The sequence below is a fragment of the Fundulus heteroclitus genome, chromosome 19 (assembly GCF_011125445.2).
Source record: "Fundulus heteroclitus isolate FHET01 chromosome 19, MU-UCD_Fhet_4.1, whole genome shotgun sequence".
NCBI lineage: Eukaryota > Metazoa > Chordata > Actinopteri > Cyprinodontiformes > Fundulidae > Fundulus > Fundulus heteroclitus.
In genome coordinates, this window is record NC_046379.1 from 30,593,333 (window position 1) to 30,737,511 (window position 144,179).

General features: G+C 41.8%; 5 protein-coding genes and 1 long non-coding RNA gene across 12 annotated transcripts in view; 3 read left to right on the forward strand and 3 right to left on the reverse strand.

Annotated features, from left to right (window-relative positions):
- Positions 1–329: 329 nt before the first annotated feature.
- Positions 330–1,810, reverse strand: LOC118566969. The gene is made up of 4 exons (XR_004933403.1): positions 1,569–1,810; positions 984–1,076; positions 691–777; positions 330–460 (listed from the first exon to the last, which is right to left on the reverse strand). It is a non-coding gene; the product is annotated as an uncharacterized LOC118566969 (long non-coding RNA).
- Positions 1,811–5,869: 4,059 nt separating this feature from the next.
- Positions 5,870–23,653, forward strand: tbpl2 (TATA box binding protein like 2). The gene is made up of 8 exons (XM_021311462.2): positions 5,870–6,010; positions 8,565–8,748; positions 16,378–16,600; positions 18,823–18,910; positions 18,996–19,087; positions 19,894–20,061; positions 21,693–21,787; positions 23,041–23,653. The coding sequence occupies exons 1-8, from the start codon at positions 5,957–5,959 to the stop codon at positions 23,115–23,117; spliced, it is 981 nt and encodes a 326-aa protein (XP_021167137.2). The 5' UTR covers positions 5,870–5,956; the 3' UTR covers positions 23,118–23,653.
- A 1,334-nt stretch (positions 23,654–24,987) lies between these two features.
- atg14 (autophagy related 14) lies at positions 24,988–36,614 on the forward strand. The gene is made up of 11 exons (XM_012854089.3): positions 24,988–25,484; positions 26,930–26,992; positions 27,144–27,186; positions 28,125–28,206; positions 28,283–28,520; positions 30,625–30,854; positions 31,614–31,731; positions 31,819–31,909; positions 33,942–34,027; positions 34,284–34,458; positions 36,141–36,614. Exons 1-11 carry the CDS (start codon positions 25,207–25,209, stop codon positions 36,261–36,263), a joined length of 1,527 nt encoding a protein of 508 aa, XP_012709543.1. The 5' UTR covers positions 24,988–25,206; the 3' UTR covers positions 36,264–36,614.
- A 4,206-nt stretch (positions 36,615–40,820) lies between these two features.
- On the forward strand, positions 40,821–75,009 carry LOC105918902 (hyaluronan mediated motility receptor). Its single transcript, XM_036151000.1, has 33 exons — positions 40,821–41,225; positions 44,190–44,273; positions 44,441–44,524; positions 45,239–45,301; positions 49,786–49,887; positions 51,647–51,718; positions 54,393–54,449; positions 55,944–56,006; positions 56,095–56,157; positions 56,544–56,606; positions 56,697–56,759; positions 56,834–56,896; positions 56,959–57,024; positions 57,103–57,165; positions 61,990–62,052; positions 63,519–63,572; positions 63,830–63,892; positions 64,011–64,073; positions 64,212–64,274; positions 64,348–64,410; positions 64,486–64,548; positions 69,696–69,749; positions 70,046–70,108; positions 70,720–70,782; positions 70,882–70,944; positions 71,420–71,482; positions 71,838–71,900; positions 71,975–72,037; positions 72,404–72,457; positions 73,236–73,319; positions 73,410–73,472; positions 73,578–73,706; positions 73,805–75,009. Exons 1-33 carry the CDS (start codon positions 40,844–40,846, stop codon positions 74,083–74,085), a joined length of 2,763 nt encoding a protein of 920 aa, XP_036006893.1. The 5' UTR covers positions 40,821–40,843; the 3' UTR covers positions 74,086–75,009.
- A 3,820-nt stretch (positions 75,010–78,829) lies between these two features.
- Positions 78,830–131,279, reverse strand: mapkbp1 (mitogen-activated protein kinase binding protein 1). 5 transcript variants are annotated; one of them, XM_036151176.1, is made up of 32 exons: positions 130,837–131,279; positions 118,026–118,117; positions 107,966–108,028; positions 107,190–107,247; positions 106,918–107,088; positions 106,694–106,831; positions 106,423–106,605; positions 104,661–104,678; positions 103,946–104,106; positions 101,757–101,946; positions 99,425–99,559; positions 99,134–99,342; positions 98,956–99,047; positions 97,111–97,236; positions 95,644–95,714; positions 95,072–95,193; positions 94,244–94,319; positions 94,064–94,175; positions 93,836–93,899; positions 92,479–92,607; positions 91,970–92,070; positions 91,205–91,242; positions 89,970–90,110; positions 89,759–89,878; positions 88,018–88,142; positions 87,038–87,165; positions 86,750–86,923; positions 86,303–86,384; positions 83,664–84,055; positions 82,874–83,578; positions 80,868–80,953; positions 78,830–79,858 (listed from the first exon to the last, which is right to left on the reverse strand). In XM_036151176.1, the coding sequence occupies exons 1-32, from the start codon at positions 130,951–130,953 to the stop codon at positions 79,619–79,621; spliced, it is 4,659 nt and encodes a 1,552-aa protein (XP_036007069.1). In that variant the 5' UTR covers positions 130,954–131,279; the 3' UTR covers positions 78,830–79,618. The 5 variants fall into 5 exon arrangements, 4 of the variants coding, with proteins under 4 accessions (XP_036007069.1, XP_036007068.1, XP_036007070.1 ...); XM_036151175.1 differs by having other exon boundaries at positions 89,759–89,881; XM_036151177.1 differs by having other exon boundaries at positions 89,759–89,875; positions 130,837–131,278.
- A 5,319-nt stretch (positions 131,280–136,598) lies between these two features.
- mgaa (MAX dimerization protein MGA a) overlaps positions 136,599–144,179 on the reverse strand; it is an 80,973-nt gene continuing 73,392 nt past the window's right edge. For all 3 annotated transcript variants that reach the window (XM_036150779.1, XM_036150777.1, XM_036150778.1), the window contains 3 exons: positions 141,896–142,025; positions 139,513–139,875; positions 136,599–138,085 (listed from right to left, as the gene is read on the reverse strand). In XM_036150779.1, the coding sequence (XP_036006672.1) occupies positions 137,463–138,085; positions 139,513–139,875; positions 141,896–142,025 (1,116 nt within the window). In that variant the 3' untranslated portion in view covers positions 136,599–137,462. The remainder of the gene's footprint in view (positions 138,086–139,512; positions 139,876–141,895; positions 142,026–144,179) is intronic.

Here is a 144,179-nt window from a genome sequence, read left to right on the forward strand (position 1 = left end):
AGACTCCAAGGTCATCTGTGTGGCATCCCATCCAGCCCAGCAGCACCACCAGGGACTCCTGCTCAGTCAAAATTGTGTGTATATATATATATATATATATATATATATATATATATATATATATATATAGTGTGTTCTTTAGTAATATTTATTTTATATCTTCTGTAAATAGTTAAAATGTTTTTGATAGTTTATTGTAAATACTTGTTTCCCTAAAAATAAATTGATGTTATCACTGAGAAGTTGTTCTAAGTTTACTTAAATTGTAAAGAAGTGATGAAACAGATGATGTAAAAGGTTAAAAGACTTTAAGAACACACAGACAACAATAACTTTTATAAACAATTTAATAATTTAATTTAACAATAACAGCAACACAGAACCTGAGGATAAACCATGGCCAGTTGGCAGCAGTTTGCTTCCCACTGACCCCCTGCCCTGTCCCTGGATCTTTGCATTCCTAAAGTAGAGGAAAACAATTTGTGTCAACAGATGCAATTTTCTGTAGTGTTTCTTTGAAGCTAGAAAAAAGGAGTGTTATATATATATATATATATATATATATATATATATATATATATATATATATATATATATATATGTGTGTGTGTGTGTGTGTGTGTGTGTGTGTGTGTGTGTGTGTGTGTGTGTGTGTGTGTATTTCATTACATTAGCCAAACCTGAACATACTTTGTATTTTTTTTCCAAGTTGTCCCACTTTTTTTGGCCTGTTGTGGCTCAACTTCACCCTCCAGACCCGTTTTTTGCAGGATTGTTCTAAACAAGAGAAACGAGAAGAGATAAACACACAAGGATCCCTACTATCACAACTATAAGATTAAAAAAAAAGTAACATCTGGGCATCATTTGATGTGATCAAACGATTATATTTGTACGTTGGTGTTTGAACAGGACTTCTTTGAACTTGTGTGACTTTTACATATAAATGCAACATGTATATGGAATTATGCCTCAACTCTTACCTCCATCCGACTGTGGCAGTATTTTTGGCCCCGGTAAAGAGGTGGTCATTTTGCCCACGGAGTTTATCAACTCCTCTGTATGCTCCCTGCTCCCTAGAACAAAATGACATGTAAAGCATATTTCTGTTATGTCAACAGGAAAAATGACTGTTCTGTATAATTATGCCAGTACTGTTCTTCAAGTGAATTATACTTTAAACCTTATTATACTGTACTGTAAATTAACTATACGTTATTGAGTATTCAAACAAAACGTTTGCAGTATTGACAGCCCAGCACAGCTGGACTGATGTTATTTCTTCAGCTGCATTAAGCTTTGACAGTTCTAATCACTTATAATAAACTGTATGAGAATAAATTGATCGGATTTGTGAGGGACATGGCTATCAGCACAGTTACAATAAGATGTAGGTTAAAATAAAAAATTGTGACATTTTTATTCAGTCTTTTAATGTTACTAAAAGTCTCGTATCAACAGATTAGCTCTAAGCTTTAGCTATAGCTGGTCCTACAAATTCCGGTGGCTTCGTTACCGTCATGTATTTTAATAATGTTCAGTTAAAAAAATAAAAACAAACTACTTACATAGCTGTACTCAGCACTACTGCCAGCGCTGCTGCTGCTTTCCATTAGTCTTGATGAAAATCCGCCTTCTTTCTTCTTCTTAAACTACTAAAAAAAAAAAGCGAGCAAAGCACCTTGGGAAATCTTATGGCAGGCAAGGCCAGTAAGGATGGTCGCGGTGCATCCTCAGAATTCGGGGAAAAGGAGGACGCATTTGAAGGCTGCATTTTAAGCGTCCTCAGAATTTTTGCCAAATGGGACAGCCTCCGCGCATCGTTGTGACGTCACCGGCCTTAAAATGCGTCCTTCGAAGGACGCAGCCGCCGAATTGAGACACAGCTACAGATTGACAAACTGCTAGTGTACCCAGTAAATGGTCCCTGGCCCAATATAGGAAACAGCCACCTGAAACTTGCTGTCAGGACTCCTGCAGTAAAAAAAAAAAAAAAAATCAGAAAGAATTACAAATTCCCTAGAAGAGACGGTATCCTTAATCACACTGACGAAATCGTGTTTTTTATTTTTATTTATTTTTAATTTAATTTTTTTTTCTGCACTGCCTTATGCACCAATCTGAGCAGACACTCGCCCCAGCAGCTGGACCTAGAGCTGTCACCATGTAACTCTCCCCATCTGACATCCTCCACTGTTGATCAGAATAGAAGTACAGAAAGAGACTGCATCTGGGCAGGGAAAATTAGCATCATTTTACTGTATTTTACTCTTGTTTGTGATGCTTAACTGGTTGAGTGCTAACAGGTCATTGAGCATTAATGCTACAAATTTGTTTTGGGTTGTAATTTTCTTAGCTGCAACAACTTTACATAGCGTTTAAACACTGATGGTGCGGCAACGCAAGCTGGCTCCATTTCATCTGTTTTCCAAGCCTCTCATCTCACTAAAGTGCATAAAACACGTCCGCAAAGTCCTTAAAAGCATTATAAATCATGCCTGTTACATCTGCTAAAAGCTAAAACCTCTGCTACAGCTTTTCTTTGTTAGCTGACGTGACATTATCGCGCCTGCCGTTTAGACAGCCGTCTCGTGAGAGTCATTAATTAAACATTCCTCTGTAACATGACTCCCTTCAAAACGCATCCACAGAGAGCTACTCAATACAATATTAACAAACAATTGTCCAAAGGGTTATTGATCTCATATTAGGCAAACTATCACTAAAACATTTCATCAAAACAATGTTCTGTTTTCCCTTTTGCTTTGCATTGTGAATAAGTTGTCTGAAGACAAATCAATTGATGCCTTTAATTAGTTTAAAGCTAAACGGACCTTTATCCAAGTTCCTCAAAATAATGAGGTTCTTAAACATACATACATAACCATCCTTGACTGTGATATCACTGCATCATTTTATTGGTTCCAGGTTTATTATCTTTTTCCTTTTTCATAGTTTATCAGTTTAGCTTATTCTTTTTTATTTTTACATACATTTAGCTGAAGCTTATTAGCTTAGTTAAAGAGTTTTTTGACTAAAATAACTGGAGGTTAAAGTGTTTTGTTACTAAAGCTTTGCAGTTTAAAACACATTTGTTTAGGATTGCCTTTGACTGTTCTACTGAAACATCATCAGTTCAACTTTGTAGTCCAACTGTTTTTAATATTTGCTTTTAGTTTCTATTTTCCCATTTCAATATTTTATTCCAACTTGCTTTTATTCTGTTTTATTTTCCTATATTTTAATCATGTAAAGCACTTTGCATTGCATTGTCTTTGTTCTGAAATGTGTTATACAAATAAATTTTCCTTGCCTTGCCTAGTTTGAAAAGAAGTTGTGTTTATTTTCCATATGTGTGCAATTATTTGCTATTTAAGAACACCAATGTGCAAATTTATTCAATTTCTTCGATAATACCACCCCTCATCAGACAGGTACTCATCAAACAATAGCTGACAGAAACTGGTGTCTTTTGGCTGTCATATTGGGGCAATGGTGGCACAGAGGTTAGGGAGTTTGTCCTGCAATTGGAAGGTTGCCAGTTCAATCCCCTGCTCTGACTGTCCCTGTTGTTGTGTCCTTTGACCACATTACATGCTGGCACTGGTGTATGGCAGCCTCGCCTCTGTCAGTCTACCCCAGGGCAGCTGTAGCTACTAACATAGCTCACCACCGTCAGGGTGTGAATGGGTGAATAACTGAACTGTGGTGTGAAGCGCTTTGGAGGTCATCAAGACTAGTTAAAGCGCTGCACAAGCCATTTACTATTTCCTAATGATCAGGTGGTGCCCCAATTCTGTAATTTTGATTAAAATTGACTAACTTTGTTAATAGTTTCCATTGGTGCTTTACTCTTTTGAACCTGCACAATGTTTTTAGGCAGAACTAAACATTGTTATTCTGCGTCCAACTACAGAAATTTGAACGGTGAAACCAAAACAAAGCAGAGTATGAGAACTCCCATCCATCACTAAAATCTACTATTTGGGAACATTAAAGTTTCTCACTCAGCTGCAGAAATAAAGTTAAACTGAACCAAATCTTTATGTTGGTGAGTTTCAACAGCAATAGCGTTAAGCGCTAACTCTACACAGAACTTCGGTACTAAACTAAAAGTATGTCAAGTTCAATGTAAACGTTGTTGTTGTGCTATTATTACGTACTGTTTAAGTTATTTAATGTTTAATAAATAACTCTCGTTCTGTTAGGTATTGTCCGGTGAATATCAGCCCAAACAGCTGATATTAGGACAATAGTTGAAGGGAATGATTCGAGCACTGGTGTTCCTTTAACAGCAAACTCTGCACACACATAAAATAAAGGAGTGACAACTTCTCTTAAAGTTCAAGAATGTATTAACAGAAATAAAATGAACATCCAGAGAACATCACTATATAATGCTGTTTATCTGAATTAACACTATATTTCAATCAACAAATCCCCTCTACTAGGCTAGAGAAACTAAAACTACTATGCAAAATGAAGATAAATAGAAGCTAAGCAACTATGTACACACGAAAGAAACCAAAAGACATAAATGGTTCAGTGAATCCTGGTTTATTGCAGATCTAAGTTAAAGAACCAATGTTAATCTTAAGGACGTGGAATGAGATCAAATTAGCTTGACTAATTTAGAACAACAATTTATGTGTTTCAACATTAAGTCAACCATTCTAAACTTTACCAGTTTATTTCTCTGCCAAATCTCTCCCGTTGTCTCTGGTTTGTAGAGACAACGGGCATCTGGTTGCAGTGATTCACTCACTCCAAGGTAAAGCTGGTTGACTCAGCAGGGAGCAGGCAGCTACCTCAGAAGTGGAAAACAGCCGCCGTTTGGGAAGCCAGGTCTGGCTGGTGAGTTGTACACATCTCCGGAGAGGGGGCTTGCTTGGCCTGTGAAGGGAGGTCACAGCATGGGCTCTCTGTAAGATGATGGCTTGGCTCCCACGTCAGCTTCTCCTGCACAACTTAGACAGACCACCACTGATTTTATTACGATGTTAGTTTCACAGAAAGCAGACTTTACTCAGCTTGGTCGACCGTGCATGAGGCTCAGAGGCTCACAAGCAACACCTCAGTCTGGTTTTTCCTCGTGGCTTGATTGCACAACACATTTACTAGACAAAAAATCAGGTAAAGTCCAAACCCACTTGCCTATAATGCATTCAAGCAAATACCATGGGATCGTTTATAGCAGCAGACATGAGACCTCACGGTGCACTCTGTGTCCAGAGGAGTCTATCCACTGGAATAAAACCAGCGCTGCTTTTATGGTGCACTTAAGTACAATTTATACTCTGGATTGTCTATAAATCTAAACGACTCCAAGAGGATTCAAACATTTTTACTGTCAAATGTCAGCAGCTGGAAGGATGGGTGGGTGGAAATGTTGTGATTTGCCAGAGTGGTGAAGGTTTGGATGACTGGGACATCAATCACTTGTCAATATCAGTCAGTGCTTGTTCTGATCCCGTACTTAGCAGTTTCCAGTTCGATCCCTGCAGACTGTCACTATGACCCTTAGTCCAAGGTTTATGCCCACTGCTCTCCTAAAGGATGGTTAAATGCAGAAGAATTTTTTTGGTGGAATGCACAATGACAGTGACTAAAAAACAAAGATTTGTTTTTCTTCTTAAGTGGTTCCATCTGTTTTTACCACTTCAGTCAATATATTACAATACAATCAATGCAAAGTAGGCTGTTGCTGAAAAAACTCCCTACACCCTGGTGTAAATAATTGAAACCAGACGATGAACATCAGACAAGTTCACAGTGAAAGCCAGAGGCTGTTTGTTGATTTGTCAGCTAGGTGACTGTGAGTGACTGACAGGAAAGTGGAGCTGAGTGACAGCAGCAGCTTCTGCAGTGAAAAGGTTCTGAGTGTGTGATTAGTCTCAGCTGTGCAGCTCTCTGGGTGCAAAAGCAGTCCTGACATCCTGATCAGCTCAAATGGTGGATGATCATGGATGACTTGGCACTGGAACGTTATTTTGACGATTCTATTGCAAATGTGAGTATAAACTATGACATCTGGACTTTAATGTGCTGGGTTTCTTCCCTTCTGTGCCAGTCCTGGACCTGAATTGAGAAGGAAACCTAACTGGTTTCACAAGTCAAACTTCCTTTTGTGATCTAGTGAACCATTAGCATAATGTTGTGATGTCATTTACCTTGTTGAAACTGTGGGGAAACCGCTGTCTTCAGGGAAAAACATCCTCCGCAGATGTTTAACATCTTAGCACTCTTTTACGTGCATGTTTTTTTTTTTTTTTTTTTTTTTTTCTCCCCCCAGTGTCCTGTCTAGCAATGTGGCAATAAGAATTGATGTCTTAATGCCAAATAGAGCTCGACAGATTTTGCTTTCACAAGTGGAGCAATCAGCTTTCACCCTGGTGCTCCGCTTGATTTGTGCATGTAAATAGCTTTATTGTGATTCCTGCAGGGAGAATTTCAAATTATGTGGACACTACAACGGGAAAGTAGGAGAGTAAAGGAAGAACAAGAAGAGGAAAAAAAGAGGTGAAAGAAAGAAAAGATAAAAGGGAAAGAATGATAAAACATCTTCTGTCTGCTCCGTCACCTGGAAAGAGAGATGCAAAAAGAACAGCACAACCAACCGACCTAGTGTAACAGATACATTAGGGTAACACCTTGATACCATTGCTAAATCATGTGTATTATTATTTAAGCTTACCTGAGAAAAGAAAGTGAAAAAAAAAATTACGGGCTTTCTGTATATAAGTGAACACTTAGAACCTGGGACCCAGCACCTGTGGGTGTTTTTGTGAGTGCACTTGTGTATGTGAAATTTATCCAGAAGGAAATTGCTGAATAGTGGTTGTGGAGAACCAAAGACCCGCCTTCCCCGAGCACCGAGGCAGGCGCCAGGGGACGTCAGGGGACCTATAACCCCGGACTCCCAAAGGGGCCCCCAAATGTTCTGTTGGGTACCGGCACATGAAGGGGTGATAGGAAATGAAAAAGCAGACAAGCTAGCTAAAAAGGCTTTAGTAAAGCAGAAAGTAGTTGAGATTACATTTGGGAAAGGGGAAGGGAAATCAATAATTAAAAAGAAAGAAACAGAAATGTGGCAAAAAATATGGGATGAAGATGAGAAAGGAAGAAGATTATATAGGATTCAAAAATCTGTAATAATTAAAAATTATGGAGAAAGAAGCAGAAGGGAAGAGATCATTTTTACTAGATTAAGAACTGGACACACATATCTGAATGAGTTTTTATATATATTAGGGAAGAGAAATGATGATATATGTGAGGGTTGTGGAGCAAAAGAAAATGTGGATCATGTTCTGATGAAATGCATTAAATATGCAACGGAAAGAGAGAGGATGAGGAAAGTAATTATGGAAAATGGGAGAGAATGGAGTATTAAAGGAATATTAGGGCGAGATGGAGATATAGAGGAAAATATGGTAATTAATAAAGCATTGTTTTTATTTTTACATAACACAAAATTAAAAAATAGAATATAGTAGGTTGAGCCACAGAGTTACACACTCATGTACAGTAGGTGGCGGTATGCACCTATAAGTTGTTTGCAATCCGCCAACAAAAGGAAAGAAGAAGAAGAAGAAGAAGGGGCCCCCAAATGTTTTAAAAGCACATGCAGAGGGGACCTTAAAGTTATCTTATTTTGCAGAGGCATCTCGCACTGAAAACATGAGAAATAAACCTTAGATTTAAGTACATTGGTTCAGTTAGGAGAAATGCTCACTTTAAGAGACAAAGTAATCGGAGGCAAGATTGCTGTCAATTGTGCCCTGTTACTCTTTATAATACAGAGTACAGAGAGATGAGTCTTTGGCCACTTCTCTACACATTCTTTGTATGTTGCTGGAAGTCTCCTCCTGTGCTCTCTTTAGCTCAGCCCACAGCTTTTCTACAGGATTTAGGTCTGCAACTGGGGGCCATGGAAGGTTGGAGTCTTTTATTATTTATTTGTTTGGGGGGGGGGGGGGTGTCTAGTGAACCATTTCTGCTTCGGATCTTTTCACATTGTAATACTGTCAGTTTAGTGGTATTGGAATCAGTTTTTTAAAAGGCTCATGATGCCATGCAGTCTAACAAGGTTCCTTGTGTTAAGGACTGTAATAAACAAATTTGCACTGAAATTTGATTTTACTTTAGTAATCCAATTAAAAAAGTGAAACTTTTACAGTCATCACAGTGATATGTCAAACCTTTCTCTTATTTTTTTATATTTGAGGCATATAGCTAATGAAACCCCCATTGGCATACTGTTCAAGCCAGACTTTTTCTTTCCACTCAACTTTCCATTAATAATCTTTCATACAGCATGTGGAGAGCTGGCTTCCTCTGCAAACAGTTGTTGCTTATGAGGGTCTCAGTGATGGTCTGCTAGACAACTTCCAATCAGTCGTTTTCCACATGATTGTGTAGGTCAAAGCAGGAGATTTTTATTTTATTTCTGATGCAATTAAATCATATGAAATGCTTTTTTTTTATCATTAAACTGTTTTTTTTTTTTTTTTTTTAGTACATCCCTAACTGTAACTTGTCTTTTGTGCTATATTTTTCTGCAGGAGTCCAGTTATATTGGGGAAGAAGAACTTGGTCTCCAGAGCCCCCAAAAACAGCCCCATGCTTCAAGCTCTAAAGCACAGAATTCCTCACAACTATCTAATGGAACAAGTGGCAAGCTGGGTGATGATCTGGACCTCAGCTTCCTGCCTGATGACCTCAACAATCAAAGCTCCAGCAGTACAGGTGGTACAGATGTAGGATTTTCTTTGCATCTTTTTTCTGAAAACCTGTCTTCTGCTGATTTCAAAACATACAATAACATAACATTTAAAAACATTTGGAAATTAAATGCATATATAAAACAGATGATATAAAGCTCTAAACTTGGACTAAAGGTCAGACTGAAGAGATGCTGCTAAAAGCATCTAAACTCTGAGCAGTCGTCAGGTCTTCAGAGAGGTTGTATCACAGCTGAGGTACGCGTAAACACACACTTTGGTCTTTCCTTAATGGTAAAGTTGCCGGTTTTTCCGATGGTTTCCCCAAGTCCCTTTTTGAATAATTGTCCATGCGCAAGACCATCTTACCTGCTCTTCTGCTCCTCAGGGGAATCGCATGGAAAAATCTCCCAAATCCACTCTGGTCTTTTTGTTTCTACTGAGGCCTTCCTCTTCTTGTCATAAACTTGAACGCAGTTTGCTTCTTGTGACTCTCACCCATGTTCAAAGTATATGGTGTGAGCAGCGGAGCTAAAATGAACGGCTAACACTGAAGATAACTGCTAAGCTAACCGGATACGTACACTCTAGAAGTGTGCATGCGCAGCCAGCCAGCAAGCAGAAACTAACAAGGAACGAGCGCACACACTGGTGTTGCATGATCGTGTCTGAATGATTGGCATGTGGGACAACCAATAGATAAGGTGATGCTACCGGAACGTGATTGGACAGAGGTGGGTGAGGGCAGGACAAAAACTCTGACAAATCCCTGCTCTTCAGTGGGAAGGGCAATGATTGGTCAGAGTTTTTACAGGCCTGCAGCTCTCACCGAGATCAAAAATGTTAACCTCCTTTTTCTGAATACATAATGTATTGATTACTTTCAGGGTGGAAGGACCTTTTCACCCAGTATAACAAAAGGTGTTTCTGAACAGGATTACCAACCATTAGCCTCGTGAGACCATCCTGATCTCGCGAGATTTCAAGGTTTCACTCGCAGATCAGTCTGGCTACTCTCCGTTAAAGAAAATTTGGAGCCGTTCACCAAACGAACGTCCAATCAGCGTTGGCTTTGAGGCGGGTTGAGGTGTGACGCAACCAGAAGCGCGACAGTTCAGTCTAAAGAACATGGCGGCTTCAGCCGATGAAACTAGCGTTAGCGTGGCTATCGAGCAAGTTTTATCGGCATTACAGAGTATTTCTCTGCTGAGCTAACGAGCCTTTACCTGCAGCAGCAAGAGTAGCTTGGCTTGTGGTTGTGCATGTTGACGAGTACGTCATATGCTTCGTTGATCTGATTGGTTATTTTGGCCCGTCTATCACCAACATAGGCCAATCAGCTAACCAGTATTTTCGCCCCTTCCCAAAATTACTTCAACGGAAGGTTTCCAGATGGATATGCGAAGCAAATCTATCTGGCGGCGTCAGGTTAACCAACCATAGCTTTAAGGTACAAACAAAAGAATGTTTGTAGAAGACCTGAGTGGTGTGGAGGGGCTGAGCAATAGAATACAGTCTAAGTATGGTGGCCATGGATAACTAAAAGCTTTAAATATAAGTAAGAGGACCTTCCAATCAGACAGGTAACCAGTGCAGAGACTTTAACCAGAGCTTATTTTCTGGTCCGCGGCATAGTAGCAGATGAATTCTGAAGCAGCTGGAATCGAGCAAAAGTTCTACATGAAGACCTGAGAGCAGAACCTAACAATAACCTAGCCTACAAGTTATAAAAGCATGACAATACTTCATAGCAATGTTCTTCAGATTATATAATGTTTTTGTATATTTTTAATGTGTTTTGTGAAACTTAAATTTAAATCATAAAATGCCACTGAGGTTTTGAAATGATCTGAAAGATTTATCATCAGTGTTTGTCTTTGAGGGGCTGCTCCAATTACTAAAACTTCAGTTTTGTGTTGATTTGCCAAAAGGAAATTCTCTGTTATCCATGACTGAATACCAACAACGCTGTAAAAAGCTTATTTGGTCTGGGGTCATCAGGAAACAAGGCAATACTGACCTGTGTGCTATCAGTGTAGCCATCATCATCAGTGCCATGTCTCCTAATGATGGTGGTGGAAAAAATTCTACTTTTTCATGATATCCTGATTACATGACCAGCACCTGTGTCTCTACTTAACACACCTGAGTCAAATAAGGTCATTAGCAGGACTCTGAAGCGCTTGATTGCATATTGAGGAGGTAATAAACTCATTTGATTCAGGTCTGTTGGACCAGAAACGCATCTAAAAGTTCTAGGACACCAGACCTCGAGGGTTGGAATTGCACGTTTCTGCAACAACAACAAAAATCGTGACACTGTCGCCACCTTGTGGTCAAATAAATGGGGAGCCAAGTTGTTAAACGTAGGATACTTTTAACTTATCATTTAACTTATGAAATTATCCGGTTTAATTTTCTACAAAAAGATTTTTAAGAGTTTGTGGGATTCCATTCCTGATGAGGTGGGACTTGGGAATCCCTGAACTGCCCATAAAATGATCAGATTTTCATAAGTTTGATATGAATATCTGGTTCTGCAACGTTGGAAACCTATTGGCAAACACAATATTTTCCACATTCTTTGCAGATTTAGACCAAAAGATGCATCCGGATAAACCGAAAATGTTTCTTACAAAGATCAAAAAGAGTGGGCCCAAACCTGAGCCTTGTGGAATACCGTTTAGGTCATTATATTCTGATGAACAGTATTTTTGACAAATAATTTTACATTATTGAGATGATTTGAGCCACTTAAGAGCAGTTCTACAAAGTCCCATCGTATGTATTAATATGGTTTAGTCCACATGATTAAGAACTGCACTAATCTGTGAATGTTTAAAATCTTTAGGAGTTCAGTTTCTGTGCTATGATTAGGTCTAAAACTAGATGGGTTCTTTTCTAGAATGAATCTAAATGAGTTGTTTAAGAACAAGCTTTCCTAAAAGTTTTTGAGAAATAATGGGGTATGTGAGGTTTCATGGCAATTAGCCAGGCTTACAGCTACTGTGAAATATTGTCTCTACAGCCCATATGTAGAACTATACGCTGCACGTTTTAATCATTATGTACATGGAGACGTCCCAGTGTGAGGAACGATACACATCTAACATGGTTCTGGCTCTGTGTGAGAAATCATCCACCCAGCTGTTGTTAGGATACCAACACAAACCAATGTATGTCTTCCTGCCAATATCTTGAGATTTGAACCACACAGCCCTGTCTTAGAAACTTCCAGAGTTTATCAGCTGCTTTACAACAGAAAATGATACTTGGATTGGTTTAAACCAAATGGCGGGTATGTACTGTATACCTCCTGAAAGACCTGCTCTGGCACTTTGTGATCTGATTTTTCTCTGCTCTAATTAAACAGTTGTTTAGATGTGACCTGTGACCAAAACAACTGCAAAAAGACTGTAACGTGAAGCTAAAGAAAGTCTTGGTGGATGTTTTAGGTCTACAGAGTGGGATGCACTCTCTGTGTGACTATTTAAACTTCTGTATGGAAAACACCATCTACAGCAGAACAGTGGGATGTTTACCCAATAAAACAACCTTGGATTACCAGTGACCTGATGGAGAATTCAAAAACAAAGTAAGGATTGGAGACAGCAGGGAAGAGTACAGGAAGAAGCTGCAGAGCAAGCTCCAACAGAACAATGTCCTGATTGGATTAGCTTCTTCGCCCAGCAGGTGAAGAAGGCCACATACCGACTCTTCTTGCTCAGGAAACTGAAACGGACTGGCCTTTCCACTGAGCTGTTTAAAAAGCTTCTAAGGAGCTACAATAGAAAGTATTGCATGCCTCAGCATAATTATGTGGTATGGGAGCTGCCCAGTGGTGGTGAGGAAAGCACAGGGGAATGTGGGATGCCGTCAGCAAGATCTCAACATAGTTTATGCAGCACAAGTTACATGAAATGGGCTACATAGTTGCAGCCCAGTTGTACATTTGTTGAAATGTTGAAGCTAATATTGTAAATGCTGTCGGTGTCAGTTACAGTGCTAGTTCCAGTGCAGATGCTTCCTGCTGCTGACCAACTTTATAAAGCAGATTTCATTTTCCAACAGGACTTGGCACCTGCACCCAGTGCCAAAGCTACCAGTACCTGCTTTAAGGACCATGGTATCCTTGTTTTTAATTGGCCCCCAAACTCACCTCACCTTAACCCAATACAAAATCAATGGGGTATTGTGAAGAGGAAGATGCAATACGCCAGATCTAACAATGCAAAACAGCTGAAGGCCACTATCAGAGCCACCTGGGCTCTCATAACACCTGAGCAGACTGATTGACTCCATGCCACGCTGCATTGCTGCAGTAACCCAGGAAAAAGGAGCTCTGTCTAAGTATTGTAATAGTAATATCATCTTTATTGTCATTGAAACATACATTGAAATGAAATTTGTTCTCTGCTTTTAACCCATCACCCCTTGGGGAGCTGTGGGCTGCCATGTGTGGCGCCCGGGGAGCAATCTGGGGTTAAGGGTCTTGCCCAGGGACCCAGAGTGCAGGCGCTGGGGATCAAACCGGGTACTTGCATCCTTCTTTGAGTGCAAGCACGCTGCTCTAACCACTTGGCCAACACTCCCCATACACCGAGACATAGCTTGGTAGGCAATTTGAGGGTTAAGTGCCTTGCCCAGGGGCACATTGACATGTGGCAAGGGGAGGCTGGAATCAAACCCACAACCTTCTGATTGCCAGACGACTACTCAACCCATCAAGCAACAGTCGCCCATTGATTGCTGTACATGCTCATACTTTTTAGTTGGCCAACATTTCTGGAAATCCTTTTTTTGTGTTGGTCTTGAGCAACATTCTAATTTTCTGAGCTACTGAATTTGGGGTTTTCATTAGTTTTCAGTTATAATCATGAAAATCAAAAGAAATGTGTGTAATGAATTAATGTACATTCATTACATTCAATTCCTTTTGCACCTGCAGTGTTCAGGGTCTAAGATTCCAAAAAATCCAATATCAGTCTCTTTGCGAACAATATGAATTACTGTGTTATAATTAATCACACAACGCTCCCTCAATGATGCACTCATGCTCAAAGTAAATATTGTGCACTGTGCAGTAATCTTAAGACTTTATTTACAGAACTGTGCAATCAGACATAACCCGAGATATTAGAGTGTGCAAATGGTTCTAACCAGCAGTGTTTGACAGACCACAAACTTCATAGGAGAGGGCATTAGGCCATACAGATTTTGGAAAGATGCTGGTTTTGAGTTTATTTTTTTTATTTAATGTTTCTGAAGCTCTGCATAGACAGGCGACCTGTCCACAGTGTACCCTGCCTCTCGCCCATTCACAGCTGGATGGAAGTGGGTCAAACAGTCCATTGCCCGGGTGGGTGGGATCAGAGGAGATGCTTTTGGCCATATGCTGGACTCGTGCTGCATAAACCATGTCCAGATCATGAGAGCCTGTGATGCTTTAAACACTGACAAGCAGTATCTACTTTGTGTAGTGCTTATGAAATTTGCATTAATGTAGCAAGAAATGCTGCTTTTCTCTTTAGAGCAGACGAAATGCGCCCCAACGCTCAAGCGTCAAAAATAGGAGCGTACAGTTTGCGTAGGACCAATGACGTCAGACCAATTGAACCAATAGTGTTCCTACCAAAGTTAATATCAAACTTACGTCCTTGATTATAATCATCAAAATTAAAAGATAAACACTTGAAATATATCAGTGTAATATACAGGTTTCACTTTTTTATGAAATTACGGAAAAAATTCTACTTTTTCATGATATCCTGATTACATGACCAGCACCTGTGTCTCTACTTAACACACCTGAGTCAAATAAGGTCATTAGCAGGACTCTAAAGCGCTTGATTGCATATTGAGGAGGTAATAAACTCATTTGATTCAGGTATGTTGGACCAGAAACGCATCTAAAAGTTCTAGGACACCAGACCTCGAGGGTTGGAATTGCACGTTTCTGCAACAACAACAAAAATCGTGACACTGTCGCCACCTTGTGGTCAAATAAATGGGGAGCCAAGTTGTTAAACGTAGGATACTTTGTCATTTAACTTATGAAATTATCCGGTTTAATTTTCTACAAAAAGATTTTTAAGAGTTTGTGGGATTTCATTCCTGATGAGGTGGAACTTGGGAATCCCTGAACTGCCCATAAAATGATCAGATTTTCATAAGTTTCATGACTATCTGGTTCTGCAATGTTGGAAACCTATTGGCAAACACAATATTTTCCACATTCTTTGCAGATTTAGACCAAAAGATGCATCCGGATAAACCGAAAATGTTTCTTTTCTGAAACGTTTTTGGAAAAAGATCTTTGGTCTGTTTTACGTTTTATGGTAGAAGATAACTTTTTATCATGCGACACCTTTATCAGAAAATACACATTAAAATTTACTGCAACTCCTGCTGTCATTTTACTGATTAAAGGCATATTCAAAGCTTTTTAAAAAGGCCCATCTTTGACGAATCCCTAGAACTTTTTTATAGCCAGAAATTGAATAATAAATTCATAAGAAATATTCTGACCCAAATAATCCTGCCATCAACCCTGAAAAAAGCATTTGCTTAAAGAGTACATCTTTAAATAAAGTCATACCCAAATATTTATTTTCTACTCAAAAAGTAAATTAACACAGGAATTGGTGTTAAATTTATTTTGCAAAAGTCATTCCAAGAGTACATTTCATTCCTGATTTTTTTTTTTTTCTTTTTTTTCTTTTTTTATTTACTTTTTGAGTCCAACTCTCTTGAATCGTGGGCCTGGGTCGGAAGGAAAACACAATATGAATAAATATTTTATTTAAAGCAGCACGGTTTAGGTTTTGACCCTTGTATCAGCTTAATTTGAGACATTAAATTATTTCAGGTCAATATACAGTACTTGGCATGAGAGAAAAAAACATCTTAGTCTGACCCATGTTTGTGCAGCACCCAACTGTCCTGTGTGATACATAGGCTTTTCCTGGTGCGTAGGTGTTCAGGAAGCCCAGATTGTTTTCACAGCAGCCTTCGGGTCATTTACGTTTATGTTGGGTCTGGTTTCTCTCATCTTCTTCTTGACAATACTCTGTAGATGCTCCAAGGCTCGGGTCAGGCCAGTTTGCTGGCAAAGAAGCACTGTTACCACCATGGTGATTGAACCAGGTTTTGGTATCTCTGTGGCCAGGTACTACTCTTTGGGGGAGGGGGGGCTTGTGGTTAGAGCATTGGGCTTGTGACCTGAAAGTTTTGGGTTCAACTCCCACAGACTGCCAGAGTAGCAGTCTGTGGGACTGCCACCCTACTCTGGGGGGGCGGGGGGGGCGGTCCCACCCCCCAATGCAATGCTCTAACCTTGTCGTTAGAGCATTGCGTTTGTGACCTGGAAGTTTTGGGTTCAACTCCCACAGACTGCTATTCTGGGTACCTGAGCAAGACCCTTAACCCCAGATTGCTCCCCAGGTGCCGCACAGTTGCAGCCCACTGCTCCCCAAGGGGATTGGTTAAGATGCAGAGAACAAATTTCATTGGAATGTATGTTGCTATGACAATAATTATTATTATTACTGCTACTACCAACCCCTGCTGGAAAATGAAATTGCCATCTTTGAATGAGCTAGCCAGTTGTTTCTCTTACTAAAGTTTTTTTATATTTTTTTTTTTTGTTTTCCAGCTGCAGCAGCCACGAATCAGAACGCAGCACCTGACGCTTTGGATGACAGTGGCATATGTCTGGATAACAGCTTGCCAGATTCAGGTGCAACGGAACTTCGGCAGGGTACAGTCGATTTGGGGCAGGAGAGCAGAGCTTCCCCATTCTGTCCGATGACCCCAATGACCCCCATGACTCCAATGACCCCTGTGACAGAGAAATCAGGAATCATCCCGCAGTTGCAGTAAGTTTAGAAATGCTGCTGGAAAAAAAAATGTCTCTTTGATGCTAATAATTGAAGTTCACATTTTCAGGCATTTTTGACCCAGGAAGGAATCTCTCATGTTGGTGCAGCAGGGACACATGGGAAATGAAAGATAAGGAAAGGGGAAAAGAGGTTAAAGTTGGGAACACATCAGCAGATGCACGCATGAAGGAGATACTCCTGGAATCCTTGACTGTTGTATTTCATATTGTGTAATATTAACTAAAGCAGGACGGGTCATCTAAAATCGCAAGGTTTTCCTAAAAAAAAAAATTAGAATATTAAGGAGCAAATTGCATCAGTTTTCTAACACCTCAGTCATCCAACATCAGTGTCTGACCTCACAAATGCTGCTATGGGAAAATGGTCAAGTATTCCCATGAATATGAAGCTGTTCAAAGGGGAGATGGTCTCTATGACTGCAGAACATTTAATGTAGTCTGTCCAGGTGCTGCATAGATATCATACTCATATTTTTTAAGCCGTCAGTTTTCTCTGTTTTCTATGTGGAGCTGTTAAAATGGCTTACTGCTCTCATGAATCAGCCATTTTTGTTTCATGAGCAATTTCTGTAGGTAAAGCAGAAGGATGCTGAAGCTACAAGTGGATACGCGGATGGCTCCATCTGAAAACTTTTAATTATAGCTCCTAGCTCCTCTTTCTTGACCTTTAATGGGGTCAACAGTAAGAACACTATCGTGGGGAGGAAAGGAGCTTCAGACTGCTGTGCCAATTTCGGACAGTTTTTAACTCTTATACAGGTCCTAGTCATATAATTAGAATATTATGAAAAAGTTTGTTTTTCAGTAATTCAGTTCAAAAAGTGAATCTTGTATCTTCCATCAATTCATTACACACAAACTGATATTTTTCAAGTATTTGTTTCTTTTCTTTTGATGATTATAAACAATTATTCAAAACCTCAAATTCAGTATCAATGAAGGTCTTTGGAGATGGCCAAAGACCTCTTATCCACATGGATGACCATCAAGTCATTTAATATGTGAAAAAGTGCTACTTACAAGTGCACACTCTCTTCTCTCGGGACAGTTTTAATTTCTGTGAGGTGGGCTGTGCTGATGCATCACCCAAAGGATCATGGGATACCTTGCAGCTCCTTGGCTCAATCCGAATACCCTTAATAATAGCTCCTAGTTCCTGTTCCTTGAACTCTTGACGTGAGAAGGAAAGGAGGTTTGGACTGCTGTGCTGTATTCGGACAGCCTTTAACTCTGACGCCATTATGTGACAAAAACCCATATGGATGATTCTAGTCATATCCGGGCCGACAGCCTTCTGAAAATTAACTACAGTGTGTGCGCTCTTTTCTCTTCAGACATTTTCGTTGATTTCCATGAGGGGGGTATTCTAATATGTCATGTCATGCAATAGATTGTGGGATACCTTAAGGGTTGCGCCTGTAAGGGACGTTGCAGGCTTCTTAGGCAAAACTAGCTCCGGGAAGGAGCATTCAGGCTAATTTTCCTACCTCCTTCCTTACTGACTGCTCTATTCGGACACCACTTATCATGGTGGCCGCTGATGCACTTCTGCTTTGGCTACAGAGCCCCTAAATACATTTTGGGATGCAGCCATTGTGTGCTCGTTACACTGTCCCATAGACATAGAGCATTCGAGTGGAATGCTCTATGTCCTGGAGGGGGTGGGGTGTGAAGTGCTTTCTTTAGATTTAAAGGGACAGCACCAAAACAAGTTGCTCTCTGATGTACCTCAGAACGAGGATAAAAAGGGGGAACGTGGGGGTAAATTAAAGATGAATTCAGACCAATGCATAGCAGTTAATTTTCTATAGACCACAACTGAAGGATTTAATGTAAAAAAAAAAAAGAACTAAAAGCATGGTATATTCCCTTTTTAAAGCTACGAAGGGAAGAACATCCTGTTAAGCACTACAGATTAAGAATGGGATTCAATTCATGTTCTTGTACTGTATGGGTAAAGACAGACGAGTCATCTCCCTAGTGTGAACTTGTGTAGCATTTTTCTAGTCATCGTGAACGCCCAGAGTGCTTCAGATGAGCCACATTCACCCAGTCACACTAATGAAAATCATTCAAAATGCATTGACATTTTTTGGTTTCTTTAAAGACAAAATGTTGGATGGTTCAAGTAAGATTTATACCTTTTTGAATTATTTTCTCTTTGCAAGGCACTGTGTTGAATCTTTGTTCTTTGAACAGAAATATAGTCTCCACAATAAATCTGGGCTGTCCCCTGGATCTAAAGTTCATTGCCCTGCAAGCTAGAAATGCAGAGTACAATCCAAAGGTACACAATTCTGATATTCAACTATTCCCTTTTTCGTTTTCAGCTGCTGTGTACTCATGTAGTTTTTTTTCACCCACCTTATCAGCGCTTTGCAGCTGTAATCATGAGGATCCGTGAGCCTCGAACAACAGCGCTGATCTTCAGCTCAGGGAAAATGGTCTGCACAGGAGCTAAGAGGTCAGTTGGTCTGTTCATCTGGATTAGCCTGGACTCACTGGTGATGACATTTTAGCTTATGACTGGATCTAAGTCATTTAACTTTTTCATGTTTCATTTTGATTGTACATTGCAAGAGAATTTGAAGAGGTTCTTAAAAATATGTAATGAATTATTAAAACTGTAAATGTTGCATTCAAGGTTTTCAAGACATCAGAAGCCCTTTGGTGTACTACATTTTTAATTGGCTGAAAACATGTAAAAGCATTTGGACTCCCAACAACATGTAGAAGAAATGGAAAATGTGCAGCAATGAGAAGTTGGATAAACATGCAAATAATAAAATGATGCTGGATAGTTAACAGTGGGAGCTGAAGCCACAGACAGTAGATTTCTTCTGTTACTGTTTACAGGTTTCATGATGGATATGGTTAGAATATTATGGTTTTCTTTAATTTAGAAGAAATTTGTTTCACGAATGATTGGGGTGTAGGTGTTTGAATTTTGGATTTTCTCCACACATGGTGTGAATATAAAAAAGTTCTTCTTCCCTTCTGTCCAATTTCCCTTCCTTATGTTCAATTTCTCTTCCTTTTTTGCATCAATATTTTTATCAGGTGTAAGAGTGCATTAAAACAGCAATCAGTACTACTTGTACAGCATAACTCACAACACAACTAAGATAAAGATGAAAGAATATTAGCACGGAAGAAGTACTGTGTATCCTGATGAATAAGGCCTACAGTCCACCTCCTATAGCATTTGTATGTATAAAAGGGCTGTTTTAGGCCTTGGTCTGTTCTAACTTTGTATTTGGGTGCCGGCAGTGAGGAGCAGTCCCGCCTAGCAGCACGGAAATACGCCCGAGTGGTGCAGAAACTCGGCTTCCCTGCTCGCTTTCTCGACTTTAAGATTCAGAATATGGTGGCCAGCTGTGACGTCTGCTTCCCCATCAGGCTGGAAGGACTGGTTCTCACTCACCAACAGTTCAGCAGGTACAAAAAGCAGCTTTCTGTCTCAAACACCAGCCTTTAACATTTTTAGCCATACAAAACTGACCCGCTGATTTCGCTGTATCGATCTAATCAGCAGACTGGTTGCTATTAAAGACAAGCAGATGAAGCTGAAATTGTCTCCTTGCATGTTCAGCTGTTTTAGTCCAGTGTTCTGGGTCATCAAGCACTTTGAGGTAAAGGTTCAGTTGTTGAGGACCTCAAAGTGAGTCCAGAAAGAAGCTGGACTGTCTTTTCTTTAGGTGCGCACTACAGTACATCTACACACATGGTGAAGAAGTGTTTGGGACTTCAGCCTTGTGACAAGAATAACGGTGAGGAAGTCAATAAAAAAAAGACAGTCCAGTCCTGAAACTGTAGCTCTGAAACTAAAATCCTGCCATGCAGTTTAATCAGCAAAAGCAGGCTGTAGCTTGGTTCAACCACTGATAAGAAATCATGTCTTCACAGAACCACAGTCTGAGTCTGCGCGTTTTGCCCATTCTGCTGGAAACCCTGCACTGTGGCTGATTTAAAATTATTCTGCAAGCCCAGTGGGTCAAAATTCCTCCAGTGATGATTAAAACTCACTGCAAGTTATCAAAAAGACTTGCCAACAACCAGGAGGCCATAACCTTCACATGGGGCAAGAATGGATTGGTCACTTTTTCTCTTAATAAAAGGATTTGAAAATGGCTGTATTTGCCTGCGTTATCTTTGCTGTGTGACCCCCCCCCCCCCCCCCCCCCCCCCCCCACCCCGAAAAGTAAAACAGAAGAAATTTGTAAAGGAACTAATGCAGAGAAATGCTTTACCACACACCAAATAAACTTATTTCCAAGACCACGTCATTGATGAAACCTAAATCCTGGAAAATACTGGTGAGAGGACCCAGGACACTGAATAAGACAGTCAATGATTGGTCTTTGTTAAATATTAGAGGACTCGGTGCCATCCTATTGGCCAAAGGAGGACAGATAGGATGACCAACAGTGGTGCATGTAACAGTGTTTTTATTAAAAACAGAATTTTGTCCTTGCTGAATAAATGAATTGTTGCATTTTCCTAAAATTATGTTGTCCTCCCGATTTGCTCATTAGCTAACCTGAAAGCGTGTCGCTGTTGATCTTCCATTGGTCTTACTCTAATAGACTGTTTTGGCCTGTTCTCGGCCTCCCCTGGTTCTTTTATCTGATAATGTAGTGTGTGCATTATAGACTTCTGTAGTAATAAAGACTCTTCAAACCGTAACTATATTTTACCATATTTACTCTAAAAGGCAGAGGAATTTTTACAGACAGAAACTATGTTCTCATAACGCCATGCAGACGGTCCCTGAGAACTTTGTTAGTCACCTTTTTTTTTTGGTATTTAAGGTTAGTCACCTTAAATAGCAATCATGTGTCCACCCCTTCAGGGCGTTCCCAGTATGATATGAGCATTGCGTTTATCCCGTTTGTAGAGAAGATCGGTAATGTAGTACCCATCTCACCAATAAGTCATTCTGTCCAGTCTGAATATGTCAGACACTTTGTCTTCAGAGTCAGTTTATATGTAATTTCCATGACAACCAACTTTGCAGTTCAGTCTTTGTAATCTCATGATCTCTTACACTGTGGTTGTTCTCTTCACAGCTATGAGCCGGAGTTATTCCCAGGACTCATCTACCGGATGGTGAAACCCCGTATCGTCCTGCTCATCTTTGTATCTGGGAAGGTGGTTCTGACAGGTAATGAAATCCTGATAAATGAATGTCCTGAGACATGATCAGAAACGTTGCTTTGTGGATGAATCAGTTCAAAGAACATGTTCATAGGTGGAGCCAAGCTCATTTTAACCTAAAAATGGCCTGATTATTACCCCTGACGAGAGCTGGGGGACTATTTTTACTATCTTGTGGGGACCCAGTATTGCTAACCCATTCTTCTCCCCTCACTTTAAACTGCATTATAATGCCTTTGTGTTTGCTTTAAATGTAACAATGTGAACTGAAGCCTCAAGCCATAACCATCAAAACTAATAGATTAAGCTGAGGTGTTTTGCACGCCAGTTTTATTGATTCTGGATATGAGATGCAGCCGAGATGAGCTGAGGTAGCTCCAGCTTAATGCTTAACTGCACAGGCTAGAAGCTGAAATAGCCGCACAGATGTCTTACATTTCCAAGAGTCTGTCTGCTCCTGAATCAAAATCAGTGTTTTATTAAAGCGCAAATACCCTGCTGTGTTTTTTAAACCTGATCATGGTTGCCAAAATTATGACTCTGGGATTTATTTAGATTTTTATGGCTGTAGAGTTGTTTAAGTGCTTCTACCCTTCTTTCCAAGACAGTAACTGGCAGATGGTGAAGGCTGGAGTTAAGTATTACTTTTGTTTTGGACTGCTCAATAATAGTTTAAAGGACAAAACAAAATCTCAAGCTAAATCCCATCTTTGTTGATGAGATGGTAACAGGAGGGATTAAAATTGGTCACAATTACAAACGTCTCAGATACAATTTCAGTTATTTTGCTTCCTGAAAATCAAAAACAATGACATATTTGACTTACGGTATTAAAGTATAGCATAGCTGTATGGGCATAGGAAACATGAGAATAAAGCTGACATATTTGATATGTTGGTGACTAATGCATGAATTTAAAATACATTTTAAAACCCAACTTTAGACAAAATGTGACAAAAGAATAACAAACAGTTCATGTTCACTTTAGAATGGTTAACTGGTGAATTTGAACCTGGCAGAGCTGAAATTTCAAACTAGATCTTAAGGATGAACTGCCTGACAACACAAATGAGCAATAATGATTATTCTGTCTTCCTTCTAAATATTTTTGATCACAATCAACATGTTCTGGAATTTCCATCAGCAGGACTGTGAAGTCCTGAGAGACTTTTCATGTACCAACAACCTGTCTTTATTTGGATCTGACTTTGCCATTAGAACCGTTCTATTTATTTCTATTTTCATCTTGTTGGCTTTCAGGAGCTAAGGACCGTGCAGAGATCTACGAAGCATTTGAGAACATTTATCCCATCCTGAAAGGCTTCCGAAAGCAGTGACGGCACTTTTTTGTTCTTGTGTAAATAGGATGGATGTATTTAAAGGTGTGTGTGTGTGTGTGTGTGTGTGTGTGTGTGTGTGTGTGTGTGTGTGTGTGTGTGTGTGTGTGTGTGTGTGTGTGTGTGTATGTTGATTTCAGTGTCGCACCATCATTTCACTTCACCAGAAGGAAATTTGTTTTAGAGTTAGCTGATCTTTCCTGAAGGAGAATAAATAATTTTCTAAGTCTCAGCTTAAGTCGTTTGTTCATGCCTGCAGTTGGAAAAATACTACTAGTAGTAGTTGAGTTTGATTTCAGCTTCCCCTGCCATCTGTCAAAGGGTCCTTGGGTCTTGTTTTAGTCGATGGCTACATTGAGTGCAGCTGCTTATTTGTATATTGAAGTATGTTTGCACCCGTGTGTGAATGGATGGGTGATTGTTGTAAAAAGCATCCTGGTAAGGCCACAGGAGAGCCATTACTGTTCAGTCTATTTACCATGAAACAGTGGTTCTCATTTTTGTAATATCAGATCACTGCAATAAAGAACGTAACGCCATACCGACATGTTTTTTTTTTTTAATACTGCAGTACAAAAGGATGTTTGTGAGTTTGCTGCAATACAAACCAAGAAAAGGACATTCTCTATCAGCTGGCTCTGCATGATTGGTTGAAGGGTGCAGTCCATACTGACTGGATATGTCCAAGTTTCAAAGTGGAAAGGTTAACAGCAAGACACCTTGACTTTGATTCCTTGTGTGTTGGCAACCAATGTTAACAGAACTGCAATTGCAGGAATAATCCCATTTTACTACTGGTGCTTAAAACCCATTTGTTAAAGTTAAATACTTTATCAGCTTATCTTTGCAGGAATCAATCTGCAATACAGTCCATTGACCATACAAATAAACCTCTTTACTCCAACGTCCACTAATTTACCTGAAGTTTCACCCAGAGTCGCCTGCCACAGCAACACCTCCAGGATGTTGATAAAATATAGCCATTGTAAAAAGTAAAAGCTGGACCCTCTACAGTTTGCTTACCGGACAAACGGGTCGGCAGATTGACTGCTCCAATTTGGGTATATACTTCATCGTGGACCACCCAGGGACATATGCCAGGATCCTGTTTGGAGCCTTCACCTCGACCATCAACCCACACACCCTCCACCATAAACTCACCCATCTCAGTGCCAGCCTTCACCTGACAGTGGATCACCAGCTTACTGACGGACGCCAGCGTCAGGTGCAGCTCTGGAGCATTGAAAGTGGAATCCGACGGGGATGTGGCTCCCCACTGTTGTTTACTTTGGTTACAGAGGTCAAATTAAGTAAGAATAGTAGCCTAGCTGTTTTATTATTCTGTTTTATTTTCCTATATTTTAATCATGTAAAGCACTTTGCATTGTCTCTGTACTGAATTGTGCTATATAAATACATTTGCCTTGCCTTGCCTAGCTGGATTTGACATTTAGAAAGCAGATAATTAGTTAATTAGCTGATGATGACTTTTAAATCAATGGGTAAAATATTGCAAACCAATACAGACAGTTTCTCTAGATTAATTTATCCAGCTTTCTCCTTACCTTTATCAAACAAAACTACTGTCAATAGTTAAAATTTTAACTTTATTTACTTTATTAAACAGGATATAAGTAGGTCATATGAGGATGGAGGACGCATTCCATAGAACTTCTTTGAACACCAGTTTACTCCACACATCACAGCAAAAATAACAGCTCTATATTGATCCATAGTATGGAGGACTGACTCTGCTCACTGCAAAAAGACCTCCAACCACCACCACAGTTGAAAGAGCTCATTTTAAATCAACCCAAGACCTGTTGTCTTCCCACTCCCACCAGTAGGTGGCAGAAGCGGGCCAGCTTGTTGTTTAAGAGCGTCCCACAAAGCAGACGACGAAGAAGAAAAGCAAAACAAAAACATTTGCTGCGTGGCCCCACGGTTACTTCGGGACCCACGAAGGCTGTTTGTGAACATGTGACGTGGGTGACGGTGGAAAGGCAGAACGTCAAAGGGAACTCCGGGGAGAAATCCGAGCTCCGTAGCCGTGACACTGTAGTTTAGCCTCGCTTAGCGGTCCCCGTCCATGACTTGCCCGGCTGGTCTTCCGCTGCTCGGCCCCGGCCGGGCTGCTTCATCCTCTCTGTCGCCCGCTGCGGCTAAGCCTCCTCTTCCTCGCCAGCAGCTCTGCTCGGCCGCCTCCACGCCGGGCTGTGTGATGGTGGAGTCTGTGGACGAAGCGGAGGGTCTGTACGTGGCGGTGGAGCGCTGCCCTCTGTGCACCACGTCCCGCCGCAGGCTCACCTGTGCCCGCTGCGTCCAGGCCGGAGACTTCGTGTTCTTCGACGGGAGGAACAGCGAAAGGTGAGGCTCCCTGTGAGGACTGCTTGTCTTTTTCTGTCCAGAAGAAGCCCACGGTGGCAGGGCCGACCCGGGACATTTGGGGGCCCTAAGCAGAATGTTTTTGGGGGGCCCCCACTTAGCCACACCTTTTTATTTTTAAAGAACTTTAAATAAACCAAGGTCCAATTTACCATAAATGGTGAAATATACCCAAAATCAAATGCAGAATAGATGAAGTGGCCACAAGTAGTGATGATGTACTACTATTTAAATTTAAGATTCATCGATTCCTTCCAGTTGCCACCTGCTCCCTGTTGTTTTGGCTGCTAGAGCTAGAGCATGAAAATGTTCACAAGCTACTGGTTCTAAAACTGAGTTCTGCTGTGTGCCATTGTGGTACAATAGAAACCAATACAGCTGTTAGTTTCTTCCGTTTTTGTGCTGATGAGATGCTACATCCACATCGTCTGTGCTTGCTCCGTTCCATTCACATCTGACCGACGGAGCAACTACGTCATGTTGACGAGAGCGGTTCCACATCCTGCGTCACCTCTCCGGACGGCGCTGTCGACGGACCGCCGTTACGGAACAGCTCCGGTTTTCTGCTCCGTTCCCGTCCGTCGGGCTCTGGCCGAGTCATGTTCCACGACTGTAGCGGCCAGGAAAAAGAACGGCAACAAACTCCTGTTTGTTAAATGGCGGTTAAATAGAGGTCGTTAACCACAAATTAAATACATTTTCTTTAATATTCACAATAAAATTAAGTTTAATTTCAATATCAGAAGCAAACTACTCTTTTTCCACCAAATAAGGAATCTCCTCCAAATAAATTAGCTTTCTGTTTGCAATGACGACGGTTGCACATGCTCTGGACAGAATAACGGCAGATGTAGCAGCCGCTGCTCTCCACAGACTCACGGAGACGGTCTGGAACGCAGCCCGGAGGATGTGGAGCTACGGGGTAAGGCGACAGTCAGTCGTTCCTTTCCACAAGGAAGAGTCGACCATAGAAGCTCACACGTACATGTGTTACACTGAGTATGAAGTCATTTATGCAGCCTGTATGCAAATTTTAAACAAAAGCTTCTGAGTGGTTATATTACAGTTTGCATTAAATACGCAAAACACGACCCGTATAACTCGAGCGCCCCTCTGGGCGAATGCAGGCCACACGTTTCAGTTTTTATTTGTTAAAAAAAACAGAAAAACACGCTTCCGATTTCTTGCACCTTAAAGTTGTGGTCTACTTTCTGTTGGTCTGTGACGTAAAATCCACTTCAGTGGTTTTTACGAAAAATGTTGGCGTGTGAATACTGCTGCCATGTTCCCTCTGTGTGGGAGCGAAACAGCACAGCCCTCCGTGACGTTTTGGTGACCTCCAGAGGTCCTGACCTTTCCAGGGGGTCGTACGCTGGACAGTTTTGTTTAAACGGGAGTTGCCATGGTGATTGTGCTTGTCTCCGTAGATACTCTGAGAAGTTGGGGAGGCTAAAGAAGCTCAAAGAGGAGAAGGAAAAACTGCAGGAGAGGTAAGACCGACTGGAGCCAGGGCTCAATGTGTCTTCTGCTCTTTGTCACTTTGAAGCTTTAATAATGAATTTAAAAAAATTTAACTTCTGAGAGGAAACTTTTTCCACGTTGTGACAGAGAGATGAAATATGGTGTTATCTGTTCTCACAGAGTCCTACATGCGATGGGCAGGAGGCTGCAGGCTGATGAGATGGTGAGGCCACATCCGTTGCTCTAACATGTTTAGTGGAACTGAGGCGGTGTGTGTGTGTGTGTGTGTGTGTGTGTGTGTGTGTGTGTGTGTGTGTGTGTGTGTGTGTGTGTGTGTGTGTGTGTGTGTGTGTGTGTGTGTGTGTTTTTTCGCACAGAAGAAGCTGAACTTTTATGTACTGCTTATGTATGTAGCGATGCATCAACCAGGCTTTTCCAGGCTGGTGTAGATATTCGGCTTTTTTAACAGGTCTGACCTGTTTCTTTCCCCCCAATGGCTGTAACACATGAAAGAGGAAAATGTGCATCAGTTTATTTTCTGGTTTTAAACCCAACAGAAAGCCAGGAAAACAGAAGACGATCCAGCGTTACGAGTCGAAGCATGCGTCCCTTCTAGAGTCGCACTGTGACCTGATCACAGTATTCACCGGCGTGTCAGTGTGTGCTATATCACACCTGGAAATGATTGCTGGGGGGGCCATACTTTGATGTTTTGTTTTTTTTGTTTTAAGCGTCTGGGTATCATGACGTTGATGTTGACGTCTATGCAGCATCCCTTGATACCCAGACCTGAGGAATGCGGTATATTTATGGAAGCTGATATAAACTATGCTTTTCAGCCTTAGTATTGCAATTATATGTTGTCCTGAAATCATGCTGCTCTGCTCCCTAAATCCATTTCTCTGACTTTAATTAAACTAAATGAATCCCACGTTATAGTTTGTGGTGCCGATTAGATGCTTTTATAGAGGGGAAATTCTTACATTTAATAAAAATAAATAATAGGAATAATATCAGCAGATTTTTAATGTGTCAGTAATTAAAAATCAGCATATTCCACACTGTCAGAAGCTGAGTGGAACGTTTCTACTTCAAGATTAATGATTTGATCAAAGGTAGCAGAAGTGACCCAGATCTCAAGTTCTCCTTTTTTCCTCTCAGAAATGGAAAATCATGCTGTTTAAGGTGAAGATTGAGCAGCTGAAGGAGGCCGTTGCCTGGGGCAACAAGGAGGTGAAGAGCGGTGAGTATCCTTAGTCATGGTCTGAGGATTGTGATTTGGTCAACTGTACCTCCCTGAGCCACTCCCTGGGTTGCAGATCGGGAGCTCCTCCTCCGCTCTCAGGAGGAGGCGCAGCGGCTGCAGCGCCGTGCAGGACGGCACCAGGAGAAAAGGGACAAAATTGAGCGGCACAACCGGCGTCTGGGGGAGCTGTTGGAGAAGCGCAGCCGGGAGCACCAGAGCAAACTGGGTCAGCTGGCGGCTCTGAGACGAGAGCACATCGTGGAGCTCACCACGCACATTTTCCCCATGCAAGAGGAGAAGCAAGGCAGCAGGTCAGCAAGATCAGCAGCAACAGGCAGCAGCTCACATGTTCACCAGCGGATGCTTCTCACTGTCACTCACTGTGGGGGGGGGGGGGGGTCCTTTATTCTCTGTTTTCCTTCAGGGTTCCTACATTAAATATAGGCAAAGACCTTTATTTCCTGACTCTTTTCTCTATCTCATTGTCTAAATGTTCTATCCATCTGTCCATCCATCCATTCCCCACCATTCATCCTTCCTTATGTCATTTCTTCCTTTCTTGCTTCAGTCTGTCATTCTATTTATTCTTTCTTTCATCCATTCTTCCTTCCCTTCTCCAGTCCTTGGTTCCTTCCTCGGATCCTTTCTTCAACCCTTTGTTCATTTTTGCTCATACATGATTTCAGTGGCGGCTGGTGCTAAAAAAACTGAGGGGGGCGCACACAAACAAACAAATGAAAAACAAACAAAACAAATCTTAAAAATAGCACTATTTGAACATGAATTTTGCCCTCCTTTCCTTCTGCCCAGCAAATTTCTCAATTATATTCTTGTTAAATTCAGTCATCTCTGTGACTAGTCTTTTCTCCATTGACAACATGGCCAATGCATTCAGCCTGTCCTGAGTCATTGAGTTTCTCAGAAAAGTCTTGATTCTTTTCAGAGTTGAAAAGCACCTTTCAGCTTCTGCTGTGGTCATGGGTGTGGTGATGAGGATCTTCAAGAGCGGGACAGTTTCTGAAAATACTTCTAGATTGTTTTCCTGATTTTAATAACATTTGCTGCCATTTTTTAAGACTGTGTTATGAAATGTGTTACAGCATTTTTGTGGGACAAGATTATACAAAATTCAGTAACCAAATGTTTTATTCCCCATTACCCATAAACTTCAGTACAACTTAAATAATAAAATATCTTGCTGACAAACATTATATCAACATACCTACACAGCATAGACACAACTAAAGGTATTTCTAACTACAAAGCACATCTTCCTAATATATTAAATAACATTACTATAAACCAGTGTAACAGTGATTTTCCACAACAACTCACCTCTGCAGCAATCCTTTCATGGTCTTCTACACTGAGTATCCAACACTTCTTCACTGGCTGACTACTACCTACACTGCTTTGTCCAACCATGGAGTGGAGAGATCACTTGCCTGCTGCTGAATTTGTAAATTAAGACGATCCGGTCCAAGCTCCTTTATCCTGTTTTTTTCTTCAAGTGAACGCTTTGTAAAAGCATTTTTTTGTAAAGACAAAAGAGAAGTTTCTCTCATTTTGAAACTACTCCACTTTGCAAACTTAAACTTGAATCAACCTATTGAACTGCAGCTGCGCTAATGAGTCGAATCGGGGATTGTCCAATCACACAATGTTTTTAAAAAAATGAGCCAGTACTGACACTCTACCAGTAATGACACAACAGAATGGGTGTGTCCGGGACGGAGAGCTATGCGCCCTGTGGAAAACCCTAGATAACCAATTAAAAGTCAGCCTCAGATCACGTGCTTGCCCAAGTTCCTGCGCCTACATTCACTCCCATTAGACCGGCGCCCTGCACATAGGAAAGGAGGAAGTGTGCACAATGTGAGCAATTAAATAGAATTATGTATTTACTATTTTAGTACATTCTAACATGTCTATTGGACACACAGTATGAATAAATACATTTCTAAGTACTTTACAGTTCAGAAATCATTTATTATCTAAACGATTTAAAGGGGGCAGCGCCCGAGCGCCCCCTACTGGCCAGCCGCCACTGCACTCACCTCCGTCGTTCTCTCTGTGCGGTCACTATCCATACCTTCCTCACTGTTCCTCCATGTCCCACATATAAAACCTTTCTGTCTTTCATGTTCCTGACGTACAGAGCTGAGTAAACTACATGTTGCTCTGGGTTGAGATGTTTTCTCCTCACTGGTTTGCAGGTTGGTTTTTGCTTTGGATGAGGCAGATCTGTCTAAGGTGCAGCAGCTAGAACTATATCTAGCAGATAACTCACCAAGGCCAAATACAGCAGACGTCATAAGCAGTGGGGGACAAAATGTGGTTCTACGTATTTCCACAGGATATAACGGGTCATCCAGCCTGTCCCCACATCAACTGCTTTCCTTGTTTGTCTCCCAGAGACCCGGCTGATGTGGCAGCAGACTGCGACCCCGCTCTGACCTCCAGCACGGTGACGGAGCTGGCGGAGGCCCGGAGAACCACCTACCTGTCCGGGCGCTGGATCTGGGACGACCAGAACGGAGAGACCAGCATCAGCATCACGGGGGCGCCGGTTGCTTTGCCCAGCAACGGAGACTGCTCCGCCTACTACAGCTGGGTGGAGGAGAAGAGCACCAGCCCAGGCCCAGGTAAGGAGGAAGTCAGCCGCGCTGGCCTGGCACCAGGATGGGCCCAAAGCGGACCTGTTGCTACGTGTCGCATATGGAGCCCCTACATTAAAAAGCGCCGTTGGAAACGAGCCATTAGAGTACCGCTGAAAAGTTCATTAAAAATTAGGCTTGTTATGTAGATTCATTCCCCACAGAGGATTTATTGCCCTTCAGGTACATGGTTATAAGATAAAACTGACAAAAAGCCAAACTTTGTTTCTCAGACCATTAGAATATTACGTCAGATTAATGAAAAATGATTTCCTTACACACAAATTTGATCTTATGGGCTTGATCATGAGGAAAACTGCTGACCGTGCAGCTGTCCAGCAGACAGTCGCTGGAGGTTAAGCCACAAAGTGTCGTTGCCAAACGCGCCGGCTGTTCACAAAGCTGGCTTCAAGCGTCTTACTGGAAAACTGAGTGGATGGAAAAGATGCACCTGACTCTGTTCAGATTTGTGTACTTATTATTGAATTTCCAGTAGGTTTACATTTAGACTAAGTCATGTTAACATTGCTCTCCGGCTAAATGAATTCTAGCTGAAATAAATTCTGCTCTCAGCTTCATCCATTCTGAATCAGTCACCTAAAGAAAGATGGAGAGCCGTCTCCCAGTCCCTTCAAGTGGTTTTTAAACTCCTGCCATTTGACTCCTCTGAGGACCCACAGAATGTTTGGGTTAAACCTCCTGACTTGGTTCTGGATTAAAGCGAGCCCTTCCTGTGTGTCGCTGCAGAGCTGGACCACATTAACCCAGCTCACACCATCAGTGCTGCGCTGTGCTACGCCACCCAGCTCGTCACCATCCTCTCCCACATCCTGGACGTCAACCTGCCCAAGAAGCTCTGCAACAGGTAGGACTTCTCCTGGCCGCTCCGGCACATTAAGTCCAGTCCGATGGCTCGGAGCGTGAACTGATGATGTGTCTGTGCTTTCTTCAGCGAGTTCTGCGGCGAGAATCTCAACCGGCATCGCTTCACCAGATCTCTAAACAAGCTCAACACCAACACCCTCCACCTCTGCTTCTCACAGGTCAGACCCGATACTCTGGGAGCAGTACTGGAGAATCCAAAGAGTAAACAGCTCTGACCTGAGGGCTTCCTCCCACTATAAACAAAGGACAGGCCTTTAAAGGCCAGAAATGTGCTGATCTGTACGGATCAGAGCTGTTGTGATTCGTCGCCCTGATCCATGTCTGCCATCATAGCAATCTGTCAACATCAGTCGTTTAGTCGAAACACAATTTGTCTGGTTTAATCTTTTTTATGTTTAGCCCAGAGCTGGAAATAGGAAAAGGTTTGCCAAAAAAACGCCTCACCTGCTAGTTATTGCAGTCCTCTGATGCAGAGTTAATATAATTAGACATTTTTGTACAGTTTATCTAGCCTCGTGAGACCATCCTGATCTCGCGAGCTTTCAAGGTTTCACTCGCAGATCAGTCTGGCTACTCTCCGTTAAAGAAAATTTGGAGCCGTTCACCAAACGAACGTCCAATCAGCGTTGGCTTTGAGGCGGGTGGAGGTGTGACGCAACGGGAAGCGTGACAGTTCAGTCTAAAGAACATGGCGGCTTCAGCCGATGAAACTAGCGTTAGCGTGGCTATCAAGCAAGTTTTATCGGAATTACAGAGTATTTCTTTGCTGAGCTAACGAGCCTTTACCTGCAGCAGCAAGAGTAGCTTGGCTTGTGGTTGTGTTTTCGTCGTCGCTCGTAACAGAGCGACGACGAATCTGATTGGTTCATTTGGCCCGTCTATCACCAACATAGGCCAATCAGCTAACCAGTATTTTCGCCCCTTCCCAAAATTACTTCAACGGAAGGTTTCCAGATGGATATGCGGAGCAAATCTATCTGGCGGCGTCAGGTTACAGTTTATCAGGTTTTTAGGAAAATATTGTAACACTGAGCCTCACTGAGAGCAGAATGTCTGTTTGTCCTCTCACTGTCCTAAATATAGCGAGTACTCATGAAAGTCACATATGAATAAAGCAAGGCATAAAAAGTGTTTTAGAAAACGGTTTTACAATGAGAAGAGTTTTCAGCCTGGTGGCTCCCCTGTCTGAATGTATCCCTGTTACCTGAAGATGGCCGCCCTCTGTTTAATGTTGTCTTAACCTGAATTGTAAAGAAACAAAATTAAGTTAGACACAAGTCCAAATTATTAGAATCAATGAAACTTTAACAGTATTAAAAAAGTTAAAAGTGCATTCTTACCATGATGAGCGAGGATGCTGGCTGTGAGAAACATTTTCTGCTCAGACCATGATGATGATCAGTTAAGAGAAGAGTAAGGAGTATATGAGTTTTGATTATATCATGCAACCGTAGATAATGATGATATGAAAATGATTGAAGCTGAAAAATACGTAAATAATAAGTTACTCTCTGGATTATTGGGTTTTGACTGAAGGATGTGATAGAAACAGATTCTTCGATTCTGTGTGTCTGAGCCGAAGTTATTTTCTGTTCATTTCCACTTCAGTTTTATTTAATTTATTCGCAGTAATGCTGGATGTGGCTCGACATAAGCCCCTTTCCACCCAGAGTAGAGTAGAGTAGGGTGGGTGGGGGTGCTGTTAAGCATTACTGTGTGACGTTAGACTTTAAAGAAATCTGAGAGAAACGATAAAGAATAAGAAAATAAATCTATAAATACAAATAAAACCAAAAATACAAATGTTATAATAATAAAATCAAGACATTCTTGCATAAACAATAACGAAAGTCGTGATTTTGTTTATTACTGTTTTATAATATGCATTTATAGACAATTCCCATTGGGAACAGTGAAGTATATTTGAATTTTAAATATGCCTCTATGACTTTAAAAGCTACTTATTTGATGCTGTTGATGTGAGAAGATGTTTAAGATTAACTGAGCTCCTACAGCATCTGGAAAAGTGTAGAATTTGAGAAAAAAATCTCTTGCCAGACTGGTAATGGCTGAAGAGTTGACAGAGAAATGTTAGTTTGACTCTGGAAGTGTGTAGGAAGTAAGGGAGGTGGGGAGCCATGGTGGTTTTCTACTGCGGATTATAACCCCTGACATTTCCTTTGCATTCAGCATGTCGACAGTGAAAAGCTTCACCCTCATCACACTCTCAGGAACATCATGTTTCTGGTTGCCCCTGACAACGACAACCTGGGCAGGTGAGTTGACTGATGTGGGGCACAAACGTCCTGGCTTTAAAGGTTCTCTGGCTGGTCTTTATCAGGCTTGTGTCGATAGCAGAGCATGTTGTCCTTTTCCTGCTCCATGGACGGTGGGGAGAGCTGAAAGCTAAAAGGCCTTCTTCTTCTTCTAGCCTCACTGTGTAAACAGGTTTACGTGTGTAGGACTGGCCAATCAGAGAACTGCTGACAGTATGACCATACTTCATGGTGAGGTTCTATGTGTTTGGTGCAGGACCGGTCCGTTTGAAGTGACCTCTGACCTGGAGGAGTCCATGGAGTTTGTTGAACCAGAAGCATCAGGACCGACTGAGGAGAGTGGAGATGAAGCGGTGACGGATGAGGAGACGGACCTGGGAACGGACTGGGAGACAGTGCCCAGTCCCCGGTTCTGTGACATCCCCTCTCAGGTTAGGACCCTCTGTTTGAACCCAGAGACGTTCTGTCTGACCTATCGGACAGAACCAGTGCTGAACCAGTGCTGTGGAGGGCTGGGTTTTCCAGGCAGGTCTATATGTGATAATGAAGTGTAAACAAAGTTTTGTGGCATACTGCTAACAGCAGACATTGCACCTGAACAGAAGGTGACCCACCACCCCGACAACTGAAACTTGGTTGTTTCTGTCATTATTTTTACTCTGTCTGGATTCCTTGGATACAGAAAAATTCTCTTTTTGCCCCAGAAATCTCAGGAATCAACACGTTTTTATGAATCTGTTTCACCACAGTCCTAGGAAATAGAAATTGAGTTAAATATCAACCCAGGGGGAGTGGGTGGCTAAGTGGTTCGAGCCAGGCCTGTCCATACTGGACAGTTTCCAGGTTCTAATCCCACATACTGCCACTCTGGGTCCCTGAGCAAGACCCTTGGAACCAGAAGGCTCCCTGGGCGCATCCCACTGCTCCCTAAGGGATAGCCTAAATGCAGAATCTCACATCTAAAACCATACTTCGACCAAGACGGACGAAAACAGCTTGGGGGAAGAACACTGCCCAACATAGAGCAGGCGACAAAAATATATTCTTTTTCTGGGGTTTTTGTTTAAAGTAGGCTGACAGGAAATGGGGTTTGAGAGAGGAGGACATGCGGTAAAAGACCTGAGGCAGGAACTGATCCCGGGTCAGTTTTAGGAGCATGGCCTAAATGTGTCTTTTTTTATTTTATTGATAAAGCTTAATTTCTTTAGGTGCCAGAAATCCTTAGTTTGAACACTCATGTTAAAGTAGACTATGAAGATGCATTAATGACTCCATTTATTTATTTACTAAGAATTCAGTTCTTATTTATTTTTAATACATATTTATTATGTTCCATGTATTGTTTAAAAATAAACAACTTGTTTTTTGTTATTAAATGCAGACATTTCAAAATAACACATTCAGAGCCATAATAATACCATGTCCCAGCATAAAAGGGGATATTTTTGCCTTAGGTTATTAGACCGTCAGAATCTAATACTGGGCCTTGTCTACACGGAGCTATCACAAAGCAAGATGGCGACAATTGATGAGCCAGCAGACCGACCTGCAGTAAAGTGACCGCTTGGGTTTACCAGATCTACAGGGTTAGAGTTACTTTATCGCTTTTTTTTTTTTTTTTTTGCTCCTCCACTGGGCGTTGCTGACTCACTGTGTTCAGATGAACGTAAACGCTTCATTTTGTAAAATGAAAAATTACAAAAAATGCCCAGGATCAAATAAAAATAATTCATTAAAAAAGGAATGTTCTGGCGTAGAGGAGGGGATCAGCTGATGCCCTAAATGAGCCGGTCTGCTGACCCAAACCTACCCCACTGACACTTGACAAAATATCATTATTATTATTAGTTATAATAATGATGAGCTATTATTATCGGGTTTTTAAAGGTTTGTTGCATGAAAAACTTTGGTGCCAGTGTCTCCATCTCTCTCTACCCTGACACCGCTAAATAAAATGTAGTGCTGTAGGTTACAGTTTTGAAATCACCTTCCATCTTTGCACCTCTAGAGATTAAAAGGATTGCCACTTTTTTATTTTTTAGCAAAAAAGTTTAAGCTTTGTCATATTTGATGGATGTCAGATAAACCCTTTCTCTTCTTTCTCCTGCTGCAGTCCATGGATCTTTCCCAGAGTGCTCTGCAGGTTTCCCAGCCGTCAGGGAACCCTGGAGGGATGATCTCATCTGCCGCTGCCTCGGTCACTTCCTGGTTTCGAGCTTACACTGGCCAGCGTTGATCCAACACCGCCATGTGAGAATCTGGACCGGGGTCAGATCAGACCGGAGTTCCGACATCAGCAAAAACAGACTTTGGATTGTTTTTATCAATAAGGCTTTTTTTTTTTGTCTACTGTTGTATTATAATCAGAATGAAAGATCTCGCTTAATATATGAGACTGATCAGTTGCTCAGCAGCTTTAAATAGAGCGTTTTGATGACAGGAGCTGTTCACCAACATGTTGAAATGCTTCAGTTCTTGTTATTGATGCTATGAGCAGGTGTCTATGATGGTTATCCTGGTTCATTTGGATCATGTCACAATCTGTTCTTGGCTTCAATAAAATAAAATGTTTTGTTTTTCTTCTGGACTGGTATGGTTATGTGTTAGTGTTACATGTAATACACCCTTCGCTCTGGTGTTTGGAACAAAGCTTGATGTTTTAAGTCTCCCCGCTGCTTGCCAGAAAAGATAGAGCTGCTTAAAGAGCGCTGTGAGGACCAGATCGGAAATGACGGGTTTCCAGCTGGATCAGCCCTGACCAGCACTCAGGTGGTTGGAAACTCAGAAATCTAATCTGGTCAGTGACTGCCCTGTGCTAAGTTTCACCACATTGTCTTTAAAACGGCACTTTTCAGTGTTGATTTTGGTAATAAGTGAAAAAGATTCCAAGTTAGTGAGATTTTAATGAGAATTGCTTGTGTGCATGAATATCAGAAAGATTACCCAACTGCGGATGCTACTATTGAAGCCAGGCTTTTCTGTTGACTGTTGCGGTTTTTGAATCGGCATATGATGTCCTGCTGGGAGATGACCTGCCATTCCTTGCCTTGTTCACCAAAACTCAGAGACGTATTCCTGTGCTGTCATCATGGGTGGGTGTACCAGGGTGGCAGCTCCCACCCTAAACGAAAGCCTTGCCACCCCAGCTGGCAGCTCTGAATTCAAGCTACATCTAACAGCATACCGCACATAAGTGTGAACCTCTTTTGTCCCACAACATTGAACACAGCACGAGGTAACCTAACACGGGCTTGAGACTGAAGTCAAGCAAGACTCCACTTTGCCAGCCACCATCAGGCCAGCCTTCGCTGGGTTCCTGTAGTTCATGCATACCCCATGAAATACGGTAGCATTGCTGGCTTGGACCTTTCAAAATGAAAGGAATCAGTTATCATTCTTACCCCTCTGTTCTAGAAAAACAAAGATAGATAATATCAAAAAAATAAAGGGAACACTTAACACAATGTAAGTTGCTCAGACTTCTGTGAAATCAAACTGTCCCCTTATGAAGCAACACTGATTGAATCAATTTCACCTGCTGTTGTGTAAATGGAACAGACCCCCCCCCCCCCCCCCCCCCCCCCCATAGAAGAGACAGGTTCTTCAGGTGGTGACATCAATGCCAGCTGTGGCAAGTGTCCAGAGCATGGAGCACTACCAGGAGACAGGCCAGTACATCAAGGAGGAGCACTGCCAGAAACCTGCAGAATGACCTCCAGCAGGCCACAAATGTGCATGTGTCTGCTCAAACGATCAGAAACAGACTCCATGAGGACGTCCACAGGTGGAGTTATGCTTACAGCCCAACACCGTGCAGGACGTTTGGCATTTGCCAGAAAACACCAAGATTGGTAAATTCACCACTGGCGCTGTGTGCTCTTCACAGATGAAAGCAGGTTCACACTGAGCACATGTGACAGAGTCTGGAGACGCTGTGGAGAACGTTCTGCTGCCTGCAGCATCCTCAGGCATGACCACTTTAGCAGTGGGTCAGTGATGGTGTGAGGAGGCAGCCCTCCATGTGCTCGCCAGAGGTAGTCTGACTGCCATTAGGTACAGAGATGAGATCCTCAGACCCATTGTGAGACCATATGCTGGTTTATGCAGTTTTAGTTTTAAAAATACTTAATCTGAGTTCTGTAATTTACAGTGCATTCAGTATCCAACATTAAAAGTAAGCTTGCGTATAAGTACTGTCATTATAAAAGAAAAAGCATAATGTCAAAAAATATTAAAATCAATTAGAAGAGACCTAGAATTGTGCAATAATTGCCATGGCTGTTAGCATGACCATCACCAATAATAAAGATAACAAGAGGGAGATTTTTTTTTTCCCCTGAGCAGACAGAACTGGAGAGAAGAGAGCGTCAGGAAATATGCAGGAATCCAACTCTAACTTTTCCAAAGTTTAGACAGATGCAACTTTTGATTTGGACTGTAACCTAATACTTTACTGTTCCCAGTTCCCTGCTCCAGTCATGCTGCAGGTGGCAGCTGTCACGATCCATGGGCTGTTTTTTGTTAGTCACTTATATTTAGAAGATTCTTTTTGTTCTTTCCTATGTTCTGATCAGCGTGTCTTGATTTGTCAGTCTTAAGCTTTTGGTTCGGTAACATTGTTCTGGGTCCTGTTTGATCCCTGTCATTTTCTCTCAGCTTTACAGTTCAGGTCTTCACCCCGCTGTGTGACTCAATTAAAATTGTGAGAGGGTGTGCACACACACACACACACATTCTTGTTTAAAATATAAAGTGAGGACTGTGCCTTGACTTTTTCTTTTTCAAGCCTTTCTATGACCTAACCCAAACCTAACTGATACCTTAGTCCTGAACTTAACCCCTAGCACAGAAAAAAAGTGGTAAAATGAACAAAAAGTGTTCTCACTCAGCAGCAAGTACAAGAACAGACACAAACACACACACACACACACACAGTCATATATATATATATATATATATATATATATATATAGATATATATGTGTGTGTGTGTGTGTGTGTGTGTGTATGAAATTGCTTTAGTATTTGGTTTGACAAAAGAATAACCTTAAAATTGCCCTGCTATAGAATGGCGACCTGTCCAGGGTGTACCCCTCCTCTCGCCCATTGACAGCTGGAGATAGACACCAGCACCCCTCACGACCCCACAAGGGTTAGAGAATGGATGGATGGATAACCTTAAAACCTGTTCATATAAAATATTTTAAACTAGCAACAAAAATATAAACAACTTAGAATTTCAAACATTTGTAAAGTGTATTTACCTTGAGTTTAAAGTACTAAAGTGATGAAACAAAAAGTCATTGTTGACTGGAGAGGCACCCTCAGCCCAGCTTTGACTGGTTAGATGGATTTTCAGCAGTATTGTTTTTGCTCCATTTACTTCCATGACACATAGATTTCATTCATCATACTTCCTTATCCTTTACTAGCATTCAACTAACATTTTGTACTTTGCAGAATGTTCACATCCGTTGCACATTTTTCTACTTTGTCACATTATAGCTTTAAACTTCAAGACAGACACAAATTGATGCATAATTATGAAAGGGATTAGACAAGTTGTCCTTTTTAACAAATAAAAATCTAGAAATGAGGCCGTGTATTTATAATAACCCCTTGTTCGCTGTAAACCCCCCTAGTTTGCTTTTTACTCCTGTAGATGTGCACAGCATAAGAGACTTACAATCAATTATGGCCCAAATGAAGCTTTGTGCAGCGTGTTTAGAACAAATGTTCAGTACTCAAAGCTTTTCAATGGAGTCCTCTTTGGTGGCACCTGGTGGCCAAAAGAATAAAGAACCATTTGAGTCTACTATTGTAGATGCACAATACATATAGCTGTTTATTTGTCTCAGAGAAACAGATTCTCCCACCTGAACTGTGAAACTGCAGCTCCTCCAGAGTTACCATGGTCCTCCTCCTGGCTGGCTCACTGATTGATGCTCTCCTCGCCCGACCTGTCAGTCTAGGTGGACCTCTATGTCTTGGTAGGTCTGCAGGTGCTCCATCCTCTCTCCAGGTTCAGATTATGGATTGAACAGAGCTCTGGGAGATGTTCAAAGGTTGGGAGATTGTTTTAGAACCTAACCTGGCAACGGGTTGTACTGCATTTTCTAGTGGTATCTGAATAAACTACTTTGCGTATAATCTATAACATAAGATTGTAACAAAATACACAGAAGTTTGTGGCTATAATGTGAAAATGTGGAGAAGGTTTAACGAGCTGAGATGTTTGCAGGGCACCGCAGAAGATGACTGGAGCTCCTAATGTGACAGGGAAGATGCAAGAAACTGCCAGAGTTATTGCTCCATGTTACATTTAATAAAGACTCCATCTAAAAGTTTAAACCTTTACACACAGTGTCTTATTGTGAAGAAGATGGTGCGGTGTCAAAAGTGTTTGCCATGGCAGATGAAACTAGATCTAATTAGATCTAAACCTCTAAAGTGGAAACACATCAGTCAAAGAGCAGAAGAAGCAGCGGGTATAATGTCAGATACACAGCTCATCTTGTTAGTGGTTGTTAGTATGCATCTCAATAGTGGGCATATTCTGGAGAAAGTTCAAGACTGTTATTCTGCCAGTCTGCTAGTTTTTCTAACTGTTACATTTTGAATAATTCTGGTTTAGACAACTTCCACTTTGAGCAATATGGTTACAGTTTAGTCTTAATATGCTGTTTTGCCAATTGCATGTGTGCTCAAAGCAGAGGAATTAGGAGGAACCCCCCTCTCTCCTCTGTGGAATGTTCTTCTGCAGGATTATTGTGTTAAAGCTGCTGGACTGGCTTAGCTACAGCTTTTGGCTTCAAAATGAGGTCTGTTGCTGTTTTCCTTCTGATGCTCTGCTGCTCCATCAGGAACAGTCGATCAGAGTTCTCTGTTCCTGCAGATGATCGCACCAGGACTGAAGCACACGCCCTTAGGGACCTTGGTGTCCTCTGGGAGGAGGTGCAGGGCTTGAAGGACCTGGTCCTTAGTCTAAAGGGGGAGGAAGTGGAGCGACGACAAGAACTTCGAAGTGTGGAGAGCCGGCTGAGGGACGGGGAGATGGTAGCAGAGCAGCAGAAGCAGAGCCTGGTTGAGGTGCAGGTGGCAGTGGGGCGCCAGATAGACAACCTGAGGAGGACTCTGCTGACAGAGCAGGCCTCTGTCCTGAGGAGCAAGATGGAGGAGCTGGAAGTCCAGTCCAAAGGTCAGGATTCACAGCTTCGGTTTTCATTAACTGTATCATGTTACTGGCTACAGGAAGATGAAGGTTGTGGTCATCAACCAATCTGAAAATATTCAATTTTGTATATTTGGAAAGATAAAAGCGGGGAGCTCCGATTCATATCCAGCTCTATATGTCTTTTCAGTGATGATTTATTCTAATAAAGACATATTCTTAAAAGGCAGACTTTGTAATTGTGTATAGATGTTTTTGGAGATTTAGGTCTGAGTCCGCCACTACACCCAGATTTCAGGCCTGATCAGTGGTTCCTAGCTGAAGCGACTGAAGCTGTGTGCTAACTTTTGATCTCTCTTCTATTTGTCCAAAGATTATTACTTCAGTTTTGTTTCATTCAACTGTATAAAATATTGTGACATCCAGGCATTGATTTCTTCTAGGCATTTACTCAGTGCTTGAATGGGTTCATAGTCACCTGGTGACATGGTGATGTGGATTTGTGTGTCGTCTGCATAGTTATGGTAACTTGTGTTGCTGTTTTTAATAATCTGAGCAAGAGAGAGCATGTAGATATTGAATAAGAGGGGACCCAGGATGGACCCTTGGGGAACCCCACATGTGATTTTTGTCATCTGGGATGTAAAGTTACCTACTGACACAGAAAAGTCCCTGTCCTTTAAGTAGGATTTAAACCAGTTTTCCAGGTGTTCTAACAGAATGGAGTGATCAACAGCATCAAATGCTGTTCTAAGGTCCAATAGTATCAGCACTGTGGTTCTTCTACAATCAGTATATGGATGTCATTAAAAACCTTGATAAGGGCGGTCTCTGTACTGTGGTGAGCACAGAAGCCAGACTGGAATACGTCAAAGCGGCTGGTCGTTGTTAAGAAGGTGTTTAATTGCTGAAACAGTTTTTTTTTTCAATCTTACTGATAAAGGGGAGGTTTGAGATGGGCCTATAGTTCTGGAGTAGAAGTTTGTCTAAGTTGTTCTTTTTCAGCAGTGGTTTGATAATTGCTGTTTTTAGGGACTGAGGGAAAACACCTGACAGAAGGGACGTGTTTATTATCTGAGTCAACTCAGACGTTATGACAGGTAAAACTTTTTTAAAGAAAGCTGTGGGTAGAACATTGAGGCAGTAGGAGGAGGCACTTAGTTGGTGAATGATTTCCTCTAATATTTTGTAGTTTATTTGGCTGAATTGGGACATTTTGTCAAAATCAGTTATAGTTGAAGACAACCCTGGTACTGAACCTGGTTCTCTGTTGGAGTTACCGGGGCGTCCACTTTTTTTTCCTGTTGACATCTAAAGTGAGTCCTCTTGTATATGTGATGAACTGTCTTTCTGGGTCATATTTCTGGCTATTTTTATCATGGCTTCTTCAGGCTTGCCATCTGTTTTTGCACTTCCAAAGTTGATGTTTACTGTTATCAGGTACAGTATTACTAGACAAAATCCAATACCTTCCACCTTCCATATTCTCTACATTCTTAATTGAGTGTATAAATTTATTTAAAAAAAAAAAATTTTCGACCAAAGTGTCACTGCACAGGTGAATATACTGTACTTTACAGAAATATTCATACTATTCATATATACTATTCATTATATAGCAAAATTACAGAAACATATCTGAATGGTATGTAATACACCAACTGCCTTCCCAAATCACCTAATCAGTAAAGTAAATCCATCTGTTTGTAATTCAGTCTGAGACTAACTGAAGCTGTCTGTTTCTGGCCTCAGAGGTCCTTTAGAGCAGTGGTCTTCAGCCCTGGTCCTCAGAGCCCACTATCCTGCACATTTTACGTGTCTCTGCACCAGCAGACCTAAATCAAATGAATGCATGACCTCTTAAACAGCCCTGTATTTAGGTCAGGTGTGTGGAGGCAGGGAATCTCCTAAAACATGCCAGATAGTGGGCCCTGAGGACCAGGGCTGAAGACCACTGCGCTTCTTCAGTGGAAACAGAAAAGCTGGTCAGGGTTGATGAGAGGATGGATGGAACTAGGTCCATGGAAGAAAACCTGTTAATGGCTGGAGAAGAGCTGGGACTGGGGTGGAGGTTCACCTTCAAACAGGACAACTACCTTAAACATACAGCCAGGGATACTATAGGTTGGTTTAGATCAATGCTTTCTCATGTTAGAATGGCTTCATCAAAGTCCAGACCAAAATCCAACTAAGAATCTGTTGTGCGACTTGAAAACCGATGTTAACAGAGACTCTCCATCTAATCTGACTGACCTTGAGCAAAGAAGAATGAGCTAAAATATCAGGCTGTAGTCGTTCAAAGCAGGTGGAGACCAACACTGAAGGACCTGCAGCTGGAAGTTGAGGGGAAAATGTGGTTTTCCACAGTGAATAGAGATGCACCGATCCAGTTTTTTTCCAATTCAGTCTGATACCACTACCTGGGATGAGCGTTTCAGCCAATGCTACTATTGAATGAATGAACTCCCCTCGCAACTTATGCATTGCAGATGCTACATGTTGCAGTCGGACTGTTGGTGTATCGAGCTTAACATTTTGCCAAATAGCAAACTTGGCCCGGTCTGACGCTTCCTCCATGTTGTCCTGTGTTTGCTCATCAGTAGCTGCTGTGTGTGCTCTGCGTGATGACGTAACCTGAGTTGCAAACATAGAAATGAAGGGACTTAAAAAAAAAAAACGACTGGATCCTGTCATTTATCTGATATCCGATCCAACTAACCGGTCAATATCAGAGCCGATATCTAATCCGGGTATCGGATCGGTGTAGCTCTAGTATTGACTTAGAATGACTGAATGGAGCTGCACACCAAGCTTATCAGATTTTTTATTTATGAACAGATTTAAAAATCATGTATCATTCTCCCTCCACGTTGTTTGTTTACTATATAAAACTCCAATAAAATGCAATGAAGTTTTTGATAGCAAAAATGAGAAAGTGTTTTGAAAAATTGGATTTTTCTTTTTTTACCTTGTTTTTTCTTTTCCTCTTAGCACAAGCAGCTGCAATACTAGAGCTTCAGGCAAGAATAAACACCAGTGAGAGCTCAGTGGAGAGCTTGAAGAAGAAGAATGCAGGTGAGTCCCCGGCTGGTTAGTTTTCTGTCTTAACAAAATCATTAAAGCGAGATACCAGAAGACCAGAGACCAGAAAGGATTGTTTTTACTCCCTCAGAGGTCAAAAACACTAATAGCATGAGTCTCACTGCCCAGCGCTGTGTCTTGAAGTGCTGATGTCTCCTCAGTTCTTGCGGCTGAGCTGCCGTTCCTGCAGACCAGACTGAGGGCGAGTGAGAGCACCGTGGAGCAGCTCAGGAGGAAGGACGCAGGTCATCATCCTCCTCTCATTGCCATTCAGTACATTTGCCCTGGGTGCTGTACAGAGCCTTTCAAAAGTCTTCCCACTACATCACCTCTTTATCCTATGTCCCAGTCCCAAACCTTCATGTATTCATTAGGATTTTATATGATAGACCAACACATTATGGATGTGCTTACCAAAGCAGAAGAGTTGAGGATTTAAAAAGCACTTAAGATAAAATCTAAAAGCCATGACAGGACCTGAGGCCAGATAATGAGAAGTTGCTGTATGTAAACCATCAATAGTTGAGGCGTATGCATATTGTAAAGTTGTTTCTGTCCAGGATAGGTTCGACCTCCCAAAAGTGCAGAACTCCAGGGAAGCTGCCATACATCTGCCTTACTGCACCACTTACTGTATATATTGTATAATAGTTATCAGAACCACACAAGGATAAGGTTCTGGCAAGATGACATGCTGCAGGTACCAAGAACAAGCTGCAGCAACAGAATGTCATTTTGTTCTTGCAGCCCCAGAGAGAGAACAACAATCTCTGTTCTTGTGCAGTATTCACAGACCTTACTGGTACCACTCTTAGACCGTTCTTATGCTTCAGAACACTTCGCAGTTTAGCTTTAGTGAGAGACAAGCCAGGAAAATGTGACTCCATCATATTTCCCAGCTGTTGCTGGAACCTGAAGACCTGCTTGGTTTTAGTAACATTCATTCTGCTGGTTTTCAGTTCTGACGGGTAGAATGTGCAACACGGAGAGTTTGATGGAAGACCTGATGGGGAAGATCTCAGGTCAGGCTCACAGGATGAGCTGCCATTTTCTCCTCTCTTTATCACTTTGAGGTTGATTTAATCGTTTGTTTTCCCTATCAAATTTAGTAGGGCTGTCCAAATCATCACAGAGTTCAAAATGTTTCTGGAGCTTGAAATTGTTTAATGTGAAAAATTTCCTGAAGATTATCTCAGGTCTTGGCTCAACTGCAGGATCAAATTCTGAAGGCACTTATGTTTAGTAAAGATTGCTTGATCTTAATGTAAAGCTAACAGCTGCAAGAACCGCAGCACCTTGTAAAAGTATTCATACCCTTGAAGTGGTAAATGATTTCTAACATTTTTGACTAATAAAAATCTGAAAGGTGTGGCATGCATGTTCATTCAGGCCCTTCAGTGTATAAGTTGTCGAAATCTCCTTTGGCTGCGTTTTGAGGTTGGTCTCCTCTAGTTTTGACATCCAGGCTGAAAGTGCGTCTGTTCTCCTCCGCAAAATAAATCAAGCTCAGTCAGATTGGGTTAACAGTGCCTATAAACATCAGTTTTTAGGTTACAGATTACCAGTTGGACTTTGACAAGGCCATTTTAACCATTCCATTGCAGCTGTAGAGCAGTGTCGTAAATGAACGAGTTTTTATGACCGTGTTCATGACAGTTCCCATTTCAGAGAACTTTGAAGCGAGTGGAGAACGTGAAGGCACCTCAGCCCATTTTGACGTAATTTAACAACGTTAGGTTTGAATGTGCATCAAACATATCTACAGTATTTTTTTTAACGGCAAAATTAAGATATTTCACACTATTTTCCCTTAAGGAGCACACACACTGTCTGCAGAGTGTCTGTACGCTGCCAGCAGAGCTTTTTGAGCGGTCATATTGGCCATTTAGGCCTCTTCTCCTCTCGCTTTAAACCTAACTCTGCTGCCTTCGGTTTTACTTTATACTAAAGCTCACACTTTTAAAATGATCAGGTTTCTCTGAAGGGTTTGATTCATTTAATTCAGCCATTATAAAATACAGTTTGTTGAGTAATGATCTATATGCTAATTTGTTATTGACGTCATGACCCAAATGCACTAGTTTGAAGGAGCGCACGCTGTTCAGGGTTGATTAAACGGCAGCCGCGGAGAAAAGCAGAGGAAGAGGACTGGCGATTTATGTGCACAACAGCAAAGACCGTTTGAACCTTCTGCTCACCTGGAATACCTTGCAGTTAAGTGGAGACCATTTAAACTGGCTAGAAAGCTCAGTTTTGTGATAATCATTGCAGTATACATCCAGCCAAGAGCTAACAGTAAGCTAGCTTTGGAGCATTTTATTGTTTTGCTACCGGCCAAATGAACAATAACCCAGATGCGGCTGTGATCATTGCCGGAGACTTTAACAATGTTAATTTAAAGGCTGTGCTCCCCAAGTTCCATAAATTCATTAAGTACCCGATCAGACACAATAATAAATTACATCAAGTTTACTGGAATATCCCAGGAGCATATAAAGGTTCTGCAGCTCCTCACTTTGGATCATCCAATCACATCTCTGTAGAGCTGATTCCTCTCTACAAACCACTGATCTGCAGAACCAGACCAATGATAAAAAAAAAACATTCAGGTTTGGACAGAAGATGCCTGCTCAGCCTTACAGGACTGTTTTGGAAAGACTGACTATTTAAAGAGCGCGCTGATTTAGAAAGCTACACATCATGTGTGCTTTCTTACATTCACTTCTGCACTGATGCTCTCTTACCCACAAAGACAATCAGAGTGTTTTCTAACCAGAAACCCATGACCCATGTCATCATGAAGTGTTTTGAGAGGATGGAAAGTACATCAAGGATGCCATCCCTGCAGGCCTGGACAGTCTGCAGTTTCCCTACAGGGAAGAATTGCTGTACGGAGGATGGTGTCTCGTTAGCACCTCACCAACAGGCCCCCAGGCAGTGAGGATAGGGAAACACACATCTGCTCCACTGATCCTCAACACAGGAACACTGCAGGGCTGTGTCCTCAGCCGAGCTCTCTTCACCCTTTTCACCCAGGACTGTTCTGCTGTCCACCCCACAAAACAGTGGTGAAGTTTGCGGAGGACACCACTGTGGTGGGTCTCATCTCCAACAATAATGAGAACCACTACTGGGATGAGGTCAGCAATCTGACACAGTGGTGCTCCAGGAACAACCTGATCCTGAACACCAGTAAGACCAAGGAGGTCATAGTGGACTCCACAAAGGAATGAACACGCTCCTCTCTGCATACAGGGCGAGGTGGTGGAGCGTGTGGACAGCATAAAGATCCTGGGCATTCACATCTCCGATCTCTCCTGGACAGTGAACACCTCCCACCTGGTGAAGAAGGCCCAACAACAGCTCTTCTTCCTCAGGAAAATGAAAAGGTCTGGACTTTCCACTAAACTGCTAAAGAACTTCTACAGAGCTACCATAGAAAGTGTTTTATGTCTCAGCATAACTGTGTGTATGAGAGCTGCACAGTCCAGGAGTGGAAGGACCTAGCAGCACAGGTGGTGGGAACAGCGCAGGGGATTTTGGGATGCTGTGTGCAGGATCTAGACTCAATTTATGCAGAACGAGTCCAAAGAAAGGCCAGACCCATCTCCACTGATCCCACCCACCTAGGCAATGTGCTGTTTGCCCCTCTCCCAGAAGCCTCAAAGCCAAAACACAAACTTAGAAACAGCTTATTTCCAAAGAGCTGTGAGGGCAATCGCCCCCTGATGGGAGACTGCAGTCCAATATGTTGAAAATCACCCCACTGTTGACACTAATCTGTCATACGTTACAATCACTTTAATGTTATTGCTTACTTGCACATTATCATCTCAGAATATCTAAATGCACATCTATGTAAATGAAGCCTCAAATCATCATGGTACAAAAGCACCTTGTTACCTAATTTTTTTTATCTGTGACTCTTGAAGGACAACAAGTTCATACAAACTTTTAAATCTTCATCTATTTAAAAAAAAAAAATTCTTTTGAACGCCATAATGGGAATAAAAACACTGGAACCCCTGTTCATCGCCTGTTTGTTTGCCTTCATTATGTGTACTCTGAGTTAGAGAGGCCAAAAAGAAATTTCACCACAGAAACACGTGGTGACAATAAAGAATCTTTGAATCTTTTACTTTGGCTCTGAAATATTCAGACAAATGAAAGAGATCTAGTAAAATTTGAAGTTTCAAAATAATAAGGTGGTGAAATAAGAACATGGATGACATTTTAACCTGGGGTCTTCGTAATTTTTCCAATGTTATTAACTGTTGTTGAAGGTCCAAAGAGCCATCTGCAGCTCCTGAGCCACAGGTTGCAAACCCCTGGTCTCGGTGGGCCTCCATGTCTTGGTAGGCCTGCAGGTGCCCCATCCTCTCTCCATGCTCAGATGATGGATTGAACAAAATCTGGAAGATATTCTAAGCTTGGGAGATTGTTTTAGAACTGAGCCCCGCTTTAGACTGAACTAGAACCTTCTCCCTGACCTGTGTGCTGGGTACCTTTGTCTTAATGATGCTGATGTTGTCTAAAAAAGCCTCTGAGGCGAGAAACAGAACAGCTGCAGTTATATTACACAAAGATGGACTCTTTTTAATTACTAGATGACCTAGATGATTTCAATTCAATTCAATTCAATTTTATATATATAGCGCAAAATCATGAAACATGTCATCTCAAGGTACTTTACAAAATCAAGTTCAATCATATTATACAGATTGGGTCAGATTATACAGATTGGTCAAAAAATGTCCTATATAAGGAAACCAGTTGATTGCATCAAAGTCCCGACAAGCAGCATTCACTCCTGGGGAACCGTAGAGCTACAGGGAGAGTCGTCTGTATTGTACATGGCTTTGCAGCAATCCCTCATACTGAGCAAGCATGAAGCGACAGTGGAAAGAAAAACTCCCCATTAACGGGAAGGAAAACCTCCGGCAGAACTGGGCTCAGTATGAACGGTCATCTGCCTCGACCGACTGGGGTTACAGAAGACAGAGCAGACACACAACAAAAGAGACAAAAAAGCACAGAAGCACATATTGATCCAGTAATCTGTTCTACATTAGATGGTAATAGCGGGTGATTTAAATACTCAATGCATGCCAACCTGCTTTCTAATTAGTAAAGAAAATGCAAAAACCAGGGTCCTTTCAGTTTACCATTATGAACAACTTTGTGTTGGTCTATCACATGAAATTCAAATAAAATACATAAATTGTATGGTTGTATTGTGATAAAATATGAAAACAGGGAATGGATATTTTTACAAGGAACTCCTAACAGTTGTGGCTTAAGATTGCATACATTAAACTGTATCAACGTACTGAAAAACAGCAAGATTAGAAAAGGATTACATTTGTGCAATTATCCGTATGTGTCAAAGGTCACTATAAGCATTTATGTCGTCGAAGCATGAAACATTAGAAACAATCTAAAAATCAAAAACAGATCAAACAAGACAAAAAACGATCAATTGAGTTTGATTTTGACTCTGCCCCAGAGATCCAAGCCTGCAATAGTTCAGCTGTGATGGTCTCTGAAGTGGTGGTGCTGGAAGGTCGTCTGAAGATCCATCTGGACAAGCTGAAGGCAAACATAGAAGGTAACTTACAGCCTATCAGCCTTTTATTTCCACCATGTTGGAAGACATGCCAAAAGCAAATGATGTGATCCATCACATTCCTACACATTGAACACTGTATTATCCACCCTTTGATCACCAGATAAACCAACCAGATACTGGTTTTATGCACAGGAGTGCTGCAGCTCTCACATGTCCTGTAAACACCACAGTTACACCATCCCGACAACAATGACCCAATAATTCCATCATAGTCTTCTTTTCTGGACTAAACATCGGTGAAGTTTTATTGGTAAAAGCTCATCATCCTGTGGTGGAAAGATGACATGTCACTATGAGCTTATTGAAAACTATGTACATGTATCAGCTGATCTAACTAATCAGAATCCCAGAAAGCACAGGAACCCACCACTTTTAAGTGAAGATAAGTCCAATAGTTTACTCGGGTCTCTGGTGAGCATGACTTCACACAGAGACTTAAAGATTTGCAATGAAATTGTAGACTGTTCATTTCTGCTATCATAGGATTATTATTTGAAATGAGGCTGTAGCTGGGATTCGACTTCGTATTTGGTTCTGGTTCTGGGTATGCAGAGTAAATTTGAACTAGAAGACCTGAGCGGTCTGGGGAGTTGACAGCAAGTCTGTAATGTATTTAGGTGCTAAGACATTCAGTGATTTATAGACTAACAAAAGTATTTTAAAGTCTATTCTATTTTAAAGTCACCTTTGCAGTAATTGATTCGACTAAAGATAAATGTATGGATTAATTTTCCAGCTCTTGAGACATTAGTCCTTCAATCCTGAAAATGTTCTTCAGGTGATAGAAGGCTGACTTTATAATTGTCTTTAGATGCTTTTGGAGGTTCAGGTCTGAGTCCATCACTACACCCAAGTTTCGGGCCTGATCAGTGGTTCCTAGCTGAAGCAGCTGAAGCTGTATGCTAACTTTTGATATTTCCTCTGTTTGTCTGAAAATTATTACTACAGTTTTGTTTTTATTCAATTGTAGAAAATTTTGGCACACCCATGCTTTGATTTCTTCTAGGAATTTACTCAGTGCTTGAATGGGTTCACAGTCACCTGGTAACATGGTGATGTCGTCTGCATAGTTATGGTACCTGATGGTGTTTTTTATGATCTGAGCTAGAGGGAATATGTGATTTTGGTGGTCTCTGATGTACAGTATTTTCTATATAGCAATATATTGTTTAATGTCACCTAATATAAGCAATGTGAAAAACATTGTTCTGTAATCAGAACACTTGAGTGGGGCTGGAGCAATGGAGATGATGCAACTCCTGCAGCACCATGGTTTAGTCTGGGTCTCTGGTTACACAGGCTCAAGCTGCCAGACACCTGTTCAAACTGGCTAGATCCAATCTTGGAGATGAGGTGGCTCTAAGCTACTATAGTTACGGTGGTTCAGTACCACTGTAGCTCTCCACTGACAACCCTCAATTGTTTTCATGCATCAGACAGATATTATCTCCACAAGAAGCTTAATTGAGATGAAACGGGATTCACACTCAGCTTGTCATGATGGCAAAGAATGCAGAATAACCTTTGAGACAAAGGTCTAGCACCGCTGCTTTGCCAGACTCCTAACTTCCCTGGAATAAATGAACAATGGACTTCTTGGAAGAAGTCTAAACTGAAAAGTTTTAAAATAAACGTTGCTTTTAAAGAACAGTAAAACCTCCTTACCGAAAGATCAACAGTTCAGTTTTATTGACCATTAAACGAGTTGGATGTTTTATCCGATTTTCTTCCTTCACAGGCCAGGTTCATGAGCTGGAAAACAAACTGGACTCCAGTCAGCTGCACCTGGAAGAACTGAGTGCTGCTGCTGGTCAGATAATTTAATAATCAGTCACATAGTCTGATTATCAGTGAGAATGCTATACAGCATTCTCACTTATTGTTTTCCTGTTTTTCTTTATTATTATTATTATTATTATTCCGTACGTTTTTGTGCGTCTAACTACTCCTGCATACTTCAACCGATTTCAACGATTTTCGTACCAAAACGTTCGGCTCGTTCTCGACATTACTGCTATGTCTCATGGTTATGGTAACTTTTATACTTTTTGAAGTATTTGTACTTTTTGTGCGTTTTTTGCTCCCATTGAAATGAATGCAAATTCCTTCAAATTTTTCAAATTCTTCAAATTCCTTCTAGTTCTTCTGATACAACTTATATCAATACTATTACTACAACAGATACTGCAACTACTACTACTACTACTATTACTACTACTACTGATACTACTACTACTACTACTACTACTACTACTACTTTTACTACTAATGATACTACTGCTGCTACTGCTACTACTACTGATGCTACTGCTGATACTACAACTACTACTGATACTACTACTATTGCTACTACTAATACAACTACTACTACTACTAGTACTACTGATACTACTACTACTACTACTACTACTATTGATACTACTACTACTGATACTACCAATGATACTACTGCTGCTACTGCTACTACAACAACTAATACTGCTACTACAACTATTACTACTACTAATACAACTACTACTACTACTAGTACTACTGATACTACTACTACTACTACAAATTCCTTCAAATTCTTCAAATTCCTTCAAATTCTTTAAAAACTGATACTACTACTACTACTACTACTACTGATACTACTCCTACTACTATTGATACTTCTAGTACTACTACTAATACTACTACTACTGATACTACTACTGCTACTACTACTACTGAAACTACTACTACTACTATTACTACTACTAATACAACTACTACTACTAGTAGTACTACTGATACTACTACTACTACTACTACTACTACTACTAATGATACTACTGCTGCTACTGCTACTACTACTGATGCTACTGCTGATACTACAACTACTACTGCTACTACTACTATAACTACTACTAATATAACTACTACCACTACTAGTACTACTGATACTACTACTAATACTACTACTGCTGCTACTACTACTACTACTACATATTCCTTAAAATTCTTTAAAAACTGATACTACCACTACTACTGATACTACTACTATTACTACTACTACTACTACTGATACTACTAACTACTACTACTACTACTGATACAACTACTACTACTAATGATACTACTGCTGCTACTGCTACTACTACTACTACAACAACTACTACTGCTACTACTACTATTACTACTACTAATACAACTACTACTACTAGTACTACTGATACTACTACTACTACTACTACTACTACTACTACTGATACTACTAACTACTACTACTACTACTGATACAACTACTACTACTAATGATACTACTGCTGCTACTGCTACTACTACTACTACAACAACTACTACTGCTACTACTACTATTACTACTACTAATACAACTACTACTACTAGTACTACTGATACTACTACTACTAGTACTACTACTATAAAATTCCTTCAAATTCTTTAAAAACTGATACTACTACTACTAATACTACTACTAATACTAATACTACTACTATTACTACTACTAATACAACTACTACTAGTAGTAGTACTACTGATACTACTACTACTACTACTACTACTAGTACTACTACTACAAAATTCCTTCAAATTCTTTAAAAACTGATACTACCACTACTACTGATACTACTACTATTACTACTACTAATACAACAAATACTTTTACTAGTACTACTGATACTACTACTACTAGTACTACAACTACTACTACTATTACAAATTCCTTCAAATTCTCCAAATTCCTTCAAATTCTTTAAAAACTGATACTACTACTACTACTACTACTGATACTACTCCTACGACTACTGGTACTACTACTATTACTACTACTAATACAACAACTGCTACTACTAGTACTACTGATACTACTACTAATACAACAACTGCTACTACTAGTACTACTGATACTACTACTACTACTACTACTACAAATTCCTTCAAATTCTTCAAATTTCTTCAAATTCTTTAAAAACTGATACAACTACTACTACTACTGATACTACTACTACTGATACTACTACTACTACTACTTCTAATACTACTGATACTACTACTACTACTAATACTACTACTGATACTACTACTACTACTACTACAAATTACTTCAAATTCCTTCAAATTCTTTAAAAACTGATACAACTACTACTACTACTGATACCACTACTACTGACACAACTACTACTACTTCTACTACTACTGATACTACTACTACTACTACTACTACTACTGATACTACTACTACTACTATTACTACTACAACTGATACTACTACTACTACTACTACTACAAATTACTTCAAATTGTTCAATTTCTTCAAATTTTTCAAATTCTTCAATGTTTTTCAGCTTTTTTTCTCTTCTGCATGAGACTTCTGCATCTTCTCAAATCATTCTGCATATTAGCATTCTCACTCGCTGTTGCGTAGGAACAGCTTTTTCTAGTTTTATTTCAATCTAGCCCAGATTAGCTTTTTCATTACTTTTACCAACTGTTTGCTGCAGAGAATCGCCTGAAAGAAGCTGAGAGACAACAAGATGAGCTGAGGAAACACAACACAGGTGAGCTGTAGATTTGAAAGTGTTTTAAAGTATTTACACAAATAATACAAGATGTCAAAAGTGAATCTGTCTCTATGAAATGCATTTTTTATGTATACATTATTGATTTTCCTTTCCTGTACTGTCAACAGCTAAAGTCAAACCAAAGTATTCAAACATTTTCATGTAAAACTTGCCGTATTCTTAATATAACACATTGGTATGTTCGTAATTGACACATACCTCATAATAACCTCCTGATGCCCCCCAAAGCATTGGTGTTAGCAGACTGTAAGCAATCCAAGGGTATGGTCATTGTAATTTTTCGCAAGTGTTAATTTCACAAAGTAGGTAAATTCTGTTTGCAAAGTGGCAAAAATGTCAAATGACATCCAACTATGTTCGAGCCACATGTTCAACCATATATCTGGCATTCCGACTTGTTTTTGCCTTGGATCTATTGCATGTTCATATTCAGGAGCCTTGTGCAGTTGGTACTTCACAATTACGAATATTCTGTTGTGATTTGAGTGACAGCTCCCATGAAAAGCACAGAAAGGATAAACTATACAGTTTTACTCTACATAGCCACATATTGGTACAGAATTACTAGTGATGACACTAAGTTATAATAATATAATATAATGTATAATGAAAGACAAAAGAAAATTTCCAGAGTTTTGTTTGACTTTAAGACTGCCAACTGTTAGAAGCTTTGTTTCATTTCATTCTGGGGAGAATACAGAACATGATAGATGGGGGTGTCCTATTTAGCCTCATTTACTCTGATAGTCCTAAACAATATCTAAATCAACCTGGTGGATAAGTCGACTTATTACTAAGCTTTGTGCACTGTTGAGTAGGTCTCCTATAAATTGAAGCATGACACAACGACAAATTTACCAAGACGTGGACGTCCCCTAAACTGAAAGGCTGGGTGAGGAGAGCAATAATTGGAGATGCAGTCAAAGAATCATGGTAACTCTGGAGGAGGACAAGTGTTAGTTGCGCAATCCACTCCAAACCTCACCTTTATGGTGGTGTGGCAAAAAGAAAGCAATAAAAAAAAGTTCCCTTTGCAGTTTGCCACAAGCCATGTAGGGGATGCAGCAAACGTGGAACAAGATAAACTGGTCTGATGGGAAAAAATATTTTTTTTTTATAAATTTGTTTACATGTGTGATAAACTAAGGAGTCACTTTGATTATCAATCTTTAGTTAACAAAAATCATTATTTAACATTAAACAACGATTTTAGTTGTTTTGATAATAGTTGAAGAAATTCTTCAAAAACAAACTTTTTAAAGCCTGAAACGGAACGTCTCAGACTTGATGGGAATAAATGATGTAAGGGAGTCATGTAGCCCGCCGCTGGGCAAAAACAATGTTTAGATTTAAGATGGACATTTAAGAAAACTGTTTTAAAAAGACGTTTATGGACTCCAGAACAAAGAAAAGGGACTAAAAAAGGTTCACTGAGGAGCTTCATATTATTCAATGTTTTGTTCTTCTTAGAGTTGGTGAGCAGACTTAGATCCTGTGAAAAACAGCTGGACGACCTGAAAATGTTAAACAGAGGTATGATATTTTCTAACTTCTTGAACATTACATTTTAAAGCAAATTATCTATTTAAATGCATGATAAAAGGCCAATTTTTTTCTGTAGACATGGAGATCAGACTGAGATCCACTGAGGGACACCTGAACCAGTTTAAGAATCACACTACAGGTACCATCATCAAGTCTTATGTTTGATTCTGTTTATCCTTCATAAAATCTTTAAATCAAACCATGACTTCCTGGTTAGGTCTGGCGGTCAGACTAAGAGTTAAGGAGAGACAGCTGGAGGATACATGAAGCTGAACATTTACCAAGATGTGCTTTATTTAGAGCATGTATAACTACAGAACATCAAACAAAGAGAGAAAGTCATGATACAGTTTGCTTTTAGCTGACATTACCTAAAAACTGTCAAGTATAAATAAAATCTTTAAAAGTAGGTAGTTCTGAAAGAAATCTGTTTTAAAAACAAGTTCATTGACAGAAGTGTAAAACTGAAGGATCTAAAAATGGTTCCTTGAGGAACTCCTTTTAAAAAGTTGGTTTTCTGTTCAGACTTGGTGAGCAGACTGAGATCCAGTGAAGAACAGCTGGAAGATCTGAAGACAACAAACACAGGTACCACAGGATGCCCACTGACCTGTAGCAAAATGAACATAAAAACGTCAATTTACTAAATACACAAGTTAAAGCTGATCTGCTCTGTAGATATGGAGGTCAGACTTGGATCCACTGAGGGCCAGCTGGGCCAGCTGAAGAATCACACTGCAGGTACCATCAACAAGTCTTGTGTTTGGTTCTGTACGTCTTTAATAAACTCAATAATTAATTGTTTTCCGACTTAGTTCTGGAGGTCAGACTGAGAGTCAGTGAGAGACAGCTGGAGGAGCAGAAAGCAGAAAACTCAGGTACCACATTAAAAAAGACCAACTCAGTCAAAATGACAGTGAATAACGGCGGGTTTATTCAGTTAACATAGAGGTCAGATGGAAATCCACTGCAACACAGCTGGTCCGGTTGGAGAACCACACCGCAGGTACTAACTTAAGTGCTTGGATTAGTGTAATTTGTTAAGTAATAACATTTATGTGTCATTAATTATTTCCCTGCTCAGTTCTGGAGGTCAGGTTGAGAGCCAGTGAGAAGCAGCTGGAGGATTTGAAGACAGAAAACTCAGGTAATATATTAGGCTGACAGAATATTTACAACCAGATGATCTGTTTTGATACAAATAATTATGTTGCCATGACTTTTACTGTAAATTCAAAAAGATTATGCAGATATGGCTAAGACTTGGAGGTAATGGATATATGTGCCAAAGATCCATAAGCCCTTGGTCCACTTTGCTCCTATCTTGCAATGGGGTGGCATATTTAAACATCCATTATGTTGGCAAAAACAATATGAAATAATGGGATTTTTTAATAGAAAAAAAATCTCTGTTCATTATACACCCACACCGACAAGACCACCCTTCTGTGAACTACTTGTAATTTAAGACTCAAGATATCTTAGTCTACAAATAAAATAGAATAAATATAGAAATTACATGAATAATACAAATAATTAGGTGTCCACATAGCGATTTTAGCTGGTACACACTAGTGACAAGTGTTTGCCTTTAAGTTTACCACCCTTTTCCTTTTTTACAACTATGACTATTGTGACTGTAAGATATGATGGTAATGGTAAACAGGGCACTAATTGACCCTATCATCAAGTGTGGTGTCACTTACTGGCTTGACAACAACCTGCCCATTGGTCCAGCTCTGTTACAAAGATTATACACTTATTATACACTGTTTAAAGTTATTTAATATTTAAGAAATAACTCTCAATCTGTTAAGTATTGCCTGGAGGATATCAGCTCTAAAGCTGATATCAGGACAATAGTTGAAAGGGATGATACAAGCACTAGTGATCTTTTAACAGCAAACTCTGTACACACAGAATAAAGGAGTGACAACTTCAAGAATTTAATAACAGAAATTTTATTAACATCCAGATAACATCACTGTGGAATGCTGTTTATCTGAATTAACACTATATTTCAATCAATAAATCCTCTACTAGGCTAGTGAAACTTAACTAAACTACTAAGCAAAATGAAGATAAAAAGAAGCTAAGCTAAGGAACTATTTGCATGCAAAATAAAACAACAGACAAAACAAAGTGGTTTATCATCATCAGAATAATTCAGTGAATCCAGGTTCAGATATAACTTAAGAATAACATGGAATGGAGTTCAATTAGCTTAACTAATTCAGAACATTTGGCATGTGTTTCAATCCATTCACAATGCAAATCCTGAGTTTAACAAAACGTTATTTGATGAAATAACATTTTAAAGAATGATTTGCTCAGTAAGATCATTACATTAGGGACACTCGATTTTATCAATGCGATTCTACCTCTGGGAGCTAGGGGTCGTTGTAGCGATCTGAAGACAACAAACACAATTTTAGTACGCTAAAATTGGTTACTCCTAAAGTTAAACAAAACGCCTTTAAATCGACATTAATATTCCATATTAATGCAGGAATAAGGCTCATAGCACTATCGGACAACGGCGGAGCGAAACGAAGCAAGCTTTATGTTTGAATGACCGTATTTGAATAACCGGAAATCGGAGGTTACCAGAAGCTAATAGCCGTTTGGCTAGCAGATTTTCAGCGCTAACTTTAAATACTTCAGCTTTATTTTTAGTCATAATGAGGGAGCCGGTTAACATAAGCATTAATATACCATCAGTGTATGAAACCCCTGTGGGGATAACGTTTGTTATAACCATAAAAACACACTTGAATTACATCGGCAATGACATGGTACCGAACGCTAGCAATGAGCTACGGCCGTTAGCTCTTTGTGTTTAAAACAACCATGTGTAAGCATTACACAAACATTTCCAAATGACCGTGTAACCTTTCCCTGTCTCAATCCTGCCCAACCTTTCGGCGCCTCATGTGAGTTCGGTCCACTTTGGACATCCAAGGGAGGGAGCACTGAAAAGGGAAAACGTCCTTTCAGCAGCAGACATGCAGACATGCGGCCATGCGGCTAGGAGCTAGCCGACAGCTTGGTCAGGGCAGCTTGGGCCGACATCCTCCATGCAGCATTCTCTGATCTCTCAGCTTGTCTGGTGAGGGAAGGCGACCGATACGCTTTGTCCTAGAGTGCTCTGACCTTTTGTCTGTGGGGGAGTGGTTTGGGTTTACAGCAGGCACCATGCCGAGAGAGGCCATCCCAGCCTGAAACTCTTTCTCACAACCCCCCTTCTGAGTTGTCCTCCGGCTACATGGCCAGAATTCAATCTGACATCAATTATTTCATCATGGCTTTAATATGGCACAACAGGTTTTAGCTTCACCTTTTCCAAGGGGAACGTGTTACATCGCTTGCTCCCCTGGTGGTTGGTGGCAGGGTATGATCAGCTGTTTTTGCTTTTGCCACTGTATAGAACCATGTAACATGCTTGCCTATGAGTAGTATTATTGTTTTTGCTCCTATCCAAATTATAATTTCCCTTAGTGCACAGGGTGAAGTGTATTTTGTTGCTTGGCCAGCCCAATCTGTTTGTGATATGTGTTCACTATAAACTAGATGGGGTTTACTTGAGTCTTCCCACCTCAACCTGTGGCATTCCTCACTATGACCTTTGTTTAATGAATCTGATTTCAATGTAATGAAAAGTAGTTTTGGTCCCTCACTCATCGTCTGGAGCTGGTACTTGATGTCACCATTTCTTCATATGAAAGGATCAACTAAGTGGCATTGCTCAGATTAGCTTAGTGAATCAGGAAGTAGGTCATCAGTTTTACTTTCAGTTTAAAGCATCCTGAGGTGAGTGAAAGGAATGTTGATGTTGATGCACATGTTGGCTACCACATGTGACAGCTGTGGGGCCAGTGCAACAAATAAATTAGGCATGTCACAGCCTGTCTTGTACCACAGTTAAACTGTGTATGCAGTAGTGTGAATTATGTTGGAAAGCTTTGAAAGACCTGATACGCAAATGTTTAACTGGATTGTAAAATATATCAAAAGGAACCTGAAATTTGTGTATTTTCCTCAAAGAAAAAAAAATCTATCCATTCCTTTATTCGCCTATCAAGATTCAGGCCAAGGAGGTAACAGATGCATAAGGGAAATGTAGAAAATCTCTTCCCAACTATGCTGTCTGGCTTCTTTGGGAGACTTCAAGGGTGTTTCTAGCTCAGAGAGGATATACAGTACAGCCCCTTGTGCAAGTTATGGGTCCGCCTCAGAGTCCTCTCCCACTGGAATGTACCAAAAGCCATCCTGGTCAGTTGCCCAAACAGTTGCCCCCTTGGATGCTGCATCTTCTCATTTGCTTGTATCTAGTTTCCTATTTAATCCTGTGTTGATCAATATCTCATGATCTGACACAAGGATTAGAATGTTGTTAGGTGAATGGTAAACCATTTGAGTAATAATACCAACGGAGTTACCCCTGTGACAGATCAGATGACCAATCAGAACTTAAATAGTCTGACATCCAAGGTTTTGTTCCAACAAAAACTTTTCGCGAACGCTATGATCCTGACTGACAGAGAAGATCTGGTGGTCATCCGGGATTCACAGAACTATAGTTACATATGTAACTTTTGTTCTAGTTCATCCCTAGTGACCTGATACTGAAAGTACCGAATGACTAATTCCAATTGTGTCACAACAGATCTTAAGCACATACCTCACTGGGAAGACCCAGAGGATCCTTGTAGAAGAACCTAGCCCAGAGGAGGAGGGGTGGCCATGTTGGACATGTGTGGGGAAGCCCAAGATGCAGCAGCACATAGGGTTTCCAGCGAAACTCTTCTCATAATTGCCCAGGCACCAGGCAGGAAATGGAATCCTCATTGCGTGCAGAACACCACTGAGAAAAAAGATGCCATCTGTTTGCATATTGTTAATGAGTAGAAGGTGCCTTGGCACTCAAAATGGTGTGCCTGAGGGGATACGAACATCCAGTCAGCTGAAGCCCCAGCCTCCCAGCGGCTACACCCACAGCTGGAGACATCAAGGATCGGGGTCCCATATCTGTCTCCCCAACTGAGACAGCAGACATGTCCTGGTCAGAAGACACCAGGGGACACAGTGGAAACCACAGATGTGTTGGCCTCCTCCGAGGCAAACAGTTCCACGTCTGCCTGACTGAAAAGGTCTTAGATCATGCGTACTACGTCACAGTGAAGAGACCACTCTCCCGGAGCAGCCACTTGTCGTGATAGAGAGTTTGCAACCTGATTGTTCTTCCCAGGTAAATACACCACCCGCAGGGTGGACAGACGAGGAGAGGCCCATTCCAAAAGGTCCCTGGACAGCTTCAGGAGCCATGCTGATCTGGTGCCCCCTTGGTGATTGACATGGTAGACCATGTGGATGATGTCTGACCGAATCAGAACATGCCTGACCTCTAGGTAGGGCAGAAAATGTTTGAGGGCCAAATGTACGGCACAGAGCTCCAGGACATTTATGTGTTCGGAGTGATCCTTTCGACACAGCGCCCCAACCTGTGGGGCTGGTATCTGTTGTGACCACCTCTCTGCGGCACACCACTAGTCCCATGGGAACACCCCCGGACATGCCCTGTCTCTCCACGGAGTAAGTGCACAATGACATGTCCACATCACCAAAAGCTTGCATTGCCTGTGCAACCTGCCGTCCAGGTGAAAGCTGTTGAGCCACCTCTGCTCCACACATCATTTGCAAAATGATTTTTTTTCTGTACATTATTGCTCTGCAGAAGGTTCATACCCTATACTAGGGAAGTGATCCTGGACCATTTTAATAATCAGTCTAATGTTCTTTTAAGCTCAGTTATCCCTAATTAAGTCCAGACTGACTGATGGCGAGTCAATGTCTAAATTGAACAAATCTATTATTTAAGAAAAGTGTCTGTTTTGAAAGCATGTTGAATAACTCTAGAATGATAAAAAAAAAAATATTAAATACACAAATAAAGTTTGTTTTTTCCCAGTAGATCTGGAGAGCAGACTGAGATCCACTGAGGGACATCTGGACCAGTTGAAGAGTCAGTCTGCAGGTACCATCAAGTCCAATGTTTGTCTCGGTTCATCCTTAGTAAAAGCATTAATTGAAACAATGATATCCTCCTTAGTTCCTTTAAGTTAGAACGAGAGACAGTTTGAAGACACATGCAACTGACAATTTACCATTAAATGTTTTATTACAATTAGACCATGCAATCATCATACCTGCAGACTGAACCGCAATAAGAGTGATAAAGACAGGGCAAACCCCCAGTTCCTTGTTAACTCACAGATTCCTAACCATATCCACTCCTGAGGACCCAGTCAGTTTTTGAATAAAACTGAACTATCCAAAGAGGATTTCTTGAAGAACTTTTTTCTTCACGACAGGCTTAGTGTCAACAGCCATCTGCCACGACCAACCACGGGTTAGAGAAGACGGAGCATAAGCATGCATGAAAAAGAAACACAGAAGCACTGATCCAGGTGTACTTTCTATTGTAAAGAAAAGTAAAACGTTAATGGCAGTTGTTCCTTCAGTGGTCTTATCTAGAAGAGAAACAAAGCTAAGCAGAAAATCTCTGGGCCATTTTTCAAGTCTATAGGATGCATTCGGGTTGTCACAATACTAACATTTAAAACACAATACAAATACCAAGAAAAAAAAGCTCATTACTCAATACCATTTTTGATACTGGAGCAAAACTTTGTGAAGGCACAGGGTTCTTTCTAGTTGACAATCTTGCAACTTTCAGAAAGCGTCAGTTTCCTGTATCTACCTTTACGTCATAAATTCATATGGCAGGACAAAAGGCCTCGAGTGAGACTTAAGGTTCTTTGTCCATGCAAAGGATGGATTAGCCCTGCCACATTTTAGAAGTTACTACTGGGCAGGGCCTCATTACAATAAATCAACAATTTGAAGTAACAACCCTCAGAGCTTTGTGACAACTTCAGGCAAAGTATGCCATTGATTCTAAAGGTTTATTTCGATATTTGCAAATTCTACATTACCTGACAACACCCAAAGAGTGGGATAAAGTTCAAATACCATCTAATTTTGAACAATTTTGGATTGGGATTGCAGAGAATAAAAATTATTCTAAAAACAGAGCTTGTTTATATTGTAGGATTCATACAAACACTTCAGTGGATATGCTTGATGTGAAAGGTAAATGGGATCTGGAAACTAACACCATAATTGCTGATGAAGCGTGGGAGAGTTCCTCGATATCTTGGCAGAAATGTTTGAGTAGCCCAACCTGGGGAGAGTTTGGATGGAAGATGAGAGTGAGATTTTTTTTTAGAACTCCCTTGGTTATTGCTAAATTTGACAATAAACAGATTTAGGGAGAAATAGTGTGTCGATGCTCAGAGTTTTTCTGTTAATTGCTCATAAAATGATCACAGAGCTCTGCTCCGCCCTCCTCACACATTTAGGTCCACGGGTCAAATGATATTTGTTTCAGGTCACAAATATAAGTAAAATACATTTGTATAGCCAGTCTGTCATTTTCAGTTCAGTTCTCCCAAATGGAATCCAGACTGGCCGATGGACTGAACAGAACAACAGGCAAGTCACATTATATACACAGAGTAGGATCCTAATGCATGTACATCAACTGATTATTTGCCATTTAAATAAAGTAAAGTATTAAACCACTCTGGCAGTTTGGTCATTATTGGTTGATGACTTAGCTGAGAGACAAGATTTTAAAATGCAAGGTATGTTTCAAAGTCAGGTTTTTAGCTTTCACAATAAAACAGGATGATCCAAAAATGTTCTTTGAGGAATTTAACTGTTGTCTTTTTGTGTTACTGTGTGTTTAGGACTGGTGAGCAGACTGGAATTCAATGAAAAACAACTGGAAGATCTGAAGACTAGAAACACAGGTTACACAAGATGCTTACTGAGTTCTAGTGAAAGGAAGTAAAATCAAGTCAATTTATCAAACACTTAAAAATAAAATAAATAAAAAGCTGTGAATAAATAAAAGCTGTTTTTCAGTAGATATGGGGGTCAGAATGAGAGCCGTTGAGTTAAGGCTGGATCAGTTCAAGAACCACACTGCAGGTACCATCATCATGATCTGAACTTGGTTCTGTTCGTCTGTTTTAAAATTACATAATGATTTTCTGCTTTGTTCTGATGTTCGTAAAAGATTCCTTGGGGAACTCCTTAACTGTTATTTCTGTTTTATTGTGTTTTTAGACTTGGTGAGCAGACTAAGATCCAGAGAAGAACAGATACAAAATCTGAAAACAACAAACGCAGGTACCACAGGATACTTACTGACATAATGGCAAATTAATCTATTTACTTATATAAAAGCGTAGCTGTTCTGTAGATATGGAGGTCAGACTTGGATCCACTGAGGGACAACTGGTACAGTTGAAGAATCACACTGCAGGTACCATCATCATGTCTTGTGTTTGATTCTGTTCATCCTTGATAAAATCATTAAATAAAATGTTTTCTTGCTTAGTTCTAGAGGTCAGACTGAGCATCAGCGAGAGACAGCAGGATGAGCAGAAAGCAGAAAACTCAGGTACCAGATCCGTCCTGTCACACCAACACAAAGTAATAGTGGATGTTTTCTAAGTTGGTTAAACTATTACAGTTTATCCTATTTGTTCCCATTACAATCACAAACATAAACGTCATTCATTGAGATTTTATACAACAGCCAAACACAAACTAGAGTATAAGTGTGAATTGGAAGGAAAAGAACAGTGAGAGAGTCTGTTACAAAACAGATAGATAGAAGACAAAACTGACAAATCCTGATGTTATGATCATGAACTGTTATACGGTTTCCAAAAAGGTCAGATTAAAAATCTTAGAGAATGTCACTTTGTCCAAGACAGATTAGGAGGCCTGATTTACTAATACATTTCAACTTTCATTCACAACTTCAAGGCCATTTCAAGGCTCATTTTATTGCAGTCTTTGAAGATCTTGTTAACATGTCAATGGGCAAGAGGGGCTGAAGTCAGTCCGCCTCTATTGCAACTCACCAAGAGGGGTCGTCCCAGGGCTGCATCAGCTCCCTTGAAAAGGGCTGCACCAGCTTCACAGGTAGAGGGAGTGATGTAGTGATAGCATTTGATTTGTGCAGCCAGGCAGCTGCAGAGATTTTAAAGCTTAAATAAGACTCAGGAATCATTTATGCCAAGAAGAGCAAAAAAATCTATCCATTGTCTATATCCACTTATCTGTACCTTGCTCTGGGGCTGGTATCCATCTCCAGTGGTCATTGTGTGAGAGGCGGGGCACATTCCGGACAGGTCACCTGTCCATTACAGGCACACAGGCAACAAAGAGATGCACAGGACAGACAACCAGCCCCCCCCCCCCCTCACACACACACTTAAATAAAAAAACTTTCATGTTTTGAAATAGCGGAGGAAGCTAAAGAACCAGTAATGAACCTACACATGCAGAAAGAGACTAGGCCAGGATTCAAATCAAGATCTTCTTGTTGTAAGGCACTCTGCTGCAATGCAGCGCAGAATAGGAACATGGAAGATATAAGTTAGAAGCATTTGATTGGCCGACAACAGGATCGCGGCCCTGAAATTCCTATATAAGGGAACCAGTTGATTGTATCAAAGTCTTGACAGGCAGCATTCACTCCTGAAGAAGCGTAGAGCCACAGAGAGAGTCGTCTGCATTGTCTATGGCTTTGCAGCAATCCCTCATACTGAGCAAGCATGAAGCGGCAGTGGAAAGAAAAACTCCCCATTAACGGGAAGGAAAACCTCCAGCAGAACCAGGCTCAGTATGAACGGTCATCTGCCTCGACCGACTGGGGTTACAGAAGACAGAACAGAGACACAACAAGACAGACAAACAAGCACAGAAGCACACATTGATCTAGTAATCTGTTCTACATTAGATGGTAGTAGCGGGTGAGCCGTCTTCTCTGGATGATGTCACAGTTAACAGAACGCCAAACCAGGTCTACCTACTATGAAGAAAAAAAAGAGAGAGAACAAAAAGTTAAAAGGTGAAATGACAAGCAATGCAAAACTGGAGAACAGTTGAAATCAGTAGAGTGAGAAAAATAGACCCTGATGTCCTCCAGCAGCCTAAGCCTATAGCAGCATAACTATAGAGGTAGCTCAGAGTAACATGTGCCACTCTAACTATAAGCTTTGTCAAAAAGGAAAGTTTTAAGATTAGTCTTAAAAGTAGACGGGGTGTCTGCCTCATGGACCAAAACTGGGAGTTGGTTCCACAGGAGAGGAGCCTGATAGCTAAAGGATCTGCCTCCCATTCTACTTTTAGAGACTCTAGGAACCACCGGCAGACCTGCAGTCTGAGAGCGAAGTGCTCTGTTAGGAACATACGGGGTAATCAGAGCTCTGATATATGATGGAGCTTGATTATTAAGGGCTTTATACGTTAGAAGAAGAATTTTAAATTCTATTCTTGATTTAACAGGAAGCCATTGAAGGGAAGCTAAAACAGGAGAAATTTGATCCCTCTTGTTGATTTTCATCAGAACTCTTGCTGCAGCATTTTGGATCAGCTGAAGACTTCGAACTGCATTTTGTGGACTTCCTGATAGCAAAGAATTACAATAGTCCAGCCTTGAAGTAACAAATGCATGGACTAGTTTTTCAGCGTCACCCCTGGACAGAATGTTTCTAATTTAGGCGATATTCCTGAGGTAAAAAAAAAAAAAAAAAAAAAAAAAAAAGGAAACACTGGAAATGACGACAGCCACTTTTTATCCCAGCCAATGCTAAAGTAATCACCAGCAACCCTGTACAATTTTTGCCTTCTGATAATTTTGCATCTTTTTCAGCGATCAACTACAGCAGCAGGGTACGTTGCTACAGGTTCCCACTTTTTCTGCTTTTGTTGTCAGCTTCAGTGCGGCTCCACCAGAACCTGTGATATCATTAGTCACATTAGTCTCCAGTAGCTTTACAAATTACAGATGACATAATGCGGGGGTGTACTGGTTTGTTTTGTTGCTTCACTATTTATTAGCTGAATAAGCCGTCAGCTAATTAACATTCTCCTGTATCACAGAATACAGCAGACGCGCATCTCGTCGGGGGAAATTCAGATCAACAGAACGTCACTGGGCTGTCCGTGCTTGTGAAGCTAATATTTAAACACCTAGGGTTAGCTTGTATTGTCTGGGAGGGTTACTGTCATGGTTCAGTTTTGGCCTGGCTATCTCCTTCTGTTATTTTTTCAGCACCTCCTCCTCTCACACAGCTCAGCCTCCACTCCCTCAGCAATCAGTCATACATGTTAGGCACCAATCAGTCAGTACTCACTCCACCTGCCAGCCTCTCTATATAAGCTTCCTTCAGTTTGCTCCTCGTCGCCGGCTCGTCTTCAGTCTCTACCAACACCACGCCTGTCAAGTCCTGTTCTCATCAGTCTCCACATCTGCCAGCCAAGTTTGCTCCCTGCTTTGTTGCTGGATCTCCTGCTACCCCTGTGCTCCAAATAAAGTCTCTGTCAGCTGCTGGATTTCCTGTTGCCCCAGTGCTCCAAATTTGCTCTCTGCTTGTTGTTGGATCACCTGCTACCTCTGTGCTCCAAGTAAGCTATCCGCTTTGCTGCTGGTTCTCCTGCTACCTCTGCACCTCCGGTTCAACAGCCGCCCTGCATCTCCAAGAACTCTCCCGCACTGCACGTCTGGTTCGTCAACAGTCCTGCATCTCCAAGTACTCTCTCGCTCTGCATCTCTGGTTTGAAAGTTGTCCTAGCACCTTCAAGTACTCGTCACTAGATCCAGCTCTGTGTTCGCCAGTCTCTTCCAGTCAGTCTGCTCCTGCACCCATCATTTCCTGTCCAGTAACTAACTCTGGTCATCTCATCCACAACTCAGTACTCTCAATTAACTGCAAAAGAACAAGCTCTGTGTGTGCGTGCTCTGTCCGGGTTCACGAAAACAAATCATGACAGTTACATCACTACATCACTGCTGCAGATACAGGAGCTTTACTGGCCTTTTTACCTTGCCCTTAAACAGCAATGTAGTGACGTTCGCTCTTACCATTAGCTTATCATAAGGCATCATTTAGCATTACTTATTTTTCCTGTCCATCTGCCTCATGGGGAAACTTCCCCCGAACAACGCTCCTGTGTTTGTCTTGTCATGTATGTTTTCTAGCTGCACTCATCATGTTTGCAGAGTTAAAGGCCCTGTCCACACAGAGTTGAGATCAGGTGTGTCCACATGGATATGGCATTTTGGGAGACTGTAAACAATCATTTTTGAAACCAGGACCCAGAGTGAAAAAATGTCAAAACTCTGGTTTCATGTTTCCGTGTGTACAAATGCAAGTTGCATCTTTTCTGAAACAATTAGGTCATAGCCTGCCTCTCCCTGTAACCGGCATGAGCCTCACGCTCACAATTAAACAACACGCCACCGTCTGGTGTTGCTCAGGCAAATATTGGCTTTGCTATGGCTGTTAGCAGCATCCACGGACTCTTCCTTTCTAACAAGCTGGTTCTACATGGTGTGTTCCCTGCCAACCCACATAAAGATCACATTGAACATCTGTAAAGGTGAAGCACCAATCATGACATTTCTTTATGTATGTTGGCTCTTGTGCTGTTGTTTGGTTTATTTTGAAGCAATTTGTGATTTTATATCTTGAAAGGTGTTATATAAAAAGAGTTTTTTGTAGTTACTCAGATTGCTGGTCTTCACAAGACGTTCCAAGCTCACACTCTCTACCTGTTTTGGTTTACCAGTCTCACTACAGGATCAAGCTCACCAGTTCACTGTCCAAAACACTGGGTCACATGTCAAAAGACATGACTATTAAATTGAGAATATGACTAATTGTAATGATTCTGAAGGTTGAGGACCCAGTATTCAGCCAGACAAACGGAATGCCGATAAAATATATTTATTTTGTTACTGCTGATGGGACAGGGACCAGAAACGGTGATGCAGTCCAGTTTCAAAAAAAGGGAAAACAAGAAACTTAATCCAAAAACCAGTCCAGAGTCAAAAACATATAAAAAACATAATCAAGAGTATCCAAAGCAGACTCCAAAAACAAAATCCTATAAACAGATCCGAGGACGGCAACAAATAAACTTATCAAAGGCACTAGGAGCAAACCAAGCTCTACTAGTCATAAACAGAATCAGCTATACAGGAAACAGGATGGCTCAGAAACGCTGGACATAAGACAGGATAGAATCGACAGGTAACAAGACACTGGATTAGACTCACCGGTAACTATAGCAGACGAACTGGCACTGATGACTGACTGAACAGGGATTAAATAGAGCTGAGACCAGGTGAAGCCAGTAAAAGATAATTGCAGGAGGGGTGGAGCAGAGCAGGTGTGTAAAGAGAATAATCAAACCAGCCATCAGTGCCGAGTTCCCAACAGAAAACAGAAGCAAGCCAGAAACCAAAAACAATAACAGAAAAACATGGCAGATAGAAAATAAAACTGATAACATACACAGAATCAAAATACCAAATAACCCCAGAGCCCACACTATGGTACAAAACAAACTAAGACAGGTAAGTGGCCTTGCAGGTAAACCAAAACTGAACTAAAAGTTTACAGAACCCTGACTGATAACATAAAAACAACACACTCAAATCATAACAAAAACTCAAATCATGACACTAATATGGAGTTCTGTACTGGTTGTGCTCCTGCATTATTTTCTAAGCCAGTCTATCATTTTCAGTTCAGTTCTCCCAGATAGAAGACAGACTGGCTGATGGACTGAACAGAACAACAGGTAAGTTACATTTTTAGAACTGTTTTGGCTTCAAGTTATTGATTTAACTCACTGGTTCCTAATAGGATAATAACAGAAGTACATCAATTGGTTATTTTCTGATTAAATGAAGTATTAATCCACTAATCATGACAGGCAATTCAGTCATGATCAGGTTGATGACATAGTTGAGAAACAAGCCTTTAAAATATAAAGTATTTTTTTTAAAGGCAAGTTAATAGACTTAACAATAAACCAGGATGATCCCAAAAGGTTAATGGAGGAACTCTTTAACCATTGTTATTCTGTGTGTTTAGTGCTGATGAGCAGACTGAGATCCAGTGAAAAACAACTAGAGGATCTGAAGCTTATAAACTTGGGTAAGATGCTACTGACTTTTGCTAAAGGCAGTTAAAGATGCCTTCTCATTAAATACATAGGTAAAAGCTGTGTTTAGTAGAGATTCACTTTCTTAACTGGACTGCTTGGTAAATCAAATTGCTGTCTTGTGTTTGGTTCTGTTCATCCTTGATAAAATCATTAAATGAAGCAATATTTTGCTCAGTACTGAAGGTCTGACTGAGAGTCAGTGAGAGACAGCTGGAGGACACATGAGGCTGTAAATCTACTATGATGTGTTTTATTTAGAGCATGCACTACTCATACCTGCAGAACCAAACAGAGCGAGTAAGAAAACAGACAAACCCCCGATTCATTGTTAACTCACAGAATCCTACCTGTATCCTAAAATGATGAGACCAACCCATGTGTTTATCAGCACTGAACGTATCACAGTGCTCAGAGGTTCAGTCATGATACAATTTTCCTTTCGTTGGTATTAGCTGAAGCTCTGCCAAGCATAAATGCAAGCTTTAAAATGACATATATTTCTGGAAAGAGTCTGTTTTTAAAAAACAATCTGACTTATTTATTGATATTTGATGAGTGGTTCCTTGAGGAACTCCTTTCCAAAAGTTTGTTTTCTGTACAGACTTGGTGAGCAGAGTGAGATCCGGTGAAGAACAGCTGGAAGATCTGAAGACAACAAACACAGGTACCACAGGATGCCCACTCATATATTGGCAAATTAATCTATTTAAAAAAATTAAGTCAACATATTACATACATAAGTAAAAGCTGATCTGTTAAGCAGATATGGAAGTCAGACTTGGATCCACTGAAGGATGGCTGGACCATCTGAAGAATCACACTGCAGGTACCATCATCACGTCTTGTGTTTGGTTCCATCCATCCCTAATAAAATCATTAAATTAAATGTTTTCCTGCTTATTTCTGGAGGTCAGACTGAGAGTCAAAGAGAGAAAGCTGGAAGACACATGAAGCTGTAAATTGACCATAGTTTTATGTAGCACATGCACAACTCATCTACAGAGCCAAACAGCGTGAGAAAGAAAAGCGGCCCCCCAGTTCATTGCTAATTCATATGTTCCTATCCACATTTTAAAATGAGAACAGCAATCAGTTTGTTTATCAGTCATTTAAAGTATCAGACTGCTGAGGTTCAGTCATGATACAGTTTGATTTTAACTGGCATTAGCTGAAGCTCTGCCAAGAATAAACCTACTCTTTATAATGACATATTTCCGGAAAGAATCTGATTTTAATGATGCTGAATGATCCAAAAGTTGTTCTTTGAGAAACATTTTCCCAAAAGTTAGTTTTCTGTTCAGACTTGGTGAGCAGACTGAGATCCAGTGAAGAACAGCTGGAAGATCTGAAGACAACAAACACAGGTACCACAGGATGCCCACTGACCCGTAGCAAAATGAACATAAAAATGTCAATTTACTAAATACACAAGTTATATCCGAGGTACCATTATTGCTAAAGGCATTGCTATTAAAAATAAATAAAAATAACAAAAATACACAAGTTAACGCAAGTTAACACTGATCTGCTGTGTAGATCTTAATGTTTGCTTTTAGTTTCTATTTTCCCATGTTCTATTTTGTTTCTACATTTTATTCCTACTTGCTTTTATTCTGTTTTATTTTCCTGTATTTTAATCATGTAAAGCACTTTGCATTGTCTCTGTACTGAAATGTGCTATACAAATAAATTTGCCTTGCCTTGCCTTGCCTTGCCTAGATATGGAGGTCAGACTTGGATCCACTGAGGACCAGCTGGGCCAGCTGAAGAATCACACTGCAGGTACCATCAACAAGTCTTGTGTTTGGTTCTGTTCACCTTTAATAGACTCATTAATGAATTGTTTTCCGACTTAGTTCTGGAGGTCAGACTGAGAGTCAGTGAGAGACAGCTGGAGGAGCAGAAAGCAGAAAACTCAGGTACCACATGAAACTTTTAGGTATATTTTACTTTTAGTTTAGTTTGCAGAGATTTAAGAACATTCTGCTTGCCTGTCTGAGCTCAGAATACATGTGGTCTTGCTCCAGAGAAACGTATTTGGGATATAGTCATCCCACAATCCTCCCAACACAAATGCAGCACTGCCTGATGGAGGTTAAATGGTGTTAATAGCTTTATGTCATTGTTTCTTAACAAACCTGATACAATGTCCAAATAAACTTGAGTTCTTTATGAAATCACTATATTTCATAACCAAATACTGTCAGTAACTCTAAACAGTTTAACCACACTGATGCTGTAAATAGTTTATTTCAGCTCTATATTTGCCATAATTTGATTTTCAGCTCAGTTCTCCTGGATGGAATCCAGACTGACTGATGAACTGAACAGAACTGCAGGTCAGTACCATTTTCACTAATCATTTGGTTTCTAATGAATCTTTATATTTAGGGTTTTAGGTCACAGAAGTTTGTTGGTTTTTGTTGTTCTAACTCCATCAAACCCCTTCAATACTGCTTTTCAAAATGAATTTCTTTCTCTGACTCTAAGAGCAAGACATTAATTTCAACCAACAGTTCAAAAAATGTAGGACCAATAAACAACATGAAAGTAGCAGGTCTGTCATGAAATTGTCATGAAACCCAAAAGGTGCAAACAAAAACACTTTTTATAAATAATTCTTTCAGAAGTTATTTTTACAATTTGTGGTCTTTTTTCCTTTAACCCGAAGCAGTTTAAACATACCCAGGATATCTGGATGTGGTAAATCCTGGGATAAAACCCGTTAGAGGCAGCGGGAGCCCTGAGACTGGGGTGAGGGTTCACCTTCCAGCAGGAAACCACCCTGAACATAAACATAAAGCCAGATAAAAAATAATATTTATGTGTTATAATGGCCTAGTCAGAGTCCAGACCTAAATTCAACTCTGAATATGTGTCAAAACTTGAAATGTAATCTTCAGACGGCGTGTATTAGCACAATATTAAAATATACTACCATACTGTAAAATAGTAAATCAGCTTAATCATAATTATTTTTTTGGCTATTTTTTATGAAGTTAACAGGTTGAAAAATGAGATGAATGGGACCCAGCTGTGGTTTGAAACCCTGCATCATTGTGGCTTTTAGTGAGCCAGATTCTAGCAATAATGATTTAGAATGAATTGTTTTTCCAGGGTTTGAAACCAAGCTGTCAGCTGTAGCTCTTCAACTGAATGTGAAGAAGGAGCAGCTGAATGATCTGAAGAGACAAAGCTTAGGTGACTGATATTCAGGAATCATTTGTTCCTTTCAGCAGTTTGTTTCTGAACATTGTAACTAGATATAAGTATTTATGTGTTATTTTTCAGTAAGAGCAGCTGAACTGGCTTCACTTTCAGAGAGACTGGCTGCAGCTCAGGGAAACACAGAAGGTAATTCTTTAGAGACATTCTGGGCAATTAAACAGTTTCTCCCCATTAATTAACATGTTACGGGGGAGAAAAACAACAAACTAGCACCTGAAATGTTTCTTTCAGATGAGCTGAAGGTGGCCTTTTCCGCCGGTTTGACTGATTCAGGAATAGTTGGTCCATTTGATAAGGAAACAACTCTGACCTTCACTAAAATCATCGCCAACATTGGCCAAGGCTACAACAGCTCAGCAGGTGACAGCACACTGAAGCCGTTTTGGTAAAGGACCGTCACGGTAAACGCTCTTCCTGGTTCTGGTAAACTGAACTGATGAATGATGTTGCTGCTGCAGGTGTTTTCACAGCTCCTGTCAGAGGGCTTTATTTCTTCAGCTTCACGGCTGCAGATTACTTGAAGGGTTACATGGGTCTGTACCTATATAGGAACGATGAGCCAATCATCTTCAGCCTGGAGCTGAATGACCACGGCGGCTACGCCTCCATAACCAGTGCATTGGCTCTGCAGCTGGATGAGGGGGATCGAGTCCGCGTCGCTCTGCCAGCCAGCTATCGGCTCTATGACGACTCCCGAAACTTCAGTGTGTTCTCTGGCTTCCTGCTGTTCCCCGTCTGACAGGACTTAGCAGGATCAATGTGACCCAGATACTTTGTTTGAGCAAGGCATGATCTTCATTCAGAAATAAAAAGTCAGAACTTTGATTTTTGGTCAATGGTAAAGATTGTAGAGTACACTTTGAACAAACGTAACTCTAAATATAATCTTCAAAATAACAATGAAATATACTACCAGTCAAAAGTTTGGACTTACCTTCTGATTCAATGGTTTGTCTTTATTTTTATTACTACCTCTGGGAACTCCTTCAAGACAGCTTTAAAACCATTCCAAGTGACTAACCTCATCGAGGGAGGGCCAAGAGTGACCAAAGCAGTAATCCAAAAAAAGAAGGAGGGCTATTTTGAAAAAGCTAAACGATACAAGATGTTTTGAGTTATTTCACAATTTTCTGTTTGATACTTAATTCCTGTAACTCAGTAGATGAACTAGAAGATAACTTTCATTCTAAAATGTCAGACATCGTTGACTGCATTGATCCGGTTAAAGTGAGGTTGTTTCTGGGAAGAAAAATCTCCTTGGATGTCTAAAAAGGATCGTAAAAAAAAACTAAGCCATGGGTTTATCTTTAGTCAAATTGATTACTGCCAACTGTGTCTCAATAGGTCTTCTTAAAAAGTTGACAGCTGCAGTTGATCCAGAACGCTGCTTCCTGCGTCGTCACTATAGAGCACCCCAGTTCTAAAGTCCTCACATTGGCTCACTGTATCTTAGCGAATAGACTTTAAAACAATTCTGTCTCTGAATTTAAAATTACTGGATGGCTTAGCACCAAAATACATTAAATATTTGTTCTAATATCATCCTTCCAGACCATTCAAGTGTTCTGGTTCAGGTCTACATTGTATCCTCAGAATCAGAGCCAAACATTGAGAAGCGCCATTCAGTTCTTATGCTGCACTTATCTGGAACTAACATCCAGCAAACTGCAAAAATTATGAAAGCCTGAGTTCTCTTAAATCAAGGTTAAAACCCAATTAATTTAGAGTTGTGTTTTATTGGTCTATCTTAATTACTGAAACATCCTTAATTTCAGTCTGTAGTCAAAATGTATTTCATTATGTCACTGCAATGTACTTTTTGGATGTTTCCTTTTCTTATGTTTTCATCATGTCAATATCTTTGAATTCTCTTGTTATTGTAATGTGCTATACAAATAAATTTGCCTCGCCACATTTATCATTGACTCGCTATTAATTTCACAAAGACACAGGATGTTCACAGGGGAAACGACACTGAGGGCCACAGTAAGTCACTGGTTCTTTAAGAAAGCCAGAACATAAACACCTAACAAAGCAGATCAACTTCAAAATGGTTAAAGCCTTTGGACTGTGTTAAAAAAAAAAACACCAGCAGCTCCAGAAGGAAGAACTCTTATAGTCTGCCAGTAGATCTGGAGATAAAAACTACAATGAAGATTTCTAGTAGATTTTTTTTCAATAATTCCATTTAAAAAAGTGAAACTTGTATATTGTTATATGCATTCATTACACACAGACTGAAATATTACAAGTTTTTTTTATCTCTTTTAAATTTGATAACTGACCACTAATGAAAACCCCAAATTCATCTCAGAAAATTAGAATACTGTGAAATGGTCCAATATTGAAGACTCCTGGTACCACACTAATTAGCTAGTTAACTCTAAACTCCTGCAGAGGCCTTTAAATGGTCTCAGTCTAGTTCTGTAGGTGACCCATCATGGGGGAGACTGCTGACTTGACAGTTGTCCAGAAGACGACCACTGACATCTTCTACAAGGAGGTCATCAGTAAAGAGGCTGGCTGTTCACAGAGCTCTGTGTCCAAGCACATTAACAGAGAGGCGAAGGGAAGGAAAAGATGTGGTAGAAAAAGTGTACAAGCAACAGGGATGACCGCACCCTGGAGAGGACTGTGAAACAAAAGCCGTTCAGAAATGTGGAGGAGGTTCACAGAGTGGACTGCAGCTGGAGTCAGAGCTTCCAGAACCACCACCCAGACGTATGCCAGACATGCTTTCAGCTGTCGCATTCCTGGTGGCAAGCCTCTCTGGAACAAGAGACAGAAGCGTCTCGCCTGGACTAAAGACAAAAAGGACTGGACTGCTGCTGAGTGGTCCAAAGTTACGTTCTCTGATGAAAGCAAGTTCTACATTTCCTTTGGAAATCAAGGAGTCTGGAGGAAGAGAGGAGAGGCAGAGAATCCCTGTTGTTGAGGTCCAGTGGAAAGTTTCCACAGTCACTGATGGTTTGGGGAGCCATGTCATCTGCTGGTGTTGGTCCACTGGGTTTTCTGAGCTCCAGGGTCAATGCAGCTGTCTACCGGGAGGTTTTAGAGCACTGCATGCTCCCTGTTGCTGACCAACTTTATGGAGAAGCAGATTTCATTTTCCAACAGGACTTGGCACCTGCACCCAGTGCCAAAGCCACCAGTATCTGGTTTAAGGACCATGATATCCCTGTTCTTAATTGGCCAGCAAACTCACCTTAACCCAATATAAAATCTATGGGGTATTGTGAAGAGGAAGATCTGATACGCCAGAAGAGCTGAAGGCCACCATCAGAGCCACCTGGGCTCTCATAACACCTGAGCAGTGCCACAGACTGGTTGACTCCATGCCACGCTGCACTGCTGCAGTAATCCAGAGAAAAGGAGCCCCAACTAAGTATTGAGTGCTGTACATACTCCTACTTTTCAGTTGGCCAACATTTCTGGAAATCTGTTTTTGTGTTGATCTTAAGAAATATTCTGATTTTCTGAGCTACTGGATTTGGGGTTTTCATTAGTTGTTGTAATCATCAAAATTAAAAGAAATAAATACTTGAAATATATCTCGGTGCGATGGACTGGCAACCTGTCCAGGGTGTACTCCTCCTCTCACCTATTGACAGCTGGAGATAGGCACCAGCACCCCTCACGACCCCACAAGGGATAGACGTGTTAGAAAATGAATGGATGGATTTCTGTCTGTATGTAATGAATGAAAATAATATACAGGTTTCACTTTTTGAGTGGAATTTCTGAAAAAAAAAAAAAAATTACTTCTTCGTGATATTCTAATTATATGACCAGCACCTGTATTGTTTTAATCTTGAGGTTTTGTCATTTCTGTTATGACTAATCATCATATGTGAATAAAGATGTTATGAAGAGGCGTGCATGCATACAGTGCCGGTTTACTAATTATCAGCATGAATGTCACTTTAATTTCAGGCCTTTAATGGTGTATCTGTATCGTACTATACATTTGAACTCATAAAAACAGTAACAAAATGCACAAGGTTAGATTTATTATGTATTCACTCTTATCTAAACCAGGGCTATACATAGTGTACAATATCTGAATAAATGTCCTTTAGCGAGGGGAACTTCAAACAAATGCTTTTTGTAGCCATCCAACCCCATGCTGAACAGATGGTTGAGTGTTCTTAGGTTTAATGCGTCACCTTGACTCCTCTAAGAATACTTGTTTTTGTGGCCAAACAGCGCAGCCTTTGCTTCTCCTGACCATTCAACATTTCTCCAGAACACTTGGCTTCTCTATGTGGAAAGCTGCTAATTTAGATCAAACTTCAAGGTGTTGATGTTACCTCACTTTACGTTCCATTTCTTCATGGAAGAAATCATCTTGGGCCTCGGTGGTTTCCATTCCTCGACATCCTAACTAATTTCCTTTATTTATTGGTAACAATTTGAATCATAGTAAAACTATGAGGCACCTTTGTATTCCAGCAGCACAATGTTCCCAGGCACAGAGCAGAACCTGTTTGGAATGGATAAACCAGAATAACATGAAGCTTCTGAAGGTGCCCAACCAAAACTTTATGTAAAAGTTAAGGACCATGTTTAAAAAATAGTGGATGCAAGGCAACCAACCAATTTAAATGAGAGCTAGCATTTCTGTAAAGAACTTCACTCAAATATCACTGGAGATGAATGTGTCCATGTCTCTATTGGGTATTTTCTCCCATTCTGCTCTGCAGATCCTCTCAGGCTCAGTCAGCTCTGATGGGTAACCGCTGGTAGACAAACATTTTTAGGTCTTTCTGGAGACGTTCAATCATATTCAAGTTCAAACTTGAGGGCTATCATGTGCCTTTGGGTGAGGACTGGCTTCCATCTGGCCTGCCTGGTTCATAGAACGCCCTGCAAGAAGGAACCTCTAGATGGTTGTGTCTCCGGAAATGAACACTGATCAACAGCTTTTTGCCAGCTGTCCATCCAAAGCCTTTCTTCTCCGATTACTTGGTGTGGCTGGGTGGATCTACGGAGGGACCTTGTTGTTCACGCTTCTTCTAACTGAATATTGGAGATTGGCTGCCTAATTTATATGAATCCATCCCCAGAGGTGGGAGGTATTGGAGGTCTACAGAGGTCTATGACTTTATTGCTAGGCTTCTGCTCTGATATGCTCCGTCACCTGAGAGACCTTATACACACAGATCATGCTGAGTCAACTGAAATTGACACATGTGGATTTGAATCAAGTTGCAGAAACATCTTTTAAGATGATCAGAGGAAATCAGATAGCAATGGAGCCATAGCAAAGGGTGTGAATACTTATGTGACTTAACGTCTGCCTTTTATTACATTTCTGAAAACATGTTTTCACTTTGACGTTTTGTACAGATTTATTTGAAAGAAAACTGAACTTGTTTTAGAATGAGTGTGTAATCTAACACAATGTGAAAAAAGTGAGTAATCACTTTCTGAAGGCGCTGTGTGTTTGGGTGTAGGATGAGAGCTAACAGTAAAGAGAAAGATCAGAGAAAATGTAAAACCTTTATTAAATGTGACAAAAAAACAACTGGAAACAGGACTCTGACGTCTCTGTGATCAAAGGTTTCCAAATGGAATCCAGAAGAGCCCCGTAGTGTCTGCAATAAAAGGTGACCGAAGGTGCGCTAAGGCCCAGATCAGGACTGTCAGTTTGAGTCAGAGTCCGTGTTCAGTAGTGTAACAGCTCATCAGCACAATAAATACAAAGTGTTATTCAGGCAAACAGGAATCATGCTGAATTCCTCGGATGCAGATGCAGGAACATTTACATTTACAAAGTATTGCTCTTTGATCGTTGGTTTTCCTCTCTTCCTCATTACAGTAAGCAACCATCAGGGTCCTTGTAACAAGGAACATCTGACTGAATGACCTAAAATGCTTCCAACACATAGTTTGATATTGATTCTGGGGGCCGCTGTAGATCAGGAGGTAGAGTTGTCATTCACAAACCAGCGTGAGTTCTTGAGATTCCCTTCCCCCCCCGGTCAACGTGTAATCGAGTGCAAAAACTGAGCCCCACATTGCCCCCGCTGTGCTTTCTGTGTGACAAAAAAAAAAAAACACTGCATGTTTCAGAAAAAGAGCGCTGGATGAACGAGCAGGTGACCCACATGATGAGAAAAGTTCCATTCATTTAGCAGTTCCCCAGTGTCAAACCAGAGAGAATAGAAATTCAAAAAGGAAGAAAATAGCAAAAGTTTAATCTGCAGAGGGTTTAAGAGGCCTCCTCTGCAGAATCAGGCTCTGATGAAGAGCAGGTCCGCATTTGGAGCTCAGGTGGGCGTGTTGATCTTCCTGTGGACAGCCTGCAGGAGCAGCAGCGAGTACTCCTCAAGTAAAGCCGCCGTCTTCACCTCCCCCACTCCTCCCAGCCCACCCTCCAATCCCTGCATGCTGGGTGTGCCGCGCGGCAGAGAGTCCAGCTCTGCCCTCATGGCCTGAAAGGCCTCTGATAAAAGGAGAGACATCTGACACTGGCCGGGGGAGCGGTCATCGGAGGAGGAGCCGCTTACCTGCAAGGAGAACAGTCTGAATGTTAACCTGGCCGAAGACTAAGCCAAAGACCATCTAACATAGATTTGATTTTAAACATAGGATGTTTCTGCAGTTCATTCAGGCTGCCGGAGGGTGAGAGAGAGCAAGACTTTCAGCACCAAGGTTGAATGGATCACAGCAAAGATGCTCTCTTTCCTTCTTTTGCTGCTCCTAACCTCTTTCATTGAATCATACAGGTATAAATCTTGTTAAATCACCATAGTTCTTAAGGAGAAATCAGAATCGGCTAAACAAGGGGTTCCCAAACTTATCAGCCTCCGACCCTCAAAATGACAGCGCTAGAGACTGGCAACGCCCATTCGGCAGGAGTAATGTTTTAGTAACACTAGTTGTGCTGATTGCTAGGTCAAGAACATGGTTTAAAATGTCAGTTTGCTATTATTTATGTCTTGCTGTAAGACAGTGGTGTTAAACTCGGTCCAAGAGGGCCGGTGTCATGCAACTTTTTAATGTGTCCAAGTCCAACACACCTGAATAAAAAGGGCTGAAGGATCTCACTCAGGTTCTACAGAGTCCTGCTAGTGATCCAATTCTGGGATACAGGTGTGCTGCCACAAAGATACTGATTTACTACACCAGTTAAACCTGTTTTACAGCAACACTCTCTCACTTGAACAATGTGACATCACTGCCACTCAAAATATAAAGAATTAATGACTGTTCAAGATGGCCAGGGAAAGGTAGGTTTTAAATCTGGTCTTATATTGTCTTATATATATTTCACTTAAAAGAGAAATCACCTAAACTCAGAGTCAGGTCAAAACTCAACCAGGGATCAGAACTGGCCCAAAACATTGAGTGGTGCATCGCTAACAAAGTGAAATGGATTCCTATAACTACAACTATAAATGTTCTTTGGTAGAGGCTGTTAAACGTTCAGCGTTTTCTAAGGTAGCTTCACAGTCATCTACTCCTGAACCGGCAGAGCTAAGTACACAGCAGAGGATCGTCAACATATGATCGTACCTTCCTGTACAGACGGGTCGCCCTCTTAAAGCATCGCTGCAGCTCGCTGGTCAGAGCCTTGCATGTCTCCAGACTGACCGGCTCATCTGCAACAAGAGCAGCAGCAGCTTAGTTCACCTTCGATAAATACACAAAGAGCAACAACTACAGTCAAGCTTTACACAATGAAGTCTTGTTTATTTCATTTATTTCGTGATTTAAATGAAGTAACAGACCAAAAACTATTACTAATTTAACAAAACCTAAACAGATTTTCCAAGGAAAAGGTTAGAACACCCTACCCTCTACAACTAGTGTCACCCCTAATGCTATAACTAGCAGAAATAACGTCAGTGCTTCTAGGACCCGTGAGATGTTCTAGGGCATTCTTTCATGTTCAGTCCATTTTAAGTCACCCCACAGCATCGCATTCAGACCAATCTGGGCTTTAATTAGGCCCAGGACTTTCCACTTCCTAACTCAGCCGGTCCTAGGTTGATTTATTATTGTTCGTTGCAGGGTCCAGTTCTGCTTCAGCCTTCATTTTTCTACAGATGGTCTCACATTCTGTCACACAGCAGAATTCAGGGTGGATTCCCTGATGGTGAGCTGGCCAGATCCTGCTGCAGCAAAGGATCCCCAAACCACGGCACTTGCACCTCCATGCTTCACAGCTGGTAGGAGGTTATATTCCCAGAATGCTGTGTGTATCTCAACTATGATTTCCTAATAACTCAGTTTTCGATGAATTTGTCCAAAGAATATTAATCCAGATGTTCCGGTCTTTGTCTGCATTCTGTCTGGCCAACCTCAGCCTGACCTTCATGTTTTGCTTAGAGAGCAAAGGCTTCCTCCTTTGTCCCCTCCCATCAAACCCAAACGTGTGCAGTGCCCTTCTGGTTGTACAGAGAGGAACTGTCAGAACAGCATGAAGAACCTGCTGTAGGTCCAATAAAGACCTTTGAAGGCTTTGAAGACTTCTTCTGTCATCTTGCGGTCTGCTTTCAGGGTGGACTTGCTTTAACAGCCAGACCAAAGCATGGTGGCAGTTGTTTTAACTACTTTCCACTAGTGTTGCGCCAATGCCATTTTTTGGCCCCGATACCCTATACCTGGCTGTGCAGTATCGGCCGATACCGATACCATCTGTTTAAAATTGATGTGTGTGTGTATATATGAAGAACTGCATACTACTTAGGGTACAAGAACTTTTTATTGCCTACCTGGAATGGGTGACAATAGTTGAATAATTTTTTGGCTCTCAAAGGCCAAAATAGTGCAACATTCATGAAATTATAACATGTATAATAGTAGTGCAACAGTAAGACAGTAAAATGACATTAATAATTGAATAATCTCTTTTAAACCCTGAGTTTTGGCTCTCAAATCCCAAAATAGTACAACTTCCATGAACTTCTATAACATGTATAATACTAGTCAGGAAAGAGAAGGCAGCGTTCAAATGACATACAAACATCAAAATGGTATCGGTGCCTATTTGTTGGTACTCGCCGATACTGATACCACCATTTTAGTGCTGGATCGGGGCCCTGTCCGATACTGGTATTGCTATCGGTGCAACACTACTTTCCACCTCTAGACTATTTTCCACGCAGTGGAATGATTTCCAATTGTTTTGAGACTTCTTTGAATCCCTTACCAGACTCATAAGCTGCTACAACCTTCGTTCTACTCAATCCAAAGGCCTTAGGTACATCTTTGAATCTCTTTCACGTTCAAACAGGACATAGCTATGTCTAAATATGTAAAGAAAACACACACAGGCTGCCAGAAGATGCCCCAATATTCTCACATGACTATATGTTGTCTATAGAAACATGCTTTCATACAAGCGTTAGGACGGAAGCAGCAGAAAAGAAGAAAATAAGGAGAAACAGCAAGGAAAACACTAAATCGCCGACAGGAGACACATCTCACCCGTTGCAGAGGGAGAGGAGAAGGGACGGAGCCAGAGACATGACAGGATGAAGTGATGAAGAAAGAGAGGATGAGAAGGAAGCCCAAACCTGGATCATCTAAGATGTCTCCACTGGTACCTGCACGAGTCAGAGGCTCCTCCCCTTGTCGGGGTGGAATGACAGCAGAGACAGAGACCAGGGAGGACTGTTCTGAGGAGGAGCCGGTCGCCTTGGAGGAAGGGGAGAAGGAGTCCAGGGAGAGCTTGTCTGGAAGTGGACAGCTACTGCCAGGGACACGAGCCTGAAGAATCCGAGATGCAGGCGCTGGCCGGTTACCGTAGCTACCCGCGGACAGGGACAACGAGGTGGAGGAAGAGATAACAACGGGGGCGATGGCAGCATGTAGGGGCGTGGCCAGAGAGGCGTTGGAGTGCGGCACAGGAACAGGGGGGAGCGTGGTGTCTTTGATCTGAGGCGCTGGTGAGGGGGGCGCCACCGTTGGATCCTCAGCGGGTTCAGAGATGTGGAGGTTGTCGCCGATGGAGACGGAGCGGGACATCTTGGCCATGAAGCTGGCGGTGGGGTTCATGTAGGAACGTGGCGCTGATGTAGTCAACGAGGATGAGGAGGACTTCCTCGGTGTGGCTGGGGCACTCTCCTGCTGGGGGGACCGTGGGGAGATGGCGCTGGGCTTTGGAAGGCATTGTGCTGTGGACAGGGGCTTTCTAGGGGACGAGGGAAGAGTGGTGGGACGCTGAGGGTGGTGGTCCTCTTTGGATGGACAAAAGACTTGCTGAGAATCTGAAGAGTCTCCTGATGAAGCAAGCAAACAAATAGGCATTAGCTTTAGAGTAACAGAGTCTGAGGGTGGGTTACTGCTGGTGGGCGTGAATGTTACCTGAGCCAATCAGCAGGCTGTGGACTGACTGAGCCTTCTTCAGTCCAGGGCTCAGGCGGCAGGAAGCTAAAGTGACCTCCAGGTCTTGGTTCCTCCTGGGCTCCACTGAGGTTTGGACTTTTTCCTTCTGCGCTGAGATCTTGGAATGGAGGCTGGGTAAGTTGGTGGTCCCTGTTCTCTCCCCCTGGAGCCCACTCTGATTCTGGGCATGAGGAAGCTGTGATTGGTCCTGATCAGTCTTTGAGGCCTTGTCATTGGCCAATGACTCCTGTCTTTCTCGTGTCTGGCTTTGGTTCCCATCCATCAGGGGCTGGACTTCAGAGAGCAGTGGTCCGGCCTTCTCCTCTCCTACACCTCCATGGTTGGTCCACACTGGAGGACAGTCAGCCCGACTGAGGAGGACACAAAAGAGGTTTCAACATACAGAAAGCCTTGTGTATAATATCTCTTTCATTTTGTGCTTAAAAGGTGGTGTCTGTGTGGTATCTGTGTGCATTCTGATGAGGTTTCTCATCAAAAATGTCATTATGGTAAGACATAATGACAAGAAAGATTCCTGATTCCATCTTTTAGATTTATTCATTCCATGTCAAAGAGTCAAACTACACCCTGAAACTTATTACAGCTATTGATCAGATCAAGCTTCTGGCTGCCATGTTAGATTTTTCCTCCCTCTGTGATTCTTGGTTCCTTGGGTAAAACATGGCATTGCCATTCTCTCCTGACTCCTTGCATATATTTGATCATTTCCAGACGCCTCCAGCTGGTGGAATCTACATACAGGACCACAAACTCTCCTCCAACTTTCTCTTTCTCGTTGTCCAAACGTTTGCCAGTGTTATTCTATATTTAATTAAATTCTGAAAATTGTGAGTTTTCCTCCTAAAGCTTTATCTTTATCTATACTACTTTCCTTATTAGATTGTCTTTGTTTATTGGAATTAATCAGATATGAGATTCATACCAAATTCTTTTGAAAGCACTTTATATCATCATGTAAATCTAACTGGTGAACTATTCTTTCACAAATCTTTTTTTTTTAAAAAGTCCCATTTAGAGCCACGGTACTTTGACCTTCCTATTATTTCTCTTACTTGTCCATTGAACTTAATTTGTCATTAACTGTATTACTACATATTCTAGATCAGTTCCTCTACTTATTTCTCTAAATGATGCATCTTATTTTTAGAAAAGATGCCGATTAGCTCGTGTTCCTCTCGTCCTGCAACACCTCACTGAAACAGAAACCTACCTTTGGTCTCTATCATCTCTGGTTGATTATGGAAATTATCTACATATTTCTCCCCTCTGTCTCCACAGGCCAGTAAAAACCCTGCATTCTAATCTATTACTGAAACCACTTATGTAATCCATATTCAAGCCATGACTGCTCCTAGCTCATCTGCACCCTCAGATGAATTCTGACTCTGATAAATGATGGCAACCTGGATGAATGAATGAATGAATTCTTTGTGTTCTGGCTTTGACTTCCATTGTAGCGCTTTCTGCTCCTGCTAAGAAAGTGACAAGTACTTCCAAATCAACCATGTTGAGTCTATTATTCCTCTCTCACAATCCTTTAGAAGTCTGATTTCATGCATTATCTCCATCTCTCTGATTCATGGTCTTCCCCTCAGCGTAGGAGATCTTACTCTGTACGCAGAGCTGCTGTAGTTCCTCTCTTGAACACTGCTGATGAGATATTTAGGCTGGTCCTCTTCATCATCTACATCTAGCACACCTTCTCCTGCTTTGCCACGTTTGCACAGTATGACTGAATCTTTCACAGTTTTAGCATGTTATTGCTTCTGGAATATAAATCTCTCATGCTGTAGTTCAGATATTACAAAGAATAATTTCTTAGAAGAACATCCTGCCAAACTCCAACATCACGCTCTCAGTATCTCTCCTTTCTCCTCCTTGAACCTCTAAAATTAGCTCCATTTTCATCTAAGTGGCACTTCTCAAATGACTCATTTTGTCCACTTTGTTGCATCTTCAGTAGTTTTGTAGTAATAAAACTACTGAAGATGACTTGCACTCACACTAGGTGGCCATCTTGTAGCTCCTTAGCCAGATTTATGTCTCAGTAATTGTTTCCTGATGGCATTCTTGTCCCAAATCTTAAGATAACTTGAAACTTCTTAGAGTTTGCTCATCATTGCTGTTAGCTCTGATTTTCTTTGCCTGTGTCCCCTTGAACCGGTTCTCTCCCCCCTTTAATCTTTCCACTTCCTTGACTTTATTGTCATATCTTCACTGCAAAAAGGGAACTTAAAGTAAGTCAGATTTCCTTGAAACGAGTGTATTTGTTCCTTTTTTTTTTGAGCAGGTAAATAAGATGATCTGCCGATGGAATCAGTATTTTTACCCCTAAAATGAGATAATTAAATATACGGCACTTGAAATAAGATGATGGAGATGATTTCTGGTTGCTGGAGTTTAGATGGAGGAGACAGACTAAAGGGAATGAATCCAAATACACGCCATGCTACAACAATCTGAAGGCCATGTAACCTATTCCCTCCACTTCTGCATGGAAAATGCTCTGAAGGCTGTGGCTGTATAGTTTAGGGGGTGTGATCTGTAAGTCTGAGTGTTTTTTTGTGTGGATTATCAGGGTCAGTTTGATGTTTTACCTTCCAAATGAGTTCTGGGAGAGGAACCTCGACGAGATGCTGAGATTCTCACTGGAGCCGTGATGCGTTCTGCTCGGATCACCTGTTAACACAAACACGCCTGCTGTGACCCATCGGGGAGATTTCTGTACGCTGTTGGAAGCAACATCTTTTGTATGAAATGCAGCAGCAGACAGAACAACAGGAGGACCTCACTAAAGCGGCTAAAGTCAACAACGTGTGAAAGGAAACGACGGGAGAGCGAGCGGCGTCATGCGGATGAGCCAGAACTCCGTGGTCAGACCCAGGTTGTGTTTCTCCAGTTTGAAAACGGACTCTAACATCATATTGCATCTGACAATGAAACGTTTTGCTAACATCTGAGCTGATTTATCAGAACCAAAAAGCTAATTAGTGAACACGCTCTGATGGACCCGGGTTCCAGCGTGTCACCAGAACATGCTGTACCTGACTCAGACAGCTGCGCCAGGGTAACAAAGTGCTCCTTCAGGAAAGCCTCCTGGTCTGGAGTCTGAGGGACCACCTTAGGCGTCTTGTCTTCCCCGCATCCATGTCTTTCCTCTTCCTCCTCCTCCTCCTCCATCTCCAGGTCTGAGGAGTTCCCTTCCGTAGGCTCTGTATCTGATGAGACCAACGACAGAAGATGAAAGGAGGACGATGGATCACGCAGGCACAGCGAATGGTCCCACCCGGTCCCCCCCCGCCCCCCCCGGTCCCACTGGTCCCTTTTCGTACCATCTGCAGCTGGTCTCTCTGGACTGGACAGGGTGGAGCCGAATCTGAGGGAGCAGCCGCTGTCCGGGCTGGGTTTGTCCTGCCGCCTGTGTGCAGCAGAGGGACACGCCTCCTTCACCTGGAAGTCACTGACAGGTGCGGAGGTGTTTAGAAGACGTACTTACTCAGCAGGTAAAAGGTGCTGCGCCTGACTTTAGGCAGCGCTGTGAGTGATGCTGGAGACCAGCTGCCTTTTCCAGAGATGCACTAAGAAAGCACAATCTGAGTGAAGTTGCCCCTCCTCCCCCCCCAAACAGCACAGCGGTGGATAGGTGGTTGGTGTGTTAATGCAATGGGGCGTTTTATACAACTAGTCCACAGATGTAAGAGAAAAACTAACAAATATTCTGCATGCTCTGGAACAACACAAACTACATCAACCTCTGCAGATGACGACACTAGGCATAATATTTATCCCTCTGCCTGGTCACATTACTGATCTAAAGCTTTCTGCTCAATCAATACGTGCAGTCTACAGGAAAATGTTAACATGTTCTGTTTTTTAGAAATGTCTGAATATCCAGTGTATACTTGATAAATGTGCAAAGACAACAATTTTAACAAACAATAGCCAAACAATATGTACACAGGTTCTATATCTCCACTATAATAAATTGGGGATTGCCAAGATCAGCCTTTATATGTATGCTTTATTTTTTTCCATAATGTGTCACGGTCACACACGCAGAAGATCTACAGTTGGTTCTCCAGGATGTTTGGAACAACCTACCAGCCGGGTTCTGTCTAAAAGTGTGAGCAGAAGAACTGATGCTGTCTTGAAGGAAAAGGGTGTATTGATTTGGTTTACATCTCTCTTCTGTTCATTCACTGCGTTTTGCCTAAAACCTTTGCTCCGTACTACATGTCACTGTAACGTGGTCACATATAAAAAAAGTCTAAATACTTCTGCAGGCCTGTGTAGGAACCATGAACTGTGATACCTTCCCACCAGGCTCGTTCTATCCTCGCATGTGTCAGGAAATAGAACCGGATCCTCTCCGTTTAGGCTCTGACGGGACAGCAGAATGAAGTCTGGCCTCTGATTGGTCTTCACTTCTTCATCTCCCTGGATGGAGAGAAACACAAAATATCATCTCTAAAATCTGCAGATTGATGACTCTCTCCAGGTGACCTGAGATTATTTCACTTGGACAGCGCATTCCATTTTAGTATATACTGGGAAACACCAGAGTAAAGGCCTTAGTGGCTCAGACAGACTAGTCCTTTCATTCAATACTCTTACACTAAAAAACACATTATTTATGGTCCAGATTTTACCAAGTAATGTCAGTAGCCAGGCTACTGAAGATGCACGTTCTCTACATTAGCTCCATGACAGCTAATAAACACAACATGACTCACATCTTCAACCCAATTCACGATTGTCATTAGCATCCGTTCCCCATGAAATAATCACAAGGGGCCACATGTGGAGGTGATCTGAGACACCATACTGGTTTTAGAGTCTGGGTGGGCATTGTGTGTGGACCCCACCTACTAATAGAAAGTAGTTTTACATAAGCACCTGGTTTGCTTTTCTCTTTCTGTTTGAGACATTCATACAGAAAGAGGTGGGGGGGGGGGAGCTTATGCTTAGGCTAACTGAAGTATTGCAGTGCAGATTGGGCATTTCATCCCTTTCACTCCCACATTCTGCTGTGATGAACCCCTCTCTGTGGGGGTGAGAATGTGTAATCCTGCAGTGATAGGACTGCTGCTGGTTGCAGTATCTCATCCTCATATCGTGTGGTGTCTCTGCATCCAGTGGGGCCTCGCCCCACCTGTGGAGCTCTATGTTCACAATAATCAGTGGAACATGATCGTTCTTCATAGAGTAATATTGTTAAAATGACTGATTCTGTTACCAATAAAACTCTGTTATAAATATCTGTGTCTATATATCTAAGTCTGAATACTGACAAGCTCAGTAGGCTAAATCCTCTTAAGATCCATGATATCCAATGTTTGTTTAAATACTGACCCTCTGAAATCACAGTGTGCATGGCCAACACGCTCTCAGTAGACAGCTGTGGGGCACAAATCCTACAGCCCCAAGCTCGGATCGTCCAATCAAAATGCTGGAATTGCACACGTTACATTTACGTTCTGCTGGATGGTGTGTGAACATCTAGTGTTGATTAGCCTTGCTGGCTCATTAAAGGATCGGTGGGAATCTTTTCTGTTCAATGAATGAACAATATCAGTGAGCCTTTATTTATAATTTTATGCATACAAATTAAATGACATTAAGCTTATATAAATGAATTATAAATGTTTGTTTCTGCTAATTTATCTTTTTAATTTAACATTGATCGAGGTCAGGTTGTATGCATCACAGAAACATGTGTTGCTGCTAATAGGTGTTGAGTTTTTGTGCCCGTCTTAACTTATCATGCCAGAGACGTCACTGCTCATAGCTCTGCAGAGAGAATTCCTCAAAGCTAACAGGCCTTGTTTTTCAGGCTCTCAGCAGTAGAAGATAAGATTGACCACCAGGATGATTTGTCACAACAAAGGAAACCCCCACCATACATCGACTTTGCTCATTTTATTTGTGTTTTCTAATATCCATTTATAGATTTTTTTACACTGTTACAGATCCCAGCACAGGTAATGTCAAACAGGATTAAGCTAGGCTAAAAAGCTTTTAAGTCAAGTGATGAATCACAAAAAGCTTCTTACCATCACAGAGGGAACTTGAAGACTAATTGTACTCTGCAGTTCACTGTTCCGATGAATCACCGGCTCTACATCCTGCCTCCTCCTCAGGCTACATGAGGTATCAATGTGGGCCCATGGCTTCTCCAGAGTGGACAAAATGTAGAAAGTCATGTCACGATTTAAGGAGTGTGTCTGGAATATGCAGCCTTCAGCCATGTGGTGTATGCCTTACATCCTCCTGCTCCTCTCCAGTTTCCAGGCAGTATGAGTCCAGCAGCCGCAGGTCTAACATGGACTTCACCGTCAGGGCATCACCGGCGCTCGCCGTCCTCCTTGACCATCGTCGACGAGGGAGTCGAGCCTCGGAGGTCTCCTGATAAGCCAGGACAGGTGGAGTTGAAAGAGTGTCACAATTAAATGTGAGCGGAAATGCCGACTCACAAATTTAAGTTCACAGTGGAAAATGCATTTTTAAAAAATGATCTTTGATTAAATGAATAAATCTTTAGGGATTAATATGAGAATCGATTTAACACAGCTCTAGTTGTCATTACAAGGAGATGCACTGAAAAATCGGCTGTTGAACTGATTTTCAGCGTTATCAGCCCTGACCAGCAGCAAAAAAATTATAATTTTTTAACTAGATGAATGCAACATTTCAATAAATAAAGGTTCATGCTGACAACAATCTTTAGTAATGATGCTGTTACTGAGAGAAGACTCAACACTAGCTATGTCCGATATCACTGAGGTGTCAGAATATTAATATTTTCTATGAGACATTTTGGCTGCTTATTCAGACTGCTAAATGACAAGAGAGGACGAGACCTCCAGCAGATAACAGAAAGGTTGAATGATGAAAAGCAAAGATGCTCTTTTTAATGTTTTTTAGCTTTCAGCCTATCATGCTGGATCTGGAAGTGTTAACCAACCTTTAGGAAAGCTCAGTGGTACGGATCTACAATCTCTAAGAATACAGACTCCTGTCTTTGTAATCCTAGCTGCACTAACTGTGCTAATAGCTAATATAAGATACTAAAGCCACTTTCAAATCAATTGTTTTTTTTAAATTATTAAAAGCATGTTTTACAGTAAATGCTCTCTCCCACATTGTGTGATGTTGCCTCTGCTCCTGAATTAAATAGTCACTGACTGCTCACAGCAGGAAGGCTGCCAGATTATTTTAAAAGCTGCTCTTTTATCACAGCTCTTATAGAGAAATCGGCTTAAATCAGCGGATCCAAGATCAGATCAAAACCAGAGGACAGAGATCAGCCAGAAATCTCTGGCAGGTTGCTGGTCTAATTCCTGGACATGCCTAAAGGTTACTGTGAAAAATAGTCTAGGTTTAGTTGCTCTGTAGGCTGAGTCACTGTTTTATGCAGCTTCTTTCAGTTCAGTGGTGTACGTTTCTCCTTTTATTTGACGCAACTAAAGATGTGAGGCGAGATGAAGAAAATCACTTACGTTCCTGCTCTCTCTGCTGTTCATCTCATTGGACACTTCTAAAGGGGGAAAAAAGAACACATGCACATAAAAAGCTTGTTTCCACCTTATAAGGTTAAAGGTTCTGCCACATGAAAACCGGGCGGTACTGATGGCCTTCTCTCTCATGAACTGACACATTTTATTGGTTCACAGACAGTAAACATGGCGCCTTGGTCGGCTTTATCTTTTGGAACAAGCATACTAAACGGAAAGTTGAAGTCAGCTCTGCTCCATCATCAGCAGATATTAGGTTTTCTGTGACGGTGTTCTGTCAGATAGCCATACGTTGTCAGATAGTCATACGCTTAGCTCAGACATGTATACGTTGTCATTACCATATGATTTTATTTGATCAGTAACATAAAATCATGATGTAGATCATCATACACTTTGTTATTAACAGTTATATGGCATCCTGACTTAGCGGTTAAGTAGGTTAATGAGTTTTACACGGGCCTGTGTTGTAATTGACTGCAGCTGCAGCCAGACCTGCTTTAAATACACTTTTAAACCATGACAACGCATGTATATTTATGTAGTTATCATATTATGTCATATTATAAACAATTTAATGACTTATTTTCGTCATAACTTGTTGCGTATGCTGAACTGACAACTCCACTGACGGTCAGACTTCTTAATGCGCATGCGCGGGCATGCGTACTGACTGCATGTGTGCTTTCCTGACAGCGTATGGCTATCTGACAGAACACCGGCAGCCTGAAGGTAACAGTAGTGACTGACCTGTGACCTCCTCCGGGCTGTCTGTGCTGATCCCTCCCTCTTCTTCCTCTGCATCGCTGTCAGATGACAGGTTGACCACACAAGGACTGGGCGTGGCTCTGCTGCTCAGACGGGATGAAATATGTTCAATTTACTGCATTTTGCTGAGCGGTCATTTGTTTGGTAAGCGCTACACGTGTGCAGATCAGATTTGAATTCTAAACCCAATGCAAAGAGAGACCTGCTCCAGAAAAGGTTTCAGGAGATCATCTGACATCTTGCTAAGGAGTTAGAATCCGGACATTAAATCTCTGAATCTGTTGCAGTGCACAGTCAGCGTCTTTTTCTAAAAAAAGTTCCCATTGAAGACATTCACTAACTTATCTTTGTACGTGATTGTAAATGAAGAAAAACTTGATTAGACGTCCTATATTTTGGTCGATTCTTACTTCATTTTTCAACCGTCAGAATTTCTCAGCAGGTTCGTTTAAAAAGTTGAAATCATCTCATCAGAACAGGTGCCGACTTACCCGGGCTTCACAGCCTTCTGCTCAGATGCACCGTGGGAGTTTGGAATGGCGCTGGGAGGTCGGAGGTCAGCGAGTCGCTGCCTCATCCTGATGGTCAACTCCGGACTCAGACGCCACACAAAGATGCAGCTACACAACCAAACACACACAAACTGGTCACTGCAGACTTTGATGGTAGATGTAAAGGTAGAGACACATCAGTAAGGCTTGGCCCAGTGCTGTTCTGCTCATATTATACAGCAGCATGCTAAACTATTGATACACCGTACACATCTGCAGATTTTCACTACTTTTCACAACCTTAATATCAATACTTATACCCCTAAAATCTAAATAAATATTTCCCTTTACTGTCCCACAGCAGGGAAACTTGTCTGCGTTAACCCATCCTCCAGGCAATGGTGTGCTGCCACACTGGCTGCTGCTCAGCCTCAGCAGTCCGTGGTCAAGGGTCTGGCTCAGGGACCCAGAGAAACAGACTGAGATTTAAACCGCCAACCTTTGGGGCCTCTTCAGGATACAAACATCCGGCTTTCTAACGACTAGGCCACCACACCCACATTTGGTCTCCTGTGTTCAGAGAACATGTTTGCTGTGTCTGCTACAGGCCCGTGGCAAACACACAGGACTTCTTCTGGTTTTCTTCTAACAATGACTATTAAGTCTTCCCTAATGGCCAGGTTTGTGGAGTACACAACCCATAGCTGTCCTTAGGACAGGTCTTCCCACCTGAGCTGTGGATCCCTCCAGCTCCTCCACAGTTACCATGGGCCTTAGATCAACCTCCTTGTCCAACCTTTCAGTCCAGGTGGACGTCCATGTCTTGGTAGGTCTGCAGGTGCTCCATCTTCTCCATGTTCAGGTGATGGATTGATCAGAGCTCTGGGAGATGTTCAAAGCTTGGGACACCTATAGAACCTGAGCCTGCTTTACACTGAACCAGAACTTTTTCCTTGACCTGTCAGCTGGGTTTCTTGGTCTTCATGAAGCTGGTTGTTCCCTAATGTTCTCTAAAGAACCTCTGGGGCCAGAAACAGAACCTCTGCAGTTAGAACCTGATTAGATCACACACATACACTCTGAAGGCAGCTGGTCACACTAGATTTAATTCAGAGTGGAACAGAAATACCTTTATTGTCCCACAGTGGGGAAATCAGAGGTATCAGAGTAAAGTGGACTACATAGACACACATACCACACTTTAAAAGATTTGCATGTGTACATGAGTGGAAAACTATGCATCATTTTTTCGTTCTGCTACCAAGTTCTGCAGTAGCTGGTGTTGCTCTGTCAAGAACAATGTGAGTAAAGTACTTTGATGTTGATGTGTTGAGCTCTTGGACTGTGTGAGACGTACCTGTCTCCTGACACGGTGATCAGATGTTTGCAGTCAGTGCTGAACTTCAGCCCTGTTACGATCTCTGAAACACAGACAGCAACCAGACTTACTGCAGCCGACACATCTTTGCTCGGGTTTTACAAGACTCCATCATGTATTCAATGGTGTGATATAAACACAATACATGCATTACTGAAACACACTGCAGAGAAAATAGGAAGAAGGGTTCAGAAATATCCCACCGACCTGAGTGTCCAAACATGGTGGCCACACATTCTCCAGAGAAGAAGTCATATATGGAGACATTCTTGTCTGAAGAAGACGTGGCGATATAGAGTCCAGACGGGTCGATCTGCACCTGAAGAAGAAGGGAAATTGACGACGTGCTCCTTTAACCTGTCACCATGGCAACTAGCCGCTGATTACCTTAATAACGGTCCCATCCTCGCCCTGAGAACCTTTATACACCTTTTTCTGTTTAGCATCCCCGATGTTAAAGATTCTGCAAACAGATGAAACAGAGAAAGCTCATCATCATCATCATCATCATCATCATCATCATCATCATCATCATCATCATCATCATCATCAAACCTGCAGATTAAATCCACACACTGAAAACCTGAAACATGCTGGAATGATTTAAAGACTGATAGCTGCTGTTTCTCACATTGTTTTGTGTTCATTTCCTGAAACGATTCCAACTCTACACCAACACTTATTTGAAGATCAATTTTAATTCAGTTCAGTTTATTGATAAAAGGCCAATTCACAACTAAAGTTGTTTCAATGTTCTTTACAACAACAACAAAAAAAACTAAAAAATGTCAAATAAACTGAAATATATTTTCAACCCAATCCATCATGGAATAACAAACAATCATGTTAGATATCAGGGGATAGGGTGTCCTAATTTTTTTCTTTAGTTAGAAAACAGATTATTTTGATGATGATTGGTTTTCGGTAATTAAAATTAAAATTCCGGTAATTAAAGGTAATGTAATTAAATGTTTTAATGTATGTATAGCACATATTAAAAATCTTCTTTTTTTTGGTCTAGTTTTTCATCCCTTCTACAAGACGGGTCTGTATTATAAATGAGAACTCTTGTCTTAATCGAGGCTGTCTTTACAAATAAAGGTTTGATAAGAAAAAATACATATCTTGGTGATGTCTGCTCTGTGTGGATGCTGAAACATCACACGTACGTCTCAGTTCAAGGCTCATCAGCCAGGCCACAGAGTAGGGATCTACCTGATTTTACGGTCCTGACAGCCCACCGCTGCGTACTTCCGGGTCGGTTCCACATCCATGTCGTACAGAGTGGTCTTCCTGACGACGTGATGCGTCCGCGTGAACTCCAAACCCTCGCCCATCTGTGTAGGGAAGAAAAACTATCTCAACGCCACAGATCTGACGGTCCACACTGCAAAAACGGATCTAAAAATAAGTCAAATGTTCTTTAAGTTAGTATATTTATCCTTGATTTAAGCAAGTAAATATGATTATCTGCCAATGGAATGAGCATTTTCACCCCTAAAATAAGATAATTAGACATCCTGCACTTGAAATAAGATGATGGAGATGAATTGTTCCTATTTTAAGTGCAAAAATCTTATTCCATTGGCAAATCATCTTATTTACCTGCTCAAATCAAGGACAGATACTCTAATTTTAAGGACATTTTACTTATTTCTAGTTCTGTTTTTGCAGTGCAGCTGAGATTTGGACTTTTATTTTACAACCTTCTTCTGCGTGCTTTTCTTCTCAGGTTTCTATTTTCCAACATTTAATGATTCTTCCTCGTTACCGAATGCTGCCCTTACCTGTTGAGCAGTACGAAAGTAGACGCTCTTGTCGGCTCCGCAGCTGATCATCCACACCTTCCCCTCATGGGCTGATGGAAGAATGCAGAAGAGAGGTTAAAATCCACAGCAAGCTGCAGAGGTTCCCACGGATCAGAGGCAGGCATGAGCCAGGGACGCATTCTAACGGTGTGATAACCCTGAGCAGGAATGTCACAGCTTCAACTTTCTCAGGGTGGTGGTCAAAACTTCTACAGTGGACAAAAAGCAGGAGGAAGGAAACAACGAGGGATGGAAAGAAAGAAAAACAGCAAAGTGACTTTACTGTAGGACACAAAGAAGAAAGGAAAAGGAAAAGAAGGACGTGATGGAAGCAAAGATTATGAGGGATGAACAGAGGAAAGACAACAGAGGGCATGACAGAAAGGGGAGAGGGAGGGAAAACACTGACATCAAGTTCCAGACGTTTGTAGTAGAGCTGGACGATAACTTAATAACCATATATATATCGATCGATAGAAAAAAGGGTAAATAAAAAGTTCAATAGAATAAAAGTTTCCTTCCTTTTGTATTCTGGTCATGTAGGTTAATATTACAGTCGTTACACCCTCCCAACCAATCACAAACCCAGACCCAGGAACCAAGCCCCGCCTCCTTCAAAGACCTCAGAGAGCACGCTTTCTTTTATTCTTTTTTAAAAAGTTGCAGTTTTGGTAAAAAGTTGGTTGAATAAAAGTTTGAATTCACTGTTTGTGTGTTCTGTATCTAAAAATAGGTTGCTAAGCAACAGCATAAAATGGCCACGGCTGCGCTTAAAATAAATATTTTGAATTTGTTGATAATTATCAAAATCGATCAATATGATTTCCATTTTCTCAATATCGTCCAGCCCTGGTTTCTAGACAGTACAGAAAGCCAGTTATTGTGAAGAATATGACCCGTGCTCTGTTCTGCTCCTTAGAAAGTAACACATGTAGAAAATGCTAACATTAGGTTCATTACTATCTGCTCAGGTAGCCAGCCTGCAGTTATTTCATTCACATCAGAGTGAGGGGAGCCTTCCTGTAGTTGGATTCTTTGTTCTTTATCATGTGGAAATCTTTCCAGACAGCTGAATATGTCCGTGTTTTGAGCCTTCTGTCATGATTCTGGCCTGTTGTTTATTTGGTGGGCTGGCGGCGGGCCCCCCTCTGCTCTGTTCTGCTCATCTATGTGAGCGGCTCCACCTGTGGCTCCTCACTCAGATCATTTGAAAGCCTGCCTGCACCAAGAGGTTTGTCTGTTCATTTTAATGAACCTTTTAAAGCATAACACGGTGTTTGGCTTGAATATCAGGTTCTCTGTCTGTCTGATCATTATATTCTGTAAGCCAGCTGAATGGCAGTGCGCAGCACTAAGTGTGAGAAAAGCAGCGTAATTTTTTAAAACCATAGTTTGTCTTAATACCGATCACCAGGCCATGCCTAGCCAGACTTCAGAGCAACTGACCAGCAAATCTGAGGGCAGTGATGGAGGACGAGTGTTCGTCCAGAGTCTGAACCAGGCTGTACTCTCTGGCTGCATCCAGAACATGGATCAGACGGTCCCGGCTGGCCGTGGCTAACAACTGGAGACCTGGAAGAAAGACAGGAGAACAGATACAATCAAATCATTTCTGTTTACTAAGTCATCTGCTTTTATTTTGAAGGCCAGAGCCTGACCTTTCTGAATACTTGAGCCTTCTCCCTTTGTTACAGTGAATGTAAACAAATGTCTCATTTCTGATTTCACCTTTTTCTATAGCGCAGATTTTAGCCTGACACAACAGCATCATTCAGTGTGGATCTTCTTCAGTGTTTATTAGATGTTATCATGTTACAAGTTGATATTTTATTGAGTTCAGATTTGTGTCATTCATTTCATTAATTATTTGCTAGAAAATATTATACAGCTAACGTAACGATTACATCAGCAGAACTCCAGTCATGTTTGATTGGTAAACTGTCTAATGCACTCTGTTGATGTAAAGCGTCAGCATAAGACGAGAGGATGGGGAACTTTGTGTTAATTTGGTCTATTATTCTAGTTTTATAGGAGATTCATCTGATGGATGGAAGGCCTAGAGTGAGAATCTGATGATATGATAACCAAAGATTCAACGTTTTATAGCTTCAACAGAAATCCATGATGTCACATGACCGAGCTGCTGTTATAGTCCCTCACAAAACTATTCACACCCCAGATCTTTGGCATATTTTAGCAAAGTAATGTATTATTGTTGGGATTTTATGTGAAGGACCAGCACAAAGTAGCACTGGATTGTAAAGGGGAAGCAAAAAGGAAAAATGTTTTTCAAATTTTTTTTAGAAATAATCTAAAAACAGAAGCAGCGGAGAGGAGCTGCAGAGATCCACAGCTCATGTGGAGGAAGGTGCTCTGATGAGGTGCTCCTCAACCAGAACACACCACCCGCCATTAAAAAACATGATGGTGGGAGAATCATGCTGTGGGGCTGGTTTTCCTTCAACAGGGACAGGGAAGCTGTGGGATAGTGGAGGGAGCTAGACACAGGAAACCCTGGAAGAAACCCTGTTAGAGGCAGCAGAAGACCTGAGACGGGTGGAGATTCACCTTCCAGCAGGACGACCACCCTGAACATACAGCCAGGGATACAATGGGATGGTTTAAATCACAGCATAATTATGTGTCAGAGTGGTCCAATCACAGCCAGGACTGAAAGCCAGATGAGAGTTTATGACAAGACTTGAACACTGGTGTGTTTACAGAGGCTCTCCATCCAATCGGACTGAGCTTGATCTAGTTTGATAAGAAGAATGGAAAAAATGTCTCTCTAGATGCTTCTAGATGTGCAAAGCTGGTAGAGACATTCCAAAAAGACCCGCCGCTCCAACTGCAGGGAAACGTGCTTCAAAAGAGCTGACTGCATCTCCACGTAAGATAAGAAATACCTTTATTGTCCCACAATGGGGACATTCAGGCATGGCAGTGGCAAAACACACAGTTAGATACTAGATCAGTGATGACAATCAAGGTAATCTAAATACGGCATATTCTGATAAAATGCTATGTTCTAGTTAAACACTGGTGTGAAAATGTTACACAAGCAACACCCAGAGTGGCTAAACCATGTCCAGCAACACATCAGCAACTGAAGAGCAGAACGGTATTCAGAAATCAACTTGAAAATAGTCAGTTTAATAGTCAGTTTTCCTTCCACTACACAATCATGCACTACTGTGTGTTTATCTACCAAATAAGAATTCCATATAATATCATGTCTAACACTGTGACAACATGCTGAACATCCTCCCAGTGTGTTTGAGAGATTCTCACCGGTATCTGGTTTAGAGAACTCCAGGCAGAGGATCTCTGAGTCGTGAGCTTGAACGTTCAGGATCTCCTCCATGCTTTCCAGATCATGGATCCTAGGACACACAAAGGTCCCGTACACACATCAACCCAAGCATCCACAGGCTGACACAAGCCCCTGAGCTCTGTTAGATGCTCTTACCTGAGGACACCCATGCGGTCTCCAGAGGCGAGGTGTTTTCCACTCGGACTGACTCTCAGAGTTCTGATGCCCATTCTGTTCTGCTCCATCTGCTGTGCCTCCGACACAGTGGGCCCCGTCTTCTCTGAGTTGGCGCAGGCAACGTTGATGCTGTCCATGTCCAGCAGGCTGCTGATATTGTTGTCCACATAGAGGACCTGTTGCAGGTCCTGAGGGGGCAGACGTCAGAGCTCAGCGGTGGTACAGGCTCAGAGGCGTGCTTTGCACCGGTGTGGGTGTGTACCGACATACGTTACTCAGGATGTTCCTGCGGAGGACGTTGTGTCTGTCGACGTTCCACAGCCGGATGGTGTTGTCAGAGGAGCAGGATAAGAAGGAGCCGGGGGGGAGCTGCACCTCACCTCCTCCTCCTTCCTCCATGCACACCTGCAGGAGACAGGTAGGGACTGATCACATATTCTGCCTCATGCTCCATGCAGGACAATGACATCCAACAAACACATGCAAACTGTTGGCTGGAGAGAGGAGCTAAAACCGGCATTTTTCACAGCACTAACTGCTTTTGTTTATTTGCTACAGTGAAGTCACCCATTCTAATAAATTGCTCTACTGTGGCCATGTCTCCTGATTTAATATCAGTTCAACTTCTCAAAGATCGTCAAGCTTTCATTACTATTACTGACTTCCCCACATCCTTTTGGTATGTCATTAAATACAGTCTGCAAATGTAAAATATTATGTAGTAAATTAGAAATGAAAGAAACAGAACAGAAAAGGTTTAGAGAAACCAGGAAAAAGTAAATTACAGTTAAAGCATTATAATGTATTTCTAATACAGGAACGCTAAACTAGCCTGGATCATTTAACAGAATCAAAGATTTTAATAAATAAATACATTGTCACAGAGCTTAATCCCCAATGAGACTAACTAGAGACTGATCGGCCACTTAGTTTCACTGATCCTGCGTTATGGCTGACTAAAATGTCACTTTCTGATCTAGTGACACTTGTTGCAATAATAAAGTGGATGTCTTTCTCAGAGAGGCCAAAGGAACTGCCAGCAGATGCAGACGGCATCCTAAAGTATTTCACCTATTCTACCTCCCACAGAGGATGGCAAAGAATGATAGAGACTTGATGATAAACAGCAGCTCAGAAAACGGCTCATTTTCCCTAGCATGCTGGTTGCTCTCTTACGAACTTCAAGAAAGGTAAACTAGCGCACTAAATTGCATTGAACATATCTTACATATCCTCCATAAAATATATAAAGCTTTATGAGAGATTTCCAGAGCATGAAAGAAACCGTGGACACAGACACTGTGTTTGTGTGTGTGGGGACGGAGGGGCCCAAAATCAGAGTGTTGTCCCAGGCCCTGGCAAAGCTCTTCATGCAGTTCAATTAGAAACCAGCTACAACCCACTGGTTTAAAACCTGCTGTAAATAAATCGTTGTCTGAGAAAAAAACTCATGAGCATCTCTCAATGTTTCATCTAATGTCCTTCTTGCTGCAGACAACTATCCAGTCTCTCTTCTTATGACAAAAATGTGTCTAAACAACTAATTTGTCAGGTGCGCATGTGGCGCAGCGGGTAGCGTGACCCATGTACAGAGGCCTTAGTCCTCGATGCGGTCAACCTAGGTTCCAATCCGACCCGCGGTCCTTTGCCGCATGTCTCTCCCCCTCTTCCACCCCCCTTCCTGTCAGCCTACTGTAATAAAAAGCGAGCCACTAGAGCCGCAAAAAATCCCCAAAAAAACAACTACTAATTTGTCATTTGCAGAAAGACGGGCTCAGATCTTATTGGGTAGATCAAAGACTTCTCTTTGTATTTGAATAATCACATGTGAGGTTCCTCACATTATGAAGTGTTACTAGATCTTCTTAATGCTGATGATACACAACTTTATAATCCTGTCACCACGGGACTACGGTCCACTACAGTCCCAAAATGTATATTTCTATAATCCATCTTAAAGCCTTCATTTTTTTTGTCCTGAGAAAAAAATAAAAAAATAAAAAAATATATATATATATATACTGTTTCTTTAAGACCCAGAAATATTTTATGTACTTTACAGAGGAGCCAGTGTTTGAAGGGGTTAAATGCAAAAAATACAAAAAAAAAAAAATTTGCTAGTACATAAAATAATGACTTTACCAGAAAAAAGGTATCTTGGCATAACAGAACACAGAGGAACTGGTGTGTGCTTTTATTTTTAGAGGGTAACATAATTGTAATAATGTTTTTACTGCTCTCTAGAAAATAACTGCTCATCCCAGATGCTTATGTATAGGTCACATTTTTCTTTATATTTACATTTTAATGTTTATTTCATTATGTGTGATGCTTAGGTTTCACTATTATTCTTTTAACAACTTTGTTTCTTGGTGATCCTGTAAAATACTTACATTATCTTGTATATGAATAATGCTACACAAATGAATTTAGTTTGTCTGTTGGGTTTTAGTGTGGCATCAGGCGCTGTATTGATATTAAGGTTCACTACAAACAAGTTCATCCACGGACTCATGACTGAAAGTCACAAGGAACATGCACGGCTGCTTTTCATCTTCATGTTATGACCAATTTTAGAAGAAGATGAGAACGCCACACTGACCTCGAGGCCCCACACACAGGTTGAGTGGTAGAGGGCTGAGTAGAGCTTCCCTGCCCTGATGAGCTCCTGGACGTCCCAAACATAAAGACTGTGATCGTTGTAGACGCAGGACAGACAGCGGTTAGTGGGGTCGAAGGTCACAGCTACAGTGTCTGGGTAACGAGAATCTTCTCTGCAGGAGAAGAGCTGGCTGAGGAAGGTGAAGAAGAGGAGGTTCAGTGAACTAAAAATGGCACACATGACAGTTAAACCACAGCGTTTACATTTCTCCAGTTACAACCAATTATTTCAGCATATTTCACTTGTTTTTCTGTAATGGACCAACACAAAGTGATACGAAATGTATAAAACAAATAATGCATATTTTTTTTATTCTTACAAATAAAAGTCTGAAAAGTGTGATGTGTATTAGCATTCAGCTCCTCTGATTCAATGCGGTGTAAAGCACCTTCGGCTGCAGGTCCAGCTGCAGGACCTTTGGGTTTGTCTCTGCCAGCTTTGAACATCTACAGACTGAAAATTCCTTTTTCTGAAAGAGCTCGAGTTCAGTATAATTGGACGGAGAGTGTCTAACATCAATTTTAAAGTTTTGTTAGAGATTTTCAGGTGGATTTAGATAGACTTTGACTAGGCCATGCTAATTCCCCTTAGCAAAAAGTAGTTTATTCAAGTGTACTACGTGTGTACTTATTTCATCCTTCAAATAAGGCAGTGTACTTGAAAATTTCTTTTTATAAACTAAATTTCATATACCTAACAATAGTATAGTAAAGTATACTTGACTCATACTGAAAAGTATAAAAAGAAGTCTAAGACTAAGTACATTAAGCTTATACTTAAATCAACGTCAAGTATAATACATTTTGCTAGGGGTCATGAATATGCACTGATCTAAACCATTGCTTTGTAGCTCTGGCTGGGTGTTTAAAGGAGCAATAAGCAACATTTCAACATTTTAGATAGAAAGAACTAAAAAATAATGATGTAAGGAACTAAAGGTAATATTTCAGATGGACTATGGTATATTGTCACACCGCAGCTCTCTGCAATGTTCTCCAGTCTCTTGTTTACATAGACGGACCTTGCGTGTACGTGCATGTGAACAGCTGCCACTCAGGGCTCAGCCACTCCCTGCCCTATAATACCACCGTCAGAGCAGCAATGGTGGAGCAACATGGCAGAAAGCACCCCCGCAGATCAAAATGTTCTCTGGCTAGCAGCATTATAAAGTTATGAGTTACCTCTTGACTAGACATGTTCCTCCGAAATGTGATGCTATTTTGCTGTGTTTTGGTCCTTTACAAATAAGCGCAGAGAAGGCGACTCCAGAGAAGGAAAAGGAGGAGTCGGGTGGCAGCCAGGGACTAAAGAGAGGCGCCACTATTCACACATCTTGTTTTGGTCTGCACAGTGCTCAAGCTCCCCCTAGTGGTGAATTATCAGTTATTGCTCCTTTAAGTAAATTAAATGTAGTTTATAAAGTGCACTGCTTTATTTTAAGGATAAAATAAGAATAGCTGCAGTACACAGAAATAAAACTTTCCATGGAGCCCAACATGAGGAATGCTGGTCTTCTCTGCCAAAGAACCTCTCCTGCATGTTCTCTGTGTCTCCTTCATGCCTTTTGCCCAACTGTAAATAGGACTTCTAATGTTGTAGTCGATGTTCAGATGGAGTGAACAGAGCTCGGGGAGATTATTTCAGAACCTGACCCCGCTTTAGATTGAACCGGAACCTTCTCCCTGACCCGTCTGCTGGGTTCCTTGGTCTTCATAGTGCTGGTTGTTCTCTGACGTTCTCTAACAGACCTCTGAGGCCAGAAACAGAACAGCTGCAGTTAGAATCTGATTATATTCCACACAGCTAGACTCCTGGGTGATAGCAGAATGAAACTGGTCGTGTGGATTTTATTTAGGGGTATCAGAGTGAATGGGGGTGAATACTAACACACACTACACTAGCTTTTTATTTGTAAAAAAAATTAATAAAAAGTGTTGAAAACCATGTATGATTTTTCTTTCATTTGCCGCTACATGTTGGCCTGTCACACGAAAATAACAAAATGAAAATGGAATCCATGGAAGTGTTCGGTTGGAGCGGGACAAAATCGGCAGAACATCAAGGCTCAGCGATGTAGGCGACGACTGAATGAACAGCAGGTGGGTTTACCTTACAGGGTTCTGAGTTACCTGGCATCGACTACAGAGGCTATGTCAGCGCCCAGGCAGTGTGGGCGTGGCAGAGTGCAGAGGAAGTGCAGGTTGGCGGGATTGAAGGCTCGCACCGTCCCATCAGAACAACCACAGAAGATAAACTCCTCTGTGACAGACAGACAGGTGGCCTGAGACGTCTAAGGACACACAGACAGATGGAGTGACACGCTCAGAGGATCAGAGACAGGGAACTGTTCCAGCAGGACTGATTCTACACAGAACAATATACTACATCGCCGCAAGGAAAAAAAAAAAACAACAACACTGGATCTGTTGATAAAACAGGATGGAGCCGGTGGGCAATGCTGAATCAAGGGAGCTCAGTAAGGCTCTGGATCCGAGCAGGTTTATTCATCAGTCAGACATTCAGTTGGTGAGCCGGTCATGAATACATGCTTTGATATGAGCAATGAGGGTGAGAGGGAGAAAGTGAGCCTTTTGATATCTTCAGCCCAGTTGGTCTTGGGAGGAAAACAATGACCTTTCTTGTTTTGGTCCGGGCCGCTTGGCTAGGAGACATCTGAATCTCATCAGAATGGGTGAACGGTGAAGCAGGCAGCTGTGGAGACTCTCTGTGAAGCATCTCATGATGGAGTATGAGGTTGTGGGGTGGCCAAAGAGCGTCACAAAATGCTAGAGTGAGATGTGAGAACAGCCCGAGGGATGTGACTCCAGGAGAGACGGGACTTACAGAGGCAGAGTCGATTCTCTGCGCAGGAAGCAGGAGGGGAAGCAGAGGAAGTTCACTTTAGAGCACGTTCACATCACATCAGAGAGCCATACACACACACACAGCCGTGAAGCTACTGACGTGTTCAACAAGGACGGGAGGAACCCGACGGGTCGACTCGGTTTAAAGATCACTTCTATCCAACAATATCAGCACGGTTAACACAAACCTCTAAGGTCAGAAAAGTCTGGCTTGGGAAAACACACAGTACCTTGAGAAAGTATTTACACACTTTCCCTATTTAATCAGAATAAAATCACAAACTTCAATGTGTTTATTTGGGTTTGTTGGGTGATAGACCCACACAAAATGTTTTACTGCAAAAATCTGAAAAGTGTGAGGTGTTTGAGTTCAGCTATGTCCACACTATGTCAGACTGCCTTCCCTGCAGATACAGCTGCAGTCTGTAGGGGAATGTCTCCAGCAGCTTTGAACATCTCCAGCTGGAAGGTGAAGCTCCACCCAGTCTCTGGTCTCCTGCAGCCTCTAACAGGACGGATTTAGCTCCATCCGTCTTCCTGTCAACTCTGAGCAGCTTCCCTGTCCCTGCTGAAGAAAACCATCCCCGCAGCATGATGCTGCCACCGTCATGCTGTTTGTGTCTTCTGACCGATGTGCAGTGTTTCCTCCAGATATAGTGTTTTGCATTTAGGCCAAAAAGTTTACATTTATTCTTATCCAATCAGAGAACCTTTCTTCCACATGTCGGCTGTATCTCCGACAACAACAAAACATTGTTGCAAACTGCAAGCAGGCTTCAGGCTTTCTTTTAGATTTGTGGAATGCACTTTTAGTTGTCCTGCCAACAGATTCTCTGCAGCCGTGGATCTCTGCAGCTCCTCCAAAGCCACCATCTCTGATTAATGCTCTCCTTTCCCAGCCTGTCAGTTCAGGTGGACGTCCATGTCTTGGTAGGTCTGCAGGTGGTCTATCCTCTCCAGGTTCAGGTGATGGATTGATCAGAGCTCTGGGAGATGTTCAAAGCTTGGGATGTTGTTTTAGAGCCTAATCCTGGTTTAAGCTGAACCAGAAGCTCCTCCCCGACCTGTCTGCTGGGTTCAATGGTCTCCATGATGCTGGTTGTCCTCTGAGGTTCTCTAAAGAACGGAAAGGCTACGTAGTGTTGGACTGTAACATAAAATCCTGATAAAATACATTGAAGTTTGCTTTTGGAACGTGACAGAATGTGAAAAGGTTCAAAGAGTGTGAATAGTTTGGAAGGTGCTGTACCTCAAATCACAAAATAAAAGATTTTTGTAATGACAGCACATCTTTTTCAGCCAAAAAGGGGAAAAGTAGCAGTGATTTGCACCTACTGACTAGTGCAGTATTTTGTTTTCCAAATCAAAATCAGAGACATTCGTATACATCATTCTGTCCTTGACCTGAAATTAAGAGGTGATATTTACTACAGCAATGCTGTTTTATTCTCCTGTGGTATGTTTTCCAGCACTGTTTCTAAACTGGTCCTCAGTAGCCACTGTCCTTGTAGCTTGGATTCAAACTATTGCTTTACCTGCTTAGTGCAGCACCAAGCGCTGCTGAAACCTCTGACTGGTTTCAGTCAGTGTGAGGCAGCAGCAGGACAGCGGCCCTGAGGACCCATGATGAGAAACACTGCTAACCAGCACCAGAGGCCTCAGCAGTTACATATAACAGTTTGGTATCATATCTGTGGTGACTTTGTCTTTTTTTGTAACCCAGTGCATGAACTTTGACTCACCCGTAGCTCCACCCACTTGTCAAGGAGCCTTCGGTCGTTAAACTCACACAGCAGCCCTGAGGAAGTGATGCAGAAGGCAGAGGAGGACTGTCGGCCCCGGCCACATGCCACGTCGCTGAAGAAATTATTGCGCAGTTCTCCGAGAAGCCCTGAACGCCCCAGCAGGGGAACTGTGGCGCTCACCTGCAGACAAACAGAACCAGTAGCTACAGCACAGTTCTGCTCTCGGCTGGTCAGAAGGCCAGTAAAGGCTTCACACTGGTGCGAGAACCTTGGAGGTCTTGGTGTGGTCCAGGTACCAGAACTTTACATGTCGGTTGCCGGCGGTAACGAAATAGGAGCTGTCGTGTGAGAAGGAGACGGCTGTCACTTTACTAGAGACCTTATTGGCTGCAACCACGATGTTTTTCTGACCAACACACAGAGAAACAGGTTAATAGTTTACAGAAGGCGGGATCAGGGAAGCCTTCCTCTCAGCGCCTGCGTCCGACGTACCTTCCAGTTCCACAGGTTGACCATCATGTCGTGCTGGTAGCCCACGCTGACGATATATTTCCCGTTAGGGGAAAACGCCACGCAGGACACGCCATATTTATGCTCCTGCAGCTCTGCGACCTGAGCATGGGCCGACACCTCCCAGACCCGAACTGCTGGCATGTGACCACTCTGAGGTAGATGGAGGGGAAGGTCATAAGAGAAAACTCCACCCTGCATTCTCTGATGGTTTTACGTGGAGGTGGTCAGGTTTCAGCACAACAAACACTTACCTCTCCTGTCACGACATATTTCCCATCAGGAGAAAACGCCAATGTGGTGATCGCCTTTCTGCGCACACACACACACACACACACACACACACACACACACGCGCGCACAAACAGTCAGGTAAATCTGATAAGGTGTTTGAAGTAGCAGTTTCAGCTTCATCTGCTTCATCTAAAAATTGCTACATTTATTTTCAGCTATTAAAAAAAGACTTACTGGGCTGGAAAAATGCTTACATCCATTTCTCAACAGATTAAAAAGCATGATCAAGGCATCATCAAGGGCCCTAGATAGTATATTTGGACCATACCTTTTTACCTTGCCATGAAGACAGGCTCAGAATGATTTATACATTAATATATAAATAATACTTTGGCTAAATATCTTTTACAACCATCAGCAATCTTCTGATACAGGATAGCTCCAAGCTTGAAAGGAAAAGTCTATTAACCAATAGAGAGAGATGCTATGATGCATGGTTTGGAGGCCGTAGCCCTGTCTAAAAGACAGGAGGCTCAGCTGGAGGTGGCAAAGTTCCAGATCCACAGACCTACATTAGAAATCTAAAGAAATAATGCAATTAATGCAGGCAATGAGTGGATGTCCACTTCTTAGTGGCGCTTTAAAAAGAAAGGTGACCTAATTATAGTACAGTAGTGCCTACAGTACTACGCCTAGTACTGTAGGCACTACTGTACTATAGTTAGGATGGATATGTTAGCTGGGACTAAAGAGAAGGAGGATGGAGGTAATCTGAGAGCAGCTAGTTCCTTTGTACCTGGAGCTGTTGAAGATGTGATGCTGCTTGTTCTTGCGAGGATTCAGCAGGACGATGACACACCTGGAGAAACACAGGGTCAACCAGAGTTCAAAGGCTGAGCAAGACAAACATGAAGATGACAAGTCAGAACGACGGTTGAAACAAACATACAGCACAATAAAAAGCAGCTGGAAGAAAGAAAAAATCCTTATTAATCATTTTATTAAGAATTTTCTCCTGAACCGACTGTGGTGTCTCTTTAAGATTTTGAATTCAAAGCTGACAGACCAGTTTTATGTTGCAAGAATCGACCTTCAGTCAAAAAGGATAAAGTGAAAAAACCCTACCATGGAGATATGGGAAGAGATGGTTTCTCATTTCTGCTGGGCTAAGACAGAATATGGTTCATTATGAGAAACGGCTGCAGACATAAGATTAGCAGTTTGCTCTGAGAGTTGATGGAGAAGTTTCAATGAGAAGCGACTTCATGGAAGGAAGAAGATGTTAGTGTGCTTAAAGAGGAACCGAGGACTGATGTTGTGACTTTGAGGGCGCTACAGTGTATGTTCAAGGACAGCAAGACAGTGGTGAGGTGTGAGGTCGGACCAACAGATGGGCTGGAGATGGGGAGGCGTGCCACCACACTGTCTCCTGACCAGAATTGGACCTATTGTGTGCTTGATCAGTTCTGTCCAGTAAGAAATTCAATAATCATCTTTTCAACCAGTGAACCCAATGAATTCCCATCAGGTTGACAACAACACTCTTTGGTGTGGAAGCTTTTAAGGAGTGAAGAAGATTTACATTTTGCTAATGTCAGCAACAGTAAGGTATTTAAAGCTATACAGTCACTTTACATGTTTATAAAAAAGACCAAAAACCATTTGATCATGATAAATAAAGTTATATACGACAAGCATCCATCCTGATAAGGTTTTGATGGTCCTTTTTGTGGATAAAAATAGCCCCAGGACCAGGCACGATTAACAAATATAAACTGATGTGGCGACATCTAGCAACCGTATCCCAGAACTATCATAATGCCGGTTTGCTTAAATAATAAAACAGTATTAAATAATGCCAGACTGAGTCTGACCTTCTCAATGCCTCGCAGTAAAGCGGCAGTTTGGCGTGATCGAAGACCAACTTTTGTTAATTGAATAAACTGATCTACAGCAACTTTAAAAGCCTCATATAGGAGAATTTGTTTTTTATTTATTATTTATCTTTTTTTCTCCATTTCATGTGGGTCAATTTACCAAATATGACCGCTTTATACAAGCAGGCAATCCCAGTAAAATGCTGACAGGGGAGTGCACATTAATATCAAATAGACAAAGCAAATAAACATAAAAAAAGTAAATCCAGATCAAGATCTCAATGAAATCACTCAAAACATTTTGATGCTGTGTGACAGTCAATAAATGTTTCATGTTTTTATCATCTTGAGACACCAACTTCTCTCCTTTGATCATTCGGTGTATTTTTTCTTTTACTATCAACCAATCACAGCTGTTAAAAGACAGCGTCACACCTAGGTAATGGGTCAACCACACCTCCTCACTATGCTAAAAATGTCCGCTGTCTCCTTACTCACTCTCAGTAACTATCTGAATCATTCTTAAGCTAACACTCCTAGGTAGGAATTTTTAGGCTAAGATCGGAGCTCTCTGAGAGACTGAGAATCTTTGTGGAAACAGGTTTCTAAGGTTTCTTTGTTTCCAAGTCTAGAATAATGCCAAAATGAGAAATATTATGTCTAGGAGTAATGCTGAAAAACTAGTCCATGCATTTTTGTTTACTTCAAGGCTGGACTATTGTAATTCTTTACTATCAGAAAAAGTAAAAAGAGGGATCATATTTCTCCAATTTTAGCTTCCCTTCATTGGCTTCCTGTTAAATCCAGAATAGAATTTAAATTTCTTCTTCTAACGTATAAAGCCCTTAATAATCAAGCTCCATCATATATCAGAGCTCTGATTACCCCGTATGTTCCTAACAGAGCACTTCGCTCTCAGACTGCAGGTCTGCTGGTGGTTCCTAGAGTCTCTAAAAGTAGAATGGGAGGCAGATCCTTTAGCTATCAGGCTCCTCTCCTGTGGAGCCAACTCCCAGTTTTGGTCCGTGAGGCAGACACCCTGTCTACTTTTAGGACTAGGCTTTTTGACAAAGCGAGTGTGAATGGCTTTGGTTACCCTGAGTTGTCTCTGTAGTTATGATGCTATAGGGTTAGGCTGCCAGAGGACATAGGGGCCACGTCCCCTCACTCTGCTACGCTCTCATATTATTCTCCAATTATTCATTAATTGTTGTTATTTCAACATTTACCTTTATGTTTTCTCTGGTTTATTGTCTTCATAGTAGCTACAGCTGGCCTGGCATTCTGTTTCGCTGTGACACAATCCAGGGGGGGTAGATCGGCTGAGCTACTGCTGTCAACAACTTCAGGTTATAGATGATCCAGCTGGCCCTGTCCCTCAGTGTCTAACCCCGTTTCTCTCCTAGACATAGCTGTTGGCTGAGCTTTAACTGCAACCGACTGTCTGTACTCTCCTTCATCCTCTAGACCAGAGAAATAGCTCAGAGTTTATCTGCTTAACTGGGTTTCTTTCCAAGACACAGCCACCTATAGAGCTAGTCTGCCATCACCCTCTCTAACATAGAAAGGATTCCTGGATCAATGTGAGCTTCTGTGCTCTTTTGTGTCTCTGCTCTGTCTTCTCTAACCCCCTGTCATTCGTGGCAGATGGCCGTTCATACTGAGCCTGGTTCTGCTGGACGTTTTTTCGTCCCGTTAAAGGGGAGTTTTCCTCTCCACCATCGATTTATGCATGCTTAGTATGAGGGATTGCTGAAAAGCCATGGACAATGCAGACAATTCTCCCTGTGGCTCTACGCTTTCTCAGGAGGAGCGAATGCTGCTTGACAAGACAATCTGTTGGGTTTCCTTAGAGAGGAAACTTTTAAGCAATGTGTCTGGATTATACCATAGAGTTGACTTTGTAAAGTGCCTCGAGATGACGTGTTGTGAATTGGGGCTATATAACTAAAACTGAATTGAATCAAAATTGAACACAGTGCCATCATTCAGTCTGTCCTGTGTTAGTCTAACACTGTGCAGCATGGCTCATCCACAAAACATCCAAAAAAAAATCCAAAACATGTCCAAACTGCAACAAACAATTTGGCCTGCAGAGAGGATCATCAGGGCTGACCTTACCGTCATCCAGGACTTGAACAGATCTAGCCTCTGGAAAAAGGGCTGCAAATATCTCTGCAGTCCCCATACATCATGCACACAAACTGTTTAAACTTTTACCCTCAGGTCAACGCTACAGAGCGCCATTTGCAAAAACAAACTGCCGAGGAGACAGTTTCTTCCCCCAGGCTGTCAATCTGATGAACAAGACTTTACAGCTTGAGTAGAAAGCTACACTACTGAGAAACAAAATAATTGTAATGAACTTTCACAACTAAAAAGTGGGTCCACAAGTTCACATTTCTGAAACCTTTGTTCTATCTGCTGAAACACAAAAGTCCTCACTTTACTAGTAATATAAAAAAATGTACAAAAAATGTTCTTACTCAGCTGTAATTACAAGTACGTACACACACACACACACACACACACACACACACACACACAGACCTAATTATGACCTGATGTTGGGATTCAGGGCTGGGCTTTTCTTCCAAAGCTAGTAAAGAATTTTCTTCACTGTATCATGGCTGCACACATGTCTGAATCCTGTTAGAGTGAATTTTATCCCCTACAGCTTTGGACTAACACCCACAGGCTTAATGTTGTGCTGCAAATTATCCACACACACACACACACACACACACACACACACACACACACACACACACACACACACACAGATTGAAACCTTATGAGAGTTACCAGGCTGGGTGAAGCTAAATTATGCTGAGTATGACTGCTAGTGTGAAAGCTGCAACGTCAGCACTCCATCATATTAACCTTTCCTAAGACACTTGTGCTTCTATAAACCTAACATCCCTCATTGCCGTTATTCTTTACAGCCTCTTCAGACTCGTGTTCTGGAGACAGTTTGCTGCATTGCTCAGGGTATATAAAGTACCTATTGTAAGACCCCTGCTTGTTTTCAACTCAGGGTAATATTTATCAGTGTTTATATTTCTATTCAAACACAACATGCTGAGTGTTCTAAACAGTGTGTGTGTGTGTGTGTGGGGGGGGGGGGGGGGCTTATGAACAATTAAGTTCATAAAATTCTCTAAACCTCTTGGCTTTCAGTTGATAAAACCTCAAAAATGTTTTTTGGGTTTTTTTGTTCAGATCAGACCCAGTTTATCTGTCTGAACACACTGAAAACCTAAGTTGTCAAAGTAATAAATATTTTCGATACTTTTGAACAGATGCTATTGATCAGTACTATAATAAATTTCTTCTTTGAAGATATTAATTTGCATTAAAATAGACACAAGCTGAGCCATCTTTATCTGCCCAAGTTACTGCATTACTTCTCACAGCAGCTATGCAGTAACACAGACATCCTCCCCTCTTTACTGAGGCTCACCAAAACCATCATAGCTGAGAATCAAAACAGCGAGCTGCTGCTGAAAGTACCCTGCTAACATGGCAAGCATATCCAAAGAAGAACCATGGTGACCCACTTTAGTCCAAAATGCAAAGGTAAGAGTGTAGTTTGGAGGCGTTTTGCCTACGAGGCAGGCAAACAAGAAAAGAGGAAGGATGCAGATAGGAAGTCTTTGGTGACAGAGCGAAGGCAAAAAAGCTAATTAACACTACAACCGTGGTGAAGCACCTTATTTGAGATGCATTTTGAAATGTTCCGCAAAGGACCACAGACTGAACATCTGGACCTGCTGAGGATCTCACACTGAACATCTGGACCTGCTGAGGATCATACACTGAACATCTGGACCTGCTGAGGATCACACACTGAACATCTGGACCTGCTGAGGATCTCACACTGAACATCTGGACCTGCTGAGGATCACACACTGAACATCTAGACCTGCTGAGGATAATACACTGAACATCTGGACCTGCTGAGGATCACAGACTGAACATCTGGACCTGCTGAGGATCACACACTGAACATCTGGACCTGCTGAGGATCACACACTGAACATCTGGACCTGCTGAGGATCACAGACTGAACATCTAGACCTGCTGAGGATCACAGACTGAACATCTGGACCTGCTGAGGATCACAGACTGAACATCTGGACCTGCTGAGGATCACAGACTGAACATCTAGACCTGCTGAGGATCACAGACTGAACATCTGGACCTGCTGAGGATCACAGACTGAACATCTAGACCTGCTGAGGATCACAGACTGAACATCTAGACCTGCTGAGGATAATACACTGAACATCTGGACCTGCTGAGGATCACAGACTGAACATCTGGGACCTGCTGAGGACACAGACTGGAACATCTAGACCTGCTGAGGATCACAGACTGAACATCTGGACCTGCTGAGGATCACAGACTGAACATCTAGACCTGCTGAGGATCACAGACTGAACATCTAGACCTGCTGAGGATAATACACTGAACATCTGGACCTGCTGAGGATCACAGACTGAACATCTGGACCTGCTGAGGATCACACACTGAACATCTAGACCTGCTGAGGATCACAGACTGAACATCTAGACCTGCTGAGGATCACAGACTGAACATCTGGACCTGCTGAGGATCACAGACTGAACATCTGGACCTGCTGAGGATCACACACTGAACATCTGGACCTGCTGAGGATCACACACTGAACATCTGGACCTGCTGAGGATCACACACTGAACATCTGGACCTGCAGAGGATCACAGACTGAACATCTGGACCTGCTGAGGATCACACACTGAACATCTGGACCTACTGAGGATCACAGACTGAACAACTGGACCTGCTGAGGATCACACACTGAACATCTGGACCTACTGAGGATCACACACTGAACATCTGGACCTGCTGAGGATCACACACTGAACATCTGGACCTACTGAGGATCACAGACTGGACATCTGGACCTACTGAGGATGCAGCTTGTAATCTCACCATGTTACTATTTCTATTGAACTGAATTGTGTAAATAAACATTTAGAATGTATTATAATTTGGAAAACATTTAATTTAAAAAGTGTATTTTGTAAATTACCTATATGTTCAAAATGTGAAATGTTTATTTTATTTTAATAAGGCCCCTCTTTATTTACAGTATTTTAGCCTTAAGGAGCCAAGAGTCTCTCTTTTGTTTTATTGTTTTGTTTAATGATTTTAGAACTTTGTGATTATAATTATAAAAGTTGAACGTTTGAATGATGCCCACTGCTCTTTTGCATTTATGTGTACAATGTTGTATAGTTTTTAAAAAAAATGCTTTCTAGAAAACAGAAAAGGTCAGCTCACAGCTGACGTCACGCCCCAGCCTCTTTTTCATTGGCTGTCGGCAACATGTGTTTGCAGTTGGGTCGATGAGTCAGTCACACTACCTGGTTGTGGCAGGATCCACCTGGGTAAATTCAAACATGCTTGTTTGACTGCGACTGAGGTCGGGTCGGTTCCCCTCACACACCTGCAGGCTCCAGTCTTCCCCTCCTCTCACACTAACTATATTTGTTCCAACGCGCCCTGCCTTCTGACTGCAACTACTGCTGACTGACTGGGAATCGTGGACAAAATCAGACAAAGGGTTGTTTTCATATGGCTTTAGTGTTAATTCTCCAATTCAAAACTTCTGACTTAGTGTACTGAGCAGAGATTAGTTGAATATTGTGCTTGTTGCAACACTTTCTATTTTAAATACAGAACTCTGGGGAAAGGGAATAGGGTTGTTGGGGGTCGGGGAGGAGGGTTATAAACAGGTAAAGGCCCAACTATGAGAAGCGCAACAAGGTAATGTTTTTTATGGGTGACCAGTCAATTATTTAATGGATTTGCCCTAAATTTGACAAATGTAGTGGAAAGAAAACCCTACGTCAGGAATGGTGAGAGGCATAGGAGTTCAGCAGGCACTGCAATCCCTGACACAGCTGTCTGGGGTTCAGTTCTTCACCTTGAAACCTTTCCTGCATTTGCTTCTTGCCCTCAGAATTTAACTTCATACCTACAACAGAGTTATCCTTGATGGGTTTTAACAGCAAAATGTAATAGTCCAGTCGTCTGTAAGATTGCATTTGGGGAACAGGACACAACTGAGTGTTCTTAATAGAGTCTGTGGGACTGTGGAATGATGCAGACGAAGTATTAAAGGATTTCACCACGTGATGAAAAAGATCCAGTCAGCAGTTTCCGGGCCTGAGTGTGAACTGGACAGTTGTCCCTGTAGCACATCTGCAATGCAGCAGAAGGTTGGGGCTGTAGGAGGAGGGGTGTCTACTCAGCCAGCTCCTTCTTTTATTTCTCTATCCTACTGGACACATGGTACAGTATACCTCCAGCTCATTCTGTCTTTGTCAGATGAGTATGAACAACAACTTCAAAAACAATGTAATGCATTTTGTAGACAGATTGTGAATGCTGATGTCTATAACTGCAGTCTACTGCAGACAGTACAGTGAGAAGACAGCAATGAAATAAAACAATCACACAGTTGGAGACTGTGGAGTAATGACGCATGTCTGCAGAATCACCCAGATGAGACTCAGCCTCATTAAATTCTTCTGCTCTGCTTGAAACGCCACATTTACAGCATTACATGAATGTCTCTTTATTTTTCCCCAGAATGACCTAGATTCACCCTCCACCCCGCCCCCATGTACACACACCGCTCCACTAACCCACTCACGAGTCTTTACTTCAGTGTCTCTCATAAAAATCAAGGGTTTGCCATTGTAAGCTATCTGAACAACACACTGACCAATCATAAGCTCCTTCATCTCCCATACCTGCAGCTGATTGGAGGATCCCATTTCGTAGCATTAAAGCTAAATCATAAAGGTTGGACAGCTAACATGGCTTATCCTCATAGGCGTAACTTGAAAACAATAACAGTAAGCTTTTATAACCTGCAGGTTGAATTATTTTAACTCTGTTTAAGCAGGAATTAGCCAGGTCACTCTCTCACGACTTAAACTAGCCCATAAATGATTTTTAACAGGCACAAAGAAACAAGAGCAGACCATGCCGGTGTTAGAGGTTAGGGTTAACCCTACTGGGAGAGAAAAGACTCTGTCAGCTATTTACAGTTTCCATCAGGTGTTGTTCAGGCTGGTTCAACATGGAGCGGGACGTGAGTAGATAACGGGAAGCTGAACGCATCACATAATTCTGTCATGGGTGATTCATGCTGATTTAAGAAGTGATGACAATCCTTGGAAGATTTCACAGATAAGCTGAGGGTCTATGAACTCCTAAAGAAAGACATCTAGAGGCTGTTCCTAACAGTTGGCTAAATATGTCATGTTAATCATGCTAAAGGCTAACATAAGGTCCTAAAGACAGTTTATGATGTCCTCTGTAATCCTTTTATTTTAATTTTGAATACCAGCAAACAGCGCTAAATGCAGAGCTGTGTAACGCCGACTGCTCTCCCTCACACACATAGTGCTGTCATGTCCTAATATGAATAATTGAAGATCTGTGATGAAACAAAGACCACGTAAAGAATAAAACGCTCCAACAGCAACAGGTGCAAGTCAAAATAAACATGTCACCATTGCTTTGTGTTAATAATCCACATAGACAACATCTGGTACGCAGCCAACGCCTCAAGGCTCAGGGTCCAGTGATACCTCCCATACCTGTTCTGCCCAAAAGCTTTGATGTTTCTGATAAAGTGATCCATGGCAGAAGTCCAGTCATCTGTTCTATCTCAGCACACCTCAGCAGTTTTAAAGCCCCAGCAAACGCGTCACATGATGTGTTGCACCGCGCTTTTAATGAACGCTGTACCAAGGCTTGTTTAAAGTTGCAATAAAATAAATAAATGATCTAAAGGACTACAACATAAAAGCAAATCAGACCTTTTCTCTCACACATATTACGTTGGAGAAAGCTGCTTTTTATTTTAAATTGATCTTGTAGAAAATCTTTTGTGATACAGAGCACTTCGACAATTTAAGGTCTGCAAATATTGAGTAAATACAATGTGCTGATTGTAGGTGTGATTTTATTTGTACAGATGCGAGAATCGTACTGTATTGATGCAGAGTGACAGCTCTGCAACAGTTATTGTTAAACAATAAGCTACATTTTATATTAATTCAGAAAGCAGAAAAAGTATTCCATTAATAGATATTGTCCGGATCTATGGGCGGCTCCCCGTCTGTGTGCTGCTGCTCCCTCTCAGGTGGCGGTTGATTTGCAGCGAGGCTGAGGCTCACAGATGTTCTTCATTTCGGGCTCTTCAGGACCCTCTGCCAGCACTTCACCGTCAGAGTGTTAACCCTTGGGGTAGGACTCAGCCAGCTCTGTTAGTTTAGAACGAATATTAATCTGCTCATCTACTTTCCCCTCTAATCACTCTGTTCCCTCCTAAACACAGTTGTGTTCCCATTCCCGAACGATCCGGCTCTGGAAACCCCGCTCCAGTCTTCGCCACTGTTCAATAAACCCTTATAAAACACAAACTCTCCCATTTTCTTGAGTGTGTTTTGCATGTGGACCAAACAATTGTCTAAGATCATGACAGATATAGTTCTTAAAAAGAAATCAGACTGAGAAAAAACTGGTATCGGCAGTTCATAGTTTTTCTAGTCTTTTTAAATGGTTTAGTTAATTTCGTGCTACATTCTATTTTGTCTATATAGCACCAATTCACATCACAAGTCATCTCAAGGTGCTTTACAAAGTCAAATTCAATGAAATCATCCAGATCGGTCAAAAAGTTTCCTCTCTAAGGAAACCCAGCAGGTTGCATCAAGTCTCTTCAAGCAGCATTCACTCCTCCTGAAAGAGCGTAGAGCCACAGTGGACAGTCTTCTGCATTGTCCATGGCTTTGCAGCAATCCCTCATACTGAGCAGGCATCTGCTCAGTATGAGGGATCTGTTCCAGCACCTTTTACCACCGTCACAAAATGATCCACCCACTTCCCCTCCACACACTGTGGATCACTCACCCAGCAGGATACGCCAGTAGTCCAGTGCGGGGGTCGCAGGCCAGCGCTCGGTTTCCTAGAGATGTGATCCCAAGAACCTTCTCCAACGTCACCTGCAGGACAAAGGTCTCTAGTCATTCTGGTGCAGCTTGACAGAGTATTTATTCTTCTGTGACCTCTATGATAACTGTTACAGAAAAGGACTTTATCTCCAGCCATAACTATCCCCATAACAAAGACGCTAGGCCCGTAAAAGTGCTGGAAAGTCTCTTCAGATTGAAACTAATCTTTTAACAACTAGAGACTTAACTTGTCATCTCTCTCTAATCCTCCAAACAGCAGTGACCAATCTTGCAATAGAGTTAAAAAAAAAAAAAATTCCCAATGAGAGACAGAAAACAAATCTAGAATTTAGAGGGCTTTTTCCACCAAAGCAGCCCCAGGGCTCTGGTGGAACAGGTTTGTTTTTCCACAGTCATCATTTCATCCCTCTTTGAATAAATGCTGGATCCTCCCTCTGTTCTTTTCTGCATTTCTGTGGAAGTGGATCACATTACTGTACAAATATTTTTTTACCAGTATTTACAGTAGGCGATGCAGGTTATACCCTTATTTTAAAGCAGAACCTATAAACACATGCTGTAATATTAAAAGAGCAATACAATTGCTAAATGTCTTACAGATGTTAGAAATGTGCATGGTTCAAAGGAACCATACCAGGTTGATTTGTATCACATCTGGAGAGATTCCATCTTGTTCATGTTAATGAGAAATCTTCCTGATGCACCAGAGTTAGCGAAGCAGGGCTCCACAGGGTTCAGTGCTTGGATCGTTTCTCTTTACTCGGTCAACTTAACAAAAAGCATTAGGATACATGTCCATGGCTATGCAGATAATACTCAGCTATACTTATCCATGAAGTCTGACATATGTAAACTGACTAGCAGACTCATCAGATATGTTCGTATTTCATAAAGCAATCATATTGCACTGTTAGCCATGTCAGATGTGATCTTCTGCTGCTATAAGACTCCATCCAACTACCCAAGTATTATACATTGGCATGGAGAGTGTGAACTCGTGACAATAGGAGTATATTAGACAGCAGTTACAGCATTCCAAACATTCATTAGCTATATTACTATTGAACTGAGTGATGTTATGATAAAAACAATACACATGCATACTGTAGATAGAACAAAATTCACACAAAATTGCTATGCCTGGCGTATCTCTACTTTAGTTTTTTTTTTTTTTTTTTTGGGGGGGGGGGTATGAAGACTGTGAGTGAAGACGCCGCAAACAGTTTGCAAAATGTTTGTTTTATTTTGAAGGTTTTCACATTTATGTTTATCTCTAATACATTTGAGCAACACAGTGGAACTGTGGTGGTGCTCTGGTCAGCTTGAATTTGAATTTCAAGTGTAATCTCTCTGTTTGAAAGGTTTGCATATTTTCTGTCTGCATGCGTCAGTATTCTTCAGATATATCATTCCACAGTCCAAATAAAGGCGGTTCTTGTCTTTATACATATTTAAGGATTTATTTGTGTCTGGCTGTATGGACAGATGAATGGACGGAGATGGAAGGATGGCTCCCTGACTGCCAGTGTCACCGTGGGAGATTCTGTGGTTGTGTTTATACAAGCCTACATGTTTGTCACTAATCCAGATCTTTAGAGCTCCAGGTGTCAGATGCAACCGTTTACTGAAAAAAACTGTTTTACAGTCCAAGTTCTGGCCTATTTCTGACTCTGAGACAAAGTAGTCTTCAGCTGTAAGTGGAAGTCATCCATCTGAGTCAGCGGAGAGGTTTTCTCTGTTACAGGAACTGACTTTGGTCAAACAAACACACACTTACTTCATGCTCCATGCTCCTTTTTTAAGTGTCCTGATGTGACTGGACCGAGGTGTCAGGACGCTGCTCAGCTCATCAGCCGCTCCAACTGTGTGTCCGTCCGGCTGAACTTAAAGCCGTTTGTTGTGAAGCCCAGCGCTAAGCTAACAGCAGAAAACTCTAGCTCTGACTCAGTCTGTCCTCTTCTCACATGACTCTCCTCCTTCTGCACCAAACTATTTATATTTTTCCCCGTTCTGCTTGGAGTTCAGAGCGAGAACAGAGACGCATCAGACTGATAAAAGCCCTCTGTTTGATTCAGCAGCTGCCACTTACTCTGTGTAAAACGTCCTCAGCTGTTATTGAGGTGTATGTCAGAACTCAATGACCTGCTGGACACACTATTCTCCTTATATCTGACTCCATCTAAAACCGTCAGGGGAATGTTACGGCTTCTACATCATTTCATGTTAACCAGCAGGCCGGTTTGGATCAAATGACTTGAAAATAGAACATTCTTAATTAAATATTTAAGTGCCAGGGGGGAGGGGGGGATGATGTAACCTGAAGTATCCACGCTGCACCCTCCTTACCTTTGGGGGCAGATAGTCTTGGGTAATTGAAAGGAAACCAGATTGGAATTAATTAATTAAAATCATCCCATTTACTGATTGGCTCATTTATTTATTTTTATTTGCCTGTCGATCTACAGTCCTTTTTTCTTGCTTGTTATTAGTTACACTACTATACTATAATTGTTAGATAATTATAGTGATTATAATGTTCACAATCAAGATAAGATGTGTTACTGCAGCCGAGGAAGCTTTTATTCTGTTCTTGCAGAATTAACACACACACTGCACTATGCATAGTTAATGGACTGCATTAGACTCTTTAATTTCATAATATTTGCACACATCTGGTCTTTTTGTCGGTTCCTCTAAGCTTTCTGACCTCGTTTGTCTCGTTTACCTCGCAGTAAAAAAAAGAAGCCTTTCCTGTTTAACGGAAGCTGCACAGAAACATTCTAACAAAAGGAGGCCGTTTTAGGTCAACAGTTACAGGAACACTTCTGGAGAAACAAGGAAAGATAAAAAAAAAAAAAAACAATAACATTTATCTACTTTGGCAGATCTGGATTCTCTCAAATGAATATTGAGGAGTAAAATTGTTTTGTGTTACATGCAGCACAGGCCATATGTGTCGCTCTGGTAGGGGCCAGACCTCCTGCAGGTAAGTGGGCACGGCGGACTGCAGTCTGTCCGTCAGGGAAAGGGCCCTAAACTGGGAGGGCTCCTTTTCATGCAACACTTTGTTCCTTAATCAAATAAAAGTAGCTTAAATATTTATTGAAAAGTCTTAAAATGTCCTGACTTGAAGTAACAATACATCACAAGATTGATGGTAATACCACCCACCTCGGTGTTATCTATGAGGGGTAATGTGAACAAGAAGGGCTGTATTCTGAGGAACTATGGGGGATGTCCTCCCCCAGCACAGCAGTTTCAGAGGAGCTTCCCGCTCTTTTCTGTTGGCGCTTTTAAAACTCTTCACTTTCAACCTCAACAAGCGGAAAAGGATCATGCGGTGCCATCGAGCTAATTCAACTAACCTTAACTGGATTACTTTGTATAGCGTAAAAACAACAGCAGGTGTTCCTCTGCCGTACGGCTGCGTCACGTCTTGGCCAAAGGTAAACCCGCTGTGAACCAAACAGTTTGACTTCATGCCATAAAATCGTTGCTGGCAGTGCGTGCGACTGCTTGGGGGATGTGGTGAGTTGCTCTCAGCGACAGGTGAACAAGTTTTTCAAGAAAAGGGTTCTACATGTTGGATATGATTGGAAGAATAAGCAGGCTTGACAGTAAACAAACTGCTGGAATCAGTTAAGTGCCACGGCTCAACAAATTCAACCCCTTAATAGTTATTTTGAGACAAGGCCATAGCTGATAAAAGGCTTTCATGATGATAGACAGAGTTTTTTTTCCTTTGAAAACGCTGCTGATGCTTATCTCAAATGTGACAAACCGTCAACATGCCAAAACTCTTCACGGCTTGCTGTTGAGACATGCATAGTTAAGCTCTAATCTGTTCACGCAGGGGAGAAAATGTAAACCGTGCTGTTCCGCATTCACAATGCACGCGCTCTGCTGCTGGTGTGAAATTAACCTTAGCTTGGACAAAGTTACAGTTCAGGGCTGGACGCGTTGGGTAAAGAATCATCCTGGAAAGCCGTTTTCCGACACAGTCTGGGTTTGCAGACAGACATCTGAACAAACCAAAAGGATTATGGAAACATGTCCAGTGCACAAATGACACCAACGGCGAGAGATTTTTGCCCATACTGCACAACACTTTGCTTGGGGAACACCGACTACAGCATTTCTCCAGAAACAACTCCCACTGACTGTCAAGCACAGTGTTAGAGGGGTGATGATGTGGGCTTGCTGCGGAAGCAGGAAGCGGGTACCCATAACATCCAGAGATACTGATCAGTTTCTTTGTTGTTCCTGCAAAACGCTGCAGGGCAACATTCTGGGCTTTTCCCAACAAAACAGAAACCAAGTTTTGTTTTTGTTTGGTTTTACTGGATGTGTGTAGTATTTGTCGTATTTGGTCACATGTTGGAAGGAGGAGGGAGAATTGTGGAGAGACAAAAAAAAATCCCCAAAACTTTCAAATGAATCAAAACAAGACAGCACCAGGCCCCCGGCTATGCAGCTCTACCACTCTGTGCCTCTTGAAGTGCAAACTGTACAACCCTCACAGAGGAGCTTTTACTCCAGGCTTCATACTGAAAGCTCCTCTTACAAGACAAAACAGCAGTAATTGATAGTAAATGACAGACAAGACACAAACAATATGTTAGAGCTGTAAAGAAATACATTGTGGCTAACACTAAAACAGTGCAAAGAGCGCTTCCGTAATACCACAGCACCGTGCTCAAACCAGCAGCTTCCACACTGCAGCAATAACAAGAGACATTGGCTTTTTTTTTTTTTTTTTTTTTGCATCTGATAGAAAGTAGTTTATTAGGGAAATCAGGAGTTCAGGTAACTTGGTAACACATTAGAACCAAAGTACAGTGTGCATTTTGTTGGCACAGTGCTCCCTAATCTCTAAAAGTCGTTGAGACGCTGAAGGAGGCAGAGAGCAACGCTATAACAAGCGATGGCTGAGCACCTAGGGCTACGCTGAGGGGCTGAACTGACGGTGCACACTATCAATCAAACTGGGATTTCTTGAAAGTATCTTGTCTCATTCTCATAAACTCAACGTTGTGTCTTACCTCATCTTGTGAGGTTTATGAATCATTGAATCACTGCATTAGAACAAAGCCACACAATCCTTGACGCTGCCCAGATGATACAAATCAAGTCTTTTGTAAACTCATCGGTCATTCATCACAGTTACATTTCTCAGGAGCCATGAGTTACCCCAGGGTGCTAGCAACGTAGGTCTAGTCATTTTCCACATATGAAAGAGAGTGTCTTCACCATTCACCACAAAAAAACTCAAGATTTCAGATATAAGTTCATTTTATTTCTGTTGATTTATATTCATGTATGAAGGGAAAATACACGAAAAGCCTTGAATAAACAACAGGCTGCATGTTGTCCAGAAACGAGGACTGAAACGAGATTAAGATCCCTGGGTTGTTGGGGGTTAAATGTGGACTTTGTTCTAGTTTTGGAAAATAAATAATAAGATAGTGTCATGCCGTGTGGTCCTCTGTAGGTTTTTACTTTTACAATGTTAAAATCTGGAAAGAACCTGCTATTTTTTTTTTCAAGTCCTGATTTCTAAACTTTGGAAATAAGACTGGTGGTCTCTCTTATTATAATATATATATATATATACACACACACACACACACACACACAGTGGTATAGTATGAGGAAGTCTGGAGTAGCCGAGAAGTATGAAGTATGACAGTGGTGGTGCTGTAGGTGTGATTGATGAGTTTAAGGTGGCAGTGGGACAACATCAAAGATGGGCTCTTAGCCCCTTCTTGTTTGCTGCGGTGATGGACAGGTGGACAGATGAGGCTAGACAGGGAATCCATGGACTATGATGGAAAGGAGTGAAATGAAGGTTAGCAGTAACAAGACAGACCACACGTGTGTGAATGGGAGGGACTCAAGTGGAGCTGTGACGTTACCTGCAGAGGTACAGAAGGTGGAAGGTTTGAAGTACTTAAGGTCAACAGTCAAGAGTAACAGAGAATGTGGAAAAGAGGTGAGGAACTGTGTCCCAGCAGGTTGGAACGGCTAGAGAAAAGTGTCAGGTGTGCTGCGTGGTAAAAGAGTCTCAGTGAGAATGAACGGAAAGGTGTAGAAGACAGTGGTGAGACCAGCGATGATGTGTGGTTTAGACAGAGAGGCACTGAGGAAGAGGCGGGAGACAGATCTGGAGGTTGGACAGATGAAGATGATGACGTTCTCTGTGGGAGTGACAAGGATGGATAGGATCAGGAATGACTGCATCAGAGTTAGAGGTTTTGGAGATAAAGCCAGAGGCCAGACTGAGATGGTCTGGATATGTACAGAGGAGGGATGGTGAGAACATCGGTAGAAGGATGCTGAGACTGGAACTGCCAGGTGGGAAGCTTCTAGAGGAAGACCAAAGAGGAGCTTTATGGATGGACCTAAAGAGGACATGAAGGTAGTTGGTGTGAGAGAAGAAGATGAAGATGCAGATGCAGAAGAAGATGATGAGGAAGCTGAATAAGAAGAAAATAAGTGAACCTTCCAACACATTTCAAGGTGCTCTGTGTAAACTCTACAGCACCTATGAATGCTGTGTTAGCTGTTTCTATTTTAGATTCATGTCTCATGGTGATTCCTTCTCTTTTCTATATCAGATTTTTGGGTCACAGGAAGCTCTAAACAATCGATTCCTGTGAAAAATGCACCGATTGTTCAAAGACTGAACACGGTGTTCAGGGTTGAGTTGATGACACTGGCCCCACACTTGCTAGGAAGACTATTACACTCAGACCTGAATGCTTCTTCCTATATACACCATGCTATAAATAATCAGTCTACAACTTGGTACCGTCACAGAAACAAAGGTAGATGTGTTTTTGCCCCAAGAAGTAAGCTAATGCTGCAGAGCTCTCTCTGGTTATACTGACTACGTTTTGTGACATGACCCGACCCTCTGAGGCCACTTCCTACCAACCTCAGGACGGTTGACTTAACAAAAACGGGTTAGCTTTTTTTAATTGGACAGACAGGTTCACTGCATGTACCATATGATATCTGAGACCATCAGATTCCTTAGTGCTTTAGTCAGTTTTAAGAAGAAAAGAATAGACCACTGGTACGCACAAGGGACTTCCCAAAACTAACTTGTCACATTTGCTTCCGATACTAAACCGACCGGTCTGAAAGTCCTCGGAGTAAATATCATGGTTTCATAACATTTACATGGGAATGAACAAAAATGAGGTTTGCATTGGTTTATTTTGTTAGAAAGCCAACAATAATCGCTGATGAACTGGTTTATTAATTTCTACAGTTATAATGTTATTAGTAAATTAGTTTTCAATTACTTTGATTACGTTTTAAAATATGCTAAATCCTGAGGCATAAAATAAAAAGTGGAATTCACCGATCTCTTTCTAATTGCTTTTGAAGTAATAATAATTATACATGTATTGAAGGTCTCAGGAGGAAGCAGTGATTTATCATAAAGAATAATATCATCTCATAATATAACGGCAATCATCCAGTAGAAAAGCGTTTTGCCTATATTTTTCCTTAATGTAATCTAAATATTTTGATATTATCTCTCCATACACAGCATGCAAAGCAGATCCACAGCTCCTGGTTCAAACAGTGTTCCAATCATGGGAATTGAGGCTTTATTTCCTTTATTTCACAATGAGATGATCGCTACCGGGATGCACAGTTAGTACCACTGGGGCGCTGGAGCAAGAAGGTTCTGGGTTCAAATCCCGGCCTGTGGTCTTTCTGCATGGAGATGTTCTCGCTGTGCATTCATGGGTTCTCTCTGAGTTCTCCCGCTTCCCCCCACAGTCCAAAAACCTGATTGTTAGGCTGACTGGTCTCTCCTTAGGTGTGAAGGTGTGTGCATGGTTGTTAGTCCATATCTTCTAGACTGTTATTGCCTGAATTATCTGGAAGCTGTTTAAATGTGTTTCATGTCCGGTTGAATAGGCGCTGCCTCTTTAGGAACAAGATCCTGCTGTTATATAGCACCATCCCATTAAAGGAAGAGCTGTTTGCTTTAATTTTTTTAAGGTTGGTGAGTGAAAAGCGAGACAGACGGGAAGCGTCTTAAATGTGGTCCCACAGCCGGACTGGCAGCGTTAGAGGAAACCATAAAAGCCAGTTCCTTTTCTATGTTAAACAGTGATTTAGCAGCACTCCAGCATTTTTTCTTGCATAAGCCACTGTTAGTTACAGTTAGCTGAAATAAAACCAAGTTAATATCAATGAGATTGGATGTTTTAAAATCAGGAACTGGGCCAAATCGGTATGAGCCGGTAAAAGCCTGATCGGTGCAGGTCTAGTCTTTGTTACTTCCCACACATGCACACACAGGTTCTGGTACGCTAACTGTTTTTCTGATGTAACAACCCAAACAAGCAGGTTAGGCAGAAGCACTGTTGCAATCGTATCTAAGTTGGATGTCAACTTTAAATCACCGTCTGCAGGCCAGAACCATGGTGGAGAATCCCAAAGAAGCAGAGATTTGGCTCTAAGGTGAAGATCAACACTAGGGGACTGCTGTTTACACTTTGGAACGCTAACTGTGCTACTTGCTGTTATAAGACGCTAAAGACCAACAAGCATGTTTTTCCTAAGGCTTAAAATAATAAAATGGTTTTACAGCCACTGCTGTTGTTCAGCCCCTCATTCATATAGAAAACTAATCTGTTTACTTCTGGTAATTCTTCTTTTGTACCATCTTGGATTTATCTCCAAGAATCTCTGATGGGCTCCCATTTTCTGGCTCTGCTTTAACTCAAAGTAAACGGCCAGGGGTGCATTTACTTCTCAACAACTATCAGAAACAGAAGGTAGCAAAGATGTTGAATCTCTAACACAGGATTTCACCACAATATAAGGTTTGTTTATTTATAGTGTTTCTAGCGTAGTGAACATCTGGGTCAGCCAGTGCCACGTAAGGGCAGATGTGGATGGTCGGACTAACTGTGAATAAGCGGGAGTTGGTTTAGTCGATTTGAGACTCCTAAAGATGGGCATACACTGTGTTATTTTCCCCTTTTTGGGCCGATTCTTCAGTCGTGCGAGACTTTTTGGATCGGGCCGAGTTTCAGCTTGATCGTGCGTCCTGCGTACTGTAGTATACAGGGGGTAACGAGGGGCGACTAGCCTCTCACGACCACCTACCGATCAGGAATCAGATGGTCGGCTGAAAATCAAACATGTTTGAAATTCAGTCGGCCCTCGTGAGGTGATCGTGAGCGCCTCCTGCTGTTGAAACAGAGCTATGAGCGTCTACGAGCCGACCCAACCTCATGCACTGCGCATGTGCAAACAAGGGATTTCTTCTTCTTCTCCTCAGACGAAAACACAGGAGTGGAGAGAAGCATGACGGCAGTACGTGTGACATGGAAAATTACGGAGGAGCAACTCGTAGAATTGCCAAGGCAGCGCGTTTCGTTCTAGTGAGCTCATGCTGTGACCAGCGTCGCGCTTGTGGTCACAACAGAAATGTGAAAGCACAACACCACAAGTGTAGCGCTTTCACATTTGTGTTATGACCACAAGCGCACACTTCCATCTTTATGACGTAAATATTGCTTGGATCCTGTTCTGGATCCTACTGGTTCCAGTGGACCGTTCAGCAGTCTGCCTGCTTGTCGGTGGCTGTCACAGCAGACCAGGTGTTTATATAGCTAGGAAAAGACCCTAAGTCAGGGGTCTGCAACCTGTGGCTCCAGAGCCACACGTGGTTCTTTATACCCTTGGCACTTAAAAACTTAGACCAAAAATGAGGGAGGGCAAAAATTGGTCAATGTAAAAAAATGTAAAGGTAATTTAAAATTGCTAGCTTTAGGATGCATTTAGTTCTGCAATGTATGCATAACATTTCCAGAAAAAAAGAAACTAATGGTGTGTAGAATATTTTACTATAGCTAAATGAAGTATCTTTTTGTCAATAGGTTGCAAATGACTTGCTTTTTCATAATTTTGATGTCATTTGTTTGATACAAATCAAATGTCCAATTTAAGAAAATACTTTAAACCAAGAATACAATTTAAAATTCTTCTTCTAACGTATAAAGCCCTTAAAAATCAAGCTCCATCATATATCAGAGCTCTGATTACCCCGTATGTTCCTAACAGAGCACTTCGCTCTCAGACTGCAGGTCTGCTGGTGGTTCCTAGAGTCTCTAAAAGTAGAATGGGAGGCAGATCCTTTAGCTATCAGGCTCCTCTCCTGTGGAACCAACTCCCAGTTTTGGTTTGTGAGGACCTTTTTGGTCTCTGTTATTTTAATACTTTATAGTAGGTACACCTGGTCTGACATTCTGAAGACAGATCACCCGCTATTCCCATATAACATAGAACAGATTACTGGATCAATGTGTGCTTCTGTGCTTTTTGTCTCTCTTTTTGTGTCTCTGCTCTGTCTTCTGTAACCCCAGTCGGTCGAGGCAGATGACCGTTCATACTGAGCCCGGTTCTGCTGGAGGTTTTCCTTCCTGTTAATGGGGAGTTTTCCTCTCCACTGTCGCTTCATGCTTGCTCAGTATGAGGGATTGCTGCAAAGCCATGGACAATGCAGACGACTCTCCCTGTGGCTCTACGCTCTTTTAGGAGTGAATGCTGCTTGTCAAGACTTGATGCAATCTACTGGTTTTCCTTAGATAGGAAACTTTTTGACCAATCTGTATAATCTGATTGAATTTGACTTTGGAAAGTGCCTTGAGATGACATGTTTCATGAATTGGCGCTATGTAAATAACATTTTATTGAATTGAACCTAAACAAAAAAGTACTGTTGGTTAATTAATAAAACTGCTGATCTTTAATTTAAAAAGTAAACACATTTCCTATTACTATATATTATTACTATAAATGTATTATTATATTACTATTACTATACATTTATTACTATAAATTTACTATAAAAACAAGCTTTTGTTTCAAAGAGATGTGTAACTTTTGTGGCTGTGAACAAAATTTGTAAAGCTGGACCGAGGGCAAAAATTTGTGGTAAGTGGCCTTTTAAAACTGATTCTGGCTGAAAACAGGACTCAGAGCACATCTCAACATAGCAGCATTTTAACAAGTTTTCTGCAGTGAGGACGACCAAACATTTCCGAAAAGCAGGTATGCTCATACCAATCAAATTCCTCAGTCATGCACAGTTGGAAGCATTACTTCCTGAAGAATTCAACTCCCCACAGGGAAGTTGAAGTTTTGTCTGACCAGATGTCTGTCCCCACAACACCAGTAGAACTGGCCAGGCGAGTCTCAAAGGCGCGCAACGCTCGGTAGAAGCTGCACAACGTGAACGGATCACTTAGCGGAACCAGGCCCAGTCCAGTCCAGGAGCAAGTGCATTAATCAGTTGAGTCCTGGACAACAAGGCCTCAGCCATCAGCACGCGAATCAATCAACAGATCAGTCCTGGACTCATCTTTTTAGAAGGGTAGAAATCACAGTCCATGACCACACTTCAAAAAAAAAACTACTTTTTTGCAGCAATGCACTCAGGGGCGGTTCTAGACAGGGGCCAACAGGAGCCCATGCCCCTGTAGAAATGGCCTTGGCCCCTGTTATGGCCCCTGTACTAAAAGCATGATGTTAAATAAACTTCTCGTAATTATTTGCAATGGCAAAGAAACCATAACTGATTGGTCACTTTGACCAATATTATTTTTTACCTATACAGCTTTACTCTAAAAAGAATTTAAAACTTAAAGATGTCTCACGTTTAGCTTTAGCCGTATTGAGCAGGGGGCAAAGTTTTCAACTGCTTGATCAGGGGTCTAAAACCTGCAGTTCCAGAGCCACAAGTGGCTCACCTAATATTATTACACAGTTAAATATTGCCATTTTATTGTTTTAAAATTTTTTGGTTCTGTGCCCCTGTGAAAAAACACTGGCCCCACCTTGGCCCCCCTGGTAAATTTGGTCTAGAACCGCCCCTGAATGCACTGGCCAGTTTGGAACAGACCAATATTCCCTTAATCAATTAGGAATCAGCAATTGGAAGATTAAATACTTAAAAATCCGCCAAGTCGTTAAAAGTCATTACTAAACGTATAAGCTAATGTTTGTTTTGTTAAATCATTACATTGTACCGCTACAGTACACAATATTATTACAGTATACTGGACCACAGACAGAATGTACACTGCTGCCCTTTTTCTGTTTAATAAAGATGAAATAAATGTCTGGCATCCATGCTTTGAAGCATAGATGCCAGACATGAACACACAGCTTCTCGTTCATTATAGTCCGTAGAGAAGAAACAGAACCACTGAATATCTAATGAGCTGTTTAGACCTCCAGGATCATCGGAAATCGGTACCAGCAGAGGAAAGCCCGGTCGCTGCTTTCACTGCCATCTGATCCTGGGAAGCTCAAAGTAAAGAAAGAAAGAAAGAAAGAAAGAAAGAAAGAAAGAAAGAAAGAAAGAAAGAAAGAAAGAGGGAAGGCACGAAGGATGGATCCTGGAAGTGCCTAACGGAGCCTGTGGAACAATGGCAGAACATGTATGGAGAGGAAACGTGTTGCTGTCAGAGGCATTCCTGGTGGCGCTGGGATGCCGCAAAAAAACAGAGACCATCTGTTAACGCCATGTGGTAATAACCAGGTTGGTAATAGATAAAAACCATGAAGAGTATCCGGGTCAGCGGACACTGTGTGTGTGTGTGTGTGTGTGTGTGTGTGTGTGTGTGTGTGTGTGTGTGTGTGTGTGTGTGTGTGTGTGTGTGTGTGTGTGTGTGTGTGTGTGTGTGTGTGTGCGGCGGGGATGGACGCACCTTGCCGCTTAGGTCGTTCTTGTGCCGCGCGGCGCCGCTCCGCCTCAGCTTGATGGACGGGGAGCGCAGCAGGTTCTTGATGCGCGTGCGGATCGTGCCGCTTCCCTCCGCGGACATCTCGTCGTTAGCAGCCGGCTAGCCGAGTCCGTCAGCGGCGGCGGCGGCTCTCACGTAGCTCCCGGTCAAGCGTCAATCGCCCCGTGCTCTGCCCGCTCAGCGTCCGCTGGTCCGCGCATGTTGTCTGGGGTCCGTGGCGGGGCCACAAGCCTTTCAGAGAGCCCGGGCCTGGTTCTATAGGAGCTGATCCGGTCCGAGGACGCTCGCCATATTAGCCTGCTTCTCTGTTGCAGTTAAAAAGGTAAATCCTACCAGGCTGCAGCGACCGAGACGAGCCACAATCTCCGACAGCGTCAAGCCGGCGTGCGGTATCTATAGCAACCCGTTTCCGGTTGGGCTCTTCACAATAAGATTAGCAACGGAAGCTCTACAACCGCAGTGAAGTTAGTTAGGCTGAACCGGACCGCTACAGGCTGCTGCTCGCTCCACCTGCACACGGTGGTTCGCTCAGAGACCGTCAATAAAGTTCGGAACCAAACACTCATGGGAGACAAAAACTAATAACTTTCATGTCTAGTGAACGAGTGACCCAAAACTAATGACACATATTTTATTTTATTTTTATTTATTTTTTCTTTTGTGATTTTTTTTATTTCATAAACCAACATTTGTCTTCAATAGCTTTCAGGTCATGTGACAAATCGACTCAAAAATACTCCTAAATTAAATCATCCTACATGACTGGGCAGATAATGCACACTATAATTTAATCCAATTTCTAAAACATTTATATTTTTGATACATTTTTAGTTATCAAAACTCACCAGTTTTCTTCACCATATTTCAGGTCATGTGACCAATTGACACAAAACTAGACTGGGCAGATGATGCACACTCCCTTTTATCCCATTTAAAGCATTTTCTATCATTTATGTTTGACTTGTTTGTGCTGGTGAACATGTGCCTAGTCTAGCAGGATGATTGCTCTACATGTCAAACGGTTAACTGACTGATTTTTGTTTGGTTCTAAATAGTTTCTCTACTTAAAATGTCTGAAAAATAATTCAACAAACCTACAGATTGTGGTTGACCCTCGTTGATAACAACTTAGACCGTTGTTGTGTCACAATAATAACAAGGAGGCAACGTACACAGATGAAGGGAAGCTTCAATTAAACTGCTGGTTGTGAGTCACCTCTGCTGCAGAGTAAGACGTCATTTAAAAACTCCAAACAGGCCAAAGTTTCATTGTTTTCATTGTTTTCTAACTTAATAGAGCAAGGATGTTGAGAGGAAAATGGAAGGAAATAAGCAGCCCAGGCCATGGCATGGAACTGGCAGCCAGCAGCAATAATGCTTGATGGACCGAGAGCCTTTGTTAAAGCCAGTCAGCCGACTAAATCAAACGTGTCTCCTGGGCTGATGGTGGTTTTCTGCAGGGACACTCACGCCTCACCTCACAGAGATTGCTGAACTGTTCACCTGGTCAATACACACGTCTCTAAAGACAGCATTTCCAAAGCTACAACGTTCTTCACCAATCCAAATCTCACATCCACAATCTGGTCCAGACCGCTGGTCAGATCATTGGGACGCAGGTCGTCCAGTCACCTCGAGAATGTTTGTCTCTGGAGCCTACCAGGCGAGCAGATAACACGATGCTGGACACCACATTCTGAACCCTGAATACATTTTACTGAAACCAGGAAGACAGCAAAGGGTTCCACTCTAGAAACACAACTGATATAGGAACTCATTTATCCCTCTAGCCGTCATAATTTGTAGTGGTTGTAGTGGTGGACCCCGATGCAGAGGCAGCGAGAAGTTATTGGTTGATTTAATGAAAATCAAAACTCACAAAAACACTGGAGGATGCCGGAGCCAGAGCAAAAACAAAATGCAGATCTGGGAGGCAAACGGTGACGCGATGGAGCAAAGTGACAGGAAGCAAACAATAGAAACTAGCAGCGAGTGGGAAAATGAGAGGAGCTTAAATAGAGGAGGATGAGAGCTGGACCAATGGCAGGGGTTGATTAACTAATTGATAGCAGGTGTGGAGGAGCTGGAGGAAAAACTGAGGAGAGAGAGTGAGTGGTAACAGGGGGCGAGAGAGAGCAACAGGGGAACAAGGAAGAAAATCTAAATGTAACTGAGGATAACTAGAGAAAGAGAATAAACTAAAGACTGTACAGAGGGGACCTCAAACTGATAAATGTAGGAAACACAGGACGACCAGGGCAAAACCTCAATGTAAGGCAAATAACTAGGATAACAAAGAAAAGACTGACATATCAAACAAGGAATAAAACATAATCTAAACATAATGAAATGCTAAAACAGGACAGAAAACATAAACTGTGCAGACCGTGACAGTAGCAGCCTCAATGATTCAACAGATGAGCTGGACTACAGGAGGCCTCTGAGGGCCTGTTCAGGAGAAATGTTGGGATTCTGTAGAATGTGTGAAGATGATTGGATGCTGATATGAGTTAACATGTTTTTTCCTTCCATGCTAATTTGAATCCTAATTGGACATTTTGACTTTTCGCTTTATGAACCGTTTGTTGTGATTGTTGTAGCAGCTTTCCTCTGTCCAGAAAGACGAATAGAGAAATCCTGAACAGACGTGACTGGGCTAATAAAACAGAGACGGACGGGCGGGATCAGAATCAGACGGAATCAGCAGTGCAACGCTTTTAAATACCCCCACTGTTACAGTGAGGGGATTTAAACAGCAGCTACAATCTATGACAGAAAAAACATTATTCAGGGAAAAAGGTAGGAACAGGGGCAGTATGTACAGGAGAGCTTTGCTTTCCACACATACATATATGTAAATACCTGTATATCTGTTTTCCCCTCAGCAGAGTAGCTGGCTACCCTGGCTGTGAGGAGTTCATTAGAGACTGACCCTGGGGACAGCTCTAATTGTTCATTGCAGTTTGGACCTGTCTAGTTTTGTGGATGAGCACAGGTCAGACTGAAGGATGGCAGTTATGATCAGTAGCTCCCGAGGAAGGTTGGACTTAAGTTACAGTGGGAGGTCCAGTCTCTGCTGGGCCTTCTTACGGATGGTGTCCCTGTGGGAGGACCGTCTGAGTTCCTGAAAGAGGGCGGTTCCTAGGAACTGGAAGTGATCCACAGTAGATACAGTGTTGTTGAGCAAGGTCTATCCTGTTTTCAGCGGATCGATGCTGGCAGGTAGAAAGTGTTCAGGAAGCCTGACTCTGTCTTGAGCATCTTCCAGTCCTTTACTCACCAACTCTTTCACTGTGCTGTCATCCCATTGCTGGCTAACACCATGCATGACACTGTGATTGCCCTGGAAAATGCTTTTAGCCTCAGATGCACCATAAAAGCACCAAGCCGCATGCCGTTTTGTAAGCTTCCCAGAAATGACTTCCAGCATGCTCTTTCCAACGTGACTGGAAAATTCAGATCCACAGATCATCCCCACAGGCCTCGTTTATGAAACTAAAACTGTACGTACAAAAAAAAAAAAAAAAGAATTTCTGAGTTATAAAACTATTAATAGATTTGAGCCATACCGGAGCGTACCAGGTTCCGCCTCATGTTCTGCCTTCTACACACCCAGATTCAACTATAAATGGTTAATGCAAAGCACCTCATGGATGTTAATGTGGATCTAAATGAATCAGCTGATCATTGTTATTTCATAGTTAACAATGGCAACCATGGAGAAAAAGCAAGAAACTGAAATAAATCCCAGAGAGCAGTTTATCAAATGTGTAAATCAGAGGTCAAAGCACAGATGTTGTCCAAGAACTTGTTAAAAAGGGGAATTGATTGCTGCTTTAAATGTCGGAAGACTTCCTCATGGGTCCGGATCGTCATTCTGAGGGAGGGACGGAGACCAGGAGGAATGAGATATGAAATAAATATTAAATTAGATAACAATTAGTTACTCGGTACTTCAATTCAATTCAATTTTATTTATATAGCGCCAAATCATGAAACATGTCATCTCAAGGCACTTTACAAAATCAAGTTCAATCATATTATACAGATTGGGTCAGATTATACAGATTGGTCAAAAATGTCCTATATAAGGAAACCAGTTGATTGCATCAAAGTCCAGACAAGCAGCATTCACTCCTGGGGAACCGTAGAGCCACAGGGAGAGTCGTCTGCATTGTCCATGGCTTTGCAGCAATCCCTCATACTGAGCAAGCATGAAGCGACAGTGGGAAGAAAAACTCCCCATTAACGGGAAGGAAAACCTCCGGCAGAACCAGGCTCAGTATGAACGGTCATCTGCCTCGACCAACTGGGGTTACGGAAGACAGAGCAGTCTCAGTAGCCTTCCTACTAATTACTTTTTTACTTGAGTAAAAATATGTCAAAGTAGTGTTCTAGAATGCAGTTTTGGTCTACTCTACCCATCTCTGCACATCACCCTGGTGAACATCAGGGAGAGAATGGGATGGCAGAAAACCGATGAAATGTGCAGACCTCAAGATTTAACTTGACTTAATGGGTATTTTTTAATTAGAAACGTCCTTATATATAGTTATGTCACCAGCGCCAGCACGAATAACACCGCGGCGTTAAATGCTTCTGATGAAGTCGATCTATGATTAAAGTCTGATATGGAGTGAAACTGGACGTTTGAGAGGAATCATGATGCAGCTTGACTGTAATTCACTTTACCGACGGCGGTTCCAGTTTCCCCGTCTCTAATACGTGCGTACCCCTGGGTCAGAGCTGCTTTGATAGATCCTAACCATTGTGTGAATGGTGACATACAGCAAGTTTAACTCCAGTTTGGTGTGTACACAAGCTTTATGAGGACAAGCTGTGTTTTGATCCCACAATTTATCCACGGCAGCGCTCTTGGCCAGAATCAAGAGTAATTCCATCCCTTGGAGAAGCAACCCCATGGATTAGATCACGATGCTTACCTGTCAGCGCAGACAGAACCCAACAACCTTTCAACTCAGATCTTCATCCCCTTAAGCATGTAGAGATACCCACATCCACTTGCTGTCAGAGAAGACTCCACTTTGGCATCGCTAACATTAACATGATGAATTGAAACATTTGTTCTGCAGTCAATCTGTTAATTAACTTCCTGGTGATTTCAACTTGACCGTTTAACCCGTTCTGAGAAAATTACACACACACACACATGCAGTTCGCTCATCATTTCATGCACAGATGTAACAATGAGATGTGGCTGTAAAATCTTTTAAAACCTAATACATCTCCTTTGTGATGACTAAAGCTGTATGTGATCACTCTACAATGATCTAAGAATGAAACGAGGCGGTGGCAGCATCATGCTTTGGGGACAGGGACGCTGGTCGGGGCTGATGGGTGGAGCTGAATCGTGGGGGAAAACCTGTTAGAGGCTGCATCTTCCATCAGGGCAACCACCCTGAACACACCAGAGCTACAATGGAAGGTTTAGATCAAAGCATATTCACGTGTTACAATGGCCTAGTTAAAGTTCACATCAAAAGCCAACTGACAATGTGTGCAAGATGTGAAAATTGATGTTCACAGATTTTCTCTTCCAGCCTGGTCAGCCAGGTGGAGATGTACACCAAAAGTCTTCCAGCTAGAATGACTGAGTGGAGCTGAAGAGGTGTTAGGAGAACGTCTGGCACCATTCATGAAAACCAGAAACGATCATCTCAGTTTGGATCCGTTTACATTCCCCAGATTAAAGCCAAAAACACAGGTTCATTAAAAAAAACAAAAACTTTATTCATATTAAAGACTTAAACAAGTGACATTGTCTACCTTAAAAGATTTTTCTGAAAAAGAATTCCTATCATAAGGAACACGAGGCAGAACTTTTATAGAACAACGATTTGCATTCATCTGAATTTCCAAACAAAGAACAGCCATTCTGACACACTTGATTCTGGGGATGCTTGTAACAATCATCCAAGGAGGCGTCCGGAGAGGACTTCAAACTAAAAGCGGGTCAGTGAGAAACAAGCAAATACTGCATGTAGACTGAAGAGGAAACTTCTGCAGCAAACACCGTTTAGGAGAAAGGTCCGTTTGAACTATTTTACACAGAACTTTGTGTTGAATCAAATCCAGGATAAAATCCGATTTATTTAAAGAAAAATTAACCACTATCCTCTTAAATATGACGACTATGGAGTGAATGTTACCAGTAACTTCTATAACCGTCTTTTTAAATGATATTCTGCATACTGCTGATTCTGAACCGGTCCGGTCCAGGTTTCTGATATTAAAGTCCATCTTTTTACCCCCCACATCCATTCCCCTGCAGCTGGTCATGCTAAACCTGTCAGATGGCAACATTTGCACAAAGAAAGCTTGTTTGAACATGTATTGTACATTTTCCTGTCCATCAAAGGATCCAAGCAACAAGGTCTGTAGTTGAATCGCTCGGCTCCTCTTCGCTCTGCTCCAGGATGGCTCAGTTACATCCGTCCACAAGGTCTGACGCAGAAATGTTGCGGCTTTATGGAGGAACTCAGGAGTTCTGAGAACGTCTGTGTGCGGTGGGCCTTCAGAACCAGCGGGCCTAGCGGACCCCCCACAGCCAGTGCCAGGGCAGAGAGGAGTCAGCTTGGAGAGTTTCCTCTCAGCCCCAGAGGAACCAGCCTCGGCATTGGCCTCCAGGCCACGCCCTCGCTTCCTCCCCCTCCAACTGCGCCTCCATCACTGGTGCCGAGTCCTGCCACTTTGGCCCCTCCCACCTTCATGTGCAGCAGCGGGGGCGGAGTCAGGACACCTTCAACGGTGTTCCCTGAGGTTAGCCCGGGGCGGTCGGAGGCCTGTCTCTGCTCCTCGGATCCACCCGACACCAAGGAGTCTTGAAGGCGATCCTTCGCTGCTGATGGTACCCCAGCTGTTGTAGCCGTGGCAACAGTCTGCTGGTTAAGAAAAACTATTTCATTGAGGAGCAACGACAGGCTCTCGTTGTCCAGATCCTGGCGGCCTTCTTGGCCACCAGGTTCACACCGCTGTGCGTCCGGGGGAGGGTCCGCGGTGGGAGCTGAGCTCCTTGAGGCAGCAGGACTGAGGAGCTCTGTCGGACCCCGATGGTGGACGCTGACCTGGTTGCAGTCAGCAGAGAGCAGCAGAAACGGAGATGGAACTGAAGCTAGCGGGGGCTGGAGCTCCTGGGCTTGGTGCGGTACTCTTCCTGGCTGGACAGCAAAAAGGACCTGATCCAAGTTTGGTGCTGTGAAGAAAAACACTAATCAGCTGACAGGAAGACCCCGCCCACAAGACATGTTCACATGTGCCTCAAAGGTATTTATCTAGAAGGTTCTACTACACAGAACCCTGAGATGACATTACACTGAGGTTGTGACATTACTGGTTTTCCTCCTGACACGGTTATAAAGTTTTATACAGTGGCCTGATTTCCTATTCTTCTCATGTTTGTCACACTAAAGTGTTTCAGAGCATCAAATGTAAATATCAGTCAAAGACAACACAGGTAAACACAAGATGCAGTTTTTAAATGAAGCTTTTTATCCAAAGCCACATGGCCTTGTGTGACAAAGTGATTGCCTCCTAAACCTAATCCCTGGTTATTCCTCTTTTAGCAGCAACAATCAAGCGTTGGCGATAACTTGCAGTGAGTCTTTCTCAGCGCTGTGGAGGATTGTTGGTCCTCTCATCTTTGAGGAACTGTTGTCATTCAGACACATGGGAGGGTTTTCCAGCATGAGCGGCTTTTTTAAGGTCAGGACACAGCATCTCCGTAGGATTCAGGTCAGGACTTTGACTAGGCCACTCCAAAGCCTTCATTTAGTTTCTCTTCAGCCGTTCAGAGGTGGACTTGGTGTGTTTTGGATCATTGTCCTGCTGCAGAACCCAAGCTGGTTTCAGCTAGAGGTCACCAACAGATGGCTGGACCTTCAGGATCCTTCAGGATGTTTTGGTAGACAGCAGAATTCATGGCTCCATTTATCACAGCAAGTCTTCCAGGTCCTGCAGCAGCAAAGCAGACCCAGACCATCACACCATGTTTTACTGTTGCTACGATGTTTGGTGGATGAGTCGTCGCTGCGCTCTTGGGGTGTTTTTGGTCGGTGGGCCACTCCTGGGAAGGTTCCCCACTGCTCCATGTTTTCTCCATCTGTGGATCATGGCTCCCACTGAGGTTCTCTGGTCTCAAAGCTTTAGAAATGGCTTTGGAACGCCTTCCAGAATGAGAGATCTCAATTACTCTCTCTTATTTGTTCCTGAATTTCTTTGGCTCTCAGCACGATGTGAAGTTTTTGAGGATCTTGTGTTCTTCACTGTCAGGCAGATCCTACTTAATCAATCTCTTTATTGGGAACAGGTGGGGCAGTGATCAGCAGCTGAACTCAGGTGTGATAAACCAGTTAAGTAACATTTTAATGTGGTGGGAATCACACAGGGCCATGTAGGTTTGGATTATTTCTCTTAATAATAAAAGGCAAGGGAAGTTTAGTTATAAAGCACTTTTCAGTAACAAGACGATTCAAAGTGAAACCATTTAAAAACTGCATTTTGTGTTTACTTGTGCTGTCTGACCAATATTTGAATTTGTCTGATGTTTAAGTGTGAAAACATGAAAAAAAAAAAAAAAAATCAGGAAGGGGCAAACATTGTATGTGGGCTACGTTGTCTTACCCTCTACAGCCGATGAAGTCAGAGGCAGCGCTCGGTTTCTGCCGCGAGACAGAATGTTTGGAACAGTCTTTCTCTGTTTATTCGCTCCAGATGGATCGGAGAATGCAGGTGGGAGAGACGGAGCGCAGTCTGACACGTGTAGAACAGGCTGAAATAGAGGCTGCAGCTGGATAGCAGTGGGCAGCCCCACACCTCCACAGGGAGCAGCCTGTGGTGTCTGCAGGGGTTCAGCATGTCCCGTCCATGGGGTTACGGAGTAGGCACCCTGGACTGGCATCTTTCTGGCTTCTTGTTGCTTCTCCACCATCCCAGCCTGATTCTGATAGGTCTGATTGGTCAGCGGGTGGTGTAGCGGCTCCATCCCTGCAGCCAAGAATAGAAGTGAGTCCAGAAAACTGCCCAAAATCTCACATTTGCTTCACAGGTTTTCCATTATAAAGAACATAAGATCATTCCAAGTGATATCTGGAGATGTTTTTCCATTAAACTTCAACTGTATTGCAACTAAATATTCTAAAATGCAAGAAAAATTGAAGTCTGTATGCTTTTATTAAGGGTTATAAAGGAAATGTATGTAAAATGCAGGCTTCTAGGATTTCCTGAGGATGTCGGTGGTATACTGTGATCTAACAGCTCCTTTAGAGTGGATCCACTCCCATCCACCCCTCGGTAGTCTTCCTTTCTTTCTGCAATATGAAGGACTAAAAGACTTCTGAACCAGAACATCATTGAATCAGAGAGCTTCCATCAGCAAATACCACACTGATGGCCAGGCAGACTCCCCTCCAGTTTTCTGATCTTTCCTTGAGTCCTTAAACTTAGATGGTACCCCATCCTGAGACTGCTTGTGGTTCTGTTCTTTCCTGGTTCTCCAGCGCCTGATGAAATCAGTTCTCTTCCAGAAAGAACCGGTTTATCGGAGCCAGAGCTCACACCGATATGAACGTAAGGAACTGTTGCTAGGCAATCACTAGCACCAGTTTAGCCCCGGAACTGGTTGGCTGTAAAACCCCCTTGGCTGGCCCGACTCTGATGTTCTGGAAATGCGTAGCATGTGTTGGTCTGATTGTGAACCTGTCTGATGTGCATTGTTGGGGCGCACGGTTAGTCGCCGACAGAGGAGCCTAGCAGATGCCACGTACCTGATACAGAAAACAAGTCATAGTTGCACCTAAAATGATTCAGCCCTCGCTGCAAATCAGGTTTACTGACAAAGTTCTGAACTGTTCAACAATCAAATTACCCAAGAACAGTTTCAAAGGTTCAATAAAGCCAAGATCCCACGGATTTGATTCGATTCAAATTCAACACGTAATACTCCTAATTTCAGAATGATTAAGGCCATCAAAGAGCATTCCTCATCAGGTAATGAGTTATCACCTTTCACAAACAAGGACAATGATAGGAGAAAAGAGATCAGTTACTGAGGGTTCCCACAGATACAACTGTAAGCATAGATCACAAGTTTAAAGGCAAAGGAACCGTGGTTACGCCACCTAGTGCCAGAAAGAGGAAGCTGCCCCGGCTGTGAGAAGAAGGTGGTGAAAAACTGTCAACTAACTGGAAAAGCTACAGGGAAGCACGGTGGTGGCTCAGTGATGCTCTGGGGCTGCTTTTCTTCCTCTGCCTCTGGAAACCTGCTGGGTGTGAAGAGCAAGGTGGACTTCATCAACTGTCTGGAAATCCTGGGAAGAAGCGTCCTGCTGCACACCTCAAAGTCTACCAGCGCTCAGCTGCAGAAGATGTCCAGGAAAATACTAGACTGACTACCACAGTCTCCTGACATGAACTCTATTAAAATCCTCTGGTGGAATTTCAAAAAGCTGCTCTGCTGAGTGATGCAGATGTCTAAGGGGTTGAACTATGCTGAGAATGCAGTCATCAGTAAACGTGGCCGGTGTTAAATTTAGAGAAAGCACTTGTTACATTAGCTGTGCTGAGCTTGTCAAATTCTCCTGGTCAGACATGCTTTACAGCAGCTGATTTAGGCTGGAGCGGGTGTTAGGCTGACTCTAGGCTGCGTGTGTCTGGAGTCAAAGCACGCTCAGGCGGAACGGAAGGAAAGGCACCGGTCGCTGTGATGTTTGAGAACTTTTTCTACTGCTTTAGTTGAAGGCAGCCATTGAAGTAGGAACTTGAAAATCAGCTGTGTGACTACTGGACTAATCTGGGGCGTGAATAATCTGAGGTGCAACTCTACATTAGGCGTGTCTGGTAGTTAGAGATCCAGAGAAGCAGTCTGATTTCCCACTTTGGAGGCACAGTGAATGCAGCATAACGCTGAGGTAGTTCAGAGATGAAACTGTGGAGACTAAATCATTTGATGTTGGCTGATGGTGGGATTTCACTAAATGGTTCAAAGAGGCCTAAGCAAAGTAATGACCTGTTACTGCCAGACCTGATGGGCCGTAGGCTTCCTTCATGTCTGGATCCGGATCGTCTTCCTTCTCCACGCTCTGGATGGACAAGCGTCGCTCTGTCTCTGGTAGAAGCTTCTGGACCTCCCGAGGAGCCTAAAACCCACAAACAGTCCATATGCTCATTTCTTCCACTCCAAGGTGAACAAAAGCAGCTTTGTCTTCTCAGCTTATAATCCTTGTTAGCAGTGAGGTGAATTGATCTAAACAGCAGGGAGAGAAACCTGAAAACTTCTCATGCAGCCTCTGAAGTGGCTCTTTTATTTCTGCAGGAGTCACGTTATCACGTAGTATTTCATAAACATATTTACTTTCACCAACAGTTACAGTTTTGTGAGCTGCCCCGTGGCACACAGGGCTCAGTAGAGCAGCTCTACTGCTTTTTGTTTTTTTCTGTCCCACTTAAATATTTTAGATCAACAACTAATTTTATAATCAGATGATAACCTGAGGAAATACAAAAGTAAGCACCTGGACATTTTTTCAACTACTGTAAGTGCTAAATCTTTTTGGTTTAACATACAGAATGATGAAAATTATAAAAAAAATTATAATTTGTTGAAGCTGGGCAATATTGACGGAGTTATGACTGATAAGCAAAGATAATCACAATTCTGGACAATAGAAAACGAACTGGAAATAACAGAAAAATAAACATATTATATTTATAAAAATAGACATATTTATTTTTTATTTTCTTATTAATGTATTTCTATTAATCATAAAATAAGCTTATGTAGTTAAAAGCTGCAGAATGGGTCAATATTTTATCCGATTACTTGATTAACCGTCAGAATAATCAAGAGAATACTAGATTACTAAAGCAGTCACCAGCTGCAGCCCTATGTTGGTGTGGTCTAGTCAAAGTTCAGACTTAAATCTGAGTTCTGATCCCCCCAGTGATGTTAACAGGGTGTCTACAAGTATAAACAAGTTAAATTTAATACTTTTTAAGACCTTTTAATACCACTTCTAAATGAAATTTAAGACCAAACGTACGATGGAAATACAAATCAAAATGACGGTTGAGTTTAAGAACATCGACTAAATGTGTGTAATGCGAAAAGACAAACATGTCATTGCAGTCCTAAATTATATTTATTACAATATTTTCAGAACATTTAGGTCCCATGAACAAATGCTTATAAAATCAAGTAAATATATAAAATACTGTTCCTTCAGAACAAAAATAAATAAAACATAAATAAATTACAATTTCAGCTGCTTTCAAAGTGCAAAGACATTTACATAATACAAATTGTGTGACAACTATTGAATCAACCAAAATTAAAAGATAAAATAATAATAATATTAGACAACATGGCACTTGAGAAAGTATTTCTTTGTTTTAAACCATGTTAGCAACTGTTAATTTGTACGCTGATAGGCCGCATATGAAGGATGTTAAAGCCGCAAGCGGCGTCGATCGGCCCTCGCTCCTATTGGCCACCACTGCGGTGCCGGTGTTATACATTTACATGTACATTTGCCAAAAAACGCACCCCCTGCTATTTTACTGAAATATACACTTGTAGCTGATTTAACATTTCCTTCATGTTTACAAATGTGTTCTAAGCTACCAGTATGAATTTCATGAGTCTGGGACAATTTTTAGATTAAAAACATAGGGGGTGCATTTTTCGGCAGCCATTTGCCAAAAAACGCACCCCCTGCTATCTATGAGGGGTTGGCACTTGTATGACTTTATTCCTGTATATCCATGTGTAGTTAAAGGATAAGGGTCAGCAAATGCAAATTCTGCCCGTTAAAACAATGACAGGGCAATTGTTGCTGTATGATCTGCAGCCCCATTTGGAACTTTTAAACAGGCTTTTGAAGAACTTTCATAATTTGCTGTTGTAATATTATAGAATTTTCAGAATAAAAAGCTAGCAGATGTGCATAATCAAAAACAATTTAATAAATACAAGTATAGAGCATTAAGTATTGTTAGAAAGATCACGCTATTTTCTGGAAAAATACATTATTGTATGAGTTAAGTTCTTTTCCGTTTTATGTCTCTTTCTTTGTAAGTTTGAAATGTCCCATGTCCCTGAATGCACCATAGCTTTCTGACTGTCGCGAATGCATCACACTGGTCTATGAACGCTGTTTACTGTAGAAGCAGTCTGATCTTCCGTTTAAGACAAAGTTTTGCAGTTTCAAAACTCACGTCGGTTGTCACGGTCTATTGTTGTATGTGAATGACAAGAGACCACAACAAAAAAAATCAGCCGTACCTCAGATAAA

Excerpts from the sequence above, each read along its gene's own strand:
- mapkbp1 (XM_036151175.1), bottom strand. The coding sequence starts at position 130,953 with ATGTCCGCGGAGGGAAGCGGCACGATCCGCACGCGCATCAAGAACCTG. Across the intron at positions 107,248-107,965 it reads CACATCTTCAACAGCTCCAG|AAAGGCGATCACCACATTGG; the intron begins GTACAAAGGAAC and ends GTGTGTGCGCAG. Across the intron at positions 94,176-94,243 it reads AGGATGGGACCGTTATTAAG|GTGCAGATCGACCCGTCTGG; the intron begins GTAATCAGCGGC and ends CTTCTTCTTCAG.
- atg14 (XM_012854089.3), top strand. The coding sequence starts at position 25,207 with ATGACTTGCCCGGCTGGTCTTCCGCTGCTCGGCCCCGGCCGGGCTGCT. Across the intron at positions 31,910-33,941 it reads TCCACCTCTGCTTCTCACAG|CATGTCGACAGTGAAAAGCT; the intron begins GTCAGACCCGAT and ends CTTTGCATTCAG. Across the intron at positions 34,459-36,140 it reads TCTGTGACATCCCCTCTCAG|TCCATGGATCTTTCCCAGAG; the intron begins GTTAGGACCCTC and ends CTCCTGCTGCAG.
- tbpl2 (XM_021311462.2), top strand. The coding sequence starts at position 5,957 with ATGATCATGGATGACTTGGCACTGGAACGTTATTTTGACGATTCTATT. Across the intron at positions 16,601-18,822 it reads GGAATCATCCCGCAGTTGCA|AAATATAGTCTCCACAATAA; the intron begins GTAAGTTTAGAA and ends TTCTTTGAACAG. Across the intron at positions 21,788-23,040 it reads TGGGAAGGTGGTTCTGACAG|GAGCTAAGGACCGTGCAGAG; the intron begins GTAATGAAATCC and ends GTTGGCTTTCAG.
- LOC105918902 (XM_036151000.1), top strand. The coding sequence starts at position 40,844 with ATGAGGTCTGTTGCTGTTTTCCTTCTGATGCTCTGCTGCTCCATCAGG. Across the intron at positions 57,166-61,989 it reads TTTGAAGACAGAAAACTCAG|ATCTGGAGAGCAGACTGAGA; the intron begins GTAATATATTAG and ends TTTTCCCAGTAG. Across the intron at positions 71,483-71,837 it reads TCTGAAGACAACAAACACAG|ATATGGAGGTCAGACTTGGA; the intron begins GTACCACAGGAT and ends TGCCTTGCCTAG.